At 39.7% G+C, this 117,605-nt stretch overlaps 2 protein-coding genes across 5 annotated transcripts; both read right to left on the bottom strand.

The window, feature by feature from the left end:
* Positions 1-212: 212 nt before the first annotated feature.
* Positions 213-55,197, bottom strand: pawr (PRKC, apoptosis, WT1, regulator). Its single transcript, XM_068307362.1, has 7 exons — positions 55,063-55,197; positions 54,171-54,812; positions 18,708-18,833; positions 12,090-12,124; positions 8,195-8,309; positions 4,569-4,673; positions 213-1,537 (listed from the first exon to the last, which is right to left on the bottom strand). The coding sequence occupies exons 2-7, from the start codon at positions 54,696-54,698 to the stop codon at positions 1,451-1,453; spliced, it is 996 nt and encodes a 331-aa protein (XP_068163463.1). The 5' UTR covers positions 54,699-54,812; positions 55,063-55,197; the 3' UTR covers positions 213-1,450.
* Positions 55,198-63,510: 8,313 nt separating this feature from the next.
* On the bottom strand, positions 63,511-106,820 carry ppp1r12a (protein phosphatase 1, regulatory subunit 12A). Of its 4 annotated transcripts, XM_068306641.1 has the most exons (27): positions 106,491-106,820; positions 88,163-88,293; positions 85,264-85,382; positions 82,352-82,511; positions 81,128-81,272; positions 80,970-81,044; positions 80,784-80,875; positions 80,500-80,657; positions 80,276-80,397; positions 77,795-78,019; positions 77,606-77,697; positions 77,243-77,356; positions 76,304-76,456; positions 75,407-75,571; positions 74,249-74,422; positions 72,840-72,930; positions 72,530-72,709; positions 72,257-72,431; positions 71,370-71,491; positions 71,160-71,225; positions 70,123-70,139; positions 69,917-70,034; positions 69,673-69,777; positions 69,539-69,586; positions 69,318-69,351; positions 67,873-67,923; positions 63,511-65,248 (listed from the first exon to the last, which is right to left on the bottom strand). In XM_068306641.1, the coding sequence occupies exons 1-26, from the start codon at positions 106,725-106,727 to the stop codon at positions 67,892-67,894; spliced, it is 3,150 nt and encodes a 1,049-aa protein (XP_068162742.1). In that variant the 5' UTR covers positions 106,728-106,820; the 3' UTR covers positions 63,511-65,248; positions 67,873-67,891. The 4 variants fall into 4 exon arrangements, with proteins under 4 accessions (XP_068162742.1, XP_068162741.1, XP_068162743.1 ...); XM_068306640.1 differs by lacking the exon at positions 69,318-69,351 and having other exon boundaries at positions 106,491-106,819; XM_068306642.1 differs by lacking the exons at positions 69,318-69,351; positions 76,304-76,456 and having other exon boundaries at positions 106,491-106,818.
* Positions 106,821-117,605: the final 10,785 nt, after the last annotated feature.

Below are 117,605 nucleotides of genomic sequence, written 5' to 3'. Positions count from 1 at the left end.
CTTTGTTGTTGAGGTGAGGGAATTAATGTGTTTCATAGGTGCAACAGAGCCTCTCATGGGTGGTTGGTGGTTTCATGTCCCAGGATGCTGATTGGTATGGTGAGTCCTTGTGAATGTGTCGAGAGCCAAGAAGAGAAACTGAACCCCTCTCCACCGTCACATTACATTATGGACTCAGTGGCATAAAACTGGTTTGAAGAAACACAAGCAAGTCGAAGGAGGAGAGATAATCCAACTTTTATTAAATGTCTTAATCTTCTGTACATGCATAATGTAGTGGGAGGAGAGATGGGTCTGTGATGACTGTGTGGAAAGGATTAACTTGGCCCCAAAATATACGAGTGCATGTAGAAGCAGAATCATCCAGGAATGGACTAAAACCTATAGATTAATGGCAATAGTCGCTGAGCAGCTCCTCTGGAGTAAAACAATCTAAATACAGGAAGTAAAATGCCACAACCAGCCAAGCCTGTGTCTTTGAGTAAACAATAGAGATACATTTCAAATGGTTTGTTCCTTCAGTTCATTTGGTTATCATACAAAATAGCGCTGTAGCTCACTCCACACATCCTGGATGCAACAAATAGAAAAGCTAAACATCTATCAAGCATTGTAGAAACAAAACATGTAAACAAAAGGATCCACACACACTCATAAGGGTCTGATCCTGACATCTTTCACAAGCAAATGTAATACTCAGAAGCTGAAATGCATAAAGCACTTACAAGTATAAAATAAAGGCTTGCTTTTGTTTTTCTTATTTTATCACTTTAATAATTCAGCTGGAAGGAGTACATGGTTTTCTTTCTTTAACTTTGTTTGGGGTTCATGTACCACAATATTACTAGAGGGAACTTAATCTCTTATGAGGTTTTTTAATACAGACATCTGGAAAAAAAAAATCTCAATTGCACTGCGAGGCACTGAGGCAACTTTGGCTGATGGCGTCTGTGATTGTAAATTTGGTCCAAGACTTCCTCAGCAGAATCCTTGTCAGTTAAAGTAGAGAAGATAATTATTAAAGTGACTCTATTGGATGATGTGTGCACAGAGACTTCCTAAACATATTTTAAAAGACTGTTCGCACTTCTGTGTGCAGCACATACATTCATTTTAATTTTTTTCTTTTAAGACCTTATCAAAAACAATCAAACATGAACGATCTAAATTGCCTATATACAATAAATTTACATTAAATATGTATATGATAATGCACAATCCCTAAGAGATTGTCACAACAGGAGAACAACAAATGGAATAATGCCTCCCCGGGGGGCATTTTACAGCTGTGAGGCTGAGGACAACTACTTTACAGTTCACCTCTAACAAACAGACAAACTGATAAAGGCCATACTGCTGGACTCGACCCAGGGCAGGAGGTCGGAGAACGGAGAGAACAGAGGTGCTCCATTCGTTTAAAGAGGCCGGGCTGTTTGGCGGAAGGCAGGTTCTACCTTGTCAGCTGGCCCACCACTTTCAGCAGTGTCTTATTCTCCTGTTTGAGTTGCTCATTCTCGTCTTCAATGTCATCCAGATCCTGGGAAAAAGGGTAAAACAGGAGTGAGTTATCTGTGGACTGATTTAGACAGGAATATTCCAAGCCCTGCCTCTGCAGCTCTGAGACCTGTCAGGTTAGCGTGTTAGTCTGCGAGCTAAAGTAAGCATTACTTACAGCCAGGTTCCCCCCCTCTAGCCAGCCTTCCTCGACAGAAACAGGTTAGACATTAACAGCTTCAATGAGTTGCAAATGAGAGAGTGTCTCAGTTGCCACAGCGGCGTTTCATTTATGTGACAGTCCTCATTTACGGTTTCTTCCATCACCGGTCATGATCACATGGCTGCTGAGGATGAGCAATACTGCACTACAGATCAGGAAGTTTCTACACAGGCTGGTGGCTCTTATGCAGAGGAAGAATCACTAATTAAGATCAAATATGGCATTTCATGAAAATACAATGATGATGCTATGAGATAATCACAGAATCTGCAACTCTCCTCATCTTCGCCAAGATGTTTAACAAGCTAACGTGAGGAGTGACCTCATTTTACAGCTGTCTGATCAAATTCTTTCCTGTTTTCTGTCACTGTCACGACTCTGACAGTGGGGCTGTTCATGAAAAGAGTCCAATAACCCCTCTGTAACCTACATGCTCAGAGCCAAACAGCAGACAGACACAGTTAGCAACCAGGCTGATGGATTTAATGCAGGATTTAGCATGGAGAGAGCCAGACCAGTCCCTCAGCAGGCCAAAACAAAGTTACACAATTGTGCACGTTGAACCTGCGAGAGCCAGAAACATACACGCAAGCATTTAACTATCCTTTCTTTCTACCAGTTTTCATGGAAATCCATCCAGTATTCTATAAGTAGTCCTGTTAGCATGGTGTTTATCACAGGGGGATGAAAACAAGTTTCAATGGAATATTTGAGAAAACATTAAAAAGTGTCTCCACACCTGTGATTGAATATATAATAATCTTAATGCAATTATTCTAGCATTTTGAAGTTGCTTTATTTTGATGGTCAGCCACAGTGGGCTGATCTAAATGAATTAGTTGTTTTGCAAAGAGAAACCTGCATGTCTCTTAACTTTTCATAAAACTTTTTACCTGCATCAGTTCTGCCATGTTATCTGCAGACCTTGCTTTCACATAAAACCTCTCTCAGGGTCATTCCTGATGGCTGTCACCATGTTGACCGTCCTTTCATAAAGCCTCTGTTATGGCTAACTTCCCGTCAATGTGATGCTATCAGTTTCAATAGTGCAATAAGGCACTTGTAGTGTTAGATGCTGGAAATGTGTTTCATAATGACTAGAATGTCGATAATCAAGAAATGTTTGTCCAAAAACGTGCTACTGTATAACTTATTTTGGTAAATAATAGCACAATAATAAACTAGCTTACAAACTAGCTTTAACTCTACATTATGTTGGATCCACAGGAGAGAGCTAACATGTCTATTCTCTGAATATTTGTAACGTTTTCATTGCCTCTCACAAAGTTTGCTTTTATGGATGCTAAAAAGCAGAGATTTATTTCACCGACAGCTTTGTGACCCAAAAAACAAAACAAAAAACAGACACAGGCCACAAGGTGAGGAGGGATTTTTGACAGTTTGAGGTGAAAGAGAGATGAGATGAGGGCTCAAAGGCCTTGGGGAGGTTTCACTTTAGGTGCTGAATATAAAGAATACTTTTTTGTTTTGTGGAGCGTCCCTTGACCTGTGAACCATGACCAAATGTTTGAGGAGGAAACAGGACCCTGACCTGTTAAACCAAACCAAATGCTCGCTTCATCATCTCTCAAAACCATCTCTGAAAACAATCATAAAACAAGAAGGACGCTCAAATACCTCACATACCTCTGCCAAAGCTGCAAAAAAATTCCCTGGATCTGCACTTTGATCTATATACGCCTAAAAATTGAATTGCCTCTTCTTCTTCCCGTGGGCCACTTCTTTACAAAGTTACCCCAAAATCCATGAAGATGCCTCTCTCAAGACTTGAAAATGGATTTGGACATAGAGCCCATCCTCAAAAAGGGACGACAGAGGATGTACTTTCTGCCACAGGAGCTGTAGATCCACCTCTGCAGCCATCATTAAATCATTCATGTGTGAATCCCTCAGTCTATTTCAAAGAAGCAACAAAACAGTCAATCATTTAAGATTTCATCCAGGACACACAATCTTCTTTAACTCAGCCCCTCCAGCAGGTAACTGCACGCCAAAACAACCACACACAGCAGCTTCTTTCCTCTTGTTTGTCTTGTACTACTGCTATATTATCTTTGTTACTTTGTTACCACAATGGTGATGAAGGCCCTCTAACTTTAATCTTCTTATCCTTAGGATATTTTTTCCCACACGAATTATAGTTCAATTTGCATTTATCAACTTCGATTATAAAATTCCTTCTGAACTCATGAACGTGACACATGAAAATGGCAATGTTGTCATCTGGTCATTACTCAGCAACTCATTTAAAATAAAAAATCAAGTTTATAAAGGATTCTTGATTCTGGACCCAGCCACACTAGCTGACAGAAAGTGCAGAGGAAGTGAAGTGAGAGGCTTTGTGTCCTGAGATGTACTGAAATAGAAAAACAAACTAGATGTAGGGAGACGAGTGTGTTTGTGATGTTTAGAACTACTACAGCCTAACTTATTACTTATTGATCGTACTTTTGCTTCATTTCACAAAGAGGTGGTTGTACAAAACGTAAAATGACAAAAAAGAAAACCACTCCAGCGTGAAATTTCTATTCACCTGACAACACATGTGCTGTTGGTAGGTCAATCAATACGATTTTACTACCTGTCAGCAAACCACCAAGGTTTTGTATAATATATACAATAGAAATTGCACCTAAAATATTTACTTCCCTCTAACAACAATTGTAAATTCAAAAATGTAATATTTTTTGATGAGAAGAAAATTAATAAGTGCTGCTGAAATGTCAGACGATGATTTACATTACCTAAAAGCGAAGCACACATTTGAACACAAAGGGGAGCTAAAAAAAATCCAAAACCAGAGCAGTACAGTGATGTGTTCTGGACTCACTCTGTTCAGTAAGTCGATTTCCTCCTTCAGCTTCCCGATGAGGTCGTCTTTGTCCTGGTGGGCCTTCAGCAACCTGACGTTCTCCTGCCGCTCTTTGGCCAGCTCCTGAAAAATGATGGATGACATCTGCTTATTTGCAATTTCATGGGACAAGAAATGACTCTCTGTTGACTCAAGTTTAAAATAGTTGTTTATCATTAGATTTAAAAAAACACTCTGGTAATATAGTAGTGTTACTGCAAAAGAGAATAACCCTACAGCAAATGGGTAACCCTTTTAAATGGGTAAATACTTCAGACACTGGGATGGTAGTAAAGGAGGTCAAGTATCTTTGTCCTTGTTATCAGAGGTAACTTTTGTACCTGCTTACTCTCATGACGAGGAAGCATCAGGTCAAAGCCCTTGATTTACCTGCTGGTCTTTATTGCAACAAGCACTTCGATATAAATACTTCAAGGAGCTCATTCAAGAGTTTGCATTCAGAATGCCCAGCTGACGTGGTTTGCTTATTTGATAAGGAGGCTTCTTAAAGCCTGACTGTCAAGATACGTCCAACTGGGAAAAACATTATCAGCTGGTAAGATTATAAATTACACCACAAATGGGTTTCAGCTCAACTTAGTAGCTCGCGTAAATGCAATCTGTGTGAGTTGTTGTGACCACCAGACCCTGGATCCAGATGACGACCAATAAAATTATACACAAAAAGTTGAATAGAATGATGCACGAGAAAAATGGTACGGCTGACATGTATTGAAATCATATTTTCTTTCCACGTACTGCTCTCTAAATGAATTACACAGCAAAAACAAAAAACTTCTGCATTCTGTGATGTGACAGCTTTAATCAAATATATAATTTTCTTTCCACATGTCCAATTTGTTCTAATCAACACAACAGACTGTGAGTGAACAGTAGATAAATGGTTGTTTTTTCAGTGTTTTCATGTTTTTATAATTGGTACTTTATTAAAAGTCAGAGTGTTCCTGTCCGCCTCCTTCAAAAATCACAGGGAAATAAATGGATTGTGTTTCCTGCAAAGAGATTTCATGTAAGCTATTAACACACAAGTTGCAGCATGCAAATGTCAACATGCACCCCTTTGTGTTTATGTTGGACAGGAATATTACACCAGTATTTTGATTCAAAAATTTTGTTTTCATTTTCTTTTGCTGCCGATAAACTTCAAGTATCATTGATGGAAAAATTAAAATCAGACAATAAATTCATTTTTTTTCATTTGACAGACCACAAGCCCCAATGGAAACATAACTGATTGATAAAAATTGGCAATTCATAAATGTCCCTAGATGACAGAAGATTACTTTCACATGTTTTTTTTATTTTTTTTATCAACTGTACCTCCCTTGACTTTGAATTTGTTTTCTGGTCCTAAAAGCCTGGGGGGGGGGGGCTTGTCCCCATTTTATTTTTATCTGAGAGAAAAGCGCTGAAAGGGCACTGGGAGAGTTGGGATGAGGTGCTTGTGGATCTAGAGAAAGAGCTTTGTTAGCAGACGGTTGTAGGATGATGAAAGCTCCCACACAGAGAAGAAATGTTGATCTGGTTCCACAAATGGGCTCTTGTGTTTGGACAGGGCTTTTCAATTATAAAAAAGCTCAGACGGTTGTCAAGTGTCTGGTCCATTTCCCAGGTTATGAGCATGATAGGTGATTATGGTGCAAGCCACAGTGACAGTAAGTACATTCATATACTTTTAACTTCAAGCTCTTAATGCTGCACAGAAAATATAGAGTGGTCTGACAAATGCTGCAGCGCTTCTTCTCCATGTACTGCATAAGATGCTGGAAAAAACATTGAAACATGTTGGGCCTCTAATGGCTCAAAATCATTATTGAACTGTAATAATGTACCCAGACTACAATTATTTTGTGAACCAAGTTGTGAAGCCTCTGCAGTCCACTCAGTGAATAGACTGAATGGCTTGAACAGGGATATGTCAGTCCATGTCATGCTCATATTGATTTTTGATAAGCTACATTTTTTTGTTGGTGGGAGGAAGCCAGAGAATCTGGAGAGAACCCACACAGGCATCTGGAACCCTCTTGCTGTGAGGCAATAATACTACCCACTGCACCACAATGCTGCCTGTTTTCAAGCAAATGTCTTTGCTTGAAAAAAAAAAGTAAGCTCAAACCTGTTTCTATTTAAATCTGCATAGATTTTGATGTGAAGCTCCCAACTTTCTTTGCTATTGAATGATGCTTTATTTTATTCTCATATAACTGTTGCTAGGAGGTATTGCTGTCTTTCTGCAGCTTTCTACATTAAAAACATATAAAAGGTCACTGAAGATGAATATGCTGTCCATCTCAGCTACCTGTACAGAATAAAGCACCTGAATCAGGCACTTTGAATGTACATCCAAAAACAAGTCTAAGCCCGGTGTCTCAGAGTCATACTTGCCAGCTGTCGCATATAAACAGCATGCTGTCATACATATATAACAATATGCTCAAATTAAAAGTGAGAAAAGGGACTAACTCAGAGAAACGCCTCACAAAGAAACTCACAGCAGTGCTTTCAAAACATCATTGAAAGCCAAGGTGATATTTGACTCAAAGGTGACCTTCCATGGTCACAGCAGTGAGGATTTCAGTGTCTGATAGGAGAGATGTGCATAGAAAGGAAAAAATATCTGTAAAGGCCATCTCTTCAACAATACTAAGAAGACTGTCTTGCAGTGCTGAGCCACAGATTTCATCCAGATAGTGGTACCTTAGGCAGAGACTTAAGGGACTTTAACAAGAGTGGCCCTGTTAAAGTTCAGGGAGTATTGAAAAGTTAATTTAGTAATAGAAGAGGTCAATCACAAAGGTGATGCTTCCTCAGATTTTACATGTCCGTGCTGAATGGAGTTGATTTTATTTTGGTTTGCTAAAATTCGGTTCGGTGTTTTCTCACAATTTCGTAGAATTTATTTGGAATTCATGTTTTGTTTCATGGACATGATGAGAAAAAATCATTCAGTGCAGTAGCAGCCTCTGAGGGTGTTAAGGGAATTTAAAGAAGAAGAAGAAAGTGCCTTCATAAATGGACTCTCAGTAAGTACAGCTGTTGTTCATCAATGCCAAATAATTCTACACATCTGTTCAGTGCATACAGCACAACATCTTGAGAGATTAACCTCTTCACATACATTTTTTAAAATAAGCACATCTAAATTATTATTTGGATGGACAATATAACACACCCAAAGATCATGAATAATTGGGGTAAAATCAAAAATTAAATCAATTTATGTTACGGCTAATAATATTTAGAAAATAGAGGAAAATAATTACAGTAAGTAATAAAATGACATGTACAACACTGAGGGAGGAGTTTATTATCTTTGGCTCTGCCAATAGTTAAAATAAGAACTATTTATTTATTTAGGTGTGTTTTTTCTTTCCGGATATATTATTACAGCGGACTTTACGTTAATCACATTTGCAACATCAACAACAACATCCGAAAAAGAAAAGAGGGTTTACGGGTAGAAGCCATTTGGCTTGTAAATGGCTTCTAATCTAATAAACTAATTCTCATGTCCAAGCATCAGCTGACAGTTAGCTTATAAGTATTTGAAGGGAAAATGTTCTGTCATCAGTTCAGGAACATACCTTTTCCAGCTCCTCCATCCTTTTCTCCAAACTAGCAGCTGCTGCTGCTGCCTCTCCATCTCTGCTATGATGGTTGTGTCGCTGCCTGCTGCTCCCTGCCATCTCCTCCTCAAAGCTGTTGCACAAAACACATAAAATATAACTTGCACTTTTATGTTGTTTGACATTAAAGTTGAATAGATGATACTTTTTTTTGTCACAATTTCAAAGTCTTCAGTGTGTTGAATACTGCATTCATAGTGGCGGGCTTTGAAGGCAATGAATCATACCCACATAATTTTGCTTCAATGGGATGACAAATCCATCATCAAAGGAACAGGTGGGAATGTCTTCTGTACATTGGTTTACTTCTTATTCCATTAATAAAGGAAAGGCTTTCCATGGCTTGCAACTTTGGTGCAAAAAGGATTCTGATTAAAAAACAATTTACGCATTAAAAACTTCAAATGGGCTCAAGGACGGAACTCATCTGCCATTCTTAAGCTGGTGAGAAAAACCTGCTGGAGCAGAACATTAACCTTATCTCCTTTTTGCTTCCTGGCTGCTTAGAGACCAATCCTGGGGCAGTAAGGGAAGATTATTCATGTGTAGTTTATTTTTTTGCTCACCTTACTTCAATAATTATTGATGCTTAAACTTGGAATGAGTTGCTGGCTCTGGAGCCCAGCAAACTTCTACCCCACCCCAACTACAACCTCTTCCATTCCCCAGTAGACAGGTTATAAAATCTCCCTGGGAATCAAATTACTGGGGAGGCTGTAAGCTTCGCTGAATTGTCTGAAGGGGGCTGTCTGCATATTTTGGCAGTTGAAACAAGGGCAAATAAACTTTTTTCTACCATCTGTACTCCTAACGGGATCTGCAAAATATCATATTTCCAATATTAGACTATACAAAGATGGGAAAGGAAGTTGTGGTCTTGTTAAAAAAAAACCTTTTTTTACCCTTAGCTTTATCACTTGAATCAGAAGTTGATGACAGCTCAAATGTTTGTAGAAATAGGTTGAAACCTAAAGGAGTTTTTGACTTCCTTTACAAACTAAAAAATGTGCATACAAATACAAAAAATGCCCCATTGCTGGAAAATGCTATCATGCATACCAGTTTAAAAATCAGGAAACTGAAGTCACCAGTTCTAATATGCAATGTGGATAAAATTTCACTGACTTCTGTCCATCGGATTTCAAGAGATGTGGAGAAACCATATTTTTATCAAACCTGTATCAATGGACTGTTTAGGGATAAAAAAACAATGTATGACAGCCATTTGGAGTCAGATTTAACTAAAATCCAGGATAGAGCTTCATCACAATGTGAAACTAGTCAGTCAAAGTGGAAACTTCACATATTCAACTTTGCCCAAGTCTTACTAAATGAACAGCTTCTCAATAATGTGATGTTTTACATGTACGTCAGACAGCCGTTTCTAAACAATGTTATAACCATGGCAGTTACAATCCTCTAATGACCCTGTTACTTAGTGGTTATGTTATGTGAAAAGAGTATTGTTGTTTCCAAGACTTGCAAACACTGATGGCTGTTGTTCTTTTTGGGTTACATGCCAACTGCTACCATCTGGTTTTTAAATTTCTGATCGTTGTTCACTCAGGTAACAGAGATTCAAAAAAAACCACCCCTGTCCCATCCTGTGAACTTACAATCTCGTGCTTTTATCCAGATGTCATTTTGGCTCTGTTTCTGCCCTGCTCCCTACACCAAGGGTGAGCACCATCGACCCCAGTCTGTCTAACAGGGTAACTGTCCTGCTATGAAACGGCTGTGTGAAAGGACCTTCACACCTGTTACTCTCAACTCTCATATTATTACCTTTATAATAATTATTACATTTATTCTTAATTCTCACATACACTTTTGAAGCCACTGTTTTAGATTAAAGTGTGGACCTTGAAATGCTCTCTCCACACAAAGATACGAGGCATTTCATTTGTCTTTCACATTGACTCTTCATTTATCAACAACAGGGCACACACAAGTACACATGCAAAATACCTCCCCCTCACCAATACAGAAAAATGACCTGTCCAGCCTACACCCATAGTTTTGAGAACTATGGACCTGGAGGCATCCACACAAATAACACTCCCATGACAGTATACTGGAGACAAGAACATCTATGGCCTAAATACGAAATATCATGCTGTGACCCATTAGCATCCTGCTGGGAGAAGTCGGGGGGGGAAGAAGCTGAGCCAATCAGACTCACTTTGAAGCCTCAGCAGGTGAGTAGGCAGGAGAGCCTCTTATAGCAACAGGTATGGCAATGTCTCTCACAAAGTCAAGTGTCAATGTGGAGTACAGTATTACCTCAAGATATGAGCTCGACATACGAATTATTTGAGTTTGAGAGTTATTTGAGATTTGAGCTTTGGCGCTATCCATATTTTTGTTTGTATCTCAAAATTTGAGGTACGGGATGTACTGTGAGACACTCAATCGTCCGCCACTGTTAGTTGGCGGACAAATACAAAATCCGCTGAGACTGCATCTCATTCTTTCCCACGTGTAGGCAGATGGATGGAACATCAGCTGAGACTGGATCTTGTTCTTTCTCACATGTTGTCGAATGGATACAAGATCAGCTGAAATCAGATCTCATTCTCATTTATTGAGTAAAGATGTAGCTTTTGTGTGCTTATGTCATAGTTTTAGTAACTTATTACTAAGTTATGTAAACTAACTTATTATATTACTAATTATGCACAGTCAAAGTCTGCATGTCTATTTATTTGATAAAAAATATGTTTTTTATACATAATTTAGAGAGGTTTGTTGCTTTTACCAGGCTGGAATGGATTAAAATAATTTTAGTTATTTTAAATGGGGAAATGTTTTTTGACTTGCAACCTTTACTGGTATCATGTACTACTAGTCTACTAGTCAAAGCTGCAACACAGCCTGCCGCATCCTCACAACGAAATCAGCAAATCTCCCTTTCATCGCGCAACATTATCATGACGTATGGGTGGGGCTTACAAGTGCTGTTGATCAATGTCAGTCACACCTCATGAGATTTCAAGCTTTTAAAAAATGCGAGTTGCTACTAGACAGTGATTGTGACAAAGGGAGATTGACAGAACTTTTGTAAATTACATTTGGAGGGCTGCTCTGTCAGCCATCTTTTGCTGACCGGCCCACCTGGTGGGTGATTTGTTGCAGAATTGTGGTGCATCCAAGTGCATCCAGACTAGCTCATGAGAGCTGTAGCCATAATTGCACAGCCAAACTGAATGACAGCTGGTGAACATGGCTTTTGGAGTTGACCACAACTTGGGTTGGATTGGAAATAACAAAATAAAGGCACAATGGACATACACTGAGGTGTGCACAAAACACTGAACCACTTGGAATGCTAATGATTTCCAGACAGAAACAAATATGCACATCATCCACACCTCCACCTCCCTTAGTGTTTTACTCATGTTATCTTAAAATCCCACAGAATATTTTATACTTTATTTCATCAGTACTAGCAGAAACACATAAAAGTTTATTTAATTTTGACCACAACTCTGTTCTTTGAGTTTGAAACTGCAGATGAACTCATGTTTAATCCAAACATCTCAACATACAGTATACCTTCTACTATCTATGGCAGTGGAGCCATCCTCTAAACAAAGGTGTACCGACAGCTACTGTTTAAACCACTCAACAGTCATCTTTCATCAGCCACATGTGCATGGAAATACCAGCATTAGAAAACAGCCATCAGTGAGGCACAAGGAAAATGCCCTCTGACGAATGAAGGAATTTAATGTTGTAATTAATGACTCAAACTGTTGTTTCTCATCCTGGCCTCTGTTCCTCCTGTTGACACATTACTATTGATGCTGCAGCAGATAAACTCTTGGTGTCAGGATAATAAAGTCAGTCTCACCTCTTGTGGCGCCCGCTGCCAGATCTGGAGGTATCCTGAAACAAAGAGAAAATAAATAGATTCAATCTTTTATAGATTTCAATGTACGGTATCAACTGCATTACCAATGTATTGATGACTTCAATGGATTGCATGTGAGTGTTGATTACTTTAAATATTGTCATCAGGGACTGTCAGCCCTTGGACACACTCATGTTATCAAATCTGGCCCACATTCCAAAATGTTTGGACACCCTTGCTCTTAACAGTATCTGAATTTCTTGTACTGTAATTCCAGAGAAAACTAGATATCAGAATGAGTTGTTATGTGTCGTTTATTGTGTTGCCTTGGGTTGTCTTCCATTATAAAAGAGGAATAAACACAAAATCCCATCTACAGGAAAAGAGACATTTATCATCAGCAGCATTTATAGAAAGCCTTTAGGTTGTGTATGAACAGCCATGAATCGTAGCCGGTGAGCTGATATATAGATGAACTTTGTTGCGTTGAATAGCTCAGCATTCCTGCAGCCCCAAGGTGTGGAAGGCAATCATGTTTTGTAACATGATGTGAGTTTGCTTCTTTTGCCACAAATGATCAAAAGGTTATTTAGATCTGTACAAAAACTAAAAAAGAATATACTGTACATCTCTTATTCTTGTCATGTCCAGTGAATTTGATTGAGGGGTATTGGCTCTGCTGCTATCCATCAGTCAGACCGTGACTTTAGTAGGAAGTGGGAAATGCTGTTGCTACTCTTAGCATGCACGTAGCATCTAAGTCTCAGTGATATATCACACATTACATATAGCCGAATCCCTTCATCTCTTCCCTGGCTCAGGTTTGGAATGATCTAACAAGATGGAGGACAGTAGCAGGACAGTGTGCTTCAGCAGGAGGGCATAATCTAAGTAATACATCTTCTCCAGATCAAGAAAAGCCTGGATTTAAGTGCAATTTGATGACATTCCCCTTAAAAACTCACATTTTCTAGGATTTGATGTAATCCAACAGGTGCCACTTGAAAACCTAGTTGAAGTCACATCATATCCACCTTGGTTTTATAAGGAATTTATTTTGAGGCAGACAGAGGCTGCTACTGCAATTGTACTTTCCTCCAATTTGAGTCTGAACCCATCAATTGCAACAGACAAAGACTTTGTCCATGGAGTGTTTCCAGAAAATCAGGACCAGACTGTACCTACCAGGGGTACAGATACTAGTTAAGGATTAACACAAAACAGGTTGCAAAACTAAAATGTGTTTCATTATTTAGCAATATAAGTAAATCAAAAGCCAGTGAAATGTCAGAAAAGAGTTAAATAAACCTACCCATTTTCCCACCATCCTGAATTGAGGTGATAATTCCAAAGTTTTAAAAATATTGACTGCTTATAGAGGCAATTGATTTGCTGTGGCGACCCCTGAAGGGAAAATCCGAAAGGAAAAGAAGAAGAAGAAGATTGACAAGGAAATTTTACGATAATAAAGTTGCAAATCATTCATGATATGATAAATAACAGGGTAAACTGTCAAAAAAAATTTTGTTGTGCGTTTCGATGGCATACATTGTAAAGCCAAGTTCCCTTGGATAGAACCACCTACAAACACCAATCCTGGTGTACACAGAAAAAATCCTGTCTAAATGTAAATATGTCTTTATTCTCTGCCTGCACCAGTCTAGTGTAACTTGAATAAATCATCAGATCATTTTTGAGCATACAATTGACCTGGATCCTTTGGTACCAACAGGAAAGCGACTTTGTAGAAAATAATGCTTTCAGACATTAAATAAAGACTACTGTATTTGCTTGCATTAGCAAGTCTCATTTCAAAAGCTGTTGTAATGAAGACAAAAATCTTGATAGGTGATCATTTTCTGAAGTGAAAAAGTTTAAAGTGCATGTCATACCAGTCAGTAGATGCCGTGACCAATAACAAACTAAATAAAGAGTAAGACATAATCGTATATGATTACTAGATTTTAAAGCTAACACAAGAAGATTTTATCACCTGCTTCTTCCAGTTAGCATTAGCATCTGTACTGTACACTGAATATTGGACTGATGAACATGAAATCCTAGTGTTTGAAAAACATTAATAAAGGATGTGATAAATCATGTCCAGAGTAAAATAAATGTCTCTAAAAACAACCTTACAGCAATCATATCACTTACAGTGTTTAGATAAGTGTGCCAAACTAAAAGATACATTTCTTTGTTGAAGGACAACAGAAATATCTAAGCAGTGTCATTTCAAGAATACACAGATATTTTCCTCCTGTTTTGTTCTCTAAACAACAATGTACAAGAGAAACAGTAAAATGAGCCCTTGTATAGCAGTCACTAATTTAGATGAAAATAATAAATGAAACAGTTTACTAATAGTATATAACTACAACAATTACCGATAAAGCGACTCTGAGGACATTTTATGAGGTGTATTTCGCAGTAAAAAACAAAAGCCATGGTAAACTGTACAGTGTAAAATAGATTACCCCTTAATTGATACATACTGCTCGCAGGCCAACATCCCTTCTCCTGCTTCAGGGACTCTGAGGATAAACTGATCATTCACATCTCTCTGTGCCTGATAACCAGCAGGAAATCTGAAAGCGCATAACACTGTGTTTCCCAAAATCCTCCTGGTCTTCATTTTACACATCACTATGGCATTATTTGGTGACGTTTCACGGCAAGCAACCTCCTGTCTGGGATATGAATTTGTGTGACAAGGTCGAGATAATTCATGTACTACTTCTTCACCGCACCATACAAGCTAGTGCATTGTTATTTATCATGCCTTAGCCGTGCTGAGTGCTCCCACACGACCTGCAGCAGAGCTCAAGTTACTAAGTACAACACCAAGAAACAGATAGCAAAAATTAAACTAGTACTTTCACTGACCTCCAGCAGATTAGTAGTCGATTTGCGTTTGTGAGTGCAAGTTTCTAAATCAAACGTCATGCTACTGAATCTGTGGTAGAACACATTCAAATGACTCAGACGTATATAGATCTGGCTATCAATTTTATGATCTTTAGAGCTGATTAAAATTTAAATATCTGATAGAAGAGCATCTCAATTCATAAAAAGGTGTTCTTCAGCTTTCTATCCAGCCACCTATCTGTGTCAAAGCAAAATCCAATAAAGAACCCAATTCTACCTGTTTCAATAGCGATGATGGTCAAGTAAATAAGCATGGCTGGTATTTAGAAGCATGCAGCCGAAATACATGCCAAAATATATGTCCATACTACCCACAATAAGTAGTATGGAACTGGAAAGTCTTTCTGCTGGGAAAGATCACTATTGAGTGCAGATCATGCTTGCATACAACCATGCAGATCTTCTCTGATCAAATATTTGACAATCCCATTCTGATCATAAAAATTATGAGCAACTTCTTCATTTAGTACCCAGCTTCATTATTAATTATGTTTGCTACTGTGGTTTTTTTTAGTAGTAGAGATGTAGTAGAGATGCTTTGCACTCACACACAGCTTTAATTACAATGCCAACCTTGCCTTCTCCTCAACTAGAAAAATAGATGTCAGAATACAAACCTGTAGCATAACTCGAGGGCTGAAAATCAGAACAAGAAACATTAAACAGCAGCAGAAAGTCATGTTAAATTATTGCCACTACTGTGACTGGTTCAGCTATGTGTGTTGATCTACTCTCATTGTTACTGATTAAAGCAATCTCTCTATAATCTCTACATAATGAGAATTTCCACTAATGTTCTTCTCCATCAAAAATACACCTACTACTGAACAATAATATGGAATCATACACACAACAAGGTTTCATTGAGGTTCTAATGCTAGGAGTAGCCATGAATGGACATGAACCCTGCAAAAGCAGCTGTCTGACTTCAACAAAATGAATGGTGATGTTGCCGTAGTGACTGGCATACTTTGTGGTGAAAAAACATGAAATCAGTGAGACATCAGTAAGGTTAAGGAAATAGCTATCAACACGTTACCCGTTTCCAGAACCAGTGATGAGATTTTATCTGTGCATTTTAATATCGCTAGACAGTAGCATACTAGCATTAGCAGTCCTGTCAAATCTGTGCAATGGTTAGGGTTAGTTGGCTGATATAATGGCAATCCTTAGGATTAAGTCAACAACAGTGTGAATCAAATATCAAATATTGTTTGTTTTTCCCCCCAAAAAATCAAAATTTATTGAAGGCTAATGAAAAATGCAAATGACACTTGCTATGAAGCTCTTACTGGATTGTCATCAAGATGTATATTCCACATATGAGAGAAAGTAAATAAACAGAGTCAGAACAGAGCTGTTTGTCCCTGAGAGCCTGGCGCCACATTAAATGCAGATGATCCAGAGGAATGTTCCATATGGTTCTGGTTGCTATATCACTGAAATAGGTATACTTGCATACCAGAGGAAGGTAAGGCCTGATTAACAGGACCACGTGCCTCAAGAGGGCCTCTATGACTGGCTGTCACTGGAAGTGCACATATTGGACACATATGTCCAGTCACACAGATGAGATGTATGTCCATAAACACACAGAATATATTCTGTACAGTCTAGTTAAATGGGACACATGTAAGGACTAGATATGGTTACAGAACATCTGACAAAATGTTTTAAATCCAAGGTACTTTGTGGAGTTTCCATTATACCTCCAGCAGCCAACACAGAAGACTTGCAGCTTGTTTTGATTGGGAAAAGCAAAAGCTGGGGAGACTGCTGACAGCCCTGCAGCTCTGAACAGAAATTGATCTACGCTTCTTTTTAAAAACCTTTTGAGCAGATATTATACCAGTCAGAAGGCCTACTGGATGCAGTACATCATAATGTGCCTGACATGGTGATTGCTTCTTTCTGCTTGATGAATGGGGCCGAGGAGGAACAGCACATTTTTGGAATTCTCTGTCTGAACAGACGCATTAAGTGATGGCTCAGGATCCCTCCTACTTGTTACTTCTTTGTTTTCTCCTGAAATTAGACAAGATGGGTCACTACAGTCATGATGATTAATGGGAAAAACTCCTGCAAAAGCTCCATAATGAACCAGGCATCTCTTATAGTAACAGCAATGATCTAAAATGTTTGTTGGTTAGAGATGAGTGACAGGAAGATATCTAGAGGTGTACTGAGATGATAAGAATAGATTAGGTGGGCATGAACAGACATTCTGTGTCCAGTGAGCAACAGTGAATAGCTTCCGCTACTTCAAACAGATTGTGGAGACATTGCTGATGAGTGATTGTGCTGAACTGCTAGATATTTGTTTATGTACAGACCACCTTGTATAACTGGTCGAACCCATAATTAATTTTTTGTTCTCATGCAACATCTCAGCAGGTGCTGTCACAATCGTCCTGTTAGTGCGGTATTGTATGTACACATTTCATACACAAGCTCCTGTTCTATTAAACAGCCTCAAATGGTTTTTGCCCAAAATAAAAGATGCTTCCTGATGCATAACAGCCAATTCATCTGAAATGTGAATTTTAGTTTCATCCACAAGAACTGCCACAACTCACAATAAGTAGTAGTGGCATTTTTTTCTAACATTTTGAAATGCCAAATTTGATGTCAATCAGACGATGTTTTATAGAAATACAGTGGAGGTTTCACAGCTGGATGCCTTCACATCCTTGTCATTCTCAGGATACTCACTGGGTGTATTATATGTGAGTTCGGTATTATATTATCATACATTTAATGCACTAGTGAATAAAAGCACTGTGGTAAACAAAAACAAAATGCAGTGAAGCACAGTGGAGCAGTGGGTAGCGCTGCAAGAAGGTCTTTTGTTCCATTCCACCTGGGGCTTTTGTGTTCGGAGTTTGTATATTCTCCCTGTGTCTGCACGGTTTCCCTCTGGGTTGTCCAGCTTCCTCCCACCACCAAAAACATGCAACTTAGGTGAACTGGTCACTCAAAATTTTTCATAAGAATGAGTGCGAGCGAGAGTATTGCAATGAACTGGCAGCTTTTCTAAGGTGTATCCCACCTCTTGGTCTAGCATAACCCCTGAACAAGATTCAGATAGGCGGCTAAAGATGAGATGGTTAAGATCAGCTCGTCTTCAAAAAGATGAATGAATGAATCCATGCCCTTGCGCTCCAGCTAACCAATGAAAAACTTATTTTATAGCTGTCTTTGCATGCTTTCGTTAATCAAATACACAATTCATGCTGACATAGAATTAACAACAGTCCATAATAATTTTAAAAAGAATTACTTCAAGAACCTTTAACTGCATTTTAGTGAATTTCTTTTTACTTTTAACCAATTTCACAGAGATGATGAAACACCAAGACACATTTGGGTTTTGAATCATTCCAGGCTTTCACACAAACTCAGTTTCTGAGTTTTCTAAGCGTCTCCTTGAGCAACAGTGCCACTGCTTGGCAGCAGTTATGTGGAAGAATATCAGCCCATCACAGTCTAGCTATCAGACGAGGGTGTGCAGCACTTTTGAAGACAAATTATATTTCCTTTTTGATAAATCATATAAAATATTTCAAATATAAAATTTAAATTTCATTTACCATCCTTCTATGAAGGTCGTGTTTGAAAAATTCAGAAAAGCATTTCAAAACCTGAACAAATGACTACACACCACCTCTTACTGCAATGGCTCCCACTTACCAATAAGTGGCCCATGGTGGGGTCAGCCAACATGGACTCATTCTGGAAAGTGTTGGCCTGAACCAGCTCCTCCTCCTCCTTTCGCTCCTTCTGCCCTGCATCATCATCATCCAGCTCGTCCAAGCTCTGAGTGAAGAAGAGAATGACAGGAAATTAGATTTAAAAAATCATTTCTACACTCTTGCATGGAGCCTCCAAAAACAGCTTTTGAGAAACAGAACCAAGGTCACTCTAAACCCTGTATTTATTTGAAGCTTGTCTGTAGTGTAGTCAGACAAGGCTCTACAGTAAGAATGGTTTATATGGCATATTCAGGCAGCAATTTTTTATTTCCCTGTCAGCTCTGAGTTTACTATTTTGGAAACAAATATACAAGTTCATGCGTACCAATGTCCTCATTAATCCCACTACAGTTCCATCCTTGCTATAATGACTTAGAATGTTGGGCTATTGCAATAAATCCAGAGAAACTTGCAAGTTACTACTAAATATTACCAAGAATTCAACTTTCAATCAGATCACTTTAAGGCCTTCATCTTTAAAAAAAAAAAAGAGAATTAAAGAAATCACTTTATTGCAGAGAGTCAAAAATATCTCATTCACTTCAATAAATGTTGAAAGCCACAGAGATGTGCGGTGAAAGGCAAGGTTATTCCCACCATATCAGTAATGTTGACCCCTGGCTGGACACATCCAGGGTTTTTTCTTAATCCTCTTAAGACGTGATCACATTCACTTCCAGGAATCCCTGAGGAACTACAGCTCAAACACTACCAAAGAGTAGATCAACTCTAGATGGCTAACGGGAAGATGACCTGTTTGATAGCCTTTCACCTCATGAGGACAGTCACATTTATTATTTATTTAGCCTATGGAAAGTCCCCTGCAAAACACACTAAAAGACATTTAGAAACTCATCAAGAAAGCTCACATTGGTTATAACCAACATTATCTATGTCAACATTTTACACATGGCCTGGGAAAACATCCAACTGTACCCTTTGCAATCTTAGCTGTATTTGGAGATACGTGCATGGCCTGTGTTTCCTGTTGATGTTATTCTTCTGTGATCTTTTTGATGGTGTCCCTGGATTCTTCTGTCTGGAGTGGTGAAGATGCATTGCATAAACAGAACCAGACTTTAGGATTGATGATTAGATGGTGACGACAGAGATCGGGCCAAATTCCCATCGGGTCACAATGCAAACCAGTTCACCCTGCTTCACACTGCAGGGCAAACAAAAGGGTGCCTGCTCAACAGGCTCTTTAGTGGTAAAAAAGCATTACAAGCTTAATAAGGAATGCAGTCATTTGCTAGGCCTTTCCTGTCCAATCGTTTATCAGTTGTCCTTGGAGAAAACGCCAGCCCGTTTTCTTTTTAACTCTCACACTAGATCTCCTCCTCCTGATGTAACTCTGCACTCAAAAGTTTTTTCTTCTGTAAAACAGATGCATGTGGTGGTTGATACAATAACAGGAAAAAGGCCTGAAATAAACTCTACTTTCTTTATGTGAGAGAGGTATTACAGTAATACCATTAAGTTGTACCATTTTTTCACTAGATTGCATCCTTTATGCACATACTTACACGTAAAACTGTTGTCTTGCAATAATTTATATTTGGCAAAATTTCAAGATTAAGACTAATATGATCGGTTAAGGGCAGACATTTGAGAGTTAAGAAAAATGAGATTAAACGGACACATGGTGAACTGCACAGTGACTAATCACTTTGCTATGTACAAAGTTGCTTGAAATGAGGAATTGGAATCTCAGAGTTTATCTTGGATCAAAATACAGACCATTTTACCCTCCAATATCCCAAATTGCTATGCATGCTTATATTCCAAATAAAGAGAAAAGAGGAATCTGCATGCAACCTTATAAGGGATGTTGTTACTCCTTACATCATCATCAAAATGATTCTGTAAGACTCCGGCCAATGTCTTAGCTTGGACCACGATAAGCTGTGGATGGATGACTTTGTGATACTTCTACTGATGTTTGGACTTCAGTGGCTGGAGATGTGTGTTCACTTTCCAAAAAAATGAAAAATATGATTAAAAATAACTAGATATTGGAATGTCATATAAAAAAATTAGGGGCAGAGATGTGAAACACTAATCTTCAACATCAGAATTCTTAGTTAAGAATTTGACACTTTAAATAGATTAGATAAACCAAGTTCATACAGGCTGCAATGTAGGCAAGATTTTTTTAGATGAAATATGCTTTTTAGCATATTTTTAAATATTATGTACCACTGTAACTAACATATAGATCGTTCATAACTGGATAACACTTTTAGCAAAGGATTGGACCTAGTTTTCCTCCCAAAATAGACATTTGGAAGTCTTTTACTTTCAATCTCATTTCTGTTCTGGCTTGTTGGATGCATGATCGTAATTGCAACTGATTGTACATTGAAGCATACTTCAAATAGCACCAAGGCTTAAAATAGGAATATTTAAAACTCTTCCGTATTGCCGATTTTCATGATTACACGGAAATCAAGTCAAACCAATCATCTGTGACTTCTTAATGAGCCACAACAAGGGTAAATACTGCAAAATGAAGCCATACGTTGGTGCAAAAGGCCTAACATTGCTTTCTCTGTCAAATTGAAGAGATAAAAAGCACACGCATTATCTGAAAAATAGCAGCCAAATTTCCAGAATCCCCTCTGCTTCCTGTTTACAGCAGAACCAAGTGTTGGGACCTCACAAGACTGTTTACTGAAACATGTATCCTGGTCGGCTCCAAGCTCAATATCCATGTTGGTCACTCCACATATGGAGAATTAAAGAAGCTACAGTACATCTGGAGCAGAGCTTCACAGTGTATTGGAATGTCTGTTGTGGTTGGAAACTCACCATCTTGCAGATGGTGAACATGCAATTATTCATGTGAAAAGGAGCAACTGATGAGGATGAAATAATTGAGCTGAAAAGGTAGAGAACACAACGTTCTTCACAATAACAACAACTGCCACTCTTTTAAAAACAGAGGTTATGAATAAAAACACAAATGTATTAGACAGTCCACGTAGAGGGTTAGGCAATTTAGTGATAATATGGTGGTATGTGATGAAACAATATCATTTAGTGATATGTGTAAGTGTGGGTGGCACGGTGTTACAGTGGGTAGCGCTGTCAACGCGCAGCAAGGCGGTTACGGGTATGAGTCCTGCTCTTTGCGGAGTTTGCATGTTCTCCCCATGTCTGAGTGGGTTCTCTCCGGGTTCTCCGGCTTCCTCCTACCTCCAAAACACACGCGCTTCAGGTTAATTAGCCATTCCAAATTGCCCATGGGAGTGAGTGTGGCCTGCACACTTATACAAGAACATACAAGCTTGTCTGTGTCTCTGTGTGGCTCAGCAGTGCATTGGCGTTTCTGGAGTTTCCCCCGCCTCACACCCTCAATCACCTGGGATAGGCTCCAGCTCCCCGCAACCCACCATAGCGGATGAAGCAGTAGATGATGAATGAACGAACGAATGAATGAATGTGTAAGTGTTGCTCTGGTTTTGAAGGCCTCTAGTCTGTGATAGTTTGTGGCTATATTGTGGAACTCATTATTTGCATGTGGTTCCTGGAACGCATTAACCACGAGTAACGAGGGGGCACTGTGTATTGTGAAAAAAGTGCCTAAACACCCATTGAGAATATTATGTGTAGGTTCTCAGTAAATCAAGCAGAGCAAAAAAGACTCAATTGGACTTGCTGATTAGTCTGTGGTACACAACTGACATTGTGTACCACAACATCAGTTGGGTTGAGTTGGAAGAGCCCAATCTCCCAACCCAACCACACTCAATAAACATCTCCATCCTCAAGATTGAGTTGTTTATCATTGGCTTATAACATCTAGTCCATAGATATATCATACCATAGATATATCTAGATTCATCTCAAATACATTTTAGTTAGAGGTGATGACCAAACCCTTCACCCGGTAGTTTATGCTAATTTAAAGATCCCTTGAGTTACATTTTTACGTGCAAATAAATTAAAACTAAAACAGGAATTATTTCCCTAATTGCACATCATGCCTACTTATGATATGATTATGTTACAAAATTGCATGAATTCTTCATTGAAAGAAAAATTTTAAGCAGAAACGGGACAACAGAGGCCCTTATAACTATTGTGGTATCCATGACAACCACTGGTGTTGGAATATTTATACAGCAAGATTCCCAACAGACCTCCGCCAGCGATCCAAAAAAGCAATGTTTGATATACAGAATGAGAACTTACTGAAAACATAATATCTGTTCATATAATCTATATCCTGGTTTAATCACTAAATAATAATTCATTTGGCACAGTGTGTTTACATTTAACTACCTCCATCCATAAGAGGTGGAGGACCGAAGTGGTCGTCAATGTTTGTTTGTCTCCATGATGTCTCAAAAAGGTATATGGATTTGGGTTAACGAAGTTTAATGCAGTTTGTGGACCAGGGACCAAGAAAGAGTTAAATTACATTATTTAAGTTGAACCAGGTATGGATGTGAATTGGGTCACAATACAGTCAGGCAGAGAAAGGACACAGCCAATATATGCCTAAGATAAAAAAAGACTGTAATTATATCTGCAAAAGGTAAGGTGTTATTTCTAGGTGTAAAATGTGTTTATTTATCAGCAATAATGATACATTTAAGATTAGTGTCATTGTGGTTTACTGCAGAGCCAAGCCCTTATGTCACACAAAGTGAACATCCCTGCTGTGATATCTGTCTGCCAGTGCCCTGTCCACTTAGTCCTCAGATTTATCTCTAAACAAGGACATCTCTGCCAGAGGGACACACTTATACACCAGATTTAATGATGGTGTATTAATCACCTGTCACTCGTCAAAGCACACAGACTTCATTAAGATGATCTCTCAGAGGAGAGGGCATGGATGCACAATGTCTTTTAATGAGGACAGCCAGTTAGGTCAGACAACAATAGGGCAGACGAGCGCTGGACGGCGCTCAGGTTTGGCAGAGATCAAAGTGAGGACTGCCACTTCAGATCTGCTGGGTGATTAATACAACACTGCAGGCTGCAAAGGTCAGTGTAAAGACCAGCCAAATCTGAACTGAAGGGAAACATCATTTGAAAAACTCAAGAAGGTGCAATTTGACCTTGATCTTAATCTGTGCCAAGGTTGCACTTTTAAACCTATCAAAAAAAACTTCCTGTCACCTTGAATAAAGTTTTTTAATGCAATAGCAAAGTAGTAGCATAAAACAAAAATTATAAAGTCTATGGAAAGTCCTGTGAAAAAGTTATTCGGGGACAGAGTCGTGTCAAACAGCGAACAAAATATTCTCAAGAATCAGAAGCTTGTATTGGCAACAAATGCCGTGGTTGCTTTCTTTAAACTAGTTTGTTTATCAAGCAAAAGCCTTGCAATTTTTGGATTCACACTTCAAATCTGCTTGACCCCCATTTTTATCCAAGTGAAACTATAATATTTTAATCAGCACTCAGCCAGACCACAAAACGAGTTTGTGTTACACAAGAAAAGCACTGAAAAATAAGATATTCTGACAAACATACAGCAGGGGTCAGGCTGATTGTTGATAGCCATATCGGCTGTCCTGTGGATGTGGCAAAAGCAGCTGAGGCTTGAGAGCAAGTCTGCTGGACCCTGCTGGACTGGGCAGAGAGCTTTGACCATCTAAAAAAGTTTTTATGCTTCTGTGGGCAGCAACCCTTGGCGCCCTTTAAGTTTACCAAAGTTGTTCTCCGGTCTATAACTTCTACAGAAGGTTAGAACAGAGCAGCAAAGAAGCTTCTGAGAGACTTGCCTTGGCTTTGTGTGTGTGTGTGTGTGTGTGTGTGTGTGTGTGTGTGTGTGTGTGTGTGTGTGTGTGTGTGTGTGTGTGTGTGTACGCGTGTGTCCTTGCGCGCACACGCACAGGACAGAGCAGGCAGACAAGGTTTCACTCCGTATAAATGGGACTTTAAACTCCAGCACCACAGAGCTCCTCAGTAAACCACTCATCCATTCTCAGATATGTCAATCTTGGAAACAAGTCTGCAAACAGAGCTGAGTGATACTTCAGCAGGTCAATGTCAAGCACGGCAGTGATTTTAGTGTTTGCATGCGTGTTTCAATAGGACAATGTAAGAATAGATGTTTTTATCTGGTAGCATTAACTATCAGGACTGGCATAAGATTTTATCATTGCATAGTAATGATTTTATTAACGTCCTTAAAATCCATCAGTTAGACTTCAAAACTTTAAAACAAGAGGTTAATGCTAGCATTTTATCAGATATGATTTATGGCTTACTTCTGAATATCACCCACTGACAGCACTCCTGTAAGCACAGGCAAATTGCCCCTGATCACCCTATGTCACGCTGTGCTTTAAATTATTTTCACCGTAGTATTGTGCTGCCATTTTCTCATCTATTTTGTGATAAACACATCAGCAGGAGCCACACATGTAATAAAAGGATGCTTGTTTTTTCCCTTTCATTTATTTTGACGGAGAGAAATGACTGCAGACAGTTAGAAGTGGGAATGTGTTAAATGTGTGTTCAACAATCACATGTATGCACTGAGGAAGTGTACAGTCTGTCCATGATGTAGAAGATATACAGCACGCATTGTGGGTAACAGAGCTTACACTTACAACAAAATGAAGTGCCTAAAAAAGCCAATAAATTATCCTCTATCCTGATTGACTTGTTTCTTTGACTCTCAGTAGACCACAAAAGTCTTGTGATCCCTTTCTATACACACTGACAGGCCTTAAGAATAATGGAAGATTATCGAGCTTTTATGAGCACCACTGTACCCAGAGTATTAATCGAATCATTTCGCATATCAATCTAAACGTAAATGCATGCCTGTCAGCCACAATATGTAAAACAACTATTATCAATTCAAACCAGGATCCATGAGTAATTAAATTCTGGAGACATTAACATCAAAAGGCAGGTGAAATTAAGATTTGCGAGTAGGCAACACAAACAGAAAAACAAGCAAAACAAGAGGAAGACATTGCTAATGGATTACGTTGCCTGAATTTGCTTAATGTCACAAAATTCTCCAAGATTACAGACAATTATGTTATTACATGGTTTTACCTTGGACCTCTGGTAAATACTTGGCTTACAGTTTACATCAGCAGATTGGTAACCACAAAGGGAAAAACAAACATGAGCTCAGATAACCACTTTTAAGATAAAGCCATAACCTTCATTCCAGACAGATTTTAAAATACCATTTGCTCCTAATTCCTAGCTCCTACAAAAGTTGTGCAGCCATGAGAAGTGAATGCATGCAAATTAAAAAACAACAACAAAAAACGTCAGTAAATTATCACTGTGTGAGTTCGTGTAGGTCAAACATTTTCTTGTGGCTTCTTAAAACCCATCTAATGCCTGTTTTCATGTTTCTCATTCCATTTCTTTCAGGTATAAACATCATCATGCCAGGAAATAGAGAGCAGACTGAACCTGGTTTCTAGTTTTGCTGCAGGTATCTTCTTGTGTGTTTGCTTAAGCCTTCTCCTTATAAACACTGCTGATCTACTTTCCAGTGGAGGAAACACAGCTCGTAGTAATTGCCCTTCTAGGAGGTCATCTGTTTGTTTTTGCTAATGTTTGACTGAGCACAAGCCTCACTCAAAGCAAATTCTAATCAGGTGGAGCTTCAGATTTTGAAGAAACAATATGAAAAGTCATTTGTCAAACTCTATTGGACTCAATGGACCCAAAGTCAAATTGGCAGGGAAGTAAAGTGCAATTCCCTGATCCCCATTTTCATTTATGATGTTGGTGCAAGACAAGTTTGAAAGAGAGACAATAAAAACAAAATAAAGAAGTTTAGTGCTGTCACAGGCCTCTATTCTGCCCTGTACTGTCTTTCGTTTTTGTTATATTAAATGTAGCACATCAAGGAAAAAAAAAAGACAAGCAAGCTCAGCATATAAGCTAATTTACTTGTATTTAAAGAACACACATATTTGGTGTGATAAAGGCTTCATATACATGCTCAGGAGGGGGAAATTTTTTTTTAAAGGCTCAGATAAATAAAATGTTTAGTAAACAGAACAGAAAACAATATTTGAGTATGGGTGTGAAAAGATGTATGTTCAGTGATGTTGACAAGCCCACAGTCATTCAAGTAACACAACCCACAGAGCAATTGTTGCTTTCTCCCTACATTAGGACAAGAACTATGCACTACCTTGAGAGACATCAGATAGATCTAACATCTGTGTAGGCTGACCACAGACCAGGCTGGCCGTAATTCAAGATAGAAGCAGCAGGGGTTAGCTGGTGGTGATGGCTGCTAGAGAGTTTATCCCAGCAGCCTCTCTGGAGTCCTGAGTCCTGGTAATGAATCCTGTCTCAGTGAACCGGTAGTATTAACGGAGTGCCTGCTGTGTGCTGTACAAAGGCCGCAAGAGGAAGTGGTTGTGTATTTTGTCTAACTCCTAATCGTGTTTTTGTCCTGGTGCTGGCATGTGCAGTTCTTTTTCCTTCCTGTACTCATGTTTTTGGGTTTTCGCTTTTTCTTTTTGCACAAAACAGTTCACCAATCCCACTACACCACAACTGTGCAGCCTAACACAACAAGCTTCAAGCTGCCTGTGTGACAGAACAAACCAGAGGACTAAACCTGTTGCTTTCTACCTTTAAGATTCCTGCCTAAATGAGGAGAGGATATTAGGAACCAGCAGGAGATATATTTCATCCAAAGATGAGAACAGGAGGATGAAAAGCCACCAAGGAAATCGATAGAGTGGCATAACCCTGCTTCTCCATGTTACAATTCAGTTTCTATCCTTACTTGCTCCTCCATCGTCCAGCTTTTTAAGTTTCCATAGAAACAAATATTAAAGCCTGAAATTTAAAAAAAAGTTTTTAAAAGAATACCTGTTTTCCTAAACATGGGAAAAATAAATGACCATCCTCTACACGGGATGGTCAAAACAGAAAAGAAAAAGAATTTTAAAAATCCATATGAAGCATTGTGGTTTTACAACAGGGACGTAACGACATCTTGTCCCTGAGCGTTATCTCATTGGTATTTTATCAGCAGACTACAATGCAACCCCTGACCCCAAGCTGCTCCTGGCAGCCTCCACCGCTCCATAAAATTTCTACCATGGAATGTCTGGTATCTCCTAAGTGTACAGGTGATTATAGCTCTGGCCCACAGCAGGATGCCAAATGAGATGTTCAACATCTGGTATCGTAGACCATTCACCTATGTTACCCACAATAGCTCTGAGTGAGCTCACTCTGGCCTTCCTCAACGTGGAAGATGCGAGACAATAGCAGCCCTTAGACAGAGATGCATTATGTCAGCAGACCCTTCTCCTGATGGACACCCCACAACGACAGGAGATGTCTTGTGCCATTATGGAGGAGAATCTGTCCCATCTCTCAGTTGACTGGGTTTATCTAATGAGAACAAGATGGTTAGAGCCAAGGGCCATTTAGTACTCGCTGCCTTTATGCTTCTGCTGTGTTTTTTGGCTGTTGACGCTGAGTTTCTTGGCTGAGGGCTTGCGCTCATTCAGAGCTCCAACAACTCTGGGACTGTTCAGGTTTCATAGACCAATCAAAAGAACCACAGAAAGGCTGGAGCAGGAGTAAAGTCAGGTCCACAGCATCACAAGCTAACAGAGTGGCAGGAGGAACCAAAGTGTAAATGACTTACACACATTGTGTGTGCTTCCTGTGCTTTGCTGTGCTTTTTTGTATGAGCAAGCTATCTTATAGACTACAACACAATGAAATATCTACAATAGTATTGAAGCATCAGCAGGTCGTTATAGGTTACTCAGTTTAAAAAAAGGCTTCAGCTTTTTGTTGTAAACCAGCAACATCAATAGCCCTGCATAATAAAATGACATACCGTATTCGGTATTTTAATAGGGAAAGTCATATATGGGTCATTTAATAAAAGAACATTTAACAAAGGCTTGCTGTTTCCCTATGAAAGTCTGAATAAAACAGATCCCTCTATAGACATATGATGCACTTCACAAATAGACCAACAAAATTATCAGGGCACATCCAGTCCATTTAAGTTGTACATTTGCATGTTATTGTTATCATAATAGGGTGAATTGCAAAAGGCAGAATAATAGCTTCCTGGTTTAATTATATTTGCATCCCATGCTGAAGCTCTCTGCTGCAGATTCATGTTACTAAGCAATTGTCCATGTATAAGAAATTATTTAGCCTTTCATTTAAAACATTAATGTTTTAAATGCATTAATTCTAACGGAAGAAATTAATATGAGAGCACAATAAAAGATGAAAAAAGTGTTATTCTAGTATTCTATTAGAATATGTGACATGTTGACTATTATACCAGCTCAGTTCCCAGTCCATCAAGAGTACCGGAACAAATACTCATAGTGTTGTGGCTCCAAACAGAGCTTACTTCATTTGTGTGTGTCTGTGTGGGTGCGTGTGAATGCTGAGTGCCAGCTGGGCAGCTGGAGGGCAGTAGCAGCCCGAGGGCACCTGATGGCAGTGCTTAACCATACTGTTTCCTCACATCACCTGAACAACACACCTGACAATAAAAGTGTCTAGCTGTGTTGAATTTCATGGCAAACAAACATGCCACCCTTAACAGAGGACAAGAAAGAACAGGAAGCTCCAAAACTGTCAAGGATGACAGGTATGGCTGTACGGTCAATGGTCAGGAGCAGGCTTGTGAGAGCATTTAGAGGCACAGCCATGTCAAGATCATCAATGATGACTAAATTCATTTTTAAGTTCATTTTTTAAAGAACATTTTCTTGATATCCCAAGAAATTACAACAAGGAATTACATGAATAAAAAAATGTATCTAGGCTGCTTTATATCTACACATTTAAACTTATTACATAACTGGTATGAAAGCATCAGTGCTACACTATACTGTGCTAGGTTTGGTAGTATAATTATGTTACTATTTGAAAAACAATGTTACATTGACTTTCCTGTCCAATATTTATTGACGTTCAAAACATTCCTATAGGAAGTACAGTACATATTTCAGCCGGAGGGGAATGTCTCTTTCAAAACAAAGACCAGACAAATGTAACATTATTCTAGAGAGTCTTGCCTTGAAGAGAGATATTTCTGAGCCTCAATCACAGCTAATTAAAGAGACGAAGTCTCACAGAACCAAAACAAATGCATTGGCCAAGATGAATACCCTGCAGTTCCATATCAGATCATAATTCAGTGACTTTAGACACAGGGTCTCACCAGGCAAATAGCAAAGAGAGTTGACCACTTCAAAAATGTTTTCTCTAGTAGTCAAACAATGGATACCTTCATTCCTCTGGTGATATTAAAAGAGTAATATGACATGTGATGCATTTGCCAGATCTCTCAGTAGACTACACATTAGGGGGCAGTCTGTAAAACTAGTCTGTGAATTTGTAATTTCTTTATAATTGACATCATTTGGAACATTTAAACATAATAGAGTGTTTTGTGGTTGTTTTGCAGTGCTGTTACTGCTACAGGTAACAAGATGAAATGGCTCTACTAATGACAAAACTATTTTCTTTTTTGTGTTTTTTCTTTTGCTAGTGCTGAGGTGGAATTACTTTGTTAGACCTGGTCCTTTTTAGCTTGTTCTTAAATTAAATGAAAAGTGATGGCAAAGTTGAAGTATCTCTTAATATCAGGTCCTTTGTGCCCATTTGAGCCTAATATTACCAGGTTATATTAGTAACCATATGGCTGAGACCATATGCGGAATTCACAGTTGACCCCTGCTAAAATGCACATGAGCAGATCTTCCGAACAAACAGAAGACTGAGTAGCACCTACCTATCACACAGCCCAGCAGGAGAGGGGCTTCTGGAATTATTGTAACTATGATTGACACAGCTTCGGAAGAAAAACAATGAGTGGAATACACAGGCAGTACTGCTATTTAAAGCCACCTCATTCTCCAAGCAATGCCGTTCCTTCTTTTCATTTCCATTACAATGACTTCCGTTGAGAGACCGACTGGTCCAGATGAAAGGGTGGGAGGCTGGATGATGGATGCATAAAAATGATTTACAGTCCAAATAGAAGAGGGGAGTACTTCCTCAGTGTTCCATATTGAGCAGGAGCATTAGTGGTGAAAGAAAATGGTGAAGAGGGATGATTTTGACAGCATTCATATTTTAGAGCATTAAACGTGATGTTAATCCAAAGGACAAAAGGCATGGCAACACATTCCCAAAACTTTTTGTACTACTTATGAATAGCCACACATGTGATTCCACTTGTGCAGTACAAGAGTTCCTTTTTGTCACCAAAACATTTGCAGACTCCTCATAAAAGTGCTAAAATTAGCTACAAACAGGTGGCAAGAGTATCAGGTCTCACTTGAGACAAACAGGAAAATCACGCAATAGCTCAAACAAACTAGAAGAGATGTGATGCTATGAGATAAAAGACATAAATGATCTCTATAGTCATTGCTGCACCAACAAAATACCATGATGTACAAAGTGGAATTAAGCTTTGCATTCAGTTTAAAATGATGCTGAAATAAACTGCTTTAGAAGAAATTAGCTTTTTATATGCCACATTTAAAACTACATAAAGTGTCTCGCAAACACTGATGTGTGCAAGTATACTGTTTTAAATTTGTAGCACATGTTTAACTTTTTTTTTGCAGTCAAACAGTGTTAGATCAAGTGATGAGGGTGCAACTGAACAAACAATCTTCTATTTTACAGGAAACTAATTAATACAGGTTTTGATGAAAGTGTACACATCTTCAAGTAACGTTTACCTCTATCCTGCTATACTGATTTTTCTTGAGAGTTCAACTTCATTTCAACATTGTGGTGATTGTCAGTTTATTATTTCCATTTTAATACAAGTGTGACAATATTTTTTTAGATTTACTACTACTTAGGAAATACTTCTTTCTTTACTGTTTTCTTTCTCCAATAATACCAATACACTCTAACAAAAACCCTGCTACAAACCAAGTTGTGTTTAAAAAATCCATCTCATCTAGGTTCAGCTTTTTAATCACATGATTGATTAACAATCTACATGAAAAACAAAACTGCAGAAAGCCAACAATACCAAACAACAGGGAAACAATTGTCAGCTCAATAATCAAGTTATAGCCTTGGGACTTAGCTGAAAAGGATCATTTGAAGGAGAAAAGCTACAAAAAGAAAATAGGACCCAGGAGAAGAGTTTTCTTCGATACTTATCAATATGAAAATTAAATCAACAGTTGTAATGGTGTAAGTCTCTACTGTGGAGGATCGGTCTGGACAAAGGCGCAGCACTGAGCAGTGAACCAGCCTCCAAAATCAGAGGAATTTCAGTGACCTGTGAGTTGATCCCCAGAACCACGGTGGTGGGACACTCATCAAGTTTCTGCGGGTTTGCTTTGGCATGTTCCTCCACATTCTCTCCAGAATGGACTCTTGCTGCCAGCAGAGATGAGTAGCAGACACTTAGGAAAATATTTTTTTTCTTCCGTCAGCTGCTGAACATGAAAATGACATCTGGTGGAATGGATAAACTTGTGTGGCCAATGACTACGCTGGCCAAACCAGATTTCTCACCGCTAATGTTGATGTATGTGGAGGATGATATAAAGCGCTGCTTCCAGGCTAAACCTCAAAGATACCATAGTGAAGAGTTTGCCCAGAGAAGGATGGTGTAAGACTATAAGGATATAAAGGCCTCTGGTCCCTCAGCAGGGCCAGTGTTTAAGTAGAGATATTATCAAAGACCTCACAATGCACAGGCTCAGATAGCAGTCTCCTTTCACTGGCAGGTACAGTCTTACTTCACTTCAGCACAAGACAACAAAGCCTGTGCAAAGACGATAGTGAGCTGTATTCCTAGTGCAATGATATGCTCTGCATGGCATTTCCTCATGCTGAGGGCAAACAAAGGACTTTTGGATTAGATTGGCACTTTACCAACTTGACCTATAAACTCCTCTTCTTCGTTTGTTGTCCTAATGCTTTTTTGTTAGTTACGGGTAATAAAATTATTTATAGAAAATCCGCCTTGAGGAAGTCAACACTCTATGCAAATCCATGTCTCAACTCTAATGACCTAACTAAAAAAGTACAAAAAAAATAAAAGCACTTTTCTCCTGTTCTTCACCTTTGTGTTTTTCCAAATGTTAGACTTCAAGAACGTTGGATTCATTAGTGGTTTTACATTGTCTCAATTATATACATTAAATAATTCTGTTAATCAATACTTTGCATTCATGTTTTTATTTAACTTTATAAAAATGTATGTTTGACAATCTTCTTCAGATTTCTTTCTGCTTTTGTGCATAGCGATACAAATCAGGAAAAAAATCCTTTGATTAATTAAAATTAGAATATAGTTTTGTCTGTTATCAAAAAAACAAATGTTAAAAAATATTTACTAAGAAACTGGAAGACGGGCCCTCAGAATTTTCTCTGAAGCTGAAATTAATCATAAAGGTTTCAGGGCATTGTTTTAGAACCTTTAATGAAGTTTTGTGAAATTGTTCGAAAAAAATCTGACAAATTTAAGTTACGGAAAACATCTGATCCCTTTTATCCAGACCTGCACAAAAATATGATGGATGTCTGGACATGCCCTCCCAGCTCCCTCCATCAAGGTTTTAGTGACCAAACATACCAGTAAACAAACAAACGGACAATAGTGAAAACAGGAATTCATGCATATTTCATATTCATATTTTTCTTTAGTTCAGTAAAAATGCCCCATCTTCACAGATGTCACTTTAAAAAGCAAATGTAATTAAAACATAGAAGGATAAAGGCTGTTCTGAAGACTTTATACTTCAGTTAATGCAATTTTGTTGTCTCAAGACTTGCTTAAAATTCCGACATAGTCTGAAAATGGGACACAGCTTAAGTATCCTGCCCAAAATAAACATGTGGCTCAGCATTACTGGAAGCTCTTCAACAACCAACAATGAGTGGGGGTATGATAAAAGCACAAGACTCAAGATGGGGAAGACTCTAAGAATGTGTGTGTGTGTGTGTGTGTGTGTGTGTGTGTGTGTGTGTGTGTGTGTGTGTGTGTGTGTGTGTGTGTGTGTGTGTGTGTGTGTGTGTGTGTGTGTGTGTGTGTGTGTGTGTGTGTGTGTGTGTGTGTGTGTGTGTGTGTGTGTGTGTGTGTGTGTGTGTGTCTGCGATTATGTTATGTAATTTCCACTGGCGGTAACAATGGTTTGACTTCTACTGCTACATGTCCGTAACCCTCTCTGTGCACACAATTATAGCCTTACCGACATTAATGGGGTCAAAACAGGCCCTTATCTTTTCGGGGCAGGGGTCTGTTCTTCTACGCTGGGCAACTCTGCACATGCAGTCCTTCTTTATCCCTTAAGGGTGAGAACACACTGAAAAAGAAGAACAAGCCACCATCTGCTCTCCTGGAGACAAACCCACTAAAGCAATCAACACTGCAATTTGAACCATAAAACAATGGTTAAACGGACTGCCCCGGGGGCAACATGGAATTTGGACAGAAGAAACTGAAACAGAGTCTGAGCCTTGGTTAAAATTGACTACAAATCCCAGAATGCTTGCTTAAATCACCAGTAAATTTATCACTACAGGGGAAGAACAACTTGACATGTTTGCGTTATGTCCAAGAAATGTTACATGAATTACATTTACATGAAAGCAAACAACTACACTGAATTTAAAAAAAATTCAGTGTAGTTCCAAATACAGCAATCCGATCACATGTGTTCACATGCAGTAGTGTATGTCATTTAAAACAATGCTGAAATGACTCAGAATCACGTTCACGGCACTCAACATGCTCCAAGTAGACAAATATGCAGAAAATGAGCTTTTCATCACGCATCTTTCATTTGTCATTTAACAAGTGGATTAAAACCTGCCATGATTAATGACTAAAACAGAATGCAGTTACGTGATAACAAAGTTAGACATTATCTTGCAAAGACAGTTTTTGGCATTAAATAAAAGCTCTTGCATCATATTCTCATTTTACTGACTGTTTTCCTATTCAAAAGCCTACTTGTACTCAGCCTGCTTTAAATTATTACCATTCTTTGCAGAATAATGTTGTATTTGTAATTTTTCTTCTGTGTGTTGAGGGTCTTCAACAACTTGCTCTTGTGCATCACATAGTTTGCTTGGCTGCATTTTACATGGTTGTATTTTGTAGAACATGGTTGTATTTTGTAGAACATGGTTGTATTTTGTAGAACTCAGTGATTGGCTTTCTGTATTTATAGAGGCTGTAAAATGGCAGATTAAAATGTCCCTGTGAAGCTCTTTGGAGAAAAAGAAAGGCAAATGTTTACACTAATACAGTATGTGTGTTATAGCATTCCTTTCAAAAATCTGCTAACCCTACTCAGTCCACATTTGAGGGAAGATTACATGCATTAAATCCACTGCTGAAAGAAAATAAATGGACTTGTTTGATTGCTGAATTTAGGTATGTGGACATAAACTGACATTTCTAGATTACAGGGCTACTTCAATTTAAGTAAAACAACTATCAAAGGCATAACCCAAGCAAATTGAAAGGTTTTTATTCTTTTTTCAGATTTTTAGTTTAAACAATATTTAAAAACTGAATTATTTTATGTTTTCACTGAATTCATTAAGTGAATTCAGTGAAATGACAGTATTCAAGCTGTAAACAATATTTCATTACAATGGTCTGTTTAAAGAGGCCAGAAGCTTGTGAGCACATCAGTTTGCTTTGACATGCGGAACAGTTAAAGGCTCTTTGTGATATGATTTAATACTAAATATAAATCGATCATATCGTACTTCCAGTTGAGAGTAACCAATCACATTTTTACATTTCATTGTCACTTGTTAAATATGTAAAATAAAACAAATATAATTAACTTATTGCAGAAAAAACCCAATCAGTCAATTTGGTGACTGTGCCTTGAGCTGTACTGTCTGCAATGTGCTGTCAATCATTCTTTTCTAAATGGAAAGTAATCTGGAAAACTCACCGGAGGGAAATAACATAATGAAAAATGTAGCATGCCTCTGGCCAAACCGTCAAACTATGCAGCAAAAGATTTATTTCTGTGGAACCGTGACTGGTTGCACGATTATAACATAACTAAGAGCAGCAGTAAGTTTTACTGCAGGATAGCAAAGCGCAGAATGTCCTACAAAACCATACGTTTTATACTTCATTGCAGATTAAAACTCTACAATGAAAAGCGCGCAGCTAAAGAACAAATATTTTTTGGCTGGGTTTGAAATTCATTTTCTCATAAAATATCTTTCTAAAGTAAATACTAGATTTATAAAAACACCCATACTCTGTTTGCATAATGCATGAAGAAAGCTGCATGTTGTCTGTCGTTGCTGAACACTGCAAATATAACAAGAAATAATTGAGTACAGGTGAGAGGTTTTGTAAGAGACAAGCTATGGCAAATGTATTACTTATTCAGTTCAGTTCAGCAGAACTGAGCAAATGTGCATTTCCCACAACCCCTTCTCTAGCCATAGGTCACTGTATATGGAATGAGAAAAACAATGGTTGAAACCCATCACTTGCTGTTTGCTTTGATTTCCAGTGTAGACAAAAGGAAGGGTGGCTGGCAAGGGCAGGGCAGCACAATTGCATGATTAGTGCATTCCTCACTATCCCAGCACAGCCAACCAGTGGACCAGCCCAGACAAACAACAGAATTTCTCCTTCTTTCCCTTCTAGAACTCTCCAGAGGGCTGATGCAATGCATGGCTGCATCCATGTATTTACATATAAATAAGAGAGAGGATGTGGATAGTGATCGCTGCCTGGCCCCTCCTGCATTCCTATCTGTCTCGTTATTCGCCAGACTTTCCCGTCTTTCTTTAAAAATTCAGTAAGTTGCTTGATTTGCCGAGGGCTATCAAAGACCTGGAATCTCCTTTCACCTAGATGAGGCAATGCAAAGACATGACATGAACCAGTGTCACCTATTGGAAGATATAGGAGTGAGAAGGCCGCAATGGAAGATAATAGTATTTTAAATAAAGCTTTTTGAATTCCACATTGGCCTGTCAATGTCCACTGAAGAAAAGCATAAATCAGACCTTATCAACACTGTCCCTAAGCCAACAAAAAATAAAACATGTCTGTTGTACTTGTTGATTAATAAACTCTGTGAAGCTTTTTGGAGCAGCTGGAAGATTGACGGTGAGAAAGCATAAAGGTGAGTCAAGACAACCTCCTTCCACTGAGAAAAGCTCAGTTTGTTTTTCACAACAGCATTGGCTATCCTTGTGACATTCTGGGTACATTCTAACTGCAATTTTGGGAATGACCTGCTTCTTTCCTCCGCTGGACAGAATTGTCTGTTGTCAATTTAAGGTCTTCGACAACTATGCGCCCTGCTGTGGCTTATCTTGCCAGAGTTTGGGGGGTAAAGAGAGGCAGGAGAAAGAGAGAGACAACAGATTGAGTGGGGGAATTAGTTAAGTATTTTGATAGTGGATATCCTTGGAAGATGATCAACCACTCATCAGATCAGGGGGAAATATGCAGGGAGGGAAAGAAAGAAAGTAATGAAGACAGTGCAAAGCAGAAAAATGTGCACTCGGGCATGTCCTGAGGCCAAACTCCATCTGGTTGATTCCTAAACTTAATTGCAAAACCAGACTTGACCACTTTCTTTTAAATCTACACTGAACCCTTAGTTGTGAAAGTTACATAACACACAGGCTCTATTCCAAAAAGTGAAAAACAGAAAACCAGCAGCATCAGATATACAGAGAGATTTTATGGAATTTTCTTAATTTTTCGAGACTCAAGTTCTTTATCTGTTTTTTTGATGCATCAGTTGAAGAAAAGGGCAATTCAACATTAGAGGGAGTGTGTAAGAGTTTTGCATGCAAATGAGGAATGCACGAAAGATTCATTTGCAGCTGACAACAGGACCTAAGCCTTTATACTGAAACCATGTCCATTAACAGCCCTGATTCCTGCTGCAAATAACAAGCCAGAACTAGAAGACACAAAATCCAGAATCATGAAAGACTGGAGGAGGTGTATTCAGATGGCTCCTGCAAAAGGATTTTGTTGCATAAGAGAATTTGCGCTGTAACATTATGTAACGGCTCTCAAGAGCAAATTGATCCACATTATAAATCATTCCTCACTGAGACAGTTGTGATTTATTAAGCTTTTCATGGCTGCAGCTCAGAGGAGACGACAGCATCATATAGTAAGCAGAGACAGTTTAATTTCTCTCAGTTCTGTCTGTTAAACCCCTAATTAAAACATCTCCTTAAGAGGAAAAAGCAGCATTGAAGTGAATGTGGGGGCTCCTCTCAGCTATAATAGGCCTCTCCTTAGCCCAGATTGAGGGTTAGCAATGACTAATTAATATAGATGGCAAAAAAACATTGTGCCACATGACACGGCAATGACCAGTCATTCATTACCTCACTGGATTTTTCTCCATTCAATCATAGCTCATAACTTCTTATGCTAATCACCCAGTTCTATTACAGAGCATTTATTTCAAGCAAGGACAAAAAGAAAATGCAATAACATTCAGGAATTTATTTTAAAAAATGGATCAGCATACACTACTAGCAAACAGGGACGTCACCATCTCATAGAAGATTTATGAAAATAATTAACTATTAATAAAGTCTGATATTTTAACACACAATAAAGTTATGTCTGATTGCAAGTCAAAGTTCAAAAACAAGACCTAACTACTGTATTTAAACAATGTGTCAGAATATGGAGGTGATGGCATCTGCGTGTGCTTCTAGATTGGGGGTACGATTTGCACCTTGTCCAATTGCTGGGTAACACAATATACAGTAACGGAAACCGTTGATGCATGTTTAGCATTCCAGGAGAGAAGCAGGACTATTGTGTACAGAGGCCATTGTGTTTGTCCACTGGCAGACACTAAACCAGACCATGAGTCATGCTAAGTACTGACTGAACTGAACCGACAGTTGAGAGCTTGAACTAGAAAAGGTTACAGACTGTTCACCATAAAGGTTTTAAACCAAGCCTAGTTTGCTCTAACAGCACCTGTGAACCATAAATGTGGTAATCATAACCTATGACACACATAGATGGTTCCTGGAAATTAAAAAAGAAAAAAGAGTCACAGCACAAAAAAGCATCCAGGTAGATCAGATTTCCTCTCAAAATCATGGAACTATTAGAAAATGAGCAAATCAGATTGCTCTCTTCCAAACTGTACAAAGTGACCCATGAAATCTTAAGGATGTTTGTACTTAAAATTTAAACTACAATGCTGGAGACACCAGTATGAAAATAATAAAATGTGTGTTTCCTCATGTGTTCCTTATGAAGAGGAACTTTGATATTAATAAACGCTTCTTTATTATTTACTGTTTAAGTATTACAAAATAAAAGTACAGATTGTATGTAAATTAGCTATTTAATTAGTTGTTTTATCACAATAAGAAGGTCGTGTATACAAACTAATTCAGGATGACATGATAAAATTGCATTAATTGGGACCCACAATAAAGTTAGACAGTAACCAAGTGTAAAATTTAAATATAAGTTAAACGTCTGTGTTCAATGCATATTTTAATTGTGAAAAATAATTCCAAAATTCCAATGGAATCAATTTCAGAACAAGATTTTACAGGCTTGTTTCTTTATTACTACAGAGGCTATGACTTCTCCTGACACTTTCACCTCTGGCAGCGTTCCGCACAGAATACGTTCATCCAATACACACATTCTGATTGCATTATTTTTAGATTATTCAAGGTCTTGAGTTTTAATGTGACACTTAAGAGTTACCTTATTGTTATTGTATTTTGGCTCTGTGTGAGCATGACTTCAAAATAGATTACAAAACACTTTTTACAACTTGGTGGCTTAGAGCAACCAACAGATAGGCCTACTAATTTGACATTTAACACAATGACACAAAAGAGTAACAACTTGTACCAGTTATCATAAATATAAATACAATGTCATTCTAAGCCACAAATTCCACTTTGTGATAAGAAAATTTGGAAGTAAACATCCTGCCTGATTCAACTTAAAGTCAAACATTACAGCAGTCATGCATTTTGTGTGCCATGTAAATCTTGAAGGTGTTGCACACTGTGAACATTCAGTAATATCTCCAAAGACTTCCCGGGGGGACCTGCAACACTCTCTATCTGTCCTCTAGATAATGGTGGTCTGATGACTGTTTGCACTTTATTGTGTGACCTTTCAGGCTGACACGAGGAAGATAAATCCAGCCCTGTGGACAGATAGAGCTGGTGACACCGAGCCATTCATCCTGGCCTGGACAGCTTCACATTTAGCTAACAGACCAGCAGTGAAAATTGGAAGGAAAAAAGAAAAATAGAGCTAAAGAGAAAGAGAGAGGAGAGGGTACACAGGCCACACACAGTCATGCGCCATCTTTACTTACGAAACTGAAGCCGGACATCTCTGAATGCAAACAAATGAGTATGTATGCATGCAGACTTGGGGACTGACTCACTAATGAGCTGTTTGAACACACATCTGAGGATGAAGGGATTTTTAATAGAATCAGAACGAGGAAGAGGAAAAAAGAAAAAAAAGTAGGAAAATACAGGTGAAATACTAACAGGAAGAGACCAGACAAAAATGCAAATAAAGAACTGGTGCAGAAAAAGGGGAGAACACAATCACAAGGAAGGCTTGTGATGACAATCCAATCTGTCATCTGAACTGAAGTCTCATTGGCTATGAATCTTTTAGGAGGCTGTCAGTGCCTCAGACAGAGGTTAACACCCCCAGAAGAGAGAAGGCTATGAGGCACCAATATGCTAAAAATTACTGATCAGCTTCTCTTTCACAGATAATGAAAGCATGACCAAAATGCCTCTTGATTGTTCTATCAGTCCTTAGTCTCCAGTGTGCTGTCATACACCATTGTGTGTTGGGGTGGTGGGGCCAGGAAAAGAGATATGGACGGTCTTAACAGACTCATCCGCAGAGCGGGCTCAGTGGTCGGGCTGAGCCTGGACTATGTGGAGACAGTTCTGGGGAGCAGGACCATGTCTAAATTTAGGGCCATCATGAACAACACCAGCCACCCCCTGCACACCACCTTCTCCCAGCGGAGGAGCACCTTCAGCGACAGACTGCTGTCACACAGCACCTCCACAGAGAGGCTGAGGTCCTCCTTCGTGCCCCGTGCCATCAGGGGGTACAATGACTCTCTCAGGAGGAGCCGTTTAAATGGATTTGGATTTAATTTAATTTAATTTTATACTGTTTATATTTTAATTCTTTTTAGTATATGTACTGTTAATGCTACATGTGTCTGTTAGTGTAGTGTATGTCTTGTGGTATGTCCTGTTTTGTTTTCTTCCTGGTGTTTGGCTGAGCAGTGGATATGTGCAATTTCCTCTGGGATTATTAAAGTATCTATTTATTTGATCCATCTATTTAACTTTCACTTATGGCTCTAAAGCAACAGGTGAACTGCCAGGTCCCGGCAGCATAAAATGTGAAGACTTTGCTGTCAAATAAGGAGGAAAACTTGTCCTGACAGAAGTATTTAGAAAATAAATCAGAAGCTAATTGGCCTGGGATCTGGAATATCCCATTGGTGTGATCAGCTCAGAACTAAGTTTACAGCACAATGGAAGTTGCAAAATTAAAGCAATGTGTGTATACAGACCCTGGAGGAATCAAACATGGAGGAAATGACATGCTCTGACTGCACTTTATGCTTGTAATAAGTTGTTTATGTCTGAGAAATTGCAGATCTGTACAGAATCTCATGTTTGTATCATCTCCTCTCAATTACTAAGAAAAAACGGAATAGCTAAAACTGACTTTTTGGAATTTTTTTTTTAACCTCAAAAGAAATGTTTTACCACACTGAATAGGCATGGATGTTTAAATCATCATAACCAATAATCACCGTTATAAGACTAAAATGTGATACTAATTGGGCCAGTGTGTGAAGGTCAGAGGGTCAACACGAAGTGTAACTCCAGCTTGTACCTTGACCTCCCTTTGTTATCATGAAAGGCGCTTTCATTTATTGCAGTCAGAAGTCATCTAGCATAACAACAGAGCAGATTCTTATGTACCAGAGAGCTTTCAAATAAGGGAACAGTTTTCTTCACAAACAGGACATGATTCACTTTGCAAAAGAAAACCAGACAAACAAGATCTATTCTTTATTTTAGGTCTGCCTGCATGACTGGTTGGTTTAAAAATGTGCTGCCAACTGTGTGAAAGGTATTCTGAGGCAATGACCCCGATACCTAATTATCAATGCGAAGTTTACACAGCAGGAAAGTCATTTACAACAACATCTGCAGTGAAGTAACAAAGCGAAGATTAACATCGGAGTCAGAGAAAATGTTCTGAACAAGGTGAACCTCTGAGATGCCTGCTGGTGTGAGCCAGATGTCTGATGCAATAAAGACACAGATCCTGACTATAGAGTGTATTGTGTTGCTCTTGTAGTAGAACAGCTACGCATTGATAGTTTTTTGTGTTGACTGCACTGCTGCATTTTGAAATGGAAATGAGGTAAGAATTCTACAAATGCAGAACAGATTACGAGGAAAAGTAACTTGACAAGTAAATGTCAACTTGAAGAACGTCAAATAAACAAAGACTAAATGTTATGATTCAAGTTAATAAATCCAAATACTTTTTTTAGATTATCTATACAGATTTTTATAATCCCCAAATATTGCCTTTTATGTTAACTTAATTAGTTTTTGAGGTGAAACATAGTATGGATTTGAATTCAGGAGTACATTTTTTTGCATTCTAAGACAAGACAATGCGCTTTGGTGTGATATTTAGAAGCAGTCAATGCCACCTACAGAGCTTTTACAATGGTCAGTTTGCCAGATTTGATTAGAATAGTGAAAAAATAAATAAACGTACTGGAGCTGGTTAACCAGGACGTGAAATCTAAGCATCACAAAACCTCACTACTGTGCTAAAATAAAAACGAATGCAATAGATGCAACAGAAACTGAGCTGATTCAGTCTAATTTGAGTTAGTTTTGGAAGTTTCTGAGGTAGACGATGAAAATATTCTGTGAAATATATGTGAAATTAATAATGACACAACATGATTCCTAATTCTAGGGACATACATTTTGTGGTCAAATTATAAGAATTACTACTATTGCTGACAACTGACTACTATTGCTTTTGACTGCGATGACAGAATGGAGATGCTGACCTGGCAGCGGTTTGTACTGTGTTGTGTAGTTGTAGTTAAAATGTCATAAAATTGACCTAAGATGTTCTACGTGGTTGCCTCAGTATGGATGTTAACAACATTCACATTCAGTCTACAGGAGCACTGATGCAAATCAAGGACAAATAGTTTGTGCTGACTGTGATGCACTTGTATGTGTAACCATTAACAGGGCGTGCAAACTGTGGCAGGGCTGACAATTTGGTGCTGATAGTTGTGGTATTGTTTCTGTGTTGCTAGAGCACTATGTTTACTCTTCATCTTAATATCTTGACATAGCGTGAGGCCAGGAGTCTCTCGCATGGCGTCATAATGCAGTTGTGACTTTAAGTCACTGATAAATAGTGAATGAACTCAGACTATGAATGTGCTAAATAGAGCAGTCCCATAAGTTGTCAGGCAAACCATGACTTTACATGAGATGAGCTTTTAGTTTGACTACACAAATGTCTGGGAAATCTGTCAGGAGCTGTCAGGAGTGCATACAACATGTTATACATCAGGTGTCTCCCACGACATGCTGGAAATGCTCTGACAGAATGTATTACCCCTGACCTTCCCAGGGAATTTAATGGCTGTCAGGTTTTTACTGTGCAAATACTGTGAAAAGTAGATGTAAATGTGAAGTGTTATATCAGACTTAAATTCCACAAATTGAACGTGCTTCTATTTATCCGTTCAATGCTCTAATAGCTTATATTTCAGTATCTTTAAACAAACTATGGAGTTTCAACTGCAAAACGTCCTTTTCCTCTTTCATGCGCTGCTTTCATCAAATACCACAAAGTATGACAAAGTGTAGTTGTTATCTATAGAGGATAAAAAATCCTTTCCACAAAACTTTAGTTTAGGTGGGGTTTTTTTCTCCATACACTTAATGAAAGCACTAAAATGCTAAACAGAAAACTTCAGATTTAATCTACTGACAGCTCGCTGAAGCCAACTATGGCTTTTAAATTCAGATTTGGATTTGTTACTTGTGTCAGTCTGTGTTGTTTAGCAATGTGCCCTGCATATTTGCCCTAATAAGGTTAAATAAAGCTGTACTGAACATTTTAGCAGTGACACCACAAAAGGAAATTAATCTACACACTTGTGAGCGTGACACAAACTGCCATATGTCACTATTCCAAATCCAACAAATTGAAAAGTGCAATGAGAAAATATTCTGTAGCTGGCAAAGACTGCAAGCGTTCTTGTCATAGTGTTGTGTGCCAGACTATACCTGAGATAAAATACAGCGCGCACACACACACACACACACACACACACACACACACACACACACACACACACACACACACACACACACAAGTACATGAACACAAAAACACTCAAACGTGAAGGCTTGATAACAGGTTAGCTCTTCTATCATGTCAAGCTGGTTCCAGGTTCCTTTGTTGGAAAGAAAGACTTAAACATCAAGGCTTCAAATGTTTGGCAGTTTAGACACATATTTATTCAAGTTTTCGGGTTCATCTGCATTCCTGGATTGTTTCACAGAGCTGTGTTTTGAATACTGTGTCCTTTTGAGGTGAAGCTTTCTCAAACAGTCATGGGGGGTAAACCCAATATATCTATCTCCATCTGTCTAACATTCTAGCAGGTTTGTCTACGGGAAAAAAATAAGCCTGTGATAAAAATATTTTCACTTTGTACTAAATTACCACATGAATTCTCATATGTCTTTTTATAATAAAACATTTTGCTTTCATTAAAAGCGTAAAGCATTTCCCAGATGTCCGACTGGAGTTCACAATTGAATTTTATTTTGCAGTTCAGTTTGTGAAAACCAAGATGATCCAGCCCATCGGTGACAAAAAAAATTAAAAATTCCACACACAAAAAAACCCCACTGATGGTTCTCAGAAATAATCTTTTTATTCAGTCCATATTCCCCCACTGAAGGATTTCATTTTCTTGACCTCTTGAGGAAATTAATTTTGTTCCTGAAGTACAGATCAGGTTACATGCGTCAAACAAGCTTGTCTGATAACTGTGATTCCTACCAAATTCATATTCAAAGAACATTTTTAGTCCCCAAGGGGCAACTGAAAGCACATAGAGCAGGATAGGTGTAAAAATGCAAGCATAAACTGTAAACATAAACAGTGTGAACATAAACAATAAACATAAATAATAATTAAATAATAACAAATATAAATACAATGTTTATGTTAAATAATAATTAGTTCAGAACCTGGTGAGTTAGTTCAAAAGCTAGTTAGTTTAGAACCTAATTTGTTAAAAACCTAATGGGTTAGTTAGTTCAGAAACCTAATGGATTAGTTAGTTAGTTCAGAAACTAGTTATTTCAAAACCTAGTTAGTTTAAAAAACCTAGTTACTTCAAATACTAGTTAGTTTAAAACATTGTCAAAAAAAAGGAGGAAGCAGAGTGAGATCCATGGTGACACAACATGCAGAGGCAGTGCGTGAAACCTGTTTGACTGCACACAAAATAAGTCTGTTGGTGTTCATTCATTCATACAAACACAACTGAGCCTTATTGTCCCTTGTGCAACAAAACGGCAGAGTGAGCAGAGGACTGTGGCTGCAGCACACATGACCTCTCTGACTGGCTCTGATACTGACTGGGTCATAACCGGTGGTTAAAATGTGTTTTAAATGTGGGACTAAAGTGGTCTGATTTGACTGAAACTACAGAGGAGTGAATTTGAAAGGCATGACTGACTGATGCAGATGCTAAATTTAATGAAAATCACAATCCATTCAGAACGAACTGGGGATCAAGCAGTTTCCAATAAATCCTCTTGTTTCACAGTATTATCCGTGAAAATGTTTTAATATGAAAGAATACATTACAATATATTTAATTTTACACTACAACGTACTGATCTGCTTTTGTACACTTGGTTTTTGACATCTGTTCATCTGAGGAGCCTTATTGTTTTAATAATTTAATGTCTATGATTGTTTTTCTGTTGCTGCTTGCAATTCTTGAGCTCCTACATTGAAATGTTGGGACTGCTGTGCAATATAGTAATGTCTTTTTATATATATTTTTTATATTCTGCAGTGATGCAAGACAGCAAAAGGATTGTTTACCATTATACTTAAAGCAAAGACTTTGTGACTTTGCCTAAACAGCGATCACAGTGGTCAGATAGATCAACTACATAATAGAGGGAAGTTAGATTTGTCTTTATTTATCATTATTTATTTGTCTTTATTTATTTATGCGGTGTTGACACGCAAAATGATTGCGTGTCAACACCGCATAAATCCACTCAATAAAGCGCAACCTCATATTGTGGCAGCTCAGTTTGTACTACACCTCACACAAACCTGAACAGACAACAAAAAAGGAGACTGGAGTCCTTTCCTTTTCTTTCTAATTTTCCTTTAATGAATACAAAGAGTCACTCGGCGAAGGACTTCATCATGTAGTGTCCTGATTAGAGGGCTGACTCACAAATTCCCCACAGTCCTCAGCAAATTCACAGGAATGTCAGACAAACAGGCCACATATTACACACACAAAAAATCACACCATGCCCACCTCTCTAATCCAAGACTCGCTCCCTGCTGTGTGTGTCTGTGCCTGTCTGCTAAGTACACTAAATTCCCCAACAACCATACAACTGTGGTGGGTTTTTTCCAAAATGGGGAAGCATGAAACGGATTATCTCATATCTCTGCATGTCTCTGTAATTATTAGGCTGAAACCCCAAAACATTACACTTCTATAAGCAGTGACTCAGTTATCACAACGCACACCAATTTATGTTAATGATGTCAGCTTGAATGCAGGTGATGATGGGGAAAACATGAGCAAGGGAATTATTACAGAGATTTTGACAAATAAGTAAGCAAACTAAAGAGATGTAAAACAGATCTGATGGAGGGTGGTTTGACTTTCAAACATGGGCCTAAATGTAGGGTCAGACACAGACAAGGCCATTAACTGACATTGTGTGTGTGCCGGCCTGAAAAAGCAGTCAAATCAGATTAGGTTAAATATCTACATGTCTTATGCTACATGATGGGTCCAGACATTTAATTCAGCGTTGCTCCTACAGCATCTGACCTATGCATTTCAACAGGATAAATCATTTCTTCTTTATTTATAGCTCACGAAAGAATATCAAGTTGACTACAATACATCAATACTTAATTTATGGTTTGTATTACCTGGATATGAACACACTCAGTAGTTACACATTAACTACACAGACAGTAGTCGTATCACTTAAGCAGTAGAAGAGTATTAAGTATCACCATGACAGACGGGTTTGGTTTTGAATCTTCATAAAATTTGAGTATTAAAATACCATTGAATGTAGGGTACTCGTTTCAGACAAGTATCCGGTACGAATAAAGCATTTTTGACGAGCACAATACGAGTAAAACTCGTGCTCCTGCTGAAGGAAAATCCTCATAACCAGCATTCCACAACCTTTTTTGCACCACGGACCGGTTTCAAGACAATATTTTCACAGACCAGCCTTCATTTGCTTGATCAAAAACACTGATTTGAATCTCAATTTTGAGGCTGTTCTGTGAATACTTTTAAAATAAACAATAAATATAGAAACTTTTGATCAATCTGTATCAATTTCCAACTTAAAATAATGTACCAATTTAAGCCCCACCTATTTCCGGTCAAAGCACAACCACTTCCGGTTTAAGTCCCGCCAATTCCAAGTACAGGTACGGATACAGATAATTTAGATGGTTGAACAGGTACAGATACAGATAGTGGTGTACTCGCTCATCCCTAATTGAATGTATTGGCTGGGCATTTTAGTGCAAGCAAGGGGGGATGTCCTTGTTAATAATCTACAGATTGTATCTTCATATTTGTTGAGGGACAAAGAGCAATGACCCACACAAAACAGACTGAACTTTGCATGCAAAACTCACAGCAAAATATCCAACAGAAAGGACAGGTTGCCACCTTATACAGATAAGTACAACACTCTTCATCTAACCTGAATTTGACATTTTAATCTGAGTTGATGCCAACACATACAGGGATGTATCGATTTACAAGCAAGGTGTCAACTCATTGTGTTTATATCCCACCATGATGAAGAGGTGCTACAGAAAATTCAACATACCCAACATTCTAGTGTGAGGCATAACTAAGTAGACAAAACTTTATGCTCATGCTAGCCTGACCTCGAACAATAACCAGCTGTATTACAATGAAATGAGGTGGTGAGCTGCTCCATCAGTGGCAGACTGTAAGACTTCCTTCTCACAGGCTCTTCAGCTCTAACCCAGTGATCTAATGCCATCAGACAGAATAATAGACACCTAGTCATGGGTCACTTTAGTGGGAACTGAAGTTGACATAAATTCCCAGAAACCAAACAAAACCACGTGCCACAGCCTATTAAATGGTTGTTGTGTTTTATGAAGTGTCGAGACCCTCAAATGCTTGCAAGAAGCAAGGAACAACCTCACTGCACAAGCAGAAATAAAATAAACCTCTGTGGGTCCTTCCTGTCTTTTGCGTTGGAATTCCTTTAAATTTCAGTTGCTCAACTGGAGGTTTTCTAAATGGTACACCTTGTAAATATTTTAATTGACATGGCCACTGTAAACAATGTACAATTTATTCCTATAAGTGAAACACAATGCTCTCCTAGGCTAGTGTTGCTTCTGGCATTTAGCATTCTTGTTTTTCAAATAACAACTGAAGAGAAGGAAATTAAACACCCTGCCTAAATAACTTCTTGCGTACTGAAGTTCTTGATTAAATCTCTGTGGTAGGTCCTTGTTAGGAAAGGGTTTCTAGAGCAAGTGAAAGGTGCTTTGGGCTATTCAAATTAACATTCTTGCCTATTTATATACAGTATGACAAACAAATCTAAGGTTTTATTAAGGTAGAGTTAGTATCTTCATTTCACACAATTACAGTATGTGGACAGACAACAAAAGCACACATACATTTAAGCAGCAACAAACCAAGCCTTCTCTGCAGCTACACCGGGATAAATCTTCAAAGCTATGAGGTGATTGGGGCCCCTTTCAAAAACAACAGTCTTGTCAAGCTTCACCACAGAATAAAATTGTATATAATAATGTAATGACTGAACAATTAATAGATTTAAAAATAAATGTTCATATAATGTCTATTACAAATTACTAATTTAGTACTAAATTACACAGTTCTTGATTTAAAGAAAATATTTTCTGAAAAACAAAAAAATTTAATTCCTGGTTATTTTCTTGAAAACTTTGCTAACTTGGGAACACATGCTACCTGCCAGGTAGCCACTGTACTGATTTATCTTACTAACCATTCATTGAATATTGCCATGATTAACTTCTATTCATTAGCCTTAATCTCAGCTAAAGAACACATTAACTTATGCTAACGCTACATTGAACGCCACTTTGTGTTGTTTGGTCTTCTCTGGGGTCTAGATCCATTGTGGAGGGTTTCACCTGAGGTGCTGCCTCACTGAAAAAGTGCCATTGTGGAACGTTAATTCTGTTTTGCAATACAGTAATCCCTCGCGCATTTGCGCATCAACACGCACAACTTCACCTCATCGCATATTTTTAGTAGGTAGTCACATGATACCGTACGCGCAATCTATTGGCCGATGGCATCCGGAAGTGTGCTAGGCTCTGTGAGTCTCGGAACGCAACGCACTTCCGTGAGACATAGAAGTGCTTTAAACAATCGATAAGAGTATGGGAAAAGGTAATACAGATAGAAAGTGGTTTAATATCAGTATGGGAGGGTTCATAAACCTTTAAATTACTGTAAATAATAAGACAAAGAGTTTGTCGCTATATCGCAGAATTTGTTATCTGTGTGTGATTCCTGGAACGCATTAACTGCGAGTAACAAGGGTGCACTGTATTCAAATGCACTTTGTTTTCCTCTCTTTTCATTTTATAGCGATCCCACTCTTTGGACAATTTCTGCTGTTTCCTCTGTGGTGCCTGTGCATTGTGCATCTCACTAGTTTCTTCTATTCGATTTTGCGGTCCGGGTCTCAAATTCACGTTCCAGCAACAGAGGAAGCCAAAAGAAATGACCATCTGTGGGAATATGAGGATTTTTAGTAATCAGTTTATTTGAGTCATTGGAGGAATCATTTCAGCTGACATATAATACCTCATTGAGATGAGTCATGTTACACTAAACTGGGTAATCAACTAAAATAGCGTGAGGCCCAGTAAATCAACACCCTCCCCTTTGTTGAGGTTTGGAAATAAGCTCCTTGGTGGAGGTACCAAACCCCTGGATTTACAAAGGATGAGTTTAAACAAGGGCCCCTCTTGTCCGTAATGTCCTCCTGTCACCAGAGTGTTAAATGTCTGAGTGCTTGGCACAGTATCACATGTTAAACCTGTTGACCTCTTTGGTGATGCTGCTGTCAAATAACCTTGAGGGGCAGACGGGCTCCACATTCCCCGGCAGCAGTAGCCTCTCTGGGGCAGATCCAGCCATCGGCACGAAACAATAATCCACACTCCCTGGCTGGAAAGTCTGACTACAGACTCATAACTCTGCATAATGAGCTACATGAATCACCAGACTGCGTGCTGTATGTCCAACAGGAAACATGCTTACGTCACATCCCAATCGTTTTCAGATGAGAAGGTTCAAGCCTCATAGAGTGCCGTCGTCCCTTCAAACACAGACACACATTCATTTCCAAATTCTGCAGTCGTGAGAAGGTCAAAGGTCAGCATCAACAATAAGTCCCTCCAGTCAGATGTGAGAGAAAGGACGTGGAATTGATTGATGCTTAGCAGAAGCCCCTTTTCTCAAATAAACCATGGACCTTTTATCAGGCCATTATAACCACAACAGGAGGAAGATTGGGTTCCCCTGATGGTCTGAAATCCCACTCAGCAGCTATTATTCTGCACAGGAGATAATCCCAGGCAATTCTATTCACACCTGTCCACTCATATTCACATCACAAAGGGAGCTTTTGTGAGGGAGAGTTCTTCTACTAGTTTAGTCTTCTTTATATGTAACAGGAAGAAAAAGCAAAATATCTCAAGAGACAGAAAGATGAAAATGAAGTGCCTGTTAATAAAACAATCTTCATAGATGTCACATTTGTCTCATGTGAAGACACAGTACGTCAGGAAAGGAAGGATAAACATTTAAATATTTAATAAAAGTATACAGTAAAAAGTACTGAAGTTTTTTTTCTGGGGACTCAATGCTGAATTTATCATTTACTGGATTCGATACAATTATTTATTATCTGTGAATATTTTTAGGATTCAACAAAAAAAATCAGGGAGCATTGAGACATCTGGTTAATAATGTCCTATTACAACCACATTATGTTAAAATCCTGGTTTTTAATTGGCTGGGCATCTATAGAATGCATGAACTGCATTGTTCTGCAGCTGAGAATAAACCCAGTTTAGTTTCTAGCTGTCAGAATCCTGCTTCATTAAAATAAGTAAATCATTAGTTTCATACAATGGGATCAACAATAGAATGTAAGAACTTTGTTATCAATGGAGATATCACGAGCAATCAAAAATGACTTCCGAATCCAGACCAGAGAGCCTCGATAAGGACCTCTCTAGTTATCAGTAACTCAAACTAGTATGTCAACAATTCATATGGAAGTCAATGATGGGTTTCTCAGAACCAGATTAAGTGCTTATATACGCTTTTAAAATGTTTCTTGACAGAAGTGGGTCACTCCAAATCCTGATTATAACTAGGATAGTAGCGGATACCTCATTGCTAAGAAGCTGACTCTTACCCTTTTATTGACAACACAGAATGAGTAGCAGAAAGTTAGATTCATTTACATCTAAGAAACAATATTTGCAACATGTTTACCACAAGCTTTAGAGAGGAGGAAATGCTCCTTCAACACGATGGAAAAATAATCATCTCTTAGCTTTTCCTAGCTTCAGTTGTGCATATAATTGAATGAAAACTTTGAGTTGGTTCAAGCAATTACATTGGGCTGCACTTCTGCGAACACATATGCACATGACATGCTTCATTCTCCTCAAACGTCAACATACCCTCTCAATTTGGCGGTCCATTTAAGATGCAACTACTGCCTGTCTCTCTCTCTCTCTCTCTCTCTCTCTCTCTCTCTCTCTCTCTCTCTCTCTCTCTCTCTCTCTCCCTGTCAATGATGCTGCTGCTCCATGTGTGTAGTGCTGTAGCACATTGATCCCCACCACCACCACCACCTGAGCGCCCATCTGTGAGCTGTGGTTAGGCAAGTTTCAAGGCATTTTTGCATCACTACCAAATATATCCATATAAACATATGCTGGCAGTGATGAGGTTGAAGTCTGGACATGAAACTCAAAATATATTCTGTTGCTGTAACAACCAACATTTCAAGTCTTGAGTTGTTTCATGGGCCTGGAGGTTACAAAGTTCTTCTGAAAATATTATAAACAAACCACTTCAGTTGTGATCAAAGACGTCAAGCCCCACTCACACGACTCAGAACTCTGCTTCATCAGATTAAATCCCAGATCTCCCAATAACAGACTGTTTGCCCACTTTACTACATAATCAGCTATGGGCTTGATCTGACAAATCTGGCACAGCCCACAGTGTTGAAGCCCAGTATTACAGCCTGGCATGAGACCAGTTTTCAAACGGCTTTTCTCGGCCCTGCTGAGCACCTAATAACAGGATGTGGAGTACCGACTGATGAACTGGTCAAACTCCAAGTTGTGTTACCCTGAAGGCTATAAGCCCGGTATGGAGCAAATACGATAAGGGGATATGGGAGACAGTGAGTTTCTGAAGCACGTCTAAAGACATCTCGCCACCACATTAATGAAAAGTCAATTCCAACGATTTCTTTTTGTACAAGTGTACATAACCATAGTGTTGGCCAGCAGCGCATGTCGGCTGGCTCAGCTTCATATCAGAGTTCCTGCATGCGTCTGAACCACAGGAATTGGGAAAGAGAGAAACGTGCTGTAAATTCAACAACAATGAACACAAACCTCCACCATCACCAGTTGACAACCCCTCCCTCCGTCTCCTCCCGTTTCTTGCCCACCCCCCCTGCATAACATCTGAGATATGCTTTCATTTCTTTCGCTACGGACGGTCGATTAACCAGACACATTTACGAGAGGAATTTGGAGACGTTGAGAAAACAAGTCTATCTGAATTATTTATGGACGTGTTAAAGCAAGAACATTTCTCCAACATGGTCCCAAGCTGTTAAAGGAAAAATATTGCCAAGGAACATAAAAAGTATAACTTTACCAATGAAAAAAGTGTAGGCCTAAACCACATAAAGCAATCCTAAAATAACACATCAAATATATCATAAAAATGCAGCAATAATGTGTCACCTAGCAGCAAAGATAAAGCCTGGTAATTTTAGCCTTTCTGTATTTGTAGAACTTCATATTAAATTGGAAGCTGGTTCACTTCAGGGCAACAGAATAGAAATTAGCTCCTTCCCATTGGATTGCTTTTGCTTGACCTAACCACTTTGTTTCAGTCAACAATGACAGGTATATGGATTAAATATACAGTATAAGCACACCCATTTGATTACATCCTGCAGCAAGGGAGTCAATTTATTAGCTGTTCAACAATCATAAATGTATCTGCATAAATGTCAGTTGATAAGTGAGAGAAGGTGATGGAACAAATGTGACCACTATTAAATTAACGATAAAAGCAATTTGCATTATCGGTGAAAGATACAACATTTCTCTTCCAGTGAAGTTTGTTTGCAATTGACTGTCCCAGTTTTTTGGCTTTTACTGAGTACTGAAGCACGAGTACAAAAAGTGGTTAGAAGATTGCCAGAAAATTAATATTTTTATACATTAAATTCTGAAATTTAAATTAGTAAATTTCTGGGTCCCTTTTTTAAAGAACCTATCAAAAGATGATGAAAAGGAATGCTTTTAGCAACAAAATGATTTGTAATTGCCAAATGCTGCATTGGTCCCAACTTTCTTTATACTGGGAATGCATGTGACTATATCAGAACTTTTTGTGTTAAAGTCAAAACAAACACAGAAGAAAATGGATCCTTATAAAAAAGTTTTTAAACCATCATATAGCAATATCAATATCAGTCTCAAGAACACAGCCACGCTCTCCTCCTTTCGGCAAAGACAGAAAACACTTCTAGTTTGTTGTGACAACCGACACAACACAACATCAACAATACCGTACCTAGTTGAGACATCTACACTGACCCCTGGCTTCTCCAGGGAGAAAGCAGCCAAAAAATGTGTTCTCTCTGCAGGGGATTCATATTAACAGCCACATTAGGAGCACAAAAACAAACTTGAGATGGGCTGACTCACCTCGTTGGATGGTATGCTGACAACACCTGTTGATCTCCTCTTTTCCCTTAACTTCCTCTTCTCGATCTGTCCTTTCCCCTTCCTTGCACTGGGACCACTGCTATTCTTCTCCTTGACCTTGCTGGGTGATGGACTCTCCTTGTCACTGTCGTTGCACGCCACGGGGCTGGACTCCGGGGTAACACAGTGAGGCTTCTCCAGCTGAGGCGGGGCTTTCTTCGGGGTACTTGTGGTTGCGGCGGCAGAGTGCGCTTCTTCCTCGGGTCTCTTCAGAGCCGTGCCGGAGGAGGACCGAGCCACTGGGAAGCAGTTCCCAGCAGAGACGCTCCGGTCCGGGCTGCTGATGAGCTCGGTGCCGCCAGGTGGAGCAGACTGGCGGCTACTGCTGTTGCTGTTGTTGGCAGCCAAGGGAGTACCAGTGGCTGCAGCAATGTCCCCCAGCATTTTAGCCCTCATCTTCTCCCGTTTTGCCTTCCATTCCTCCAGAAAGTCTGTAGTGGCGTTCGGCTTGAAACCCCCCGTGGCCATGATCCGATCTTCCTCACGTTAGTCAAAATTAATTACAATTGAGATTGGTATTAAATTGCAGCTCGCAGCTCTCGTCCTACTGGCACCGCATTCCTTGAGTGATTAACCCGTGTGCTGTTGACAGGTATGAGGAAAATATAGTTAGCTTCACCAGAGTCGAAACTTTCTACTTGTCTAGCGCTGTCTGATAACCAAACCCTGCGCACATAACTTCAAAAACGGCAGGTTCCATAAGTTTGTTGTCGGCTTTGAAAGTTGTAACTTTCCAGATATACCTGGTATTTGTTCCGCTTTTAAAAGTAAGTTAAACTAAAGAAAAGTTGACCAAACAAGAGCAGGAGTATAAATTCGTGTAAAACCTTACTTGTGTGGAGATGTTTTCGTCGCCAAAATGCTCTCCTCGGTACAGCCAGGTGTGCCTGCGGTCCGCTCTGATGAATGGCGCTTGTCTCGAGCGCTGAGAGCCGCTGCGCTGCTCTGCCCCCTGGCACACCGGGTGAGTCCGACAAGTGCCGAACATTTCCGAATGAAGCCGAGTTGTTGTCGAGCTTCACCCGAGCGCTAGGTCGCTGTATTGGTTCATCCATACGGCATTAGGGACTTGTACTATGACTTTTCAACTTGATCTGAGGTGTTTTGGTACCTTTTTGCTGTTCCAGTGAAAAAATTATCATACTTTTTTGTTTGAAATGTTATATCAAGATTGGAATATGTTTGTACAGTAATTGTAATATGTCTGCAGCTTCGTGGTTTTCTAATAATTAAAATAAAAATTTGAAAATAATTAATTAAAATCAACAGAATGTTTAAAATCATTCAAAATTTTCAAATAATCTAAATTTGCTCTTGTAAAAAATTACAGCAAACAGCAGTTCAATCAATCAGACTTTATTTATATGGCATCTCTCATGAAATAAATAAATATAGACCATTGCACACTGTTTGGAGAGCTAACGCAATGAAATATTTTAAGATAATAACAGTGAAGTAAGCAAAAATACGAAAAGACAAATTAGATTTCAGAAAATAAAAAATGTGTGTGTGTGTGTGTGTGTGTGTGTGTGTGTGTGTGTGTGTGTGTTTGTGTGTGTGTGTGTGTGCGCGTGCGTGCTTGCGTGTGTGTCTGTGTTTATGAAGGATTTTGCACACCTCCACAACTCAGACATGCATGTCACAGACTTTAAGTCTTCAACAGGCCTTTGACAATCACACAGTTGGAGTGCAACATTTTTGCAGAGCACCATTTGATGACAGTTTAGCTCTCCCACACTAAATCACAGCCTGAATCCCTAAGGCACTGGATGACTCACTGAACCAGCCCAGATCAGGAGAGAGCTTCTGTGTTCATCTCATCACTCACACTAATGTTCACACTTGGTATCAGCTGAAAGGAAGGCTGAGGATGATAGGAAATGATTGACAACTTGATTCATGATGCAGAGGTTGAGAAATGTCACTCACAGAGCTCAAATCGTCTGATAAACACAATGATTTATAAGACTCAAAAACAGCTATGTATGCTCTATTCTTCATTGAGTTCTTTATAAGAAAAATATATTTTCAAAGCCATTTAAATGTTAAACTAAAACTAAAAAAGGAGCAGGTACAGAAGATGAGATGATAAGATGAGAGGAGCATTTGGTAGTTTTACGCTGACAATTTAAAAAAAATCATAAATTGGATTTCTGCAGCAAAATAATTTCTTATAGGTGGTATATCAGTACCAGATATCCTCTGCACAGTAAACTTATTTAGAATTATAAGTGAAGTGTACACATAATTGAAACTATAGTGTGATTATCATTATTTTCTATGTATCACCTGCATTTTAATGTTGTGGATGATATGAAGCTAACTATGTACATAATTAGGTTTATTGTATCATATATAATCTATTCATATGATTTGAATGAAACGCATGAAAAACAAACACGAAACGTCAATATCTTACATTATTTTATTGAAGTGCTGTTCAGTACTTAGTTATCTCTAAAGGCTGGTTTTTAATTTGTTGTCTAGTGTGCAGCGCTGTCTTATGTGATTAACTGTGTTCTAATATTTATTTATTTTTTATTACCCCTGCCAACAAAACTGGAGAAGGTTATGTGATCACCCACTTTTGTTTGTGTCTTGAGGGGACGTCTTGAAATTAATGGATTTTTATGACATTTTTGTGAATCTTGAGTCAAGGACGAGTTGATCAAATCTCAAGGTGAGGATCTGCGTACAGATTCAGACTCTGGATGACCTTTTTATTGTATTCCGCATTGTTGGACAAGGCCTTTTCCAGTCCAGAACATAATCCAGATTGAAGAGTTTAAAATACATATGGGTGCATTTGTACTTTATCATAACATAATAACAGAGATGGGGTCAAGATGTGATGGCTGGAATGACCTTTCAGTAAGGCTTTTATAACAACAATCCGAGAACAATGTGCAGATGCTAGTTAAAAAAGACCACGGGATAGGATGGAAGCTCCAACTTTGAAAGAAAATTCATTGATACACAGTAGAACAGAGTCAGAGTCCAATGGTTGATTGCTAAACATGTCACATAGTCAACATCACCATTCCATTTCCCCTGCAGCTCTCTTGTGTAACATTCTCATGTCTGAGGAAATACAACGAATTAAACAAACACTGCCCCTTTTGCTGCAATGCTGATGCAAAGCTCCATTGCTGGAACCGATCATGGCATTCCAGTGATATTCAATCTTCACGGATTATGTCATTACCTCCCTCTTTGAGCAGGTTTCCCCCCAAGAAGTGATTTAAACCTGCTTGAGGTAGTTACTGTCAGAATTCTAATTTCATGCAAGGCTAATAGCGCTATAAGTTAGCTGTGATAGTGGCTATAAGCCTCACAGTGTTAGATCTAAGCGTGTCTATTGCTCCGAAGGGTGCACTGATGTTTGGGGAAGTTCATCATTTATATGGATTCCATCACCACTAGAAAAGAGGCTGTTAGCGCATCTATGTTTATTTGGTGTACAGGCCTGAAACATAATACTCACGCACCTCCCCGCATGAGTGAGTGGGAGAACAAGCACCCAGCCATTTTCTCTGCATGTGTCAATCATGTCACAGATAGTGAAAAAGGTTGAGTGGAGCAAAGGAGTGAGGCTTCTCTCCTAAAAATAAACCCTGATCTGTGAACTCAGGTCACTCTGCTGCATATTTTGCATATTTCAGTCTGCTCTTAAGGAGGAAAAAAGAGTGAAAGGCCACAAAGGTTGTTGTTAAGTATTTCCTTCCATGCCAATGCAAACTTCTAGCTCAATCCCATTTAACATTCCTGTAAGAGATTACAAAATTGAAAGAGCTCTAACTCTACATTGCAGATTTGCAGCAGAGGCAAGAGCATGGATTGCTTTAAAGGCTGTAAAATGAACGTCAAAGTATCTTGAAAATAAATATAAAGTAAAATGACAAAATGGCCAATTTTGCCTCCACAAGTTTTCAATTCTCCAATAACATTTCAAAAGCTATTAGCAGTGTAATCTTGTGGAGAGCGGACAGCGATGGGAGCTCACTCCCCCATGAAATTGTTTATCCAAGAGGAAGTAAGTATTCAAGAAATGTTTCTTCCAATCCTCCCAGATGTTTGGGTTTGCGCACATTCATCAAGTGGGCAGATACTGCTGTCAGGATAAGAGCATTATGATGACTGGGAATCATGCTGTTTGCCTTGTTGGTTAATCGCACTTTGATCCCTTCGAAAGTCAATGTTCTACTTCAACACATACACACACACGCACACACACACAGGATAGTCTGTGTATCTTTGGATATTTTTATTTTGTTTCACAAACTAAAACTGAGTTGTTATTTAATTTTCTTTTTGAAGATACAAAACCTAACCTTTTTCTGGCACAAAATGGAGGAGCAGAATTTAGAAAAAAGATTTCATTTTCTTTTTATGTTATGAATAGGAACAAATTTTAAAAAAAATAATTTCACACAAATATCTGGCTTCAAATAAGTGTATCAAATGCTAAAGTCAGTTTGCCAGAGTCACCATCACACATAATAGTCAGATAAATTGCAAAAAAATATCCGAATGCTCATGTTGAAGTAACAGAATCTCGATGCTTTCACCCAAGTTTCATTCTGCTGACTGGATTTCCATGAAACTTTTTTGGAGGATAGCTCTGGGGCCAGAATAAATGTGATAAAATTTTGGTGCAGATCCAAACCGGAGCAGACCCTGAAATTGTTTTTCTGTTCTTCAACATTTAACAGCTGTTTTCCGTATTTTTAAAAAAGGGACATTTTTGTGACAGAATGAAATATGTTATCCAAACTTTTGCTCCTCGTGCTAGATTTGAACTGTTTAGCATCCGGTCCCAGTTCTGCTGTGACATCACCCTCCTTTGTGTGCTCATGGTCAACAGTAGGAAGGAAGCTAAGTGGAGGGACAACAGAGGGTTTTAGGTGACACACTTCCTGTGAAATAGAGAGTTCCAAACACTCACATGGAGACCTTACAGATATTATAATGTCACAAAATGTCATCTACATGTAAACAGAATAAACAGAAGCTTCTGCAGCTAAAAGTAAATAAGGTGACATTTCCTTTCTTTGATAAGACAAACATATAGCTTTGCTGTGTAATGAACGACTTCATTCTGCAGATCCAGTCACGTCTCCACCTCATAGGTTTATCCCCTCTATGCCCTCCAACGGCTCCAAGTGCCATCTGCAGGGTACCATCTGTTGATGGTGATGATGACACGCTGGTGGGTTACTGGGTGGGTCGCTGTGCCAACGTCATCTCCGAGCTGCGATCACTCCAAAAACAGATTTATGTTTAATCTTAATTCATACCAAATTAAGATTTTATTTTCAGCCTGGATATCATAAGTCATCTGTTTCTTGCACGACCACGGGTTTACTTTCTGATTAAATTAAATCAAATTACTTGCAAATAATTTTAATGCAGATGCAACTGCAATCAAAGTGCTTTGTAAATGATTTCAACTTGTTTTAAGAAGAATAATTCATATTACCAAATAGATAACCAAATTTGTTAATGCAACTGTAAAAAAATCAGAAAATCAAAATTAGAATTTTGTTGTTCCTCTATTTTTTGTTAAAATTGAAAATATAGGCTTCTTACACTGTTTTGTTTACACAATAAAGTGAAAATGAGGAATAATCAGAGTGATTTAGTCAATGTATAACTAAGACTAAAATTCCATGATCCTGCAGTGAAGTGGATGCCCATCATGACTTGGTGCAAACACTCTCCTGCTGCTTTTCCCAGATCCTAGCCGGATGGATTTATGTGCTTATGTTCTCTGAATGCATTCTAGTATTTATGTTATATTGTCAAAACTAGTTTCTTTATTAATCAATTTGATTGTGTGTGTGTGTGTGTGTGTGTGTGTGTGTGTGTGTGTGTGTGTGTGTGTGTGTGTGCGTGCGCGTGCGTGTGTGTGTGTGTGTGTGTTTTTCTTCACTCACAAGGTACATTTTTCTCAGTTTCTGCCAAAATTCTTTTACTTTCTCTATGAGTCAATTTCCTGAACAAAATCAAGGCATTGGTTAATTTTTTTCAAAGTTTCCATGTGGATAATTTGATTGATGACTTACTCCACATTCGAGTCTGCACAAACATTTTAGGGAGCAGACAAAGAAGTCCTGTAAAGAAAGAATACCTAAAAATATATATAACTAAAATTCAAATGTGAATTAAATTTAAAAATGTATTGATTGAAAGTGGGAGAACACAAGAAAAGTCTAAATCAAGTCCTTATTTGGTGTGACTACCTTTTCTATTTTCACATACAGTAGTTCTGTGCTGTATTTAAACACAAACAAAGAGCAGTTTTTCCTGAATGTCCAGAATCCGTGGCATCCTCCTCCAGCTCCTCGCTGTTGTTCAACCAACAAAAAGACATTCCACAGAGAAAAGTAGCAGGTTTAGGAAGCTCTGACCACTTTCACCGTCATAATTGACTTAAACTATCATATTTCAACCACAGTAATTTGTCTGCTGCTTGCATATACTGCAGGATATTTAAATGGCAGCTCTGTCAGGGAAAGAGATGTGTTCCCTTTTTCAGATTTATCCACTCTGTTCCATCACTGTTTTGGAATCAGTCTTAACCAAGTGTGTTTGTCTTTGTTTCAGTGAGACTCAAGCTGTCACTTCAACACGACACCTCCATTTGTCATTGAACCTCCCCCCCATTACCATTTGCCTTCAGCACTGAGATTTAAAAAAAAAATTTTTTTGCATCTATGCATCTGGATTGCGGATTCTGTTTATGTGTTGGGGGTTTGCTTGGCATGCTGCAAAAGGAAAGAGAAGGGGATTAAACTGGTGAAAATAAAATGAGTGGAGTGTATGTGTGTGGGTATCTCTGTCTGTGTGTGACAGCAGTTGCCAAGATCTAATTCTCTCTTTATGGATGATTTCCAGCCTTGAAAAGAACAGTAAGTCAACCCACGACGGAGCTGCTGTCAGGAATAAGGGAAACCAACCAGCCATCATGAGAACTATTCTTAGGTCTCAAAGCTCCAGTTGAGATTTATTATCAGTCAATGGTTATATCAGATATCACTAAAGATGCTCCTCAAGCACCGCTATAAGGTACAATTTTCTTCATTTTCAACCTCATAAAGTGGAGAATTGATTCCGGTCATGTAAACTAAACACATTCATATTCCCTAAAGGATGAACGGTAACTTCTTTTCCAGGAGTGCAATCATTCTGTTAACATTTTAATTTACATGTTGAACGATAATGTTCACATCGGCCTGAGGTGTATTTTGATGGTAGATAGTAAACATGGTACACGCACGCAAGGGATTTAAAAATACACACATGACTCTCTGTAATTCATGCCTCCCCCGTCAGCATTAAATACCTCAGTAATCCTCCTCTTCATGGACTATCACAACCAGATGATGTCATCATCATCTGATTGTGCTAGATGATGATGATGACATCATCATCACCCCCCCCCCCCCACACACACACACACACACAGCCGCCCACTCAGCATCCAGGAACACACAAGTTCAACAACTGTATCCCTTCGGCACAGGGCCACTATACGTAAATCCATACCTCATCTAACTTTGGGCACCATTGCTCTCATTTGAATTTGGGGTCTTAGATCACCCCAACTTCTGGGTTGTTCCCAAGCATCAACCGGGGCACAGACAGTCTGTTGTTGTTACTCTGGTGTAGATGCACCATTGTGGAATGAGGAGCGGTCACCATTCTGGCAGTTTGTGTGGTGGACTACCTCACCTCCCGCATGCCAATGGTACCATCCAGGTCATGTTGCTCCAGCCATCTTTATTCTGACAGATGTTTTTTTCTCCCTTATCTTTATGCTTTTTATAGAGGTGTGTTACTTTTTAACAGGAAGAGCGGTCGATTTAATAATGCCATCGTGACTGAAAACATTGTTTTTGGTCTAATCCAAAAAGATCTTCCCTAACTATAAAATATATGAACTCTACTTGTATATACTGTACTCTGATGTAATTGCCCTACAAATGAATGACTACGGTAAGTGTAAATATAAACCTGCTGAGTAACATTGATCAACCGCAACAGATTAAAGGGGCAGATTAACAACAGAATGTACTCTCACAGACACAGCAGCAACTTCCAATTCAACGTTGTTTCATCCTGCTGCATGAGATGATTGAGGAAGCATGTCCATGGGAGAGTACAAACACAAACCACATTCATTAACCAGGACTGAGGCAATGGAAAATAGAAACTAAAAGAGAGCTGAGATGCTTTTGCATGACTGTAGGCAATTACAGGAGATAGCAAAGCATATCTTTGAAATTTACTCTGCAGATTTAAAGGTTTAAGTAGCAACTAACGCCCACATAGCTATTATCAACAAAACACACATGCTGATATATGGGGGCTGCTTTAATCCACTGGTAGAAGTAGCAGATAACAATCTGCCACTTTATCATTTTGTATACACATGTAATCTATATTTGTTTGAAAGCAGCTGACATTTGGGTTTCCAAAAAGTGAGCAGCCTCAGGAGCATGAATGCATCATTTGGGATTTTAGACTGAGGGAGGACAGGATGTAAAAAGAGCTTCGTCGGCATGTTGATGTAAACAGGGTTAAGAGACGACTACTCCCGTTCATGGAGTGGCAGAATGGTTCAGACATTTAACACTAATGTGAGGTTTAAGTATGTGAATGGGGGCCATGCCTCCTATGTGGGAGTGAGCAGAGCATGGCATTGGAACAGACATGAGTAGGAGTTGAATTTTATAACAGTGATCATAACCTTGTAATCACTGCATTAAAAAAACAAAAAAAACCCCAACTCAATAAGGTTGAATACACCAGCCTGCATAGGTGTGCGCCATCTGCTGGTATGACTCGGTATTGTAGCATTGAAATGCTGTATCCTACATTTAAAAAAAGATATAAAGGTCATTTTCATGACTGTGCGTCAGCTCAAAAGGGTCAATTTGCTAGGAAAAAAAGGAAACAAAACTATATCTTTCTATATTGGTCTGACTAATAATAAACTTAATGTAAAATATCTTAATGTTGCAAGATAAGGAAGTGTTTAATTAACTGGGGAAGAAAATTTTCATTGAACATATTTAAAGCTGTAATGAAAACAACATATATCAAACACATACAATAAAAACTGATTAAGATTTCATCCCGAAAATTAAAATTTAGGACTAATCTATAGCACACTAACTAACTGGATATCCCATTCAACATAAGGAAGTCAGCACTGACAGTTACGCGTACAAATCACACAGAAATTCTTCAAATGATTAAAATAATCACACGTGGGAACAATGTACAAGTTTATTTTAATGAACTCTTCAGTGGTTGGTAGTCACAGCACAGCTTGCATGTATTAAGCCACACACCTATTTTACAAGATGACGGGAAAAAAATGAAAGAAAAACAAAAGTCTAAACCAGAGTAGATGGTGATCAGTCCATCTGCAGTGACTTTTTTTTTTTAAACTTCTTTTACTAAAATATCCTTAAAAGGCCACTGAAATGCATAAAATGTTTCAGATGCATGAAATAGTCGATGGTGGCGATTTGCTTAAACCTGACATCAAGACTCCTCACATGGCATTGACAGTGCATGTAGACATCGTAAGGACCGGGTTAGCAATACCTAAGATTTTTTTTAATTTATTTTTTTTTAGTGACAACACCTTGGCTATAACACTACAGCTTTAAAAAAAAATTGTAACCAAAATTAACAGCACTCTTCCAAGATACTGAATACAATGAAAGTGAAATGTAGTGAAGCAATTTTTTTTTAATCTCACAATTATTTTTTAACTGGGAAAAAAAAAAAGAGCACTGAACACTGCCAACCGTCCCGTGAAATAGAGGCTCCAATGTCTTCAGACTATGAAAAAAAAAAAAAAAAGAATTAAAACACACCTTTTTGTCCTCTGGAATTTGTATAATTTTAATAGTAACAGATGGGAACCATAAACGCATGCCATGTGCTGGTCTCAAAACAAATACATACAGGTATATACAGCATCACTCAGTACCTGCTAAAACAAAGTGAGAAAAATACAGAGTATAAACTGACTACACTACAAACTTAAAACAAAAAAAACAAAAACGAGGGAGGTGAGCGATGGAAGGGGTGGAAGAGTGAAAAATCCTACTTTTGATGGACTTATAATTAAAGCATTAAAAAAGAAGGAAATGCATATTGCACATACAGTGAAAGCTTAAATTCCACCAGGTCCGCCTCGTTTCGCTACAGCGAGAACTCAAATTTTCCCTCTTGGAGAAAGACACACAGAGGTACAAAAAAAAAAAAAAAACAAGCAAGAGGGGAGGGGGCGTGTGCATCATTGGTGATCTGTGTGTGAAATATGGGGCCACAAGGAGTTGATGCGGGGCAGAAAGTGGCACTTAGAGGAGTTAAGGAGTAAGGAAACTGCACAGCACACAACACTTACATAGGGAGATGAAGAAAAAGAATACATCAGAGAGTGTGGCACAAATAAAATCAGGTGTTGGATAATATCTGTTCTTTACTGATAGCTGAGAAGGAGAAGAGATGGATGCAAGTGTTTTTTTTCTTTTTCTCTATGTACAACTAAGGCTTATTGGTTAAATAGTTTTCAGGTTTCACTTCGCTCACAATGCTTTTAACATGCTGATCACACAACCCTTTTTCCTTTTGCTCTGTAAACTCAACGGGGACAACAGCCACACTAATCGAATGAATTACAGCCGATGAGGTGGCATGGAGAGAGGGGGGGGATGGATGGATGGATGTTGCAGTGGTGGTGGTGGATGAGCAAAAGGGAGATTTAAAAAAAAGAGTTGGGAGGAGAAAAAGAAAAAAAGGAGTCTTGTCTCTGATGTCTGTTGCAATTAATATCTAAATGTGCAATTCCATTAGTCACTGCCATGGGGGGCTTAGGGGCTGAAGAAGACGGGGCGTTGGGGTGTGTTCTACTTGGAAAGCTTGCTAATGACTCGAATGAGCGCTCCATTCTCGTCCTTTAGTCTCTGGTTGTCTGCTTTCAAGTCTGGGAGCATCTGGAAGGGAACAAAAAGGAAAGAGGGGAAGGGAGGAGGACAAACAGATGAGGCTTAGACAAGTCTGAACAGAAATGTGGTGTCATAAAACAAGCCAAGCCAGTTTACACATTAGTTAATTGCAGCCTGTGTAAGCAAATCTGAAGTCACACAGCATGTCTCATACTTTGTTTTCTACTTTTTAATTTCTTTCAGGGAAAAAAGAAGAAGAAAATAATCACATCCTCGTTCCAATTCAAAGAAAAAGTCAAAGCGGGCACACCACAGACCAAAGGAACTCCTGAGAAAGCCATGCAGAATCTGAACGGCTGCTCGGCAGCAGCCAGAAAAATACAAGGCAAAGCTGCTCTTACAAGTTACCATAACAATTAAAATGACTTGTATTTTGATGTTTGAGTGAGGAACGAGTCCATGCATCTGACGGATATTGTTAAATTTTATTAAACCATCTCCTGAACGTGTTAAAGACGAGATGAAACAATGATTCAGAGGAAGAAAAGCGATCAGGTCGAATCATGGCTGTCATATTATTGATTTGCGTAAACTACAGCCAGAGTGTGAACAGTGTAATAATTTGAACTAACAAGTGTAACTTTAAAACTTAATGCCACTTCAATTAATGATCAACTTTGTATTTTGAGTTTCCTAAAGCATGTATAGAAATTCATGTTTAGTAAATAGGCTCCCGATTCTACACAGAAGTCTGCTTTGAAATCCCTTTAGTGTCGATACTGTGATTTAAAGTGATGTTTCATTCCTCATAAAAACGCTCCTGTAGCTGTGGGGATGAAGACATAACATGCCAGACTCCTACTGATTCCAATTCCAACAAAAATAAATCATGTGTTGAGCACAAATATCGCTCATCCACTGGTTTAAACATTCAATCATCGGTGCAGTGAGTTGCTTTAATCTTGAAAAATGCTAAACCATGTCTAATCTGAACCTGCTGGTGCATGCAGCCGACTTCATTCCAATTTAAATCTGAGGTGGAAAATAGGGTGGGAAAAAAAAAAAAAAAAGGTTCAATCTTTGAAGCTTTGGCTAAAAAGGTTGATACCAAAATCAGAAGAAGCCACTTCATGCAAAGAAGCCAGAACAAACCAAAGTGAACGACTGAGCTTCCTGTGGAAGAAGCAAGTCGCAAGTAAAACTACAATCAGGACACTTTCCTGTACAGGTTTTTAAAAGAAAATTTAGTCTTCAATGATACTTACCTGCGTTTTCTTTTCTCGATAATTAGTTTTATAGTTAAGATGGAGTCAAGAGTCGGTTTAGGACTGTACTAGGCGAGTGTCTTGTTGTAGAGACTAAAAAAGAAAAAAAACACCCTCCCCAATCTGAAAACCAAAAGCTCTTGGGAGGCACGGGGCAAGGGGCAGAAACGGGAGTTTATAAAACCACTGATGGTTGAGCGGGTGGGCACCTGCCTGTCTATGGGCGTGGGCAGAGCACGAATGGAGCATGAGAAGAATGGGGTTGGGAAGGGGTGGGGGGGTCAGGAAGAAGAGGAAGGAGAGCAGAAGAAGAGAGGGGGAAGATGGTGGTGGATGGATGGGCGTGGCTTAGAGGTCGACGGAGGGCAGCTGGCTGCAGGCGGACTGCGAGAGCTTTGCCAACACGCGGGACAGGGCCCGGTTCTCGGCCTGCAGCCGCTCTTTAACCTGCCGCAGGGCCTGAACCTGCTTTACCTGGGGGAGGTTCTGCAGGGGGGGTGGGGAGGGGAGACACAACCACAACACAGGAGGAGAGAGAAAGGGAAGGAAGGAGCAAGAATGAAAAAATGGCAGAAAAGGAAAGTGTTATGGGGAAACAAATGAAAGGGATTAATGAAAGAAAGGACAATATAAATTAAAAGAGAAGAGGGGCCGAGGGAGGGAAAAGGGGAAAACAGAAAAGGAAGATTGTTAGAAAATGGGAACAGATTCCGAAAAACCGAAGGAATGATTAAGAGCTTTCCGCTCCAGCATGATGCTTGTAGCTGGAATGGTAAAGTGACACTGATAAGATCAGCCAGCTGTCCAGGAACTAAAAATAACACTTTGTTTTCACGGCCATGGGAACAACGGTCGTGCACAAGAGTCTAATGGATCCCCCCCCCCCCTTCTCTCCCCTAAATTTTTCCAGGAAAGCAGCATTTAATTGGCCATCTGAATCAAAGGGCTTAAATGTTATGTCAACATCGATTACAACAGCTGACCTGAGATCTGCTCCAAACATGGAGAGAGGCATGAACCTACATACGCATCAAGTAGCCAGATGAGACGCATGTTGAACTCTGTCCAAAACAGAAGTTTGGGTTCAAAGCTTCTATTTGCCTCCATTTGGAAAGTTGAGTTTTCTTTACTACACATATATTAAATTTAGTAATTTAGGAATTCATGTAGAAAATAAAGTAGAGCTTAACTCATTTATTACATCTAAATCTTGAGATTTTTAGCTTCAGCTGAATGTCAACGCTCAGGATGGACGTCTGCAAACACTTCTGTACAATTTATAACGAGAGAATAATTTAATACCAGTCAGAAATAACCACAAAAGCAGAACCTTTAAATTTCTGTACTCCATTAATTGCTAAAAAGAAAATTGTGATGTGCTGTGGATGTGACAGTGTCGGGAGATACCTTAAGTTCCTCCTCCATCTCAGAAATCTTCCTTTCTAGAGCTCTTCTTTCCTGCGGGACAGAAGAAAGCACATTAGCTCCCACATTTCACAGACGACTAGCAGAACACACTTCAGTACAGTCTCTACGCACTGCATGAATTAAGGTGTGGAAGATGGTGAGCGTGTAGCGATAGCATACACAATGGAACACACACACAAACACACGCACACACGTGGTGAGGCGTTTGCAAGCAACAGCCAGTTCACACTTCCAGATTGGTGATTTCTACATGATTTAAAGGCAGGAATGAGTCACAAAACTAGGATGGAGATGCTTAGAGGTCGTGTTGGATGGTTCGTGAATAAAATGAAGCCATGTCCACACATAGCCGTATCTTTTCAAAAACTTTTTTCACCCCGGATAGAAAAAAATTTGCGTCCACACGATAGCGGTTTCGAAAAAATCTCCGTCCACATGTAACCGCATAAGTGCGTTGATCAACATGTTTATAAGCAGAACAACAACAGGAGAGAGGACTGGGAAATTGTGGAAATTCATGCCGTTCCTCCTGGAGGACGACCTCCAGGAGGAACGGCAGAGTTCTCCCACTAGCAGGCAGCGCTACCTGGTCTGACCGTCGGCGTCATTGACGAACGTGAATGAATGAATAAATACATATATAAACTGACTCATAACGAAAGAGAGACGAACAAATAGTCATCTGTCAAGGATGTTTATCAACGCATCTTTGACGTGGAGCTGTTATGCGTCAGAAAATAGCAGGTTATAACTCAGTCCATTTGAGATGGGTCACACGCTGACGTCACAGCAGATTTCGTTGCAGGGAGACGCCCCTCAAATAGAAAAGGTTTCGGTTACGGCATCCACACGACAATGCAGACCCAGCGTTTTCATCCCAGATATCTGCGTTGTCGTGTGGACGGAAGGCGTAACCGCAACAAAAAAACTTTTCAAAAAGATCCAGCTACGTGTGGATGAGGTCAGAATGTCTTTTGTAACAAAAAAACCCAACAAAAAACAACAATCTTATTATTTAAAGCTTGTGAAGACAAATGGATCTTCTGGAATGTTGCTGAACAACAGATTAATTTTGTGTCAGCAGGTTATGACGTCTGCACCTGAGAACTGGATGAGTGACAACGCACGTGCACGCAATCTCTGAACAGAAATTTAAACCGACTAGTTCTACTTCCTGCGTAAAATCGAGGTCAACACGCTTTCATTCAAACAAAAGTAAATAAATAACATAGGCAGTCTTGAGAAGAGGTGACCACACACTGTCTTTGAGAATCAAACATGTGAGAAGGTGAAGGTGGTAGTGTTCTGGGAGGAAGAGGCAGGGAGGAGGAAGACCCTTTTTGACCTCCGCTACAAGGGCATGTGTGACACGACAGCCAGCAGCAGAGAGGAGACTGATACAGAAACTCAGCTTAAGATCATACCACCACTCAGATGATATTGGGGCCTGCTTGTTACCTTTAGACATAAACCCATTGGTGGTGTTACCGACAAAAGTAAAGCAGTTCAGACTGATCAAAATAACTGACAGGAGCTCTGAGATGTAGATTAAGGTTGAAATAAATTTGAAAGAGACAGAAGTTACAAATGTCATCAGTAATTCTCATCTGTGAATGCTCTGGAGCCCGGTTAATAAAGTCGTTACCCTTTTCTCCATCTCAAGCTGTGATCGGTCGGCATAGCGTTCCTGTCTCTGCAATCACAAAAATATAAAAAGTTTTGATTAGAGATCATCTCCCATCAGCACAGATCGACTGAAGCGGCGTGAGCTCGGAGTACCTGCGTGGCCTTCTCTAGTTGTAGCTTCAAGTCTGCTAGCTCCAGGTCTGTGTCACGTAACTGGGCCTTCAACTTCTCGTTCTCAGCTAAGATCTGCTCGTAGAGCTGAAAAAGGGGAGGTGGGGGTCACATGGTTAACATTCTAGCAGGCTACGTTTGCTGCCATCACACATCTCTGTCCCCCAGCTCATGTTTGATCCTTCAAACAAGATTTAATCAATGGTGTTTCACATGGACTTCAGACCTTCTTATAGTCAGTGGTGTCGTCTCTGTCTAGTCGGCTCGAGTATGTCCTCCGACTCTCAGTGTAGCCGCGGCTGGAAAGGGTGTCATTGCGATCCGAGGATGAAGTGATCTCATTCCTGCGACAGCATGAACAGACAGTCATTTAAAATCTAATTGTCTAAATGAATCAAGAACACATGCACAGAAGGCGATCTAAAAACCTACCTGGATAATCTGTCACTCTGGAAAACAAAGAACAAAGAGAAAAGCAAAAAGTTCATTTACAAGAATACAAAAAGTCATTTCCAAACTTAACTTCCTCATTCAGATGTTACAGCATTCCTCTGCACATATCACCACCTAACCTTCACTCCTTTCTAATGCACTTCCTACACACACTATTCCTAACAGCTGCTGTGCCAGCCAGCGCCTCAGGGCCTGTTCCGCCTCTCAGACTTGCTGTGATGTGCCACAGCAGAAGCTCAGCACACGGAGCCAGACATCAGATAGCGGGGTCAGGTTGAAGGGTCGGGCTTCCAGCTATTTCGAAAAATTGCAGGCTGCTTCCTGAGGTGGACCAAAGGCGGCTGCACAACAATGCTATGATGTGAGACGGGCTGAAGCTTTGGAGGAAACGACACACAGCTCACACGAATAGATCAGTACAGAACCGGAGATGCATTATGCTGATGAATCTTAACCATAATGTAAACTTAAACGCTGCTCCTGTAGCAATATTTTTTTTACATTTGGAATACATCAGGAGAAGCTCCAAAGCTTTTTCTGCAAGATAATTGCATTTGCTATTTACTGCTTGGCACTGATATTTTCATTTATGGAATTAAACTGTTTTTCATGAATGAATTCTTCCGTTCTGTCTCATTGTGCATGTGTACTCTGACCTAAGTGAACCACACTTCCTTCCCTTTGATTACATGTTTTTAAAGATGACTTTTGGTCACTACAAAAAAGGACATAAGGGTATGGGAGGTGGGGAATAAAAGTTCAGGCTGCAGATGGTGGAAATTTATGTAATAAAGTTAGGAAATCACAGCTACACAGGACAGATTAGTGATTATCAAAGACTGCTAGAGTTGCTTGGCCTGGACTTCATAAAAGGAGGCATGAGGACAGACGGGAGAGTAAATGTAGAAGGGTAAAAATCAGAAGTAGGTCGTGCCACACATGAAACTCCACTTTGCCTCGAGGGCGCCTTCTTATAAGTCAGTTTTATCTACTTTCTGCAGTGCGTGTTGTGTTACCTGTGGCTCTCCCTTGGTGCTCCCTTCCTCCGAGTCAGACTGCTGTTCAGGGTCATTTTCATCACCCTGGGTGTTTTTTTTTAAAAAAAAGAAAGAAAAAGATTGGTATCCAAATGATCAAAGAGGAACTTCTATAAACTCCTGAACTTCCTGGGTCAGTGTTGTGAATATTTATGTTAGAGAAAGAAGCCATCTCTAGGAATCTCTTACATCTTGGGTCCAGAAGGAGACGCCGGTAGAGCGTCTCTTCTCGCGGGGCCGCCTGCGATCCCGTATGGAGCGGGGCTGAGACTTGTCCTCTCCCTCTTTCTCTTCCTCCTTTTTATCAATTTCTGCCCAGTGAGAAAAAAAAGAAAAGAAAAAAAAAGTAAACAATAAATAATCTGCTTATGATAAAATCCAACATGGTATGGAAGCACCCACATGAAAATCCACAACAGAACTGAGATTGAAAAATAATCATGTTAAACAAGGTAGTGATGTGATTTTGAAACAAAGTTTGATCAAGACAACAAACCGACACGGCTCGAGTTCAGGGCCAAAGCAAACAGACTGTGATTATGGGAGAACAAAACGATCAACGTTTCTTTCCCTCAATTGAGAAGTTAAACTGCTTCCATTTTCCCAGACATGCTTCACAGCCTCACGCATGAAGAGAAGAGCTACATAATTTGAAGGACGGCCTGATCCCTTTCTGTCTCAACGTCACTAATGACTGAGTGGCAGTTTGCCCATGTAAACATGAACCTGTGCAAACAGATGCTGACATCATTTATGCACCCACAGCTTTTGCCAACTGAAATACTGTTTTTGCACCAGCGTAGGTAACATTAAAAAAAATATTCAGTTTCAATCTCACAACGATATTGCTAGAAATGTTTTTAAGCAGTTATTGTGTACATTTTCTGCCAACAAGGTTAAACAGTGCTGTGTTGTCTGATTAAATGTAAGGTAGATTAGATTAGCAAATACATTAACAAGGTTCATGAACATTGTAATGATGAAAGAGCAACTATTGTTGTGTAACTGTTTAGCACCCAAGGATGTGAAAGTACCCCGATTCACAACTGGTTTACCAGCAGTCACAGCTTACTGACCTTTTTCTGTATCTCTGGAGGAACGGCTGTAAGAGGAGCTGATCCCCACCAGACTGTTAGGCCTGTTGAGGGAGCTGGAACTGGAGGACAAAGTGGTGCTAGAGTAGGACGGGGTGGAGGCAGTGCTGACCGTTGAAATGGTAGAGGTGGAGGAGGAAGATGAAGGCCGGTAGCGCTGGTGGGAAGAGACACAGACAGAAGACTGTTAGGAGGGACTGTAGGCCCTAAGATACAGCGGCTCAGTCCTGAGAGAGTAAACGATCTGAGTTTTACCTCTTCAAAGCTGCGATACTTCGACCGATAATCATCTTCCTTAGTCTCAGTCTCCTTCTTTTCCTCCTGCTTCTCCCTGTCTTGTTTCTCTCTCTCCTCCTTCTCCTCCTCCCGGGTCTTTGCGGGACGACTTCTTCCAATTGTTTTTTCAGCTTCTTGCAGGTCAGTCAGAGTCACGCCCTGGGAGAAGAGGGCAACACCTCTAGAATCTGACTTCCTCTCTCGTTGTACGAGCATGAATGTCAAGTGGATGACATTCCCTCAGAATAATCTACAATCGACATATTAGAGGTGACAGAAGCTCACTGACCTGGGTGGACCTCCTGGACTGTCGAGCCTGTCTGGAGCGGGCTTTCCTCTGGGACTCTGACTCCTCGTCTCGCACTGGTGTCAGGTATGACCTGAAAAATGAAGACAAACCAAAAATGTGGTTGATAATTAATGTAAAATATAAAATAAAACAATCAGAAAAGTTGTCCCTGATCTTTTTGCTGCTTGAACGTCTACAAAGGCCTCTGAAGAGTATTCATGGAGCTGACAGTAACAAGCAAATAATCCTTCTTTTCATGCTTATGGTAGCTAAAATTCAAATATTGAATCTGACAGTATTGACAACAGACAAATAGATCAGTGTTGACTGTCTTCTAATAGCCTTAAGCTTTTTGTCCCCTCTTTGTGAGGCATTACTACAACAGTTGCACCACCCAGTTCAGTATACATTATGCATGCGCCATTGCTTGAATGAATTGTCCGTCTTTGACGTGAGTGAGGAAAACCTGGAAGGGCTCTGGTTCTGTGGGTTCATGCAAGCGTTTAGTGGAATGTGAAATATGCACACACACACCCCCTCTCCGCCCTCCCCCAACCACACACAAAAGATCAAATAAAATGTTGGTTTAAGGGGATTTCCTTAAATGAAGATGTATGTGAAGCAAGATGTTCCTGGAAAATGACACCAAAGATGAAACTTAAAATATACAGAAAGATAGTGTGAAAACCTTTTTTATCAACTTCTTGCTACAACTGGATCAGACTGTGCAACACAGGCAGCTATTCTGGCACTTTCTCTCAGTGTGCAGCACGACACCAAGGGACATGTTGAGGAATTATCTCGATGAAGAGCGGAGCCTCGTCCTTGAGGAAAATGTGCAGCTCCTGCCCACTTTCCTTATAAGGAGAAGTCGCTGGAGCGGTCTGGGCTCTGAGACAGGCCCGCCCTACTCCTACCACGACAGGTGGCTTCCTTCATCACTGAACAGGAAGAGACACACTCAACCCCACTCAAACACACATGTGCAAACACGCCTTCTGTAACACACACTGATCCACCCAGAGGAAAAAAAAAAAACTGTCTTCCTTCTACCCCTGTGTGCTGGGCTGAACTGCTCACACGCCTGCTTCTCAAACAGGAAATGCATCCGGATTCCTGTTTGACTGATGGAAGCTTTTGAGGTTAGCTCCAAAGGTTCAGGAAGTCACTCACAGTAAAAGTTACAAGATCTGAAAATGTCTTACACAAACAAATCCAAAAAGTAAACACTGTTTTTTGTGGAGATTTCCTGAATTATTGTAATTCCCCAAAGGTAAACTGATCAAATACTATGTTTCTAAACGTCGTTGTATATTTTTGGGGCTAAAACTGAGACAAGAACTAAAATGCCACATTTATTCCCACATGGGGATCTACGTATTAAGGTAAAAGGTGTGTGCTGGTGTTACCTGCGTCTCTCGGGACCCGTGACGGTTCCGGTGCCAGTGGTGGTTGTGGTAGTGGTGGATGTGGCAGTGGTGGTAGTGGTAGACATGGTGGTGGTGGTAGTAGAGCCAGTGTTTATAGTAGGAATAACTGCAGCAGATTCCTTCTCCTTCTCTGCACTCTCCTCTGACCAGTACCTATTCAAACGCCAGCGGTTTATAAAGAAACCAACTCAGTCTCCACTTCTTCTGTATACATGGCAAAACTGAAATGTCACTGCAGAAAACTTTTTAGGTAAAGAATTATGTCTTCAGGCAGCAGAAAAGCATCTATCTGCTCATTAGTTAGACATCTATTTGTTAAACCAGCCCTCACTAAAGATGTGATATAACTCTTGTTCCTTCCAAATATCACCTAGGTTGTTTAGTAGCTTGCTTAAACTGGGAACCCTAGCTATATGGTGAAGAAGGCTCCTAAATGAGCAAACATTTCAGTTTCACAAATGTATTAATGTGGTGTGATAGGATAGCAAACATAGTTATGGGTTCAATGAGTGTGACTTTATGTGTGACTATGTTAAGAACCACAGAAGCAGTTAGTGGTAATAAAATAGCACAAAATGTTTTTCCACTTCTGAACACTGTTCTAGTGTTCAGAAGTTTTTACATTTTACACTCAATCTAATTTAAAAAATGGTGTCAACTCATCAATTGGAGTTTGGATTTTTTATTTCACGGTACTAATCCCAGTAAGGAAATTATTAAACCACTCTAGCACACATTGTTAGTCAATATTCATGCATATAAAGTGTGTAAAGGCCGATAGCGCGCGCGCACACACACACACGTACACACACACACACACACACACACACACACACACACACACACACACACACACACACACACACACACACACACACACACACACACACACACACACACACACACACACACGGCCTGTAAGCATGCAGTTTCTTACATGTTATTACATGCATGTCAAATTATTTTCAAAACCTCCTAAAGATTATTTGGCTTGTAGATCAAACACTGATAAAACTTTTTTTCAACGCAACCACTTACCATCCAGTACAATTCAGTATATTATGATCACATCAAAGTTAGAAAGCCCACTAAAAATCTATGTTTTATACATGAGTGGTGTTGATCCTTTTCATGTACCTGCTGGTGAGACTGGTGGAGCCAGTGCGAGTGGAGGAGGAGCCCAAGCTGGAAAGCAGGCTGCGATTTCCTGTAGGCGAGGTAACAGATGAGGAGGTGGTGGTGGTCGTGCAGGTGGTGGTAGTCGAGGAGCTCAAGTCCTCATGTCGTCTGCCAAACGAACCGCTGGAAAACAAAGTCGTCGGTGAGACAGAGCAAGATACAGATGTGATGGCAGCCTTGATATCAATAATGCAGTTTGATATCCAGACAATATTTATTGTTGTTGTTTTGAGCTGAAATATTTTTGCATCATGTCAACCTGAGACTAACAAATGCAAAAGATGTAAAAAGGTGCTAATGGCCTGTTTTTTGATGCCAACCATTGTGTATCACTATTAACAACAGAAATTGACAACCATCAAATTGAATGGTGAATTCTTACTAATGAAGTTATATGTACTTCAAAAGAAAAAGTCAATTCAGACTTGCAGCCACTCGTAACGTATGTTACGAGTAACACATTATAGTAAACTGTTGCAATATTACATTTTTTGTAAACTGGATTAATTTAATATTAACCGTCTAAGTGGTATGCTTGAATAGAGATGTAGTTTAACTGCAGTTTTACTGAAAATAAAGGTTTCAGTGATGGTGCTGTGGGATCAGTCTTTCTTTTGCAGATGTAATCAAAAAAGAATATATTTGAAATGCTCCGCCTTTTTTTCCAAAGATGCAGCGTGACATGTTTCTGACTTCATCAAGCTGGTTGGAGACACTTCCAAGCTCTGATGGACACTGAATGCAACCGTAGGAACAAAATGCACTCTTAGGATGTAACTGATGCACAGTCGAGACACATGTCCAGAGAGGTCAGGTGAGTGTGAAGGTGATGGCGCCCCAGAGAGGCTGGTGTACCTGCGGTAAATGCTGTAAGACTGGTAGTGGGAGATGGGTGGCTGCCAGGGTTTAGTATTACAGGTGTTAGGTTCCAAGCTGGAGGTAGACGAAGACTTGGCGGGCACGTCCCGCGTGCTGCCGCTCCGCCCTAGTGCTAGCGTATGGGACGTGCTGGCGTGTTGGCGGGCGAGTGAGAGCGAGAGAGGCATATTAGCAGTGAAGGCACGCACAAACACACACACACACAGATACAGTGCAAGACACATACATATTTCAGATTATCAAAAGCTTTGCCATTGGTGCATACAAGTCATATGCAGCAGGCTGCTGACCGGAGTACTGCAATCCCCTTTTGAAGTACACACTTGTAATTGTTACCAAAAACTTTTGTTTCAAAATGATGACACTATTTAAAGATGTCTTTGATGGCAACATAAAAATTAACAAACTTCCAGAAATACTGAGAGTTGTGAAGTAGATTTTACAACTTTGAAACTAGAAGAATTGATTTGATATTTTATTCTTATTTATCCAAACATACGACATGCATGCAGAATAAATTTCATGTCAAGAGTTTGTGCCATGATTAACCCTCAGACGTGGATTTACCTGGAAGTCAAGGCTCATTTAAGCATCTGTTAAATTCATTGCAAACACATAGGCATGTCAACCTGACAGAACAGGCACAGTCATGCAACAGACTGTGTGGCAGTGATAAAGAGAGGCACTGGATTGATTTGCATAGCTCTCTTAGAAGCTGCTGCTTGGAGCTGAAGCATGTAGTTGTATCTGATAGCTAAATCCACTCTAAATGTACTGTAGATGTTTGACTACCATATACAGAGGTTCAGAAGCTATGCAAGTCAACCTCACAGAGGGTGAATCCATCAGATCCAATGGCACAGATCTGATGACCAGATGAGGGATTAGGATTGACAGAGATTTGCAGAAGCCAACCTGCGCTGGTAGCTGGGGGTTCGGTTGGTGGAGGCACTTCCTTCGTTGTTCTTCAGGTCGTCATCCCAGCGTCGCCGAGTGTATGAGCCACTACGAATCAGAGCAGTGGAGTCCCTGGGGAAGGACAAGCTAAAATAGTACCCTGGGTGTCGTCATGACAACCCTAACCTAGATATTAGACATTAAAGATTTTTTCCACTTTAAAGCCAACTCTGCTAATAATGAAATCCTTCAGTTTTGTGGCAATCTTGAAAATGTCCAATTGCAGAACATTGAGAGCTTTTGTTTGCAACACACAGCAGCTAGGCAGCAGAAGCTGCTAATGCCAATGCAGTTTTACATAGAGTCACTCTATGACTTCACCTGTTTTCCTTCTCATCTATGTCTGAAGTACTCTGCAGTCTCCTGGGTATGGTGGGGGCCACATAGGCAAGTCGTGTCCCTTTATCTTTGTCCTGTAGATACACACAAAAAAAAAGATGCCTGAAGGTAAATTACTTCCTTCTTAAATACATTGAGTCAGAAAAACTAAATGACAGGAACTCAGCGGACCTTCTCTTTGTCTTTGTTGTCAAGGGAAGAGGAAAGGCGAGGACTTGAGGCCGAGCGCATCACCCCTGTCGTATCTTTCTCCCTCTGCGCCTCCTTGGTGGCTGTGATCTCAGCTAGAGCCCCATAGCTGCCAGTCTTCCTCAAGCCCAAACGCCACGACGCCGGCGACTCGTCCTTCCTCTCTTCCTCCACTTTTGTAGAGACCTTTCCAGCAGGCTGTACGGCCTGTGAGGGAGGATGGGGCAGCAATTTAATTTTCATGTCACCCTTTTTTACACCCTTGGAGTAAAAAGATGTTGGGTTTTTAGCCATCTCGGTGACAACAAAAAAAACAAAAAAACAATCAGGTTAAAAAATAGTTCAAATAAAGTTTGGATTAATCTCCTGGAGCTGCAATCTTCCAAAGTTAAAAGAACTACTTCACCTCAAAAACACCATTGCTTTTCTTTTGCCTGCCATGCTATGTATTCATTAGGACCATTTTGTTGTGAGTTTGGAAGTATTAACTAGAAAGTCAGCCTTCTAGGTGACACTTTTTGTAGCAATCGAAACTCCAAAATATTTGTCTTTATCACCACACATGCCATCTAGTTCAGGTACATCTTAGAGAAAGCAGATCTCAGCTTGAAATAGCTCTAAAATTTACACCCAAAGTAACTTTGGAGAATGAACAGCTCTACAGGTAAGCTAAAACTACGGTTTGATTTTGGGTGAACTGCCCCTTTAACCGTTCATAAACAGAATTTTGGAAGGGACAGCATGCCAGTTATTCCAGAGGGAAGGTTCTTATATGTGCTTTTGAAGCAGTTGATAAACTTGTGGGAATTACCAGGTCTGGCAAACAATTACATTTTTGTAATAATCAAATGAAGACAAGCAATAAAAAAAAAAAAAACTACGACGCCACACAGACACAGTGAACAACGATCAGGACAGTGCAGCTTCTGATTATGGGTGAAAACAACATAATGTAGGGTTGATGAGTGCAAGTCAGCAATAGGGTTGTTCAATCTGCATCACCTTGATTGGGTGAAGGTGGTTAGGGGGAGGGATTAAATACGTTGTCAGTGCACATGTGAATGTAGGATGAGAGAACAGTTCTGGTGCATACCAATGCCTCACCATGAGTTTTTTTGGCGCTAGAGAAATGCCAGTTTTGCGCAAGCCTTGACGCCACAATGCAGGACAGCCTGGTTCCGCCACAGGCATGAGGGGGGTAATACATTCAAACTAAAGCCAACCAAGACAAGAGCCGGGAATGAGAAAGATGCACAGAGAGGAAGGAGGGTGGGCAGAGAGGTTGACACAACAAATAGTCCAGAATAAGACAGAAGCAGCAGCAAAAGAAACACTTTTTTTTAAAGACCTAGTCACACCACACAATGCTTACTGCCAAACTGGGGGGAGGCGGGAACCGCAATTACTCTCATTTGGAGAAAGCAACAGATCCAGCAAACATTTGGTAGTGTTAAACTGGGCATTGTTATTGTTTCCTCACTCTTGTTGGACTGAGGACATTGTGATGTGTGAGCGCTAGGCTTCAAAGAAGGGTCGGAAAGAGATGATTGCAAGAAAAGAAGCAGGAAAAAGAAAAGAGCTTTCAGAAAGCCTCACTGCTTGTACCCAAATGACTAAAAGGTACATATCAAGATAGAGATCAATGTACAAAGGCATGGTAAAAAATGTAAAAGGTACCACCCTCTTGTTTGTGGATTTTATTTTCACTACTAAATGAATCCGTTTTGACTTCCGGCAACAAAAAATGCATAAAAATTGACTTTCAACAGATACTACATAAATGTGTATGTTCTTGAAAAACGAGTGAAAGATGAAGACGAGCCCTTGAAAAAAAAACTCAGGTTTAATTTGGTTATATGATTGGCCTCATGTGGCCAGAAGAGGGCAGCAGTGGAGAAAGTGGGAGAACTGCAGTCAGTTTTCTGGTATCCTGTCACATGAACTGTACCCAGACTACCAAAAGCTGGCCACCACTTATGTGCAACAACGAAATGTTTGCAAGCCCCACCAAAAGTGAGCTGTAAATGTCCACCTGATGGCATCTGTGACATCTGTTAGCCATGTTTGCTCATTGAACTGAATGCTTAAGTGTATATCTCAGTCAGTAACAACCATTTGTGTGAGGGCCTGGAGTGTGAACTAGAAACTCATTTATGTAAACCCCAGTGTCTTTAGCCGGCTGTGAAATTGGTTTTGTGTTAAAGCGGGAGGGACCATGAATAGATGAAGTTGTATTGTTCTGTGTACATAAGGAACTTGCAGCCTATCATGTAGACGAACAAAACAGGAACAGAAGAGATGCAGATTGTATGTGACTTTTTCTACAGTAGCTTGAGGGGAAACATGATTGTATCAAGGCTTTGCTGCAGCATTTAATTTTCTCCAAGGGGTTTCAAAAGTAATGACTTCCAACTGCTAATTAGTGTTTGGATTTATTTTTTTACTTGACCACCAGGACCCTACCTTCTTGACAGGTGAAGTCGGAGTCGTCACCTGGTTCGTCGGACTAGTTGGAGGTGAGACGGTGATACTGGTCGAGGTGGAAGTTGTGCTGTTGCTCACCGAGGCTGAAGGTTTGCTCTTGTCTGTGTGGTCAAAGATACAGTTAATAATACATATAAATATTCACTAATGACAGATTTACTGATACCCTGCAAATTACAAAAACAAAAACAATCCTACAGTACCTGCTTCAGTCTCCGACTCTGAATCTTCTTCCTCTTCTTCTTCACTGGAGCAGCTTGATTCATCTTTCTTTCCCTCCTCCTCTTCATCTACCTTCTCTGGTTCTAAGGTCTCAATGCGGGGGGCACTTTTCTCAGGCTCTAGAAGCAGCGTTTCTTTGCTGAAACACATGAATGTTGAATACTACATCACTTAGTGTTTTGTGTGCAAACTTTGACAATGTTATGCCTGTGTTACAAGTGTGTCAAGATGCTTTCAGTGATTGTGTGGCACCACAGTTATTTACCTCTTCAGTGGTTTAAGTGATTGGTTGTTATCCCCAGTAGTTGTCGTTTCAATCAAAGGAGATTTCTTAACATCTTTCTTTCCACTCATCAGCTGTAATAAAGAAAACAGTTACATTAGATCTCACAAGGGAAAAGACATTAAAAAAAATGTTGTCCTTATGTACCTCACAGCCACAGAGACTCACCAGATTTTGTTTCTTTTGTAGTTCTTCTAAGTATCCAAGAACATCTTCATCTGCTACGTCAAAAGCCGTTTGGCCCTGAGGAAAATATGGACAACAGAAGTTCTGATATGTGGCTGGCACTGCATAAACTGAAAATTTTGTGAGGTCCAGTTACTCACCATTTTATTAATGAGGTCCATGTCACATAGATTCTCTACCAGTATCCTGCATGCCTCCTCTTTGCCCCAGTGTGCTGCTGCATGTAGAGGAGTCCAGCCATCATAGTCCTTAATATTTACATCATACCCTGCTTGGATTAAAAGCCTGCGCAATGAGAGAATGGAGGGTGATAGAGGAGGGAAACAAAAACTAAATTAAAATGAGTAAATCTAGCAAAGGCAGATTTGAGTCTGTCATCAAAGGAGATGCCAGGGTTTGGGTCATGATTCAGTCAGTCAGTCATCTTCAGATTACCACCGCTATATCCACCGCAGCAGGTCATGGGGAGCCGGGGCCTATCTCGGAAGCATAGGGCGTGAGGCGGGGGCACTCCAGGCACGACGCCAGTGCACCGCGGAGCCACACAAAAAGACATACAACCATGCACACACACACTCATTCCTACGGGCAATTTGGAACGGCCAATCAACCTGAAGCACATGCTTTTGGAGGTGGGAGGAAGCTGGAGAACCCGGAGAGAACCCAAGCAGACACGGGAAGAGCATGCGAACTCCACACAGACTCCGCCGTGTTGTGAGGTGGCAGCGCTAACCACTGCGCCACTGTGCCGCCCTGGTCATTAATTAGGGTGAGAGAAATATTTCTCTAAATGTGGGAGAGACTGAACTTTGGAAGCAGTGGTTGGTGAACTTCGTTATTTTACTGTCATCCTGTATATTTAATTGACTGCTGGTATAGATTTTAAAATTGGGTAATCATGGTAAACCCCAGGTGGCACCGATATAACATAACCCCCCACCCCCCGTCTACAACACAGAATCCACGTGAGCAAAAAGAGACTGGCAGATGTTTTTAGTAATGTCAGGCCCTAGCTTCACCATGACGTTCAGGTGCCTGATCTTATATGTGGCATTGCTAGCTAGCAGGTCTTCAAGCTATCTATGGCAGTTCTGTGTGCTGGCTCACATCCCAGGCCAGAAGGACAGATGGCTGCTGATCCTGAAGCAGCGTAGCTGTAATAACAGCTAACAGAGACGATGTCGGAACAACACACTGACAAGATGCAGGCACCAAGATATGTTTGGCATTAGTGAAGAAAATTACACAATGCTAAGTCTCACCGCTGTCTGTGACTATAAATAGTATTTATGTAAACAAGGGTCATGTGGATGACATCAAGTGTATACGCAGCCTGCTACCTCTGAAGTCAAGACATTGCTTACTTTAAAACCTCGACGTATCCCTTGGCAGCAGCAACATGGAGTGACGTTCCTCCGGATTTTGCATGCCGAACATCTTGGATCTGACCGCTGTTCAGCCACTGCCGGGCGTCCCTCAGCATGACCCGCTCTTCCTCCTTCCGGGCAGCTTCAATGTCCACCCCTAGTGAATGATAGAGGTGATCAATACTGTCAGAGTGGCACTGAGGGATTACCTGCTATTTAAAATCAGGCTGACTAGTTTAAGACTGAAGGAAGAGCATGGAGGACCAAGATCACAGAACCTGTAATAAGTACATGGTATTTATCATGGGTTCCACTTATCGTACATGTCAAGAATGTTATGAGAATCTTTGGGATTAATTAGACTTTTTTATGCCTGTGGATAAAAGCCAAGAAAGTAGGAAATATTTCAGTGCAGAAACATGATAATACTAGTATCCTGGAAACCTTTGTAAACACTAGATGGTGTTGTAAAGCACTTTTGTTTGCTTCAAAAAACAGTTTCTGCCAATTTTCTGTCAACTTGACAATGAAATAGTGGCTGCAAACACACAGGCCTCAGTCAGTTTAAGTGGGTCAATATGTCTAAGCTATAATCTGCATGTGGTGCAGCAGAGAAAACAGGCCTGTATTGTCTTGCTGACACCTGGTTCGAACACGAGACCATCTGAATTTCTCCATGCTCGACTCGTCAGCTGAACTTTAACTGTGTCCACCAACATAAACAGTGACTCAAAAGTGCTGTGGGGTTGAAGGCGGAACTTCAGCTGATCTTGCAGGTTTTTGCTGCAGTCCTGGGGAAATACAATAACTCGGTCCGTGACACCCCCAAACCAATGGTAAAGCTTATGTACAATCACACAGCTATAAAAACCTTTTCCCATTTCACATTATTGAAATTTTGTAACTACATTTAAACAAAAAAATATATATATATCCACTCAACAATATTCAAACATTTTAGTTGTGGAAACATTAATATTATGGTCTCTGAGCTGAATATGTTGTTCATAAAAACACCAGGTAAAAGGCGTTTACTTGTTAAATCTCATGCCCTGGTTGTAGAATTCTGACTTATTCACAAATTTATTAGCGGTTTCTTAGTGATAACTTAGAGAAATTATTACCGGTAGTCTGTTGTTTTTTTTAAAGAAAAACTGGACAGATGTCAATAAAAATTAAACCAAATAATAAGGAAGTTAGTCAGTATTTTAGATTCTGACTGGATTACCGGTACATGTTTACTTCCAAACACCAAAAACACCTGGTCAGCAAAGCAAACATTTTTTGAGCTCACCAAAATAATAATCATTACTAATTTTTAAAGATACAAAAGCCAATAAAATCTAAATATAACTTAGGTGGAATAATGATATTCTCCGTGAGCGCTACACACTGTTCCAAGAAAGTTAATTTGCAAAGGTAATACAACCTTGTATTTAATCAACTAAGTTTATTAATCAGAGTACTCTGTATATTTGCTTACTGTACCTCTATTTAATCAAGGTCAGACAACCTCGCAGATGCCAATGAAAACTTGAGCCCTGCCTCAACTTGACAACTATGACAAAACTGTACAACAGCAAAAAAAAAAAAAAAAACCCTTCAGGAGGCTGCTCAATCCATTCAAGCAATGAGAGCTGGCTCTTAGGACAATGTCTCATGATCTCACAGGAGCTAGACTATACTGCATCTAGAAAGAGCAAAGAACCCGATGACCTCTCAGTAGGACTACGGAAAAAGTCAAGTGGAAGAATTGGCAGCAAGTCCATGTGGAATTTTAACAGAAGAACAGCACGTCTTCTAATTGAAGACTAAAAATCTTCAGAGAAAATCCAATAGACCAAACAACAGACTTCATTTTCTCTTGATTCACCTCACTAAGAATTTATTTACAGTAAGGAAGTCAAAATGAACATCTACCAACCTACTCAGCACCAGGAAGACAGATACATTTGTGATGTACACCTTCTGTCTATTACGATACAAGGTAGCAGCTAATGGAGGAGGAAAAGACTGTGGCAGTGCTTTACAAAAACCTAGCCCAATCACAGTCAGGGAGAGGAACCTGAAGGTGTTTCTGCTGGGACTAAACCATGGACACTGTCTACCTCCATGGCTGGTATCTATTTACAGAGAAAAATTACTATACAAAGACAAAGATGTGATACACAACACTTAGTTTCATAATGCTGCATGTAACCTCGAGTATCAAGGGCTAAACTGTGGCCATAGAACACAACATACAGTACAAAAAAATATGAGTGTCATAGGAAAAACGCAATTGAATACTTGGGACTTTTACTTTGAGACTGTAGATACTGCTAGCTTCGAGAAAGTTTTGTCCAAGAGGTACATTGCACTGATAGAAAATATAAACTAAGAGACTGTGACTGTGGGCTGTTTATCACATTGACTTTGAACAGGGTCTGGTGTTGGGTGAATGCATTTGCAAGAATGACATTTTTGCGAGATGGGGCATTTCACACCGTAGTGTGCATTTCTCTCTGCAAGCGACCACATGCAGTAGAACGTAACAATATACAATCTGCTTTGAATAAAGGTGGCCACAGAGAGGGGAAGACAGCCAACCTTTATTAGAGAATATGAGCAGAGCAGCACCCTTCTGACCCCGGGACAGTTAACGCTGTGTGCATGTGTGTGTGTGTGTGTGTGTGTGTGCGCGAGTGCGTGTGTGAGTGTGTGCTTTCATCATCTCAAGAATGCCCTGGCCAAAAATAGAAAAGATGAGTCTTTTCAGTGCTCGTAACACAGCTGGATCACTTTTCTATATTATGAAAGTACTCCTAAAAAAAAAAGCAGACGTAGGACCATCCATGCTCCTGTTAACATGTTGCTAGCACACTGTGCTAGATGATCATACTTGATGAATTAAACTTGTATGAATGTACCTTGTCTGTTGATTTCATTCTGCAGGAGCTCCTCCATCGCCTCCTCTTCGGCTATGTCTAACGGCGTCTCACCTTCACTGTTCACGACTCCTACATTGGCACCCTGGCTGATAAGATACCTGCAACAACAGCGTACATCATTTTGTCAGATTTTACACAACAAACATTTCACCCAAAATCACCAAACGTTTGTTATGTTTTTGGGATTGGGCAACTGATTTAAATGGCTATTGTTTTTCTGTCAATAAAACATTTTAAAAATGTTTAAAAATTTAATCGTTCAAAAAAACGTCAGAAGTGCTGTCACCATACCTCAGCCTGCATCTCTTTTTTTTACCACCCCTCTGCTAAAAAAATAACCAGTTGCTATCATTAAAGAAATTCTATGTATTTTATATCTGTAATCTAACAGTTGCTGAATCTTAAAACATCCTGCTATTTTGATCTTCATAGCAAGAACATACATCTCCAATAACTACACTACCATATATGCAGGCAAAAAGAAATTAAAACCTGACAAAGCTAATGTCTGTCTGAAACCTTTTAGTTACATTTATCATTAACAATCCAAATCTTATCAACCAAAAATATTTGGTTTCCCAAGGCATTCTGAGATATTGTATTCATAAAAAATAGAGGTCTTTATGAATTTTAAACAAGATACATCCAGCTGCCACCAACTCTGAGGTGGCAGTTCTAAAAAATGTGAGGGTGGCACTGTTTTTAAATGCCTTCCAGTCCATATTTTGACATTCCTACAACTTTCTTGCAGGAACTGAGTGACATCTGCTGTATGTCAGGAAAAAAACAACAAAAATGGCCAATATAACCAGTATTTAATAGAAATACAAAACAGTAACTTTGTTTATATGCCATTTTATATTATATTTTACCTAGCAATCTATATTTCTATATCATAAATGCCCAAATATGTCTTACTTATTTGTGCACTTACAAAATCCAAAAGATTTATTTCAGTGCCTTTTACAATCAGAGAAATTATTTTATTTTCAATTTTATAAAGCTCATTTGGTCATCTCATACCCAAACTTCAGAACAAGTGAGGAGGGAAGATGTCATGAATAAAAAAATCTCAGATTTTTGCATGAATGCACTTTAATGCACTGTGGTGCTTTTAAAGCTTGTGTCCCAGGGAGGCACGCTGTCTAACGATCGTGCATCCCTGTCAAAAAATGTGCGTCAAAGACACACGCAATCGAGAACACTGCTTTACTGACTCAATTTGAAATGGGTCCAAAGTTGAATCACTGTAAATAACAGACAGCCAAAATATATATTTAACAAAATATTCAAGATAGGTTAGTTATTATCCTTTACCCCTTGGGGAAGGGTAATAACCAAGTTCCCCTTGGTATGAGACATTAGAAATGTTTTTAACCCTTCAACATCTTGACTTCAGCTGCTTCCCATTAGAGCTGCGGTGACACTCAGGCCCTTCTCATTAGGCTGACACACCACTTAAAATGTGTTCAGCACTTACAACTTCCACCCCAAATGGCAACTGACTGCTGTTACGTTTCATATCGTCTTGATTGGACTTTCCACTTCCCATTTTTGCATACGCTTTATCAGTCTGGTTAGCTTTTGCGGTCTGGAGCCTCGCTGTGGGATTCTTAACAAACCCTACCATTAGAAAGCTGCGGCTCAGAGACAGTCCCGCCTTGAGTTCCCGTTACTGTGAACGGAGATATTTGGATGAAAATGAGACCTCGCCACCCATGTTGCAGAGTTCCTCTTTGTGAACTGATGTCTCCATTAGTCATTCATATCAAGCCAAAAACTTGATTTATTTGATTATGCAACCAAAAACAACATTGCCTGCCAACGTTAATTATAACTACAGGCTTGCTTATTTTTACCAACATAATTTCTACATATCACTGTTAGAATACAAAATTTCAACTGAAATACCATTGAATACATATTTGCACAAGATTTCAGTGTTTATTTTCCTTGTCAATTCTGATTAAATCAATGTGAATTAATATGTGGATAAGCTCATGTAATGTACAACAGAAGTAGGTTAAAGCTCAGTTCCAATACTCTACATAATAAGTAGAACTGAGCTCTTTCAGTCCATTTAAATATCATCTGATAACATCTCTGCACTCCACTGGCAGTTTTCTTACCTGAAAAAGACTATACCCCCTAAGTATACCTCTAGAGCGTGATTCAAGATATATTTGTTGACAATGATATCTCCATTTTGGAAGTCCAGTGAAGAGCTATCAGATGGGATGCTGTTTGTGTTTAGAAATGTGTGATACTAAACACAGTCACTACTAACAACCTGGTTCTGGCGTGCATAATGAAATGACACTATTTCTTAAATAAATATGTGCTTATTGGAAGGTGTTGACAATGACAATTTATTTTGAATGAATTTATATGAATTCAGTCAAATTCAATTAATTTCACTCAAATGACATTGATCAAGATGACAGCTGTGCAACCTTGGCTGAACCCTTACCCAGTAAACCTACCTGCCAAATATTTTCAAACAACGATTCCAAAAAGTGTTGCAGTTCAAGAAATGTTTCAAAAGGCATTCACACTTCTCTTCTTTTGATCCAGACCAAACAAGAAATGCATTATAGTCTTTGTTCAAGTGGAATAGACAGCAGTAATTTTGGCATTAAAACAAAAGGTATATGGACAAGACCCTGGACCAGTTTGATAGCTTTAATGATGTACATTGGTCATGAAACTTGTCATAATAGCTTTTTTTCCAATTACCCCTAAATGTGCTCATCAGAACCAATGTTTAATAAGGCACGGTACTGCACACCAAGCTATGGGTAGCAGTTTTCACACTTGTTTAAATAAACTGCAATAACAGAGCAATCATAAAATCATTAACAGGTCTCTTTAAACTTACTCAGCTATGTCTAGGTATCCACAGGAGGCTGCAGCATGGAGGGGAATCCAACCCTCATTGTCAGGCTGGTTGATGCCGGCTCCATGCTCCACCAGGAAAGTCACCATGTCAACATTGTCGTCTATGCATGCCTGAAAAGGGACAAAGAAGGGGTGAGTCTGGCAACTGGAAGTAGTGAGAAGGGTGACCCACCATTTGTGCACATACACATACATATGAGCTTAAGTCTATGGTATAGTTAAACAGGTTGCATGGAGAGATCCCTCTGCTGCTTGCAACAGATTGCCACATGCTTTTGGAATTCCTGTGGAATTTTGGCAGCTCGAGCATTCCCAAAATGCCTGTACGTAACGGGGGTTCTTCAAATACCACATAGCATTGTACTGCTGATGGAGGCATTGAGGTGCTGAGCCTATGTGCCACCCTTTGCAAGAAGAAAAAATAACTCGTCAAATATTTTCCCTAAGTGTGATAAATCAAAACGCTCAATTTACTGCACTCATCATATACTCTTCTTCTTCAATCAGCAGTTGATGATGTTCATTAAATGCACATCTGCTGTTGAGTAAAAGTAAAACAACTATCTGCTAGAACATTTCACACAGCAAGTTTGTCCCGATGACTCAAAGAATCCTAATCATAATGTGTTATTTGTAATACTGGGACAAGCTAGTGATCCTTTTTATTGAGGACAGGAGAACGTCGCCAAAAGGAAAGCCAGGTAGGAGTAAACTGGTGTCTTATGGACTGTGAAGTGCATGTAAATGCAAAACCATTTACATTAAAATAACTCAAATGAGTTATTCAGTCACTGCATTCAATCAATGGAAATCAAGGCACTGGACTACACAGAAGGAAATCTATAATGATTTTTGACAGGCTCATTAGATTCTCCAGGGTTTTAAAAGTAAACTGGGAACTTAGTATGTCTAATTTCCTTCACACCATCCATGAGGTTTGCGAACCATTTTCCTAAACCTCCAATGAAGTAAACCTGTTATCAAAAAATGACGCACAAAAAAAAGAACAGTTGTAGCAAGTGGGAGTGATCTATTTAAAGATCGCCTGACTCATAAAGTGGGTGATTTCTCCCACAATATACAACAGACTCTGCATCAGAGCACTTTGGTTTTGCGTTACGCATTTAATCAGCAGGTTACCGACTTGACTAGATAATTTGTTCAAATGAAAACTTATTCTGAGATCTGTATTCCATTTTCTAAACAGACCTACATTGTAGAGGTATAAAAGAACCATATCAGTCATGCAGAGTGCATTCCAGAAAACTGCATTAGTTCATTTGTAAGTTTTGTGTCATGTAAGCAATAAAGTATACGTTAAGGTATTTTCTATTTTCTTCTTAATGTACAGTGAACTCAAACCTTTTTTTTTTGGAAAGCCACAGTTCTTCGTCTGATTGCAGTCATTTGATGTGGCCAAGAAAGCAATGTAAGATGGGGTAAACCAAATGTACCATCATACCGGCCAACCATAACTGATCACAGCGGGTCACGCTCTTGAGTCTGCATGCAGAACTTTCTAATCAAAATCCTACTCAATATAATAATTTGTACACCAAATGTAGGAATTATATGATTCATAAAGCAAAAGCAGCTTTATATAAATAGATGTCAAGGAGTCCATCCTCTGCTCAACATCTAAAATGTGATTCAGGTAAAGCAGCAATCAGAGCATGCAGTGCACTTTTCAATCAGCATATACTCAGAGTTTAAGAAGTTACCTCACATCAAAGAGGCATAACAAGATTACCTCCAAAGCAGTGGTTAAAAAGTGTCCTGAACCTGAAGAAAAGTAGCTAATTTCTCTCACTATTTGGAATGTAAAGCTAAATTATCCACATTTATGAACTGAACCATGCTATCACACGTTTACTGTCTGACAGGTATTACAAGAAATTATCAAGGCAGACAGATACTTCAAACCCATATTCACCACTTATGAATCCTAAACCTTGCCACTCAGCAACCCCATCATTGACCAGAGCCTGGGTTGTCTCCCTGTCTTTTCAGATGTTGCTATGACAACAAAGGCATTGACAAGGGAAACAGATACACATGAACACATAGCAGCCTCACGTTTAGGGCACACGACAATCTGGCTGGAATCCTTGTCCAAATTTGGGCCGTTAACCACACCGTACATGGCCAAAGCTGAAGAGTGCCTGCTAAGGCCTCACTGAGCTTATCTGTCTGTGCGTGCATGTGTAAGGGTGTGCGTGTGTGTGTGTGTGTGTGTTGGCCTGTACAAGATGCGATTTGGTTGCGAGTGGGTTCTAAGGCACCGACTTACTCCTGAGTTCATCCACCTTCGGGATAGAGCAACATGTTATTTTGAAAGCTCTTCAGATTGCAGCTCTCACAATGAGACAAATGTCACTCTCATTGGGTTTGTTTGTGATGTGGCTACAATCTCCTCATTCGGAAGCTTGTGTTTCCCATCCAACTCTACAATGTGGTAATTCGTCAAAAACAGTAGCTGGCGGCTTTAAAGTGAATAGGTTTGGCACTATAGACTTCCTGAAATTGACAGGTAAGCTCGATTGCAAGAAGTTACCTGTAAATGTCATTGCAAATTGCATTTTATTGTCTTATGTGGGTGTTCATGGATAATCCCATCATTTGGTCACATTTATGTTACCAAGTTACTATGTCTCTGCCTAACCGCCATTGTTGTCATTTTAATGAATTCCATTCTCTTACAGGATTTAATATCAGGAAAAATGATTTGCCCTTCAAAAGCTGTTTGAGCCTGTTTAATCGCAATCCAAGGTAGTTAGTTAGTCAAAGTGAGCATCTGCCTGGCTTCTTTATTCTTCCTCACCATGTCTTGCTTCATTATTCCTCAACCAAGGCTGCAGTCGGTAAAATGACTCCAACATAGTCCGGTTTTACAAAATCGGATTTATGTGTAGGATACTGTTATACACATATTTATTGTTTATGTCTTTACAGGCAGTAAATAAGCAGAAAAAAATCTGAAAACATCAGCTCAATAAACGTTTAGTAGAAGCAGTCATATGATTTCAGGAAACAGCAATGAATCAGATAAGGAGCCAGTGCAGTCTTTTTCATTTGCGTATGCTGAATAACAGCACTGAATAGAAAAGACACATAGTTACAGTCCTCTGCATCTCATCTTAAACCTGCCCATACTCTCCCATAAAACCTTCCCTGAAAGTCTATCTTCAATGCTAGCTAGTTGTGTCCTCCCTCTACAGCATGTCACCTTCTTCCTCTGGCTTCTCCCAGCAGCTACCGGAGCCCAATGAAAGTAATCCCATAATGGCTGTAATTGCCTGTGGCTGACAGGTGCTGGAGTGGCAGCTTGCATCAAGACCATGTGCATAGGGGTGGGAGAAAGAACAACTATCTGAGAGACAGTGGTGTGAAATCCTGTACTGATGTTGAATGGAATGACACTGCCAATGGACATAGGAAGACAAAAAAAAAAAGTACAGTAACGTCAGAGAGGAAACGTATACCAACATTCATCTCAGAGGTTCACAGATGACAATACATACAACACTACAAAAAACATTTTAAACCTGAAACGAGCTTTATTTTAACTTGAATGAATTATTCCTCATCCCATCTCACATCACAATCAGCCTCTGTGTGACATTCAGAACCTATGTAGCTCTCACACTTCACCATTCAGTCATATAGTGACTCACGCTCAGGCACATTGCCATTTAAACCTGCTTGGTCAGTGTGCCTGAGATGGGGAGAAGAGTAGACTCCTTGTCAATTAAGTAGGCAGCAAGTTGGATGGAACAGCACCAATATAAATGTGAATTTCATCACAGCTACACAATAACCTAAATGTCTTCTTGACTGGAACAAACAAGAGACAGAAGACCATAACCATTTCTTTTATTATTTGTAATGATGCATTTACTGAATCACAGAATATTTGCATATATTTCTTTATGATGAAAAACAATGCAAGACTTTCCTGCATTATCTTGTAAGACTGTTTTCAACCTTTAATCCTCAAAGCATTCATCCCAAAATTTTTAATGTTTATTCTTTTTTGTGAACATCTTTAGCCACACGTCCCTGACTGGTCTGTCAGTCCTGTCGAGAAAAACTTGGCTTGAGCAGGAAGACAAACCTGTCTAGCCAGCCAGAGAGCTCATTTAATATACCGGTAGGCTTGACACAAAGAAAATATAGTCTTTTTAAGCTGAAAACATAAGACTTGCATTTGCACACTGACGAGTCATAAAGCCTAACCTTGCTAGGTAAACAGTAGTAATAAATGGTGCATTAATGAAAATACAGCATACTTCATGTTGACTCATTGTACAAAGACAAGCTTCGCTAACAAACTAAGACAAATTAGTAAAGCAGCACTAGACCCTCAAGCCATTAGGGATGAATGTGTGCAACAAGAAGATGGGCTAAGTCATATTCAGAGTGGGCAAAAAAATATACACCTATGAAAGGAGACAGGTCTGTTGCCATGACAATACCAAAAAAGAGACCATTATTTCAGAGCTTGTGAGGCCTCTGTGAGAACCATTAATATAGAAACAACTTCTTTTGAAAACACAAAGGGCTTTCTCTGATAGCTTGTTCTGCCACCTCCAGGGGCTATTTACTACATGTCACAAAAAGCATCTATAAAAAGGGGCGAAGTTTCTTGCATCTCTTGCAGGAATAAAATTTAAACGTTATTGGACCAGTTCCATTATCTTTTAGTTGTTTGGAAATTTGAGTATCATTGCACTAATTACAATCTATGAAATCAATCATATCGCATTGCAATGTCATTTGACATGTTTTGAATCCAAAGTATGTTAATGTCTCAGGTTTCCACAGATGCGATGGCCAGCATGACATCAGTTACACTATTGCAGTAAATAGGTCAAGACTGAATTACTTTCATAAAAGAGATACATCTGAAAAGCCATATTGACATTTTTTACTGATTAAAGGTTGCAAATGTAACATGAAGGTTTTGAGCTCAATTTTGTCTTAAAAGAACTAGAATGGCTCAACACAAAATCATAACACAGTTGCTACTTTTTACATGGCGTGGGTCACTTACAATAAACACATCCAACACCCCAGTAAATGGGTATAGCTACTGTGTATGTATAAAAGGGCCGACTGATAATCTTCTGAGCCATCCTGCATAGGACTCCAAGCTTAATTTAGCAGCACTCAACATCAAGGAGACACTCAAAGACCCTCCGCTCCTTGACTTCCTTCTGAGATGGCCAACTTAAGCACCCTGCAGAAAACTACTGCAGCAGCTGCTGTTGAATAGCACAAGCAGCAAGCTAATCCCATTGTCAGTCAGTCAGTCATCTTCAGATTACCACCGCTATATCCGCCGCAGCGGGTCATGGGGAGCCGGAGCCTAATGTATTCTCTATTCAATAACAATGTAAATTCCAAATGTCCATGCTAACAAATGAATAACAGGGGACGATTTGAACCTCCACTATGTGTTTGACCATTTCCACACATTTCTTTATCTGATTGTCTTACATTAAGACAGATCCAGTTGATTAACATTGACAAAAAATTGGCACACAATGTAAGATTCATGGTACCACTGTAAAGGCCTCTTGCCTCTGCTTCATGCTTGTCTTTTAGCAATTTTATTGAACATAATGTGACGTGTTACACTCAGCATAAATTTGCATCGTTGATTGAATCGAACATATGACATCAGAGGGACAGCACATGTTAGAGGTTTTGGAGATAAAGTCAGAGAGGCCAGACTGAGATGGTTTGGACATGTCCAGAGGAGAGATAGTGAATATATTGGTAGAAGGATGCCGAGTTTTGAACTGCCAGGCAGGAGGCCTAGAGGAAGACCAAAGAGGAGGTTTATGGACATGGTGAAAGAGGACAGGAAGGTAGTTGATGTGAGAGAAGAGGATGCAGAAGACAGGGTTAGATGGAGGCAATTGATTTGCTGTGGCAACCCCTGAAGTGAAAAGCCCTAAGGAAAAGAAGATTTAATGCACATTTCTATTATTATATATATTTACTCTTGCACATAGTAAAGGTTTGGGTTTATTAGTATGGGTTGTGAATGGAATTGTAAACTAAACTTTCCACTTGATAAATATTAAAAATTTTAAAAAGTAAATTGACTCGTCTGTCAGTTTAATACACTTACTGGATTATGACAACAAATACAAACTCAAACTTTTATTTTTTTCAGCTATCCTTAACAATTATTAATTATTATTATATTATTCTTATGGGCGGCACGGTGGCGCAGTGGTTAGCGCTGCCGCCTCACGAGTCCCGCTCTGTACGGAGTTCGCATACTCTCCCCGTGTCTGCGTGGGTTCTCTCCGGGTTCTCCGGCTTCCTCCCACCTCCAAAAGCATGCGCTTCAGGTTGATTGGCTGTTCCAAATTGCCCGTAGGAATGAGTGTGTGTGTGTGTGCATGGTTGGATGTTTTTGTGTGTGGCTCCTCAGTGCACTGGCGTTGTGCCCGGAGTGTCCCCTGCCTCATGACCCATGCCACCGAGATAGGCTCCGGCTCCCCGTGACCCGCTGCGGCAGATATAGCAGTGGTAATCTGAAGATGGCTGGATATTATTCTTATAAATAAATTACTATTAATCTTCTGCTTCACTTTAAGCTGCTGTTTTCTCTGCACTGTAGAAAAATGACTAATTTATGTGGCAACTCAGATACTGGCAGAAATCTGTGAGGAGCAACTGAGGAAAATGAAAACATCAGGTATTCTTGCATAAGATTTTTAATACACGTATAAAATGAGACTTGTTGGTTTTCTGAATACTCGCTTGAAATATCCATCTATAATAACACCTGCTAGAGTGTCTCAGGATGCAGCTTCATCTGGTGCTCAGAACTAGTTTCTCTTTCGGTTACGATTACTCTAAAAGTATAACGTTTCTCTGTAAGCACATAAGCACTAAGTAGTGAGGCCCTTGACTAGCATACCAGTGTAGAAATTCCCAGATAAGTAATACTCCTAGCTTCAGGCATCAGCACTTTGGCCACTCCTCATGAGCAACGTCACTGTCTCAGAAGCGCGAAGCCACTTCCACAAAAGGAATTCCTTCTTACCGCCTGTATGTATGAGTGCTGTGTGTGTGTGTGTGTGTGTGTGGTGTGTGTGTGTGTGTGTGTGTGTGCGTGCGAGTATGTGTGTGTGTGTGTGTGTGTGTGTGTGCGTGCGAGTATGTGTGTGTTAGAGAGATCAACCAAAACAATGAGGGCTGTGGACTGTCACGTAAAAATTATAGCATATGCAGAACAATCAAAAGACCAGTGAATCTATACGTTAAAAAAAAAGTATGGAATGAATGTTCATTCTGTATGGTTTTGTATTCCTTGAGTGTCCGTTTGCACCTTAGCCAAAAAAACTAACAGCTCCTGTTTTATCAACAGGGTTCATAAGACCAGAGGGTACGAGGGGGAGGGTTAGAGCACTGCAGGGGAACCAGCTGGGTCCATCCACTAGATCAGCCCTGTTGGGAGCTGTAACCAGACTACACACGCACACACACATATATACATACACACACACACACACACACACAGCCTCTGTCTTCGGCGCTCTAGCTGGTGCTGCTGCTGCTACTGAGGACGACCATATATGGCCCTGGGATTCCCATGGAAAAAGAAGACCAGGATTGAGGAAGTGGGGGGAAAAATGCCGGCAAGATTTTAACTGTATGTTTCACTTGAGCTTTCGCTCAGCAGCCAAAACAATAGCTCCACTTGAGGGCTAAATTAGTTTCCATGTGAGGGGTCCAAAGGCAAGAGGGGGCACCAAGGGGAAGAAAGGCAAGAGGTCAGATAGCCACAGAAAAATGACAGAATACAACCTCTGTTGAAATTTCCATATAATGGAACCCTTATGTAGTGACTGCTTTATGGAGGATAGTGGACAGCTCAGCCAGCAGTCACTGACAGCCTACTAAAGAGGCATTGAGAAGTTCCCCCCTAAACACACACACACACACACACACACACACACACGCACAACTCCCAGTGTACTGGAACAATGCCACCAAAATGGAAATGTGTAGGTGCCAGGACCTGCCCTGCAGTCATGCTACCAATTCTCAACCATTACTAGCAGATATATGGATCGTCACCAAAGTTACAACACATCCTAATGTATGTCAAATTGCTAGAAAGCACTCATGCAAAGGCCAGAGCTAACGCCACAATCTTAGTGGACTAGAATGAAATGCTTCAAAGAAAAAAGAAAAAAAGAAACTGCAGAGCACACTAAGATTTCAAGCAAGGACACCAATATAATGTAAGTCTCTGTCATCTCTCAATATGTCAACCTGGTACATATTTAAAACAATTTATTTACCGCACGACATACAATAGATGGCAATGTTTTACATAAACCATCATAAAAGGAAGAGCAGGTATCACTATTCTTGAAAGTGTATACATACATGTGTCTCTTTTAGACCAGAGTCAGTAACAAAAGAAGAGGGAGTGGAAAAAGCAGAGTCACTCGTGGAGCCTAAAAGAGGAAATGAGAAAAATAAACAGCCACTTCCTGTTCCTCTCTGGCCTGAAATCTCTAACTCCCTGATCCCTCCTACCATCACCACCTCGGTGAGGGAAGACAAGAGCAAACCTACCCAACACTCCCTCATGGGGCATCCATTTTTGTCCTTCAGATGATCTAAATAAGACAAAAACAGATATAGATGCTAATTTCAATCAAGGCTTATGTGTAAATGATACCACAGCAAAGCATTGTTTGTTGATTAACTCTATGCCATTAGTGTTTAAGCAAAATATAGTTAAACCTGTTGTTAATTACAGTAGTGGTGACCATCAAAATGTAAATATGAGAGTGTGATGTCAAGTCCATACATCTTCAGGATTGTGCCTTTGTCTTAAAGCTGCATAGTAATGACTTCTTTGTTCTCTATACAGTTCTGAGTGGTTGTGGTTCATTCATTATTAATGTGACAGTCTATTCACATTTCTGTTTGATTGGAATCAGTGACCGAATATTTATGCTCGATAAAACATGGGGATAACATTCAGTTTGAGGACAGGGTAACAATGTAATTTCATAGGCTATTATTTTGAAAACAGTCTTGTTCTCAAAAGGTGGTTAATTTATTCACCTCTATTTAATATCCAAATGTAGTTTAATCTGTAAGTTGATTGTTTGAGTAAGCATAATTAAAAATGTTACAAAAAAGATCTTCATATATTTTTCATTGTCCAGTGAGCGATGATTGAATGACTGATAATGATGAAAAATAAAATACAAATTGAAAATGGGTGGCATGGTGGCGCAGTGGGTAGGGCTGTAGCTGCACAGCAAGGCGGTTTCTGGTTCACGTTCCCATTCTGTGTGGAGTTTTGCATGTTCTCCCCGTGTCTGAGTGGTTTCTGTCTGGGTTCTCTGGCTTCCTCCCACCTCCAAAAGCATGAGCTCCAGGTTAACTGGCCGGTCCCAAATTGACTGTAAGTATGAGTGTGTGCATGCATGGTTGTCTATGTCTCTGTGTAGCTCCACGGTGCACTGGTGTCATGCCCAAAGTTTCCCCCACCTCACACCCTAAGCCAACTCCGATATTCTCCATCTACCTGCGACCCATGACAGCAGATAAAGCAGTAACAGAAAATGGATGTATGGATGTTGAAAATGGGGCCATACTAATAAGGTCACCAGTTAAACAGCTTGTCATGGTCCAGACTCATTAACCGACTGATTTGCAAGAAAAAGATCACTTGCATTCATCACAGTAAACAGCAGCAACATTCAATTATGTGACCATTTATGGATCAGAGCTTCCAGAATTGCCAATCAAGTCCAGAGGACATGTTTTATAATTAGTTACACAGTGTGTATGATTGGCAAAAGATTTTTCACCTTTGTCCCTCATTTTTTTCCACTGAAGATCCAGCCGGAAAGAACGCAACCTCACACTTCAAAAGACAACAAATGGACACACACCCTCTGCCTTAATTGTACTCACTGCTCTCTAAGACAATGAGGAATTTCAGTCTTTGAGTCCAGGTGTTTTCAGTTCAAAAAACAACTCATAAAAAAACACAGAGCAAGGCATGTGACTGCCGCAAAGCAAAAAACAGCAGGACTGCTTCAAGAAGACCCAGCTTAAGCAGAAGACAGACACAATGTGCCACAGGGTGGGAAAAAACAAGCTGAAGTCATCCCACAAACATTTCACAGCAGCTCACTGGTATGCATGGCTTGGAGACATACGGGCAGATACAAAAAGAGGCTGGTGGACATTCATCTGTTCAGACACCTGGCACGTTCTTCTCAAACTTCCACAATGCTACAATAAGAGCAAGAACATTATAAATGGGTAACAAATACCCATCAAAGTAAAATGCAATGGTAGCGCCCAAACACATTCAGCACAGAATAACGGTGGTCTTGGTTCCAAATTTTAAGCAATAATTACACCAAACTGAAAAGTTGAATGGGACATAAAATTCCACCTCTATGCCATGCGAAATATGTTTTCAGACAAGGTAAAGTCCATGTCTGTAGCCTCACAATTAAGTCAATATGGCTCGTATACGTGGCAGCAGGTTGACTCTACTTAGGAATTCTCCTTACGACCCCAGGTGAACCAGTCCCAACCTGCAACAATGCCGATCTGAAATACTTGGGCGAACCATCACCATTCCAGATTCACCAGTGGGTATGTGTTAACCCTACCACAACAGTGCCATAAATAGATTTGAGATGTACAGGATCCACCCGGACCAGTATCAACAGTGCTGGGCAGGTTTTTCATTTTAAAAGGAAGCCTAACATTAGACTGTAGTGTAAACTTTTCAGGAAACTCATTAAAAGCTGTCCCTCACTTGGCATACTTACAAGTATCCATTTACCTTTACTTGTTCAGTTGCTCCATATTGCTTCAGAAATCATAACCTTACTTTTGCAACAGCATGCTTGCATACTTTTTCAACACAGAGTGGAAGGAAACAACATTGATGTGTCACAATCAGCAGATGACCTGGCATGCTGCAAAGTGTTGGCGCGCTAACTGCACATTTCCTGCTGTTGATTATGGGGTTGGTAGGAAGATTGAATGAATCAGTGATCACAGCCACCTTGACAAGGAGAGAGACCTTCCAATTACACAGGTAAAATGTACATGTTCAGGGGCTCCATTTCCAAAACTGACACTCAGTCGTCAAGAACACTGATATTACAATGGCGCAACAGTGAACCACTGCAGACTGGAATCCAGCAATCCACTGAATGACCTGTATATGTCATACTACTGTATCCATACAACGTAAATGCACAAATTCAAAACACCCGAATAAGCAAGATGGACACAAGACTCATGGGTTCCTGCCAGGTACACCAATTCATACAGTACTAATGAAACACTTAAAATAATAGATTTTGATTGTTGTTTAACTGACAACCGGGTAATATAGAAAATGAAAATAATATAAATGTAATACTTGCATTTTCCATTCACTAGGTTTTGCTGTAGTGTCTGAATTTGTCATGAATCCAGATTATTCCAGCACTTTTCTTTCATGCATTCATGTTTCCCCTGCCATCCAAACTCAACAAGCTACATTACTTCTGCAAGATATGTTTTGTTTCATGTAGTTAATAATGTTGTGATTAATAACAAATATTAATATCTTTAATGTACCCTTGAAACAAAAAGACCGATGATTTATCTGATCATCAAAATTATGGATGATGGTACAGAGTCCAAATAATACAGTCAAATATCATTTCATGCACTGATCACAACAACATTCCATGAGTTCATATTGGCTTGCACTTTTTGACAAAGATGTACTATTAGCAACACTAAGCAAACATAACCCATGTTACAAAGAATATATGTCCAAATATTAGACTAAGTAAAATACTAAGTTATAATGACTAATTACATTCAAGGAGCAGTTGCCTTTTCAAGCTAGATAATTTTGAACAATAACTACACAAATGCATGTGCATATGCAACTGTACAGTGGCCTTGAGGTAGAGCAAAAAACCTGGATGGTTTGTGCAGCCTCTTTCAGATATCCAAATGCCTGAAGATCACATGAGCATTAAATGACCAGTACAAAGATACTGCTTTGTCTTAAATACTAGAGTCGTTTTTAACAAATCGGAATTGACGATCAAGACCTGCAGTGTAAAGACATAGGAGGCATAGGAGACGAGTGTGCTGCATGAATCAGAGAAAAGACATGGGCATACTGGGTCTGCACATGGCAAAGCACCATATAACACATGAAACATGATCATCTCCTGCTGCCAACATAGTTTAAGAACAAGTCATTTGTGTAACACAATTAATAACATTTAAACATTGAGCAAAATGTCACATGTTAGCTTGCATTTCAACATAAAATCAAGTGATGTCAAAACCAGCTGGATTTTGATAAACAGTTAGTTAAGAAATATTAATCATTCCTATTACCCATAATAAAAAAATCCCACAATCTGAAAACATTTCTTTCCTAAAAGGTAATTCATTTATAATCTTCAACTTTTGATAGCCAGAGAATGAGATTTCTGTCTGTTACCAAAATTGTCCTTCTACAATGTCTTGTCAGCTCATTTTTCTCAGTTTTTGGGTCATATGCTGTACACCCTTACAAATACCAGCTGCTAAAAAATGACCTGTCATTTTAAAAATCTATAACACTAAATATTACACAGTCAAATGATGTGGGAGGTATGATGCAGGTGAATTATTAAGATAAAGGTCTGACACATCTTTCGTGAGTCTTAATAAATCACCAACCTGCATGTCTTTTGTGTAAGCTAGGAAAACAGGTGAGAGCTAGAAGGAGGATCTATGACACAATGTGAGGTTTTTCCTGCCTGGGACAAGGGGCCTCTCCACACAAGCTGGCAGGATTTTCTCTCTCAGACAGGGGGATTGGGGTATGTAAGAGTATTCCATGTTCCCTTTATCAAGAGGACGTGGACATGTTAAAGGCATGTCTTTTTTTGCAGCAGTCACTGGCCAACTGCGAGCCTCGGGCACAGCTGAGAATGTCAGGGTTGGGACCGTAGTGAGACCAAAGCAATTATGTAATGTATAAATATGACTGATGTCAGTCTGGATGAAAAAAAACACAGACACTTAACCTTCTTACACCAAATGGAGTGTAATTGTTCCATTACAGGATCCATGGATTGATTCTGCTTTTAAAATGTTCAGCTCTACCAAACACACTATGTTCTCTATTATGCAACTCCCACTCTGTACACGCAAATCCACCAACACAAGTGACTAGCAACCTTCCGTGAGTTGTCATGGAGACGGTGCAAGATAATGCTCATAGATTTTGAGGCCATACCAAGGGAGTGTAATGGTAGCAGAAAGATTTTAAAGACCTGTTGTTATACCCAACTGACAGGTTCCTGGAGATCGGCACCTGCCAAGGACGCTACAGGCAAAAAGTTCAGGTGCAGGTCAGTGTTCAGATTTTCTTTTGAAGAGCGACAACACCAATGCCTTGAGCCAAGTGGGCAACAGTCAGCTGAGCCTTGGCATTGCCCGTGGAGAGGCAGGTCATAGAGAATGACTAGAGAGGAGTGGTTTAGGTGACAGCTGAGGAATGTCTGCTCTGCTCTCTCTTTACCATGGTTTCCAGTGACTGTCATGTGAGGAATGTGTGGCCTGGGACGACAGGACTTGGAATGCTACCCTCTGACATGGTTTCAGCCAAGAAGATCTGGAATCTCCACTTATCTACTGGACCCCTCATTTACTTGCACATATACTCCTTACCTTTCACCCTAATGCACACTGCTTGTGTTTTTGCATGAATCAATCTGTCTTATTCAATTATGTCACATACTGAAAAAAAATCATCAGTTCTTTCTTCGCTTTGGTATTCTAGCAAGTGGCATTCTACTAGTTAACTACTAGTTAATGCTTCCAATGTAATTTCTGACAAATTCCACATGAAAAAGAATGCTTGTAATGGTTGCAATAATGAATCACATCATAGAAAAAACAAATTAAGACAATATATTTACAGGTCCTTCTGCAACAAGTCATTTTTAAAGTGGTGGATGGTTGGTGACTCACATGAAGACAACCTCTAACCTAAATGTGAAATTACGCCAGGGCTGCACTACAAAGCAGAGCTACAGACTCTGAGTCATACCCAAACTTAGTATCATCTTCTGAAACCCAGTTAGGAGAACTTGTGGCAGTGGTATTTATAACCCTACATCGTTCACTAGTGTTGAGAGTGATATCACTGCCCCCAGTGAGGAGTGAGCCCTCATGTAACAACATGACACACTTCACAACAAAGACTGTGGTCAAACATTTAGCAGACATGCAGTTTAGTAGGGGGAGGAAATTGTCAATGTTACCAGAAAAGTACATCCTTTGTTGCTAGGATATTAATTGCCGCATACAACTGAAATAAAAAATAAAGAGGTAAAATAATTGTATTCATATTATACAGTAATTCCGTGCGCATTCGCACATAAACACGCGTGACTTCACTTCATTGCGGATTTTTAGTAGGTAGTCACCTAATACTGTACGCACATTCTATTGTCTGACAGCATTTGTAATCTTATTATGTGAATTATTGTAAATAATAAGATAGTCGCTATATTGCAGGATTCGTTATTTGTGTATGGTTCCTGGAACGCATTACCTGTGAGTAACGAGGGTGCACTGTATATGTACAGTATATACATACGCATACACAGTAATCCCTCACTTCTTCGCGCATCAAGATACATGGCTTCACAACAGCACAGATTTTTAGTAGGTAGTCATGTGATACCATACGCGCACACCATTGGCTGACAGCATCCATTAGTGCACTGTGTTCCGAGACTCATGGAATGCGGCTCAATTCCGTGAAGCATAAAAGTGATTTAAGCAGTTTATCAGTGTGGGTAAAGGTAATAAGATATAAAGTGGTTTAATATCAGTATAAGGAGGGTCCATAAATGTTTGAATTAAAGTAAATAATAAAATAAAGTTTGTCGCTATATCACGTAATTTCGTTTTTCACAGGTGGTCCTGGAACGCAACAACCACGAGTAAAGAGGGATAACTGTATCCACAAATAAAATATTATATGTACATATAAAGATACACACACACACACACACAACAGCTTTTATTGTCATAGTGCTTTTTTCTAAAATCTGCAATGTTCTGCCAACTTGTTTATCTAGCTTGTTTATGAAGCACTTCTGAGCACAGCATTTATAATCCACATATTCTGTGCAGTTATGTGTTTTGAAATGGTAAAAAAAATTTGTCTGCTAACAGTTTCTAATAATTACTAATCTGAGCAACATCCACTGCTTTACAAAAAAGGGTTATCCACATTTTTCAACTAATTGTAATGGTGCAGATGGTGATGTCTTTTAAATTTTCAGTCACACTTAACGTTGAGGGCGGCACAGTGGCACAGTGGTTAGCGCTGCCGCCTCACAACATGGCGGACCCGGGTTCGAGTTCCGCTCTGTGCGGAGTTCACATGCTCTCCCCGTGTTTGCGTGGGTTCTCCCCGGGTTCTCCGGCTTCCTCCCACCTCCAAAAGCATGCGCTTCAGGTTAATTGGCCGTTCCAAATTGCCCGTAGGAATGAGTGTGTGTGTGCATGGTTTCATGTCTTTGAGTGTGGCTCAGCGGTGCACTGGCGTTGTGCCCGGAGTGTCCCCCGCCTCACGCCCTATGCCGCCAAGATAGGCTCCGGCTCCCCGTGACCCGCTGCGGCAGATATAGCGGTGGTAATCTGAAGATGACTGACTTAACGTTGAGGTGTGTTGATCTACTTGGCAGTGCAAACATGTAAACTCAAAGCATGTTTTAGGTTTTTGTAGAGCACATGACATACTCTACAATGTAAGCTTGAAGACCATTTAAACTGTCAGTAAGATATATTTATTAACAATACAAATCACATATTCCAAAACACACTTCAATTAGGTTATCAGATGACCAACACTCCATCTCTTCTTCACTTCATTTAAGGAAACAAACCTCTGCTTGACCTGCCAGCAGTATTTGGATTTGCATTTTAAATGCAAATGTCCCACAATTCTCAAAACCCCAGATTCTTCCAAGTAATTCACAAACACACACGCACAGCAACTTCTTATTCAGTAGATGGTTACTTACATCAAACTCTGAAAACAAGGACAACTTTATTTAAAAGTTGTTATTAACCAGAAATGAGAGGTGTAAAATATTCACAAAAAACCAATACTTTCTTAAAAAAATCTATTTACGTAGTTCAGAAAAGGTGCAAAGTCTTGGACAGTGTTAAACTTATCAAGGCAGCGCCTTAACAATACTCTGGCTTTTTGAGACTAGACGTGTGTGTAGATGACATCACAACAAATTCATGTCGGTATTAAGCATTTATTATAACAATTCCTTTGTTAATAGTCCAATAATTTAAAAGGTTTCTATGTAAATAAGCAAGTGAAAAAACATAGCTGACGCTGCAATAAAACTGCAATATGTGCATTTACTTGCTCATATACTCACCTTTTACCCTAATCCACACCGTGTTTTTGCATTTTGTTTTTGATTCGATTTGTCTTAATCATTTCACACACTGAAAAGTTGATCTTTGATGCTACAAAGTGTCTTCACGTTGGTATTCTTGCAAGCCGTGAGACACAATTTATTGTTAATTTTTCAAATGTGCTGGTATATACTTATAGTCACTTATAAAAAATTTTAATTGTTCATAATAAAAAACAAGGGGTGTACTCTTCCTAGGTGTAACTACACTATACTATTAATACATAAGTATTAAATGTTGTAATAAAATGACTTTATTCCCTTGTAATAAATTACATTAATTACAAAAACATAAGACTAAATGCTTCAGTCTAAAAATGGTTTCAACCTAATTTTTTTATAATCATTATTAAGCAGTATTTAGTAGAAGTGATGTTACATTTGGACCATAGCAGATATTTGAGCTGGAGATTATATGGATGTACTCATACACACACGGTGGTGTTCAGACCTCGTTTTAAAATGTACAGTATTTCCATTTTAAAGCACCTCTATTGTTACTGTGTTTTTGGTCACATCTCTCCTCAACGGGCTGCACCTACTAGCTAGGTGCATTCAAATTACTAGACTGGTGCTTTAGAGATATCACGAAGCAGTGTTTATCCACGCAAAGTTACAAAAAGCCTCAGACTTGAGGTAAAGCGCAAAACATTTCTACAGGGCTGCCATTTTCATTATTTGGCTATGAAGGTGTATGAGAGCTACAGCACGTAGCTAAGTGGTTAGTGGGCAATAGTTAGCTTAGCACTTCAGACATCCCAGTCACAAATCGGACATATTTACTACATGTAGAACATCAGAGGCACAGAATTTAAATATTGACGAGTAATACTAGCCGCTGACGCAGACTCTCAAATTACATAACGAATGGATTTACCATAGCTAAACCTCTAAAGCAGCTAACGATAGTTAGCTTTTCCAGCTAACGTAGCATACATTCCGTTTAGCCACAATGGTACTGAATTGTCTTCCCAATGTTTACAACAAGCTGACATTTTAACTAATAAATCAAACACTGCTGTAAACAACAATACTATTTCATAAATTCAGTTGCAGCCTCAAGCACAACATTAGCCTTGCAGTCGAATAATGTTGGAACTTAGTATGGCTAGCAAGCGCCTGCTTCCCTTCCAGAGAGTAGTCGCAGTCGCACTCGGGGGTTTATCAGCAAAACTATTGCTATTGCTAGCCGGGTTATAGCCATTACTGTGGAATTCATTTAGCCATGGTGACTGTGTTTCATTTGACAGCCTTTACGCTCTAATTCTGGCGTCACTCTGTCGCGGTAACCGAAATAAATTATATTCAACAATATCAATGAACCAAAAAATCACTGGTGGTTACTCGGTTTGAAAGTATATTGCAAGGAAAATCACCCAATGCTACATTTTGCAATGCTGCAGTACAGCAAATAGACTGCACCCAGTGAGAATACCATGCTAGTTCACTGGTCAGAAAGTATTCATGAAAACGAAGATTTAAACTTTGTTTCTCAATTTAGACAGGATTTTGTAAGGCACATGCATAGTCAATACTGTGTTTTGGTGTTCGGGATTTCGTAACTGAGCACAGAGAGAATCCAATGACTTCATCTTTAACGTTACTCTTCGTCGAAAAGGACGGGTCTGCTAGGTAGGTAAACAACGGGATGGGAATGGCTTCCATTTGACAGGTGTTCCAGGGTAAGCAGTTGCTAGCAGCAAACCCATTCAGTCTGCGGACGCTGACAATGCTAGTGACTGGCTTTAAAACATATAGCAGGTTAACACAAACCTGGTGGAGAGCCGTAAGACCGTCTACATTGGCGTAGTTGATGTCAGCGCCCCGGTCAAGCATTCGGAGCACCTCCTCAGTATCGCCGCTTGAGCAGGCGGCCAGAAACACGGCGCCATCATCGAACTTCACCTTCGTCTTCTTCTTTTTCAGAACAGGAGGCTCTAGGTCCGTTTCCGAGCCCAGCCATCGCTTTAACTGCTCATTCCTCTTCTGCTTGGCGTCCGCCATCTTCATCCCCCTCCTGTCTCGGGCTTCTTATCTTTCTCCGGGAGAGGATATACTTTATAGTGCCACTATCCCACAGCGCACTGGGGCGTGGGAAGGGAGGGCTGGGGAGGAGGGGGGAGCCGCGAGAGTGAGAGAGAGAAAGAGCGAGCACGAGAGAGCGAGGCCGAGAGAGAGAGAGAGCGAGCGAGAGAGAGAGAGAGAGAGAGAGAGAGAGAGAGAGAGAGAGAGAGAGAGAGAGAGAGAGAGAGAGAGAGAGAGAGAGAGAGAGAGAGAGAGAGGCGTCTGAATTGTTTTCCATAACATCGCGAGATCTGGAGCTCGAGCTGCAGGATAACGTCATCATCAGAAGATTATGAGGGGAGAGTGATCTGGGTAATCCTTGAAAAGCTGTGTACACCAAATAAGACGAGTACTTTGGAAAATATTACATAACATTCAGAAAGCTCAACAGCAGGGAGTGAAGGGCTGTTACATGCAGTAGCAAGTATTTGTACGAATCTCTTTTTTACTTCATATATTAATTTACACACAGGTGTTAGTTGGGATATTCCTTTGTACATAATAAAAGACAAAAGTTCGCTCTAAATTCAGCAACCACAACGTAAAACCACACACACACACACACACACACACACACACACACACACACACACACACACACACAAATCACAAATCTGCAAATGCAACTGAAATCCAAATATAAGAGGGGTATTATTCAAACATTTCTAAACATCATCCACATAATTAAAGATAAAGATATCCAATTTACCATTCGCCATACTTCTTGTGAGTGGCAGAGGTCACTCACTTACCTTTGATATGCATTGATTCTGTTTTTCCTACATTTATTTACATAAAATCAAGCCAAATTTACATCCAACCTGTAACATGGTTCATTAATTATAAAAATGTATGCAAATTAGATAGCACTACAGACAAAGGACAGACAGGCCTCAAGCAGCTCAGTGTCCCCAATATGTCATTGCCCTTAAAATCAACAGTCCCATGATAGTTTGACACTCATAATATGACTTCTTTACCATAAAAATTTACCCCTAAAACTTGAAACTACGCTGTTTCCCGCCAATCGTCATGGACAATGACAGATTGCTGGGAGCGAAACTAATGCAGTTTAAATGAAACATGGGAGAGGTAAGATTTGAGTACTGTATATTGAACTGGCTATGGGCGCCGTCCCTATTTTCTCTAGAGTTGCTATTTGTGACGTCACAAACGGCAACTCTAGCAAAATCTGATCATTTAAATTCGGTCCGGGCAATGAATTCCTAAAATTCCAAATATTTATTGATGCAGGAAGCATTTGTTTACCAGATTCTAGGACTTGGTCGGGTGAGGTAGGACCACTATGTATATGTAGAGACCTGTAAAAATGTGATTTTCATACTAGAACACCTTTAACCAACAAATTTGATTTTAATAGTATTTCCCCATTCATTCACACAGGATCACATCAAATAATACCACTATTCTATCTAGGTCCCGTATTACGTTTGAAACCTATCGGACGTGTTTTTGTTTCTATCCAATGAAAAACCTTTGGCCACTGAGGGCAAGTAGAAACCTCATTTCCATAAAGTACCTGTAATAATTTGATGAAGAACACTTGAATTGGGAGGAATTTTCAAGTGGACTTAAGCATCGGGGTGGTCCAAGTCAACCTGAAGTGAAAGCAAGGTGGCCAAGCATTAAGTGTTTTGTTTTGTTTTTATTTTGGCACCACCACATGTTATTGTTGGCAGACACCCATGCGCACTCAGCTGGGGGTGCAGAAGTGTCCTCTTCATACGCAAGATGTGGTTATGATGCATGCTTTTTTATTGACTTGTCATTGCACATAATAGTGATGTTATTGTTGGATTTAAAGACACTTTAAAAGTGATAATGATTCTGCATGTGCTCGATTAGATACCACCCATCTATTGAACTTGAAGCTGACATCCTGAATAACAAGCTGTTCAAGCAGAATCACGATCCAAAACATTTACACATTTTGGACCATTGTGTAATGTCACGCCATCCCCCATTTTCTCTTCTCAGAACCATTCCTCATGTGGCTGACGCTGAATGTAGAAACATTTAAATAATTTATTCTCTGCAAATGCAGTAACTGAGACTTGGATTGTGGCATAAGCGACTCTGAGGGTGAGAGACGGGGAGTCCAAGCAGCTTTGTTGATAGCAATCCTCAATGTTACAGAAATGTCATGGGAAATTACAGTGGTTCTACTGAGTCATAGCATAGTGGCACACCAACACCGTCAGTGACTGGAAGTTGTTGGCTGGAGGCTACATATGCTGATATCGGGATGGTTGGAAGGAAAGTGATGTGTAAGCTGCCGTTCAGTGGGGAACTGACAGCACTAACTGAGCCATGTGGGTGACATCCAGCTCAGGACATAATGAACGTGTGGGTGTTTGTGTATCTGCAGGATACACAAGTGTGATTTAGAGCTGCAGAGTGTGTTATATGTGCAGCACAAACAGCAAAAGCCCGTGTTTATATCACAGTTTTGGTTCAGTTGTTCCAAGGGTGGTTTTAAATAAATACTATTAAATTGTTATACATTTAAATGTCAGAAACTTAAAATGCAATTCCATATGCATGCTTTTTATAAAAGAACACATGTAAGAGGTATACTGTACATGCTGATAGACTTTCACGAGGGTTTATTTAAATTTAATCTCTCACAGTATAGACATATTAGTCAGCAGATGCAAATATAGATGCTATGGACATGATATTCAAGATATATCTGACTTCTTATGTCAACAATGCAGTAGCCAAGAATTTTCTTAATTTTCAAGTTGTGTTTGGCTCAGGGTCAAATAGGACAAAATGTAAAGAAGATCAGAATCTTTCTAGCAGTTGATGTGCATTCCTAAACATGTAAATATCTCCGATATTTAGTTTAGAACACATGTAAATATCCGAGAAGGCCCCTCTTACAGAACACAGTTCTCTAAGTGGGGCCATCTATTGCATTGAAGACATGTAAACTGTTGTGTGTATGTACTATATGTATGTATGTATGTACTGTATGTATTTATGTACGCTGTATATGTACAGTGAAGCATTCAGGTAACAATTTGGTGGACTACTGAGTCAGAAAAAGAAAACAATTTTTCAGATCAATTTTTGAGTATGTGGTACTGGATAAGATAAATAGTCAATTCACTGCCATATTAGATGAGGAAGAACAATCCAATGGGAAAATAAGTAAATTTAAGAGATTTTTACAGCTAAGTGCTTGAAAGCAAATAATTATGGTAAGAGACTTGACCCCAAAGAGTTATACAGGAGTTTGTTATCACTGATGGGACATCAGAGGATTCAGCAGAAATATTTTATGCAACACAGGAGAAAAACCCTTCATCAGCATCACTTCAGGCAGGGTTCTCAGACAATGAGATCTTGAGGTTGATCTTGCAACAGCCATGAGCCATCTAGACAAACGGTCTTTCATTACCATTGTAATTGATCTAGGCATTGATCATTTATATATCATACTACGCATCCACCTCTGATATACAGATTCTTGTCTGACCTATACAGCCACAGTGTGTAAAACAGAGAAAGGAGAGGTTTTGCAGTAAATTTATAATTCTCTATAGTGACTGTTTTACATTCAGGGAAATATACTCTCTGAGTTTCTTATCAGGATAAAATTCACACCACTCTCATATCTGTTTATTTCATATGCAGCTACAGCTATCAGACAGTAATGCTGCTAGCAAGCCTAGACTGCAGACATAAGGAAGCAGCTTGCATGACATTAAGGGGACAGATAACTATCTCACAATACCTGTCTCTGCGTTTCCAGTTTTTTGGCTAAGCATATCAGTTCATTATTTAAAATTTAGCTGTCAGATACGTCAGTGGTGCCAATCCCCTCACTCAATATTTGTCAAGAAAGAAAATAGATTTCCTCAAAATTTTGTAATATATCAGAAATATCTTTTCTCTTTAGACTCTTGTTATCCCGTCTCTATTTGTAAGACCTTAGTTCATATTTAAATATGACAAAACTTGACATACTAATATAGAATATTACAACTAATATATATTATCCGATCTCCCATCAGTTATCCTGGTAATCCATGCCATGTTGTGGCAATTCCAGATAAGTTTCATGTCAATTTCTTAATCTTGGATATGTCTTTTCATGAGTAATATTTTGATGCTGAATATACAAAACATCATCATTGGACATTGTGGACTGGTTTTATCAGTATACATTTCACATAATTCAATGAAGTACAGTCTTCCAAATACATTTCCTAGTACTGATTGCTAAACAGTAACTGTATCCAGTCCATACCCACCAGCATGTCTGTGCAGGTGACCCAGACGAGCACCACTCAGAGTGGGGTGACTGGTGAAGTGTGGACACCTCCGTCTCATCTGAGAGAAGCCAGACACCCTGTTTCCATGTCATCTAATGCCTGTTGTTGGCGCCTGTGATGCGACACACTCATCTCCTTCCCCAGTTCACAGCAGTGCTATCAAGCATATAGAAATAGTAATGCTTTGATGTTATCTAGCCATGTCTAAAAAGTGATCTTGAGAATTACCCTGATAATGCTGGCTCAGCCCTTGCGACCCTTTCAGTTAGTCACTCGTGGATCGAAATGCCAGTCTCAACTTGTCATATCAGGTGAGAGTCAGCAGCAACGGAAAACAAAACTATTCTTCCCAGAAGTGCTCATCCATGTACTGTAGTAATACTCACAGGGTGACATCATTAACTATGTGTAGAAATACAACCTCCCCATTTATTGTCATCAGGGGCTTCAACTGTCAGTTAGAGGCTACGTGGAATGAGAAAGCAGACTTGGTCCAAGGTCGAGCTTGTGTCAGGCAGAGGAAGAGCAGAAACAAATTGGCAAAGAAACAGAAAGAGAGAGTGCAGACTTTTAAGAGAATGGCAGGTGGTGTAAAGGAAGAGGGGCAGGTTATTTCAGACCACTCTCATCCAGGCAAACAATAATAGCAACCTGATCTTGGTGTGGTGGTCACACGCTGTGGCCTTCTCGTCAGCTGTGGACGCTACTTCACATGCTTGTGTGGGTTCCTCTGCGTGTGTGTTTGTGCGCTGTTTATCCACCTTGGGTCCTTTAATCATTTGGAGCAAATATATTACACAACGCCTCGTGTATCCCACAGAGCGCAGAGAGCCTGTTTATACCTGGTATTAACATCCGTCCTGGGTGATCTAATCATGAGTGGACAACTCATTAGTGTATGTGTGGTTGCCCCCACCGAGGACACATTGATGTCAAGCCACTCCGACCACATTATAATAGTTTAACCACAAGTATGTAAGTGAATGCATTCTGGGCCAAATGCAAAACTTGCTGCAAAGGTCGCTTCCATCTAATTTCACATTATCCCATGATTGTCATAATCTCAGATTTATAGGACATTCATTATAATTGTTTGCCTACTCGTAAGTTTGGTATCAAGTGCATCATATGAAAGAAATAGTTCACCCACAAATAACCTCTAATGCAGATCAATATTTGTGTGATGTTTCTCAGTCCACAATAAAAGTATGATCCAAACAGATTGTATGACATAATATCCACATTCTCCACGTTGTTTGTTTACTCATTCATTCATTCATCTTCATAACCCGCTCGTTGAGGATCGCAGAGTGCTGGAGCCTCTCCCAGCTTCCTCGGGGCGTGAGCCAGGGGATACTCCGTGCACGACGCCAATGCTCCGTGGAGCCACAGGTAGAAAAAACATGTTTTTGGAGGTGGGAGGAAGCCGAAGAGTCCAGAGAGAATCCACGCAGAATATGTAAACTCTGCACAGAGCAGGACTCGAAACGGAAACCACCTTGCTGTGCGAAGACAGCCATACCCACTGCACCACCGTGCCACCTTTTGTCTATTTATTTGTTTGCTTTTTTAATGAGTTTTTATTTTAGTTTTTCTTTTCTCTTTGTTTTCCAACCATTTCCAACTTTCCTAGTTTTCGTAGGGAATGTTTTATGGGGACAAGGCAACATTTGCGTCACGTGGAAACTTCACCCCAGATTCCTCCCCTGGCATTGGACTGAATAAAGAATAAACCATTTAATTTTTCTGGAGAATTAAATAATGCTGTTTGAACCTACTCAACTGAACTTCACCTGTTTGATTTGGGGATGAATGTGTTGCACATTGAGTAGGGAAGTGAGATGTGGTCATATGAGGTAACACAATATGCATGTTAACTCCAGGCAGGGTGATAGTTGCATAGATACACAACTTGAATTGGAGTCAGGGCTGAAAGGTGCAGTGGAGCTACAGCCTGTCACTGTTTTCTCTGTGAATGTCATATTTGACAGATATATGACTTAACATGTGAACATTGTTGAAGAAAACACCAACTTGACGAATATAAGTAATGTACACAGTACGTTCACAGTACAATTGACTGTCTCAACATTGGCAGACCTCTTAGCAACAGTGTCCTGCACCAGAACAGGAGTGTTGGGTATGGCGGGGAAGGTAGTCAGGGTTCGAGGAGTGCTCATGAGGTCACCTACTCCCAGACAACAGCTGAGCTGTGACCCATGACAGAAATAGGGCAGTTGCTTTCACTTAACAGGGGCTGTACGGCCACAGCATCACTTAATTCTACTCTTTCTATCCGAGGCCATTACACAGGCATGATAACAATGGATGTTTTATTATGCTAACTCAGTTCAAATGTATGGTGATGTTATGTCAGGTATGCAGAAATGAACAGTGGACTTAGTTTATAGTGCAGACACATTTGATTTTGGAATGTGTGTTTCTTTAAGCTCAGATGAGTAGCGACAGCCTAATAAGACAAGGCTATTTGAATGACCTTGTTTCCTAGAGAATAGAGGCTAATAATAGGCCAAAATCTGGATCTGTGGTGAAGGCTGTAATTGGTTAGTGCTAAAAGCTACAATGAATCATTCCGACAAGCATGGAAAAAAAGATCATTAGTTTTTGCTGTCAAACATAATATTTCAAGCTCTAGCTAGCTAAAAATGACCCTGGGTTATGTCCTTATACTCATTATCAATGTGTGCTTAGGGGTTTATAAGGAAACCAATTACAGATTGCAAACAGGAATCAATCAGACCAAACAGGAACTACAGAAAAGTAACTCTAAATATTCTCTCAAGCATGTCTGACAACATTTTTATATGTAAGTTGAAAGAGAGACTCCTCCTGTCTGACAAGGATAAGATATCACTTCCTTAAGTGACTCTAATGGGTCACTTAGAGCTAGCAAGTGCTTGTGCTCCAAGCAGCATCTCACAATACATATTTCCATGAAATGATTTCCTCGAAAGCAGAAAGGATACTCCCATACTGCTGATTCCAACGTTTATCTCTTAGATCTGTTTTTCCTGTTTTGGAGTTCTTGATTTAGCCATTGAAACTTCGTGCCCTCATTATTTCCATTCACCTTGATGAAAAGAAGCATGAGCGGAAAAACAAAGCCGTGTTCAGTATTTAAAGCCATGGCCCTATCAGGTTTAAATGCCACTTACACACTGTGAACTGAACTCAACCCTGAGGATGATCAGGGGGTGTGAGCCCAGTGGGTGCATTCCCCAAGGTCAAGGGTCACAGACCATTTCATTTGTCATGGGCAGGACTTCAAGGCAACTTGGCTTCACATGTGTGCAGGTTCACATTTCAATTAACAGGTGTCATATATCTCCTTTCATAAACGTGCTCATCTCCCACGACCTCGCTAATCCTAAAATCTACCACCAGATACAATGGATACAGTGTTTCCCGTGTCCATCATATTCAATTCGTTTCAGAGAGAGGTTAAAGCCTTGATTTAGGATCGTCAACAATGGCAATAGTTGTCTTCAAATCAAGCATAGCAGCTCTATCTGAGACTCAAAAACTGTGTAATGCATTCAAATCCAGCTTCTAATTCTATCTCTACTACTGTACACAGAAATTATGTTCAATTCCATCCACACACTCCACAAAGAAAGGCTCAAGCAGCAGCTTAAAAATAGATGTGTTACTTGTGCTACTCTCCCATGCAGCAAAGCCACCCACATATGGTTATTACACTTTATGTAGCCACAGTACTATCAGTTCCATTTCTGCAGCACACTGCACAATAAATCGTGCAGGCAAAAACAATAAGAAGAGGAAAAACCGCAGGTGATGAAATTTTAAACTGGATTTAATGCATTACTTCCAGAAATGTGATTGTTATCTGTATTTTTGCCTCCTGACACCTTGGCAATAATATTTTGATGGGTACAAACAAAAAATAGAAAAGCTATCATTTTAAAATTCCCAGGTAGATGTGGGGTTTAAGCAGTGTTGATGCCACCGTCCAATGTCTGAAGAGCAGAGAAATATAAATTCAATCCATTTTGAATGCTGATGTGGTCAGCTGCCTGGCATGGAAAGGCAAACTCTGAACGCAGCTTTTTGGAGAAATTCATTTGCCTACAGTATTGTTTTATCCTCTAGAAATGGGCCCCACAGTGAGTTGTGCCTGTGTTGGGGCTGACAAAGTGATGACTGACACTGTTCATCACATGAGGTATCTGTCAACAGCCGCAATCTGCTCCTACCTGAGCCAAAGAGGAGAACGATGGCGGGGGTGTGAGTGATGTGGAGGCAAAAGGAAAGCAGGAGGTGTTGGTGTTTGCAGAGTGTCCTGTACTGCCTCAAAACTCGTCAAGGGTGACTTCCCCTTTCCTATGACTGAGCTTCTGAGCAAAATAGAAAACTTTACTTGTCACATAGGCTCAGTAAACACCAGTGCAATCCTGCTTTGTCTCCAGTGTACTGGAAACAAACTGAATTGTTCAGAATTCACGGCTTTTGCCACCTCTGATCATGTCTCCAATAGAGGCTAAACTTTCTACCAGCTGTACCAACTTTCTAAACACTGTCTGAGGATATTAGCAGGAGTAGTTTGACATTTTGCTGCCATGCAAAGGCAACAACTGTAACACTGGGTAATGAAATTTAAAACCCTATTTTCTTTCCATTTACCTCTGATAATGATTATGTATACAGTGCACCCTCGTGCATTCGTGCATCAACGCTTGTGACTTCACCTCCTCGAGGATTTTTGGTAGGCAGTCACGTGATACCGTACGTGCATACTATTGGCTGACGGCACCTGGAAGTGCGCTATGTTCCGCACTGTATTATGATGGAGGTATTTTCCCTCTTCAGCTCATTAGCTCTCAATGTCTATTTGCCACCTCTCTATCAACAGCCATGGTTGTATGTGCACACAGTTTCATAAGAGCGACACTCAGTGTTGCCATCTTTCATCAGGATGGTTTTGTGTGTACAAAGGAGCTCAGGCTTACAGAAGTGTCATATGAATCAGAGGGAAACATCTCGAGTTGCACAATTGTGTAGTTACTTCCCCAGAAAGTGATTCCTCATATGGAGAACACAACAACTTACCTTATTGACCAAGAGGAGAAAATATAGAAATTAAATTAAATTAAAATATGTGTAGAAAACTGTCCGAGACTGAAAACAGTATAAACCATCATTGCCGGATTATGTGGGGCAATGACGGTGAGGCATTCGAGCAGATCATTTTCATTAATCTGGTGACGAGAGACTCTACTTTTACTTAGCTAGTTTACGTCTTGCATTAAAATGTTCTCTGTAATTAAAATGTTCTAACTGTAATGTGAATGTGCGCAGGGGGGAAAGTTTGAAATTAAGATTAAGAGCTTTTGCTTCACTCAACAGAAACACACACACACACACACACACACACACACACACACACACACACACACACACACACACACACACACACACACACACACACACACACACACACACACACACACACACACACAAACCTGATAATAGATAGAGGATCTGCAACCTTGATATACTGTATGCTATGAGTGCACATCTGTCTCATTTAACTGTAAATGACTTTTAAAAATCAGTTGAATTGCACTTGAAGATGCTGTGATTATGACATCAAGAAAAAATTAGGTTGCATGTTCCCCAACATAAAATCCAACCCGAGCAATAAGCTAACCAACAGATAGTTATTTGCCACCAAACTGCAAGCTCAAGCAGGACATTTAAGCTTTGAAATTGTAACATTACTAGAATAATAAACTGTAAACTTGGTGATGTAAATCTGGCAAAATAAGTCTCCACAATGAAGAACAAGCCGTTTGACAGATGGATAAACACAAACAAGTTTGACACGAGAAGCGGACAGGAAGTGTAACCAAAGATAAACAATCAGATTTATTTTCAAAGTCTGTCTGACATCATTGTAACAACTTCCAGTGGCCGACGGCCTCTAAAAATAGCGAAGATGTCAAAGCCCTGGTACATATATGTCCATGAAGTGTGTGGAGAACATTCCCCAGATAATAGCAGATGGCTCAGTGATTTGAGCCTCATGAGGGAAGGGTGAAGAGCTCGCCCACGCACCCATGATGCACCTCTCTCCAAGACCTGGAAGTCCACCTGGGAAAGGCCGGTGCAAACAATATTTTTTTGTTGGGTTGAAAGGGGTACTGGAATCTGTTTTGGCCTTGTTGTGTACATGAAGTGGTTCTTGACCCATTGCAGTGGCTGTGATGGAAAAAATGAGCTTGCCTTCCTGAAACAGAAATGTCAGCAGCTGTATGTGAAGGCATCCATTATTTAATATGTTTGGAAAATTCTGATCAGACCAGAGCTACCAGGATGTAGCATATCCAGCTAATGGACGCCAAAGTGTCTAAAAAAGAAGTTCCCTCTTACTCAAACACAAATTGCAAAAGGCCTCTTCTGCATCTGTTGCTATTGTCGACACTGCACTTCCTTATTTCTGCTTTTGCTTTGTAACTAATGGAAGCTTTGAGGCAACTCT

This window comes from Antennarius striatus, chromosome 22 (genome assembly GCF_040054535.1).
Source record: "Antennarius striatus isolate MH-2024 chromosome 22, ASM4005453v1, whole genome shotgun sequence".
Taxonomy (NCBI): Eukaryota; Metazoa; Chordata; class Actinopteri; order Lophiiformes; family Antennariidae; genus Antennarius; species Antennarius striatus.
The sequence above is the reverse complement of the archived record's forward strand: the minus strand, read 5'-3'. Positions and strand labels throughout refer to the sequence as shown.

Bases quoted from the DNA above. Each gene is read 5' to 3' on its own strand.
- pawr (XM_068307362.1), bottom strand. From the start codon at position 54,698: ATGGCCACGGGGGGTTTCAAGCCGAACGCCACTACAGACTTTCTGGAG. The intron at 12,125-18,707 runs GTAAGTGGGAGC...TCTTTGTTTCAG, and splicing joins CCACCATGGGCCACTTATTG to GATACCTCCAGATCTGGCAG. The intron at 4,674-8,194 runs GTATGTTCCTGA...ATCATTTTTCAG, and splicing joins GGATGGAGGAGCTGGAAAAG to GAGCTGGCCAAAGAGCGGCA.
- ppp1r12a (XM_068306640.1), bottom strand. From the start codon at position 106,727: ATGAAGATGGCGGACGCCAAGCAGAAGAGGAATGAGCAGTTAAAGCGA. The intron at 88,294-106,490 runs GTTTGTGTTAAC...GTCCCTTTTCAG, and splicing joins GTCTTACGGCTCTCCACCAG to GCATGCATAGACGACAATGT. The intron at 77,698-77,794 runs GTCCGCTGAGTT...GTGTATCTACAG, and splicing joins ACAACAAAGACAAAGAGAAG to GACAAAGATAAAGGGACACG.